At 46.9% G+C, this 115,400-nt stretch overlaps 3 protein-coding genes across 6 annotated transcripts; all 3 read right to left on the bottom strand.

The window, feature by feature from the left end:
- Positions 1-523: 523 nt before the first annotated feature.
- Positions 524-83,222, bottom strand: ABL1 (ABL proto-oncogene 1, non-receptor tyrosine kinase). 3 transcript variants are annotated; one of them, XM_055720575.1, is made up of 12 exons: positions 34,490-35,032; positions 27,133-27,236; positions 24,950-25,123; positions 23,902-24,197; positions 17,075-17,347; positions 13,066-13,150; positions 12,525-12,702; positions 10,157-10,341; positions 7,876-8,028; positions 7,142-7,231; positions 6,640-6,804; positions 524-4,257 (listed from the first exon to the last, which is right to left on the bottom strand). In XM_055720575.1, the coding sequence occupies exons 2-12, from the start codon at positions 27,161-27,163 to the stop codon at positions 2,558-2,560; spliced, it is 3,330 nt and encodes a 1,109-aa protein (XP_055576550.1). In that variant the 5' UTR covers positions 27,164-27,236; positions 34,490-35,032; the 3' UTR covers positions 524-2,557. The 3 variants fall into 3 exon arrangements, with proteins under 3 accessions (XP_055576550.1, XP_055576547.1, XP_055576548.1); XM_055720572.1 differs by lacking the exons at positions 27,133-27,236; positions 34,490-35,032 and adding an exon at positions 82,602-83,222; XM_055720573.1 differs by lacking the exon at positions 27,133-27,236 and having other exon boundaries at positions 34,490-35,043.
- Positions 83,223-90,036: 6,814 nt separating this feature from the next.
- EXOSC2 (exosome component 2) lies at positions 90,037-94,548 on the bottom strand. Of its 2 annotated transcripts, none has more exons than XM_055720891.1 (9): positions 94,374-94,548; positions 94,187-94,288; positions 94,060-94,105; positions 93,701-93,790; positions 93,303-93,368; positions 93,073-93,141; positions 92,030-92,224; positions 91,725-91,853; positions 90,037-90,854 (listed from the first exon to the last, which is right to left on the bottom strand). In XM_055720891.1, the coding sequence occupies exons 1-9, from the start codon at positions 94,496-94,498 to the stop codon at positions 90,774-90,776; spliced, it is 903 nt and encodes a 300-aa protein (XP_055576866.1). In that variant the 5' UTR covers positions 94,499-94,548; the 3' UTR covers positions 90,037-90,773. The 2 variants fall into 2 exon arrangements, with proteins under 2 accessions (XP_055576866.1, XP_055576867.1); XM_055720892.1 differs by having other exon boundaries at positions 92,030-92,206; positions 94,374-94,543.
- Positions 94,549-96,602: 2,054 nt separating this feature from the next.
- Positions 96,603-104,923, bottom strand: PRDM12 (PR/SET domain 12). Its single transcript, XM_055720845.1, has 5 exons — positions 104,666-104,923; positions 103,702-103,892; positions 102,563-102,718; positions 98,222-98,333; positions 96,603-97,238 (listed from the first exon to the last, which is right to left on the bottom strand). Exons 1-5 carry the CDS (start codon positions 104,877-104,879, stop codon positions 96,856-96,858), a joined length of 1,056 nt encoding a protein of 351 aa, XP_055576820.1. The 5' UTR covers positions 104,880-104,923; the 3' UTR covers positions 96,603-96,855.
- Between the last annotated feature and the right edge of the window lie 10,477 nt (positions 104,924-115,400).

Genomic DNA, 115,400 nt, shown 5'->3' with positions numbered 1-115,400 from the left:
CATCTCATTTTAAAGGCTGCTTATTACCTGGATACATCCGTCCCTCAAGATTTGCTGGAAAGGCTGAAGGTAGTCTGAAAACAGGGAAGAAAAAAAAAAAAAAGGATGGACAATGAGAATTGAGAGAGGAAGCAACTAGAACCACCCTAGGAGGGAAACTCACAGGTCATTTCATAGCACAGGAGGAGGGAAAACCAGCAGCAACTGATTTACAGAATACAAACAATTAACAGGAAGAAAAGGTTAAAGTCAAATCTCTGATTTAAATCTCATTGGAGACAACAGCAAAGTTTTTTATTCAAAAGAGGTGATGACAGTCTTTATGCTGAGCATCTTTTCTTCTCTCCCAACTTTTCAAGAGCCAGATCAAAAGGACACGGAAAGGTGCTGCTACCTAGCCCTGACCTGCCTGCTGTGACCAGGGCCCCGGTGAACCACCCAAACAGGGAACCCCTGGGTTTGGGCATGGAGTCTCGGGGGAGGTAACTGGCTTTGAAAAGCCTTGCTAACAGACAAACACGAGTTTTCCTCAACATTGATTTATTTTTAAATATACTACGCAAGAGACTGGAATAAAAAATAAATCAAGAAAAAAAAAGGAAAAGAGAGACAGAGAGGAGGAAGAATTGAAAGTCATGTACAGAAACAATCTGTACTGGACCAAATTAAAGGGGAAAAAAACCCCTTAAGTATCACAGAAATGAAGGACAGAGCTATTTACACACTGTAAAAAAGACAAGTCTACAAAAGTGTGTAATAACGAGATACAAATGTATAATATAGTGGCACAATATGTTATCAAAGTAAAAACAGTACCTCCAGGAAAGAGACAGTCCAAGGGTTGGTTGTTTTTGTTGGTTTTTTTTTTTTTCTTACATTTTTAAAGGCAGCCTGTGGCAGAAGTGCGTACTTTCTTTTGAACATTTGTCATGTGTTAAGTCATGGCTGTTTGTGAGGGCGAGAAGTGGCATGAACACACACAAGTAAACTACTAGAAATCATATACAAAACGAACAGTTCCAAAGAGAACAGCGTAAAATACAATTGAAGGCAATTAGTGTTTAAGATACACAAGAGGGGTCACAAGAGTTACAGGGGAACAGGACATGGAAAATGCCTTTTTCTCATGTTTGGAACTGTTAAGAGGAGTTAAATTGCACTGTTAATAGCCCTAAACCCTTGTTCTTTCACTATTGTCACAAGTCACAGTTAGTTCCCAGCCATGTTGCATTAGTTGGGAAGGTCACAGGACCTTGGAAAGGAAGCCCAGGAGTCCTGCTGTCAGCATTTTGTGGCAGTTTCCTCGGGAGATGCACCCAAGAGTCTTCACAGATCCTTGTTTGATGCTGGATGGAATCACACTGGCATGAAGGTAGTGACGGTTTGAACCCCAAAGTACTGGCAGCTGAGCTCTTCATGGGGAGTCAGCACTGGCACGGAAAGGGAGGCGCCGCAGCCCCTCAAAGCACAGGTCTCTATGGGGGGGCAGAAGCCAGGTCCCACCCCCTCTCAGAGAACAAAAAACTGGAAATTCAGTGAGAGAAACGGCAGTTCTTGCCCATCTGCAATGCGCAAGCTCAGCTGAAACAACTGCTGGAGGCACAGTGGTATCTCTGAACTCATCCTAAGCTACCTGGCCCTGCTGCAGCCCTCCTGTCTTGCAGGGAGCGGTGCCTTGCTCAGCACCAGCCTGCTGCTCCCCGGCCTCTGCAGCCCTCCGCCCCAAACGCCAGCCCGATTCACGTTAGATAGCACGAGAGTGTGACAGCGTGTCCTTCTTCAGACCTCCTCCAGTCCTTTTTCCGCACCAAGGGAGATCGCAAACAGGCTCCTGTGCCACTACACTAGCAGGTGCTGTCTGCAGTGTTTTGAACCCAATTTGTTTGAGCTCAACAACATTAAGAAATTACTGGAAACACAGAAATGAAGGGCAGCAGCTGGAACCATAGGAAGAATTTGGGCAAACATCACTTGTAGCATTCTGTCATGAAAAAAAACAACTTACATTAACAATTTTTCCCCCTTCTCTCCCAAGCGCCAAATCTGTTACATTAATGTCAGGTAAATGTCAGACTCAGGCTAGGGACACGTGCTGCAACTCTCCCAAGAAATGCAGTGGGTATATTGCTATTCACTCATCCTTGTGTACAGAGGGAGGAGACAAAAAAGGAGTAGAAAGTCCTCCTGAGGAGGATGGCATCTTAGTGTCCATCAGTCTGGGTTCAGTCTTCATAGTCTGTCCAGAACAATAAAATATCAATAAAAAGGCATAGTGTGACATCAGCATTTAGACTTGTAGTCCACAAGGCAAGAACTCCACAGATAAGACGATTACGAGTATATGAAACACAGGGAATCTGAGTTAAGAGGGTGGAAAGTGCCCCTTGAACACAGCCCTGTCCTTTGGAGCTGGGGCATCCATTCACAGTCTGTGTCTTCTGCACAGCCCTAACCTAAATGCCCCGGTCCTTTGTCAGTCCACACGTTATTCTCTCCACAGTCGGCTTTGGCCCATTGTGATTATTTTTCTTTATTTTTTTTTTTAACCTGGCTTCTGCTACCTCTGAACAATGTCGCTGATTTCTTTCACTGAACTGAGAAGTTTGCTAAAGTCCTGGGTGGCTGCAGGACCGCTGCCAGCTGTTGCGGGGCAGATCTGAAGCTCCCGTAGGTTATTCTCCAGCTTATTGATGGCCTCCCGAAAGGCAAATTTGTTCCTCATCTGCTGAATGGAGTCCACGTAGCTCACACAGAAGGTGTAGAGGTTCTTGCCAGCCTCCAAGACAGCACTGTGGCTTGCCATTTGTTCAGAGTTCTTGCTGATGGCGAGCCGTAGAGCCTCAGTGCTCTCCAACACCACCCCTTTAGTGATGGTGCCACTGGCAATCCTCTCTGGGGGCTGCCGGGTCTTCCGCAGTGAGACCCTGGTAGATATGAGGGGGATGAAGGCTGTAGATGATGGCTGGTCCCCACCTGGGGCAGAGGGTACAGAGGAGGAAGAGGCAGCTGGGGGTGCTGTGCTCATCAGCAGCTTTGTAGAGGACTGTGGCTTTGGTACAGAGGGGATCCCCAGCTTTTTCACACCTTCTCCTGACTGGTTTGGCTTGACAGCATCACTGCTTGCAGCCTCTCCAACCTGAGTCAACTGTTTGGATTTCGGCCCAGACACCACATCTGCTGCTGCTTCGTGGCTGGGACTGTGAGACACCTTCCCAGGCTTGCCAATGGAGGATGAAGACAGTGGAAGCGGAGGGGCTGGTTTCAGCTTTGATAACTTCCCTTTGTCCTTCCCTGCCGACTCGGAGGTCTGCTTGAGCCTCCTTAGTCGTGGCTCCTCAGAGGAAGCCTTGCTGGCACCCACAAACCCAGCAGGGTTAGGTTTGGCAGCAGAACCTTGGTCCATCGTCACAGTGGTACCTAAGGCACTGGATTTGACTCCATCGTCCTTGTGGAGCACACTGGAGGAAGGAGGGGCAGCAGGTTGCCTACGGCCAAGTTTTGGCGTCAGAGTGGGAGGGCTGGAGCCAGGGCTCGACTCTGCATCTTTGAACACATCATCAGTGGTCTCTTCATTTTTCTTAAGCAGCCGTGGAGGAGGGGTCACTGTCCCCCTGACAGCAATGTCAGCCTTGGCCTCGTTTGCCCGCTTCCGAGGCAGTGCTGGCTTTTCACTTTTGTGCCCCCCAAAAGTGGAGGAATCAAACTGGCGTCCCGTGGACTGCAAATCTCGAGGCAGAGTCACAGATTTCCACTCCGTATCCTTTGCTCCGTGGGGCACACAGGAGGCTGAGCAGGACCTTAAGAAACGCTTGCTGGAGTTGGAACTACTCTCCTCCTCACCAGCCACCCCTCGACTGCTGCTCATCGTGCTGGACTTCTTCCGTAGATGGGGAGATAAAAACCCAGAGTTCCCAGAGACAACCCCATTAGTGACACCAGCCCCGTTGCTTGGGCTCTGAAACTTGGAGGGGTCAGCTGCATCTGCGGGGGGGGCAACGAAAGCTCCATTGCCAACATCCCTGCACTCCTCCTCCCCACCCACCCTGCGGTCCGAGTGGCCGTCCATCTCTCTGAAGGAACTGCTCCGTTTCGGAGGGGTAGGGGCAGTCTTCTTCTTCTTCTTGATAAGGGCACTGAAGAGGTTGTGCTTTTTGTCTTTTGGAAGCAGCCTTTCATCTTCATTCAAACTGCTCTCCAGGGCCACCCTTTCCTTCCGTGGGAGCAAGGGAGAAATTGGAGGTTCATGATCCAGAGGGTCTGCAAGGGAAAGAAGAGAGTCTACTAAGCATTGCTTCAACAGCCAGAATAACCTGTTTTCTTTTAGGATCAAACCACTGCAGCACCTCCAAAAGGTGCAGGTTCTGTGAAGAGAGACAGCTTCAGACCAGAAGTAAAGCAAGTACGGCCAAGCCTGGACTGCACGTGGTCCCTAGTCCCGCATACATTCATTTCTGAGGTGGCCTCTACGGGACTCAGCTGCCAAACTGCTTTCCCTGCGGGCTTCTGATTTCAACAGCGACATACAAACACAACATGTTTATGTTCAGATTCCCACCCTCACATCTGCAGACTTGTCTCAACTTCACATTGTGAAGAAGATAAATATTGAGGCCTTTGCTTTAGTCCCTGTGCTGTTGCTGTCTTTTGAATAGCTGACCCCTGAATTAATAAAACATCTCTATAACCCACCTCCACCCCCAGTCTCCTTGTTCATTTAGATTCTGATACTCTTAACCTCTTTTCCTGATGTCATCCTTTGTGGGGAGTGGATGTAACTTTTTCACAAGCAGGAATCAAGAAGCCCTTCGACAGCTGAACACTTTGGGTTGTACCACCCAGCTTTGTACAATAATGGAGGGAAGTGGTAGCAACAGCCTCCTTCCACAGCACTGCTCCAGAAGGAAACGATGGGGTCACCCTTTCGCCACTTACAAGAGGTATTTAAAAATGAACAGTGGTTTATTATAAATTTATACGTGACTCCTGAAAGGCCTCTGCATTTGACTGACAGGGGGCCTCATTCCCAGGCCAGGCACTCAGACGACATTCTAATTCAAAGGAGGAATGCCTTCAGGGCAGCATACACATCTACAGCTCGACTAGGCACTAAGAAGAAGCAGAGTCACGAGGAAAAGGAGGATGCTTCTTAGTCACATACTGGTGATCATCATGCTATGGGTAGGATTTTGGTTGAGGAGAGAGAATTTGAAGAAAAATAGTTGTGTACTTTGAGCAGACAGCACGCTTCCACAGGACCACGTGCAATCAAACCATTCCCACACAACAGTTTATGGGGACCTGGACCACCAGAAGAGCTCTCACAGCACTTCGGGAGGCCATGGCCTTGCTGTGCCTAGGCACAGTGGAGCTGTGGAGATCCAGAGAACACCAGCACCTTGCACTGAGGATCAGCTTCCAGCTGCTGGACTTGCTATGGAAACACTGACAATTGAAGGGGAAACTGCAATAAAACTTTTATGTGAAATATTTTATTTCACAATAAAGAGTGAAACAATTCCCAGCCTAATGTTAAAATCATATTATGCCTGCTGCACTTGAATCTCGCAAAGCCCTTAAGTATTTAAATGAAGTTATTTTACTTCAAAGCTTGTAATACTAGGCAATTATATTTCCTATATATGGTAAATAACCTTCCTTCCTAAGTCACTGATACTTCTTTCTTCCAATATTTCACATCCCCTCTTTTTTTCCCCTCTTTGTCTAGATGTACATCTGCTACTGAAACATGTACTACTAGGTGAATTTGACATTATGTCAGTCACATAAAAAAAGGTCAGTCACAAGAATGGTCACAGAAGGCAGCCTCAACAGGAGCTGGAAAAAAACGTTCTATTTTCTTTCATCTTATTATTTTTTGAATGAGCTAAATACAAATCTACTGTATACATTCAGCATTTTACCACTGCTTTCATTACCTCAGAATGGAAGATAAGTTCTTGAAGAAACTGATTGAAAAAGCGTTTAATTTCATGGAAGATTCTGTAAATACCTCTTTGTCCCTTGCTGAAATTATATTTGGTACCTGCCAAGAGTAATACTCTTCAGTGCTGCAAGCATAAATCTGGTAGGATGCAACAGGGAAGAAACCTCCCTTACGGGGCTTGCTAAACCTGAGCAATCGTCCTGCTTTAAATTATGCAGTGTGGTAGTGTAAAGTGGCTCGAACACAGCAGATTAGCCAGCACTTAGATGCAGTGGGAGATCCCACTGATAGCTCCTACCAGGGAACGGGAAGAGAATGTGATTAGAGAGCTCCATGCTCAGGCTCTGATCTAAAGGGAGCTGCAGGCAACGGCCATTAAGTTAAAAGAACTCCTAGGGCTTCTCTAAGCAATGGCAGGTATAGTGCCGATCCCTCAGCCAGTTAAGGATTCACACTCCCAGATGCTGTGTGCATCTGGTCCCACGATTAACCACCTACCTTTGCAAAAAATAGTAAAAGGAGTTCTGAAGCCAGGAAAGCACACTCAGCAGCCTGTCACCCAGAAACACAATACTGGTACAGAAAGATGACACCTGTTATTAGACACAGCTTTGCCTAGGTGAAGACCTGGAGCTGGACATGCATTTTGTTTTCCTCTGTTTCCTGAAGGAATAATGACTTTAATTAAAACCTACCGCAATCCCCCTGGCCTCGAGCATGTGCAGTCTCCAAGCCCTCATTGGCATCTTTGCTTTCAGCAGCTCTCCTCGATGTTCGTGTTTTGGTTGGTAACTCTGGGGCTTGGAGGAAATTGCTCACTACGCTCCTCATGCCCTTCTTTCCCAACTCCTTTTCCACCTCTGCAATGCACAGAAGAAAAAAAACAATCACTACAACCAACAGATGATAAAAAACTATTGTACTGTTCAGAGTTAATAGCACAAAAGAAATTCCAACATGACAAAGCAGAAGTTCCTTGAGGTAGTTCAGCCATCTGGCCCTTTAAAATCAGACATATGCCCAGCAAAAAGCCCCTGTGTAAACACAGCTCTGCTTTCTATGCCTTTTACACCAGGCATTATAACATAGGACTGTGTTTCACTGCAAAGCAGCCTGTGAACAACGTGCAGAGTTAAGGATGCAGCTGGCCCTTTTCCCACCCCTGGAACTGCTGGTCCAAGAGGGACCCACACCTACCATCTGATATGCTGGACTCCTGAAACATCGTTTCAAAGGCCTGATGGATCTCAGCAAAAGAGGGTCTATCAGAAGGGCTCCACTGCCAGCCTGAAAAAAACCAACCAACACTCAGAGCTTCCCACCAGCATCAGACATTCAGTACACTGCACCAGAGGAGTAGCTATCACAGTTCCCTTTTTATAAAATGAGTGAAATAAAATACTGACACGGAAATCTGATTTATAGAGTGCTGGGTGTCTACAACTACTTTGGCTTGGTGATGGTTGCAGATACCCAGCACTCTTTAAATCACGTTTCTATGTCAGTATGTAACGGTATGTGCTGAGCATCGCTGAAAAAACCCAAATGTGTCACACTAAGTCACATACCAAAAGGCCACAGTGAAAGAGTAACACTCAGTCCCGTAAGAACCTAATAAAGCTCCTGCTTCATCCTTAGCAGACAAGCTTTTCTTGAAGTTGTCAGGAAAAAGGAGACAAAGAAAACATTGAGCTGAACAACAAATTTCTGCCCCAGGCCTGTGTGCTCCCAGTAGAGAAGAGCAGCTGGTTTCACAGCATGCTCACCCTCTGGGGAAAACATTTTAACCAAACACTTCTACACAGCATTGCACCTCCGCTGGAACTGGCAGGGGGTTTCTCATGCCTGGCTGTGTGGGGCCAGATCCTGACACTTTCACTGCACCTCTGCAGAGCTAAAAAGCAGCATTTTCAGGGCTGAGGAATACTTACATGCTCTCATGAGCTCATAAACTTTCTCAGGACAGCCTTCGGGTCGCTCCATACGGTAGTCTTTCTCCAACAGCTCATAGACTTGAGACAGGTCAATCCCAGGGTAAGGGGACATACCGTAGGTTGCAATTTCCCACAGCAGAACACCAAAGGCTGCAGTGGAGAAAGAAAGGAAAAAAGAAAAAGAGGATAAAACCAATAAGCTTTGTTTTCATCTTAAATTTAAATTTGAGAGGATGTTTAGTGGGAGTAGTCACTAAACAGTGCTGCACACTTAAACCAGCTCTGAGTGGCTCAGATCCCATGTTCAGCAGCAGCTTAAATGTTAAAGAAGCGTAACGAGCCCCTTCGTCAGCACAGACAAGTCTCCTGCGGTATGACAGGGCAGAATTAGACAAATTTTTAATGTCTCAGTTGTCTCAAACCTGAACGCCTTGAGATCCTTCAAGTCCTATTAAAGGCACAATTAAGAGACTTCACAGCGGATTAGCTGAAACTGTCTCACTGCTGCACTGCAGTGTCTTCCTCAATTTGACAGATCCTCTCATCTGCAACCTCTCCCTAGAGGACTCGCACATTTTAATAGCTCAGTGGTTTTGGGTGCCCTTGCTTAGCTGTAGCATGGTCTAGAGGGGAAACCTGGGATGCAGCAGTGAGAGGTAGATTTCAGCAGTTGCTACCAACAAGACAGGGTGAGGGTGAGACAATTTGGTTGCAGGGAAAGCTGAACAAGAAAAGGAAGAGCACAAAAAAGGTCTTGAAACAGGTGAGGCATTCAAGTCCCAGAAGTCAGTGGGGATGCAGGTCAGCACCAGGGTCAGGCAGCTAACCCAGGAGTGCGGCACACAGAATCCACTCAACACCAGATCAACAACCTGCATGTAATTAGTTCAGTCACCCTATTCTGTTCTTAACCTGAAGAGAAAGCGATTACAACTCTGCATAAGTAAGGAAATCACATCACATTACATGGTAACACCACCAAGGGCAATTTACATTAGACATTTCTGTGCACAATTTTCTTTTGATTGCTGTTTTGAGGCAGTGAGGTGAAAGCACCTAAACTCTGGCATGCCCAGCAGCAACCGTGGCCTCTGGGGACAGCTGGCTTGCTCTAATCAGATCCCAAAGTCCACTGCCCTGGCCCTCGCTATGCAAGGTTGTGCTAGCCCTAATTAAAGACACCCAATGATCCTTCTGGATCTTTCCTCCCCAAGTACTCTACTATTTAAATGCAACAGGGATCCTGCAGCCACCGAAGTGATAGAGCAGCATCCTCGAGACTGTGGCAGACACCTGGCAGCAGCCAACACCCGCCACATGCAAGTCCAAAGCAGAAGAAACACCTTGGTCAGCCATCACCTACATCTTGGGAGGCAGTTCTGGGTTTTCCTCCCCCGTATATAAAACATTTTGCATCAGCCATCTACCTAAGTTTCTTCAAAATAAAGCCTTTATCTGCACAGTTTCCCCAGAAGTCCAGAAAACCTCATCGCTGCTTCAATACTATTATTTTATATATAAAAGATGCTCAGGATAAGATTTTTCCAAGTGCCTTTGGGACCACGTCCCATGAACTTCTATCTCATGTCACCGGGCGCTTTTGAGAATTTGACCAGCAGCTACAGCAGAGACATAAAACCCAAAGAAAGACTGATAAAAAAGTACAATGAGATTTTCTGTGGTCAGATTTGATAGAATGTAGCTCCATTTAGCTAAGCTTACTCTTATCGCCAGCACCTCGGGGCTCTTCAATAACCATTTGTCATCAAATTTTCCCTCTGTTTCTCCTCATCTCATTCCAAGGATTATTCTTTTAAAATGCAGAAAGATGAGCTTGGAGCTATCACTAGACAGATACACACATAATTATTTTTTTTAACATAAAATGAACCAGATTCTCACTTTCCTCCTTGAAGTAGTTAGAAAGTTCCCGACTATGTAAAATATATCGCTTCATAGTATTGTGCCAGAACTCTATCAAGGCAGTAGTACCAGTGCCCTCCAGCCCCATTTCATACATTTCTATAAACACTACAGTATCCTTTATTTTCATACTTGCTAACAATACAGACATATATAGAGGCAGTTCGGCATCCTCAATGCTTCGATCAAAGACTGACTTAGCAGAGATTAGTTCCTGCACTCTGACAAGCTCATAGAACAATATGGCTCAAACCAGGGAATGCTCTCCCTCCTGAAATGTTTCACAATGTTCTCATTTCACAGCCCTAGAAAAGACGACTATAATCTGCATTAATTCATACATGCAAATTCTTACCCCAGACGTCAGATTTAATGGAGAACTTGTTGTAGGCCAGGCTTTCTGGTGCGGTCCACTTGATGGGGAATTTTGCTCCAGCATGGGCAGTGTATGTGTCACCTGTCATTAGCCTGCTCAGGCCAAAGTCTGCCACCTTCACCAAGTGGTTCTCCCCTACAAGGCAGTTTCTGGCAGCAAGGTCCCTAAAAACAAGAACAAAAATGGGCAATGAGAAGTCTTTACCATCTCACTTTTAGCAATAGCAAGGAAACCTGCCGTTCCCAAAGAAATCTGGGCCTGCACGTGATTATTTTGACCAGAGTATTACACAGAAATTATGTAGTTATACGCACACACGTAAGGGGGAAAGTTATTTTCCATTCCAGCTTTGTAAGACTGTCATCCAAACTACTTTTTTTTTTTTTTCTTTTTAAACTTGAAGTGAAAGCTTCAAGAAGCCCCCTCACTTTCAATAAAAGCTGCCACCCTCAGGATAAAAATAATTTAAAGAAATGTCAGTACTCAAGTTATCGATAGCTGAGGATGAGCACCGAATAAATGAAGTCTCAATGCCTCACTTCTTGCCCACCTCCCTAGCACTTCAGTCACCCCAGCCAACACCAGTCACTCTCCAGAACTCCTTTTTCAGTCCTTGCTGAAGCACCAGGTTTAGATCCCAGCTATTTCCTCCCAAGTGTACCACATTTTGCAACACAACTTTTTCATACCACATTTTGGCCTTTTCAGACCTGGTGTAGCCTCTGCTACCAGTAGTTACATTTTTAAAGGACTGGGCAATAAGTAAATTAAGCTTTTCCTCCATTTTTTCACCTGCCTCCACCCTGGCAGGTGAGAGATGTGTATGCTGCATTTGCCACTTGCCTGGCTCATACACGCCGTTCAGCACCCTCAGAAATGCTTCATGAGTATAAAAATGTAAAAACACGGAAGTGCATTTCTCCTAATATTATGTTTTATTAAAAACCACTTTTCTAAATTATGTCATGTTGAACTACAAATTGATTCTACCAGAAAGCTCAAGTGAGATCTTTGGATACAAGGCAGACACTACTGTTTCTTTTGCTTTTTCTGCTCAATCAAATAAATAATAATAAAAAAAAGTACATCTTACCGGATGTCCATTAAATTTTCACAGTGTTTTTTAATATATCTGCTTATCAATACTGATTACTATAATGTGTGTCTAAATAAGAGCTCCTCTTCATAATCAAATTCCTCCTCCTTCCTGATTCATTAAATGAGGTCACAGCCCAGCATTTGAATCTATGGATGTGAATTGTGACAACACTCTTAAAGTAATTGGGTAGGTGGGTATGGGGGTGGCTGATAAGGAAAAACGCTACGATTTATTTTAGATAAATGGGTCATCAGAAATAAGAGGAAATTAAATGAATGGGCGAGCAGACAAATGGGATTCATACAAAGCAGCATTTAAAGTTGACTTCCTACAGGCTGAAGGAATGAAACACTTTCAACAGAGCAAATCAAAGGCTGGAAATTTTAATTTGCAGCATCACCGTTCACTTTATTGATTGACAGAAGCAGTTAAACAGGCCTTCGAGGCAGCAAAGGCAATGCATGACTTAGAGGAGCACCTAGAACTTTACACATAATCTTCGTATTTGTCTCTATGAAAAAACATGTGCTAATTTCATATTCCAGTTAATTGGGCAAGAAAGGTCACGCTGTGGCACTGACAGCATCTTGTATAAAGCTCAGCGACTCTCAAACCTTCGCACAGGATGTGTCATTATATTGCTAGGAGGCCATTTCTACAGATGAGGAACGCAAAGCTCTAGCCATAATTGCAGCACACTTAAAGGTCAGAGTCTCTGAGACTTCTAAGACTGCAGAGATGCTTATTAAAGTGAATACGCAATCTGGACAATAGTGGGAAACAATCCCTACAGAGGACATAAAAAAAGTGAAACAAACAAGAAAGAACATGGAGTAAGACAGCTCTAAGAAGGTGGCTTTGCTGTGAGCACTTGTACCCAACATCATCACCTTCAGCAGTTTTTAATGGCTGTTAGAATCAAGGAAGAGCAGTAGCTTATCTGGTCCATTAAAAGCCCATTACTTTGGGATTCTTTTACATTTAAGGCCCTTGCCCAAAACATAAAAGTCCTGATACGTCTTTCACCTGCATCCACTTCAAAGGTAAGAGAAAAACACCGAGAGAAAAACAATTAGGAGACCATCCTACAAACAGGTTAATGTACTGTATCAGAACACAACGCGCTAGTGTGTTAAATATAGGACACCAACTGCATCTAAGTCAACACCATGATAATCTGAAAGGCAGGAAGATAAATCAAGGGGTGTTTTGTGCTCAAGGTTCAGAAGTGCTCACTGTCCTTCCTACCTGTGAATGAAGTTTTTCTTCTCCAGGTACTCCATGGCTGAGGAGATCTGAGTTGCCATGTATAGCAGCACCACAGCATTCACCTCCTGCCGGTTACACTCACGCAGATAATCCAACAGATTCCCATATGTCATGAACTCCGTAATGATGTAGAAAGGAGGTTCCCGTGTGCATACCCCTAAGGACCAACATAAAGTGTACAATGAATGTTTGAGAATATCAGGGAATCTTCAGGTTTTGTCCTTTAGGGCAATTTATACCTCTAGAAGGTAGGAACGTGGGGCTCACAGAAAGAATGAGTTCTGCTTGGAATTGGTTAATTGCAGGGTTTAATTTCCTGCTTCAGGCTCTGGCAACTTAAACATCAGGGAGAAGAGATCATTAAAAATCATGTATTAGTGGTACAAATTGTGAATTCTGCCAGACAATAAGTGTCTGTATTCAAAGCCTTGGTATGGTAAGCAGCTTATCTGCTCCTTAACATCCATATCACTGCACAAGGGTTTAGTTCAAATCCCTCTGCTTGGTATTTATCACTTACCTAATAACTGCACCAAGTTCGGATGCTTGATCTCCTTCATTACTGCAGCTTCTTTCAAGAACTCTTCCACCTCCATGGTATCCTCCTGCAGAACAATGGTAAAAAGCTTTGGCAAGGACAGCATGCACAAAGGGGGAACAGATTTTTGTATGAAGACACAAAAAGAACTGCAAACTGACAACATAAGCCACAGTTCGTTCAAGGTAATTTTTCCCTGTGGCTACATCACAATGCCAGAGTGTTAGGAACATTGGGGGGTTTTTTTGTAGAATTTTAAAAATATATATTTTTATCATTCCTATTCTAACAGAGCTTTTGGGGGCAAGAAAATCCATATCCCTTTTGTGAAGGGCCTCTCAGAGGACTGCTCCGAAGCTGAAAAGGAAAATATGCTTGTTCCTAACAGAAAAAAAAGATAACATGAAATAAAAAGTACAGAAAAGAAAAGAAACAAGAATGAACGTAAAAGGAAGGGTATGCCACAATCAAATGCTCGAGATGCTGCTGAAATGCGGGCCCCCAGTTTCACTGGGCAGGAGCAAGAGAATCCTGCTTTCAGACAGGGAGGCATGATCAACGGCAGCCACCCCATAATTGAAAGCCCGAGGTTTCACAGATTTCATTTCTGGCATTTAGAGCCTGACCCATGACGTAACTGTTCTGGGCAGACATGTCACTACCTATTTGTTGAATGCCATAAAGTTACTTGGCACAACACAAAACCAAGGAAGATACAATCTTGCTCGAAAGACAAATTTTCTGAAGCAAATATGCCCCAAATGGCCAGAAGGTCATTTCAAAGCAGTGCAAAAATACAGATCTATTCCTAAAGCAATGTTTCTTTCTATATCCATATTTTTTTCTCATTGATGGATTAATGTAGACAGGCTACACGGACAAAGTGTTTTAAGGAAGGACTGGAAAGGATTTACTACTGCTGGTGAGAATGATAACAGTGGGCTGCCGCTGTTAAGATCCAGCCAGCTCTCTGCTTCACAGTCAGCAATGAGAACATTTTTCCAGCAGTTTCATTCAATCATTTACTATTCGTTGCCAGTTAGCTTGATTGGCAGCTGTGATGTGCTGAACACACTCTGTCAAAACTAATAGCCCAAAGGTCCTTGTGAGCAGAACCTTAAACTGTTCTCTTTGGCAAGGAAAATGGGTTAATAATCCAGGTTGCAAAATTACCCTAAATACAGATTTATCTTATGCATGCTATACAAATCTGAAAGGTTGCTCCTCTACATAGCTGTTCCAGTGTGTTAAATCTCTTACCTCTCAGTGACCAAATTAATAGGAAGGACATATACAGAGAACTACTGTAACAATGATCTCTCTGAAAACCTGACCTCATGCAAAGGACCGAGCTTAACCAGCTTCCACCCTCCACTGTACAAAACCACAGAAGAAATAATCCAGTTCTGGCTACACGGTACTTTTCCTAGCAGAGCACAGGACCATGCCCCGGCATTAAGGGACACCAGGGTTGCACACTGGCTGATTTAAAACACTGGCCTCTCTGCTGGGGAAAAAATGAAAAAAAAGTGAGGGGGAGCAGGGGGGGAAGAGGCAGCAGCTCTAACGGATGCAGACTCGAGGTGTGCAGTAAGAAATGTGCTGAGATGACCAGCTCGCAACAGTTCAGCCATTAAATGGCCCTCAGGAGGAACAAGCTTTGGCCCCAGTCACAGCAGGCAGTGTTTGGTCCAGTGCTATGCAGGTCACAAATCCCCACCCCCAGTTACAGCAGCCTCTCTGCCTCTCTCGTGCCCCCTCCCATCAACATCAGGTGTAAAAACACAAATTCAGAGCACGTCATGTTATAAAATACCCTTATAAATACTGATGCGTCCTGCGTAACTCACTGAGCTTCCAGTGATGTATTTTAATAGGAAACATCTAAGCACCAAAACGTTGTCTAGCACTTCCCAGTTAAATGCAACCAAGGAACAGCGTGTGCTGCTTTGATTGCCTTCTTGCGTGATCTTTTTGTGCCAGCTATGAGCTACCTTTAGACACCCGATAGAAAACTGAACAACAAACGGGTGTTCATAAGCATCGCTATTCAAAAAGATGCTGGAACAATTTTTTTCCCCTTCTTTTAGTTTTCTTTTCCCTTTATCTTTTTTATAGAAGTATCTGGAGTAAATGGGGAAGGAACAAGAAGAGTCATACAAAGTTTTGAAAAACATTCTTTCAGAGGAAAATAAAGTGAGTCATTTGAACATTTGCGCAGAAGCTGCAAAGGGCTTGTTTCCCCCAGTAGAAATAGCATAGAAATGTGATTTTAAAATGTTTCCCAAAACTTTGAAGAAAGCTATAATCCCACCTGTCAGGCAGTAGATGGATAAATTTAAGGAAGGTGGACTATAAATTTGCTTTTAAGGATGGTTTTAGTGTGCATAATTGCAGGTTGAAGTGTTTCTCAGCTCTCCTCTTGGTTATTCTTACAGTCCCCAGTGAATGTGGTGCTCCACACTACATTATGAATCACTTTTAGTCATGTTTCATTAAATATTTATTTGATATATTTGAAACAGCCATGGTCTGTATTAAGGTTTCTCCTTATGCACAAACAGATTTTATGGGATAACACGCAATTTGCCTTTGTTGATGGGGTTTAGAGAGAAGAGAATAAAAGCAACAACTACAGTTTGGAGCAAAATGAGAAATCTGAAGACGCTGGGTATCCTCACGCTGCAACCAGAAGCAGGAAAAGAGATTTTAGAGCAAATCATATCCCAGGAAAGAACTGGTCTCTCCTTCTCACTGCAAACAGGCATTTTGTTCAACCGGTCACATCCCATCTCCACCTGCACTGCAACCCTCCCGAGGCAGCCCTGCGGTCCCCAGCGCGCTGGATCCGAGCAGGGTAACACTAGGTGTCCCTCGCTCCCCGTGCAAGCAGGCACTTGCACTCTCCTCCACTGGGGAGCAGCAACAGGAATCTCCAGAGTACAAAAAAGGCCAAAATGAAAATACTTTCTGCAACCATAGCAATCCAGAAATACTGAGGTAGCCGCTGCTCAGAGTAAGGAAGAAATATTTCCTTCAAATCAAGGAAACGTTCTTCCCCTGACACTAAAGCATCTACGCAGTTCTCTCCACTTCAAAATTTCCATTGCAAAAAACAAAAAGAAACAAACAAAAATCCCTGTTCTGTTTGTTTCTGCAAGTCCAAACCAACCCCATCCCCATTCAAGGAGAGAAAACATGGTGTCAGGTTAGCATAAACTCTTATTAAGCAATCAAATGCAATGTGTGTGGATGGTGCCAGAAGATCTCAAGATATTTTTTATAAACATAAATGAATTAAGCAATGACCTTATGAACTAACAGCATTATTTGCATTTCAAGAGACAAGGAAACCAAGACACAAAAATCAGGGAGCAGAGCCAGAAACAGAACTGATTATCCAGTTCTTCATTAAAGGCACTTATAAACTTTAATGTATTTTAGCTTGAATACACTTCTTTTCTCCTCTTGTCTCTTTCATAGGAAGCAGCTGTGAACAATTGCTTAAGACTACCAGGTACGCAGGGAGCTTGTCTTTTGGGAAAGATTCCACAGAAGACAGAAGATCAAAAACGTGGTAAAGCGTCCCTGAAGCACAGCCTGTGATAGTTATGTTGACTGATTCACAATCCACAATTTTCCTTAATACACTAGTTGTGTTAGTGTGATCGTCTGTGAACAGCTCACCTTTGCCACACCCTGAATGCGAGACATCACAGCACTATTCACTTTTCTAAGGTTTCATCTGTTCTAAAGTAAAAAACGCTGTTAACATCCTCCTTTGCTTAGATACAAGTGTTTCAGGTATCACCAAAAAAAAGTAAAAGGATTCAAGCTCTTTCAAAAATGCTCTACTCCAAGCCTACAGCACACAAAGGAAGGACCATCACCACCCCAAACTGTCCAACCAGGGCTGCGGGCTGGCAGCCAGCCTGAACGCGCTTCCTGCTGAATGGAGCTAAATGGGAATGCCCAGAGATTTGAGTCCTACCTTGAGAGTCTTCACAGCCACTGTGAGGTTGTACTTCTTCCAGACTCCTTCGTACACTTCTCCATACTGCCCTCCACCAAGCTTGTGTTTCATCGTGATGTCAGTTCGCTCTATCTCCCATTTGTCGTAGTTTGGAGACACGCCGTAAATCGTGGGCTTATTGCGTTTGGGCGCTGGGTAGTGCAAAGTGGTGATGAGCCCATCTGCGACAGTTGAATGATGATGGACCAACTCTGCCAAGGTGTTGAAGCGGCTCTCTGAAGAGACATACAGCTAGGAACCAAAGAGAAAGAGAAAGCTCATTCATGTAACACACATTGGAGCATTCACTGGTAGAAACTGGATTATAAAAACTGTGAAAGCAAAGTGTTGCATTGATTCTACTCGAGCTGCAGTACTATGAGCTCCACAAGCTCTGTAACCATTTCTCAGAGCTCAGAGCTGAGAACATGGGATGTTCTTACAATGTTTACATGAGTAACACATGGATTTAGGAGAAAAAACATGCACTTCACTGAAACAATACGGATATTGTTTGCAATGAATGACTGGAAATAGCATTAGATTGGCATGCTGTTGCTTGAAATGTCTTTTTTCAAAAGGCTTGTCAGCAAAGATTGTGGAACGTGTCCTGCAGAGTAGGGGGTTGTCAACCTCAGTGTCTTGATTCCATTATTACTGCTTGGGTTATGACATTTTCACCTGCCTAAATTCTCCTTGAAGTGTCACTAGCAAACCAGTGGCTTCCCTGCTTTCGGCCTAAGCTTCTGCAGAGTATTTTGCATGAAGTTAGGCAGCTGGTCTGCTCCACTCTTGTGATGGGCACCAATCAATAACACAGAAGTAAAACCATTACCCTTGAACGAAAACCTGCTGTGATGTATGACAACCCATATTTGTTACCTTTTTAACATTTATACAAAAGATCCATTTTAAGCCAAAAAGCCTACCAAAGGTAATAGACAAGTGACTCTCCACCACCAGAGCTCTGTATTTTCAGTTTTCACACTCAAACCCAGCCTCCTGCTAGGCAAGGTGACAAAAGTTAGAAATTTAATTTAAAAAAAAGTGATGCTGGTAACACCTGAAGGAGAGGGAGAAATCTTTGTATCAAAGTGCACTCTGTATCATAGTCCAGCCTATGATGGATGCCGCACACAGAAGATGGAAGAGCTCAGTTTCCCACAAAGGACCAAGGTCTGGCAGGGCACAGCCTCGCAGGAAGAACAGCACCATGTTAGCCACCCAGATTTCTGCCCAGTCCATGCACTGTGAAATGAGTGCAATGCACCGGTCCTACTGTTCGCATTACAATGCCAACAGCTATGATCAAACTTCCCAAATGCTTCTGACTTGCTGGATAGGTACTCAACAGTTTGTACATGTGCACTGGCCATCTGCCTGGGATTTTGGGAGGCCAGGAAGTTGACAGGGCTGCCAGACACCCAAAAATGATGATGGACCAACTCTGCCAAGGTGTTGAAGCGGCTCTCTGAAGAAACATACAGCTAGGAATCAAAGAGAAAGAGAAAGCTCATTCATGTAACACACATCGGAGCATTCACAGGTAGAAACCAGGTATTCTGCTTCTTCCACCTAGACGGAATTTTTGGATGGAAAAAGAAAATGCAACTGTGAAGCTCCAGCAAGTAGCACATATATGTCCAACAGAAAAGGAAGATGCATTTGCAAGAGGAAAAAAGAAAATACATACATATGTTTGCAGGGAGGGACAAAACCACTCTCAAACTTGAGTAAAGTCTTTGGAGGCTGGCAGCTCCCATATGGATGCCCCTCCTTTGCAGTCATCTGTTTACGATACAAACTCAAAATGAGAACAAAAGGCATTGGAGAAGACCAAATATTCTGAAGCATATGACAGTACAAACACTACATATAAGAAAAGGTGAGTGAAAAGGGCAGCCATATCATCCAAGGAAGTCAGAGTGATAGACAAAAGTGCCTCTACCCCTTGGCATCCTGCTTGTCCAAATTCCTACTTAAGTTTATGAGAATAAGCCGCATGCTTACGTACGTACGGTAACTATTGTGGTCAGAGTTGGCAAAATACACCAATTTCTGTATGTCATGGACTTATTTGAAAGAGCTGCAGAAAGGTAAAATGCTCAGCTCAGGCTCACAGAGTAACCCAGAAAGGGGAAAACCCACGGAGATGTGAATAACCCCACAGAGCAGTCACAGACAGGTTAGACTACTGCAAGGTCAGGGTGGCCGCTGGCTTTCAAGCTATGGACATGGTGACAGAATGATGCCCCCTGTCAGGTTTCTGGGAAGCGAACGTAATATAGCCTTTGTCATCCAAAAAAGGCAACTATGCTGCAGAACCTTCCCTTGCAGTGCTGGGAAATCATAACCCCTGGTTAAAATGGCATTTCCTCTGGTGGCAATAGCACCTGGCCTTGGGGGAGTGAGAGAAGATGCACAGTGGCCAACCTATCTGTAAGCCACTTGAGCTAAAAATACACCATAAACTACCCTGGTGACAACATACACACTTTTGGATGCTCAAGGGCGTTCTCACTCATTCATTGCTCACTCATTCAGAGTGGCAGATTTTACACCCTGGACTGCAGAAATCTAATTTCCCTTCACTCTGGTTTTTCTTTTGCTACAGTTGCTGATTAGAAAAACTCTTGTGGAAACTTAATTGGTAGAAAATGAAGGCATCCTCCCAGAGAGGATGTTCTCAACCCTCTACCAAAACGACTCAGATATTCCTTTGGTAAAGTAACTGGACCAAATCTCATTTCAACACTATGATTTAAAAAAAAGAAGAAAAAAAACGAAACCCAACCAAAACCCAAACCACCTTTCATGGTCAAAGAGGTGAAATCACCTTAAAAACAGATGTTCTAAGAACAGAAAAGTGACAACCTAAAAGTGGCTTTTACAGCTGCATGGCTTGGACCACCAAGCATTAGCCAGTACAACTACAATTTAAAACAGGCCATACCTGTTCGGGAACGACTTGTATGAGCAGTGGTACAAGCAGTTCACATGCTACACTGAGGGCCAAAACACAACAGTATGGGTGAAGAAAATTATGCTAAACTCCAGGATCACTTGGAAGGATGGGAAAAGTATGGAGGAGGAAGCTGCCCATGCTTTTATGATGACTTATATCTCACACGCTCAAAATTTTGTGGGAATTAGAAATATCTGTATTTTGCGTGACGGATTAAATGATCTTGTTACAGATGGAGAAAGAAGTTAAATAAATGGCCAAATGTTTCACAGCAAACTCACAGCAGGATGGGGAACAGAACAGGATTGCCCCGTCCAGGCCACAAGACAACACTCCATGCCTTAAGAGACATGAAGTTTTCCATTTACATTAAAAACCCACATCCACCCACTGTGTGCTCATTCTGTAGGCAAAGTTTTTCTAACTTCTCACGGATTACAGCTCAGCGCTGACTCCTGAAGGCCTTACTTCCCATCAGCACTACTGGAAATCAGAGTTATGCTGAGTTTAAATCTCCATCTGGAATTTGAAGCATGTATCACAAGAAGATGAAGCAAGGAGCAGCTATGAACGGCATGCTGCTGATGCAGCCCCAGTGAGCCTGACTATTCAGTGCAACCTCTCTTCTCCGCTGACCCCGATTACCAAGCTTTAACTCAAGCTGCTTGCTGCATGATTTCCCCCAAGAAAACCATCTGGTGCTGCTAACCGTACTCATGCAGAGGTAACAGACTCAGCGTTTCTGCAGCGCCTGAGGTTACATAGGGACTCACACAGTTTGCTTCCTGGCTCGCTGTTGACACTTTATTCGGGCAATTTTTGTGCCTCATCAAACCATAGTATTGGTCCTGTTCCAAGGGGCTCTGCTTGTACAAATGGGCTGCTCATCTGCAGCTTCTGCCACCAGACCACATTTCTTTTGCTGGCTGGTGTATTTTACAAGGGTGGTTAAACTGGCCCATTCTAACCTCCAGTGCACCCTTAACACAATGGGACTCCCCCTCCCCAGTCAGCAGACAAAACTGAACATCCACATAAAATATCCATGAAGGTCCATGATAAAGGAGCGAGTCTGCATCCAGTTCAGCCACTGGAGGCTCCAAAAGACTCAAGCAGGACATGCATCCTGCACCCTTAATGCTGAGGATAGCAAGATTTGAAGAACTGGCTGGACAACACTGTTTATTCAGTTGGGTTACTCAATAGGAGGCTTTGCCTCAAGTACTATCAAGTCAGGAAAACCGAGTCCTCTCTACCACGGAAATGGTTTACCAGATGACTAGCTGCACTGTGCCAGCCAAATGAGGAAAGGTCACTTTTAATGCCCACTAAAACCCAAACCAAAACAAATGAACAACAAAGCAAAACATTAAAAGGTGGTCCGGAAGAATATGACACATTTAACTGGGAAATAAAGTAAAAATACCCTGAGGATTTATTGTTTTTTAAAGAAGTTTTTGAACCCCAATGCATTCAAGTATGAATAGTACTAAAATCAAGACAGACATACACACCTCTGATCTCTTCCTAGTCCCTCCAGGAAAAAGCCTGGGTAAGGCTGTGCGATGTACAGCACACCGCTGTGCTGAGCAGCAGCTGCTCCACACATTCCTCTAATACCTCTTTCTCCTGATAGTACATTCTCTCAGTCGCAGGATACGATCCCACCAAAGCCATTCATCCTTACTGCAGATATTAAATTCCCCGGACAGGCTGACTAATGATACAGCAGGCTGGGAAGGCCCCAGGTGCTCAGAGAGTTGAAGGTAAGAGCTTTCCCTTGGCAAAGCAATGCTCTCTCGACGTGGGTAATAGAGTGCGACACGAGCAGCTCAGAGCAGGCAACCCGCTCCAGCAGTCTCCATTTCACAGAGGGAAAAGCAGGGATGTTAGCCGTTTCTCTTCCTAGCTCCTCAGCTTTGACAGCTGGGGACAGGGTGCTGGAAGGGCACAGTGCCCCCCAGCCCAGCAGCAGAGCAGGCAGCACGTCTGCTGCTAGTGGGCTGCTAAGCTGTTGCAATTTGCTGCCTGGCTCGTTAACACGAATTGAAACTGATGGGGTTTAACACACCAGGCTGCAAACTGCAGCCTGAACACAGCAAACCACCCCTCTGCTAGGATGCTGGCCCTTGGCACGGCAACTGGGAGGACTGTGGCTACCCCTTTGCTCACCCCTGCATGGAAAGCCAAAGCCCCGGAGCCACAGCCCTGTCACTGCTGCTTCTTGAGTTTGTATTTTCAACCACCATCAGTTACAGATCTGTTTTAGTGAACTGTGCTGACCTGCACCTTTTCTCAAAAACACCAATTCAAGCAACTTTGTGGAAAATGAACAGTTAACCTGCCTAATACAGACCTGAACGGATTATTGTAGCTCTGCAGAACTGTTTTTGGGGATAAAACCAGCTCTGCTGGGACGAAAGCCTTCATATGCCAAACGTCTTTACAGCTAAAATGGACAACATGTGCTATCACCTCACAGACATGTGCTTATTTACATCAACTGAAGGGGGCCAGGGTTCAAAATGTTCACATGTGAACGCTGCTCATCTACCAGCATCAATGTAAATAGAAGGCATATCGACTACAGAGACAGAAGGAGGAATAACACTGCAGATTGCCATGTAGTCCTTCAAGTATGCTGCACGTCAGCACTTCGCAGCACCGATTTTGACCACAGAGTGTGTCTACATGGGAGGAAAAGGGAAGAATCAAAGTGCCATAACTTGGAAATATGTTGCCTTAAATAACATGGTCACAATTGTCTCAATTACAATCTGTTTGCTAAAGCAGACAAAAAGCATTTCATTACTGAATAAAATCTGTTTATCTTATTAAAGGTTTCAAAGTGATGAGTCCAATAAGTAGGAAACACTATGTAGCAGTTCCCTATGTTTTCATACTAAAGATTTTGCTGTCAACATTGCTGTAAGGAAAATAAAGCTCTCATAGGATAAAGGAAAATTGGCCATGGTATGCCACTACTATACTTGATTTTTCTTATTTTTTAATTTTTAAGTACTTTAATGGCATAGAATCTGTCATCTACTAGATGCTGGCAAGAAGAGCCTCAGCAGCCATGCTCCAGACCCACACTTCAACTTCTGCACAGGATCTAAAGAGACACTGCTTAAAATGGATTCATTAAAAACCAAGATTTTCCAAAATCCAATGACAGTAGAAATGTTTCCATGAAAGTCAAACAAAAAACTGTGGAAAACTACACTTTTATGCTGATATTTCTCTGCAGCATCCACAAAGCACGGCAATGCAACACTGCTACAGCACACAACGATCTAGGGAAAAAAAAAAACAACCAACCAAAATAGAGACAGGGCCCATATAAAAGTGAAAGTGCCTACCCGTCTCCAATGATCGTGGTGAAATACTGTAGAGAAATCAAAACAGTAGTTAAAAATACTGCAGAACAGCTCAAAAAGCATTCTGTCCCTAATATTTACAGGATTATTAGCAACAGGCACTGACTTTTCTGATGCAGCAAAGAGATTATCTTCTGAACATATGGGATAAGAATTCATCTTCAGAATCTCTTATTAATGACATTATTACATTCAGCTCTGCTGTAACTCTTACTATCTCCCACCTTAAAGTGTTTTGCTGCTGAGCTGTAGTATACCTCACCAGCAGTTTGCTAAAGGAGTAAAAGTGTTTTGTCATAGCCGTGTTGGAATCTCACAGTTTGTTGTAACCACAGATGATGAACATTGTGAGCAGGGTTCAGAACTGCTCGGTTCAATTGTAACTACCTGGCCTTGTGCAGTCAGTGAACAAAGTACACTGGCAAGGTTTTCTTTCATGGTTTGGATAGCCTGCAGCCTACCTTTCCATCAGATGCAGTGTTTATTCTGTAGTGGTACACCCTTCCTTCATACCGCAGTGAAATAGATCTCTGTCCTGGACTGCTCTCACTCTCTCGCACCAGAAAGCTGCCGTTGATACCGCTACTCAGAAGGTACTCAGCAGCGTTACGTGACACTGGTCCATGATACCAGGAATGTTTCTCCAAACTATTCACTGGGGTGATGTAGTTGCTGGGTACCCAGCCTTGTCCATTCTTCGTTTGGGCCTCGCACCATTCCCCATTATGATTGTAGCCCAGGACACGGAGCTTTTCACCTTAACACAAGAAGAAAACACATTTAGACATGGCAAACCTGTGAGTTGAGAGCAAAGATAGGTTCTTTCTGGCTAACAGATCATTAAACAATCTCCTATAAGAATAGGTATCTGACTAAGCAGGGGGCATATGTGTTTCTTTAAGCTTGAGTGGAACCCTCAAAGCCAAATTGTCAGATGTTTTGCTTCAGGAGTTTGTTAGGCTCTCGTGCAGTTCTGTACCAGCTCTGATACTGCTTGAGCTTAAAAAGTGAATCCAGCAATTTTATTTGAACTGAGTTGGCTCGATGGGGATAGGACAGAACATGAATGGATAAACAATAAAAAAAAAATCATTTCAATTAGCAAGATAAGCAGCTGTGACTTGGAGTACACATGAGCAACAGAAGGACTAAGTAAGAAAACATCATATCTGTGCAGTCATTTTTCATACAGGGACTGTGTTTTGGAGGCCTATGAAAATGACAGAGGCCAGCCTCTAAAATCAGCTTAGTTTAATTTCTCAGTTCAAATTCTTGCTCCTAATGGAGACCTTAGCTTTAGCAAACAGTTTCTTGCCCAATGCAAAAGCTTCAGACAGTTTTAACCTTTTAAAAGGTTATGACTCTGAAATATTTGTATTTGTTTAAGAAGAATTCCCACAGTAAAAAAAAATTCCATAGGGTTTAGTGTATAATTCAGTTATTCCACAGTGACTTTTCTTCCTACGGCTTCTCACACACTCCCAGTACCATTCTGCCCAGCTACCTTACCTTTAGTTATGCTGAGGGTGTTGTCCCCACTTGCCACAAAATCATACAGTGCAACAAAAAGATGGGGATCATTTTCACTAGGACAGGACAGAAGGTTTTCCTTGGAGTTCCAGCGAGCTGCTTCACTCAGACCCTGGGGCTCAAAGTCTGACACTACCGGTCTCTGAAGGGCTTCTGGGGAAGGAAGAGAGAGAGAGAGGAAAAAGCAGGTTCATTTTTGCTGATAAAAGCCATCTGGTTAACCCACGCACTCTGATTTTCTAATTTGCATCGTTGCTTGACACGTGTGCTCCTCATGCATCAGAGGACAGATATGCACAATTCTTTAATGCAGACCTCCTGCCGCATAGGCAGAACACCCTTGCTCCAGAGCTGTCCCCAGCCTGCCCTGAGCCCCCAGCTCCTGAGCCCCCAGCTCCTGCCTCCCATGGCATGCAGGAGAGAGAAAAGCCCCTTTCCCTCCCTCCAGTAAATGCTGCTCACGTAGGCTGTTTGCTGCTTGTAAATCCTTTGGCTCATACCTAACTGCTGGAATGGTTAGATTTGAAAACAAACTCAAGACCTTTAAAGACCTTTAAAAGGTAAATCCCTTAATTATCCTATAAATGAAATCACCAGAACGTGCAGCACAGCCAGCTAGGCAGGGCAAGACTTATAAGACATGATATTTACCAACAAGGGATGCACTTCCATTTTTCACAGCGTTTTTAATAATTTCTCTTCTTATCTGAATACGAGACTATGCCTTTTTTGTTGCCCTCTCTCCTGCCTGTTGCTCTTGAAACCAGAGCACAGTGGCGAGCATACTATGCACAATAACCTTTCTACGTTTTTAGGAACCCTGAGATACCTCCAGGAAAAAACAGATTCCTAAAAATTGAGCTTCACAGGTGAGTAAAAACCAGCCGCCCAAGTTTTCTGTACACTGCAGCACATTAGGCATGTAATATTCACTAAGCATCAGGCAAGTCCAAGTACATCAGGGAGTTTTACTGCAATTGCTCCTGCAACCCCCTCACCCCAGACCACGATTCGAGTGTTTGGGGCAGTGATGCTCTAGGTAGTTGTGCCTCCTCGCTGTAACATGCCACCCCGAGCTATGCTGGGAGCTGCACGATGACTGTGCTGGCACAAACCCAGGGCAATAAGTTGTGAAAATCTTGTTTTTTGAAGGGTTATTTTCCATCTGGATGAGTTCGTTGAGTGAGGTCACAGCACTGCACACAAATCATCGCAGCAGTGCAGCTACGGGGCAGGAAACACGGCACTCATGCCCAGTCCTCGTGCCACGAAATTGTTCATTACTCAGCATCAGCCCCCACCTGCTCCCCCCACTCACTGCTGAATCCCTCTTCTGCACAGGCGAACACAGCAGAGGTCTGGAGGGAGAAATCCCAGGCCAAGTGTTTTCTACATTATCAGGTCACCTGGGAGCACAATCCTCTCTTTATACTTGTAATACTCACTAGCAAGGGCCTGCTATGTAGATGCAATCACACCAAAATATGCTTTTAACACTATTGATTGTTTGGTCTGGAAATCCACTATAAGCTGTACTAGTAAACCAGTGAAGAATTGATACGATTGACACCAGAAAACATATGGAAATCAAGTGTGGATTGGGACAGGTCCAAAATACATTTCCCAATGGGGAAATGCTAAGAAAAAAAAAAAACAAACAACAACACACCCCCAAAACCCCAACCGTACAAAAAATAACTAATCCCATTATTTTCTAAGCTTTGGTGGTGGAAATGCCACTATTCACCCACAGACAATCTGGTGTCCTCGACGTGTTGGTCAGATCACCCCTGGTAAAGGCTCTCTTGGTGGTTATTTATGAACATGAGTCTTACTGTATTCTTTGGAAAAGGTAATACTGTATACGTGGGCAGAGAGCAAAACAGCAAGGACAGACCCTGTTGGGCCTGTTTGCCTAGCCAAACCGTATCTACAGGGAGATATATTGTTATAGTGAATCAGAGAAGTCAGGTAATTCTGCTTTCTAAATGATTCCACAGCCAGAGAAGATGGTGTGTTGGGTTGTTTTTTAAAGCAACTTGAAACTTCCCCCTCCTGTTTCCTGAAGAATACAATTTAATAGCCTGGGTTTGCTTCAAGAGGGACAATGAGAAAAGAAACAGAAAATCCACTTTCAGAAAATTAAGCTATAATCATTTTACCATGAAAACGCTTTGATCCTGTCAAGCCCATTAAGTTCCCTTATCAAACACAGGGTGCTGCAGTGACTGGAGATACTCCAAGGAGTTACACCATCAGTAAACACCTGGAACAGACAGACAGCAGAGAGCTGCAAGTAGCAGATATACAACCTCAGCGAGGAGCAACGCTGTGATGCTCTCCCCCAAATATGGCACAAACTAGTACATGCTTCATGGTGGGATGGACCGTAACCTCCGTTAGGAAGGAAAACGCGTCGCCCACGGGGGACTGATTCGACAGGAAGGCAGGAAATCCAAGGCAGGCTCCCCTCCAACTGCAGCGCGATCGCAGCCCAGCACAGGACGGCTCATGCACGGCCACAGATGGGGATGCGGGAGGAAAGCCAAGCACTCCGCAAGAATCCCTCCCTCGTGCCCAGGCCGCGGCGATGCTGGGACCAACTCATTACACATGGATGCCAATGTATGCGCTTTGACTCAGACCATGAGACAACACTGTGTCAAACACCGAAAACACCCACAAGTTGCGGTGCGAAAGTCAAGGAAAGCTGGTGTTGCTCGATGACATTCCTACAAACACTGACTCAGTGATAAATGTCTGCAAACCCGTGGACTGACAAGAGAAAGGGCTGTTAAATAAATTATGAGAATTTGCTAAGCTGGAAAACCACACAAGTCCCCCAGTGAATAGATAGGAGGCTACACATAGATGGGCTGGTGCTCTCTGTACTCTCCAAGCTGACCCCCTGCTCAGCCGTGGGCACTCTGACAGAGACACGCGCTGTGTGTGAACACTGCCGCGCAGGACAGCACGATGGCGAGACCCAACTCCTGGGTTGGGTTAGGGCTGGTGTTCCCAGAAGGTAGGACCCCCAAGTTAAGAACTGAGCTGGAGGTGGTGGTGACTGAATGAAGCTTGAAGGGCAGCCAGAAAGGGAGGATGAAGCCCTGAGTCAACACGGAGAACAGGGTAAAGGAAAGAGCAGAATTGTGGTGACCCGAGTGTGGCAGAAGCTTGATAGACCGTGACAAAACACACTTTTAAAGGTCTGGGCCCCAAGAGGAAGCTGTCAGCAGACTCAGGACACAAACCCATAAAGCGAGAGAAGCGGACAGGACATGTCCATCTGGGAGCCACGTACAGCCGGCTGTCAGCAGTATTTACCCCTCTGAGCAATTCTCTAGTAAACTTGCCCAGACAGTACAGTCTTTCGGAGCAGGAATTGGACATTGCTGTTCATATGTATTAAAGGTCTTTTTCAACACAGTACAGCTTCTTCAGCTCTTGCTGCTGGTTTTAGCCACAATTTTACAGCACTGCTGAGCTCTTCAATGGGACAGATTCCTCCTAATAAATCAGCCCGGCTGCTACACCTACAGGAGGGTATCCTGGCACGGCAATGGGGCAGGAAGCAAGCATAATTCAATCTGTTCCCTCCACACTGTGATTCCTTCCACACGTCCACTTTATCTTCTGCTGCATCCCAGCGAGACTGTAATTTATTACCTTGATCAAACCGTGCTCTGGACGACACCTGGATTCCTGGGAGGAGTCCCGAGGCAGCGCTGTAATTCAATTCTCCACTAACACCAACTAAATGATAACTCTTAATTAAAGCGCAGCAGGCTTCGAAATAAGACAACAGCAGCTTCTATTTTGAGGCATTTGCCATAAGAATGTCTTTGTTTCCGCACTAAATTAAGTTTTTACCAGGAGATATTTATGTTTGCACATTAAAAGGTTTCATAAGCATAACTATCTCCTGCTAATTATTGTTTAGACAGAGTCATGAGTCATTGTTAGGGACTATGTAAGAAGTTCTCAGATATGAACAATTCTGGTCTAGACCAATGCATGCAGATTTCCTTCATAATTTAAGGGAAGGGCTGGAGAACAGGCAGAAGCACAGAATTACAATCGGCTCCTCCACAGCTGAGTGCGGGCAGTCCCGAGGGAAGGAAGAGACCTCCTGTCTCCCTACAAAACAAACATCCTGTGGTCTTACAAACTGTGCTGGCATTTTTTCCACAAGGTTTCTAGAGCGAAGGAGCACAGAATACATCTAGTAATCTCTTCAGAAGTACAACACATGCTATCTAAAGCTTCTCCTTCCCCTACATCCCTGCTACTCTCCTTTCCCCCGGAAGAAATTATGATAAATGGCAGAATAGCTATGCAGATTTACTACATCCAAATGCTCCCAGCTAAGCACATATGATGAGGCAGCTGTCCCTCTGTCCCAGTCTTTCCTTAGTGGCCCTCACAGATTCCCTAGGCCTGACAGAATATGAATTAATTAAAAAAAATAAAAAAATCCATAAACCAGATCTTTCCAAAAAGAAGGAAGGTTTCATTTCATGTTTTATTTCAGACTCATCCCTTTAGTGAGATCACGATCAGCCTTTCCTGCCACCTACTCCACAGCACAGGCCATACAATCTTCTGCAACAAAGGCTATCGCTTCTGCTCTTGGCTGGTATTTGGAAAGCTCATATTCTTACAGCCAGAATGAGGACAAATGATCACTTTTAAAATATCGCGCATTTATATACAGAGATGAAGTACAAAATTAGTTCCAGCCTCTCTCAGCTAGACCTATTCCCCCTGTGCTGGGCCAGTTTCCCCGCTGTGCCACCCTATTTCCACCCCCAGCAAGGTGCCTTCACCCTGCAGGCAGGCTGCGCTCCTCCTCGAACGGCCGCCAGGAATCTCCAGCACTCTAAACAATGAAAACCACATCTGCTGAATGCAAACACGAGACAACAAGGTCACCCATGGCTCTTGCTGCACTGCTTAAGCACAAACAGGCCCTCACAGTCAACTGCAGTTATTTCATCTCATCCAACACTGAGCACCCCTGATGATGTGGCTTCTCCCACTCCTCCAAGAGATGATTCTGTCACCTTGGGGCTTTTGTTGTTGTTTGTTTGTTGGTTGCGGGCTGTTGGCTGGTTGTTTTTGTTTTGATTTGGTTTGTGTTTTCTTGAAAGTTCCCTCTTACGTTATCCTGCAGGTGCCACTCAAGTGCATTAGCTGAGTTTATTCCATTTATAACCCCTTAGTGACACGGTAAATATCATCCTTCTGCAGCCAGCTGATCACAGTGTAGACGTGTGGAATGGAATTGTGGGTACAGCAGAAATTTGGATTTTACTCCCAAATCTGCTACTAAGCTGCTGCCCGACTTTGGATTATAACCTCTGGGAGAGGAAGGGGGAAAAGTAACCGATCCAAGCGAGCTTCCATGACACTTGTATATTTCTGAAAGCATTACCTTTATCATTTTTATTTTGGTTTCATTACTAAGGGAGCAGTAGTAGTGAAGTTTGCCCTTTTCTGAGCCTTGGGGAGGGACGACACCAAGCAAGAATCATTGAGATTTACTGTTGTGTTTCCCTGTTTTACTAAGCAGCCCCAGACTATCAGGGAAGTACTAACATGTCTGCGGATGACCAGTTTTAGGTCTGGAGACAGTTACAGCTTTTCCTATGAAATGATAATCCTTTCCTCACCACAACCCAAGAGAAATGGCAACAAGCACGATCAGCCAGATTTTTTAATAAGGATGGGGCAGGCGACAAGAACTGCTGGAACAACCACATAACTAACAAGCCAGAAACATATTTAAAAGCAAGAACTCTACTGAGTGATGGTAGATGAGAGGCCAAGAGGCGAAGAGCTGAAAATAGCCAAGGAAAAGAGGAAACAAACAGAAGGCTCTTCCCTGGGAGGCAGCAACACTCTCTTAATGCACTCATTCTTCCTAACGGATTGACCAAAGACGTGCCTGCTGATCCCACCAACATCAGGGCAGAACAAGTCGCTGGCATTGCAGATTTGTGTCTGGCTCGATATGTGCCCAAATGCATAAAAAGAAACTCTCCAGGAACAGGGCAATGGCTACAGGCTGCTCCTCCTCCTCAGGCTTGTCTACTCCAGCTGTAACAAGACACTCTTAAGGAAAATAGGAAAAAAAAAAAGCAAAAAAAAAAAAAGCAAGAAAGAGACTATCTGACAGCTGGCAGGACTGAAATAATTCCAGTTAGAAAACAAAGGACTTTACTAGCATCCCCAAAACGGTTTTTAAACTTTACAGAGAACACTGACAGGTTTTAAACAAGGCTTCTGCCTTTCAGTGGCAGGGCAAGCCCAAAAAGGCAGCAATACTATTTCAGCCCCTATTTGGGACATGGACACGTTCTGTTTTCCAGATCAGATTGGCAGCAGTACTTGCTGTGCCTCGTCCCTTCTACTCTTTACCCTTTCTTGGTGTGAAGTGGGTAAGGAATTATTCAGTTTGGCAAAGGCAGAAAGGAGAAAGCAGATGACAGAAATTCAGATCTCTCACATTTTGAGTAATATTTACTAGTGGGAATAGAAACCAGAGCAAAAAATGGCCAGCCAAACATCAATATGAAATCTCAGTAACCGTTAAAGCCAGTTTAAACTTATTTTTGATCAAGTTAAGTAAAGGTCTCAACTTTTTCAGCAAGCAGGCTGCCTGCACACAGCAAAGTGCACAGCAATGGGATGTAGCACCTGCCATACCTCCGCGCCACCACAAAAGAGACTCTACAAACAAGCCTAACAGAGCATAAAAGCCTTTCAGAAGAGGACCACCATGAAAAAAAACCAACTCCATTCCTGATTACTTGGTCAAAAGACATGTACCTACTACACATGTGCCTGACACTACATCAGCCTTTACCAAACCCAACCTCAATATAGTATTTTCAAGAAGCGTGTTTAAATATATAACAGATTGATTTTGCTACAGTCCCATGCTAGTCATCAACAAAGCACTGTAGTGTTTTTGTTAACACATGAAAACCAAAGAAAGAAACTGGAATAGGTAAAATTTAATCTATCCTGCTGGCAGCAGCTGGTTTTCCACGCAACTAATGGACTTTTCACCCTTTAAGCAGTTATGTTTAAGGTTTCATAGTCTACTATAGCAAAAAAAAGCTTCAGCTTCCCCCTCATGTCCTCAACAGCTTCCCATACAACTAAGATAAGAACACAGTTAAATCCTCCAGTGATATCACCATCATCTCCCTTAATCCTTTCAAAAGCTTCATCGAGGCTGTGGGATGCGCATGGGAATGGACTGGCCATCCCATGCTGCTCACAGGTATCCAGGAGCAATGGTCCCTAGTTTCTGACCCTTGGCCCCTTCTCACAATCTGCCAAGCTTAAGTCGTTTCTATAAAAATTAACAAATCCATATTTAAAAACTTGTCATGTTCTTAAGAGTAATGCAAGCAAATGGTTTTCACTTGCACCCTTGGAGTACAGGGTGTTGGGGCGAGCCACCACAACTCTTCTTTTGAAGAGTTCTCAACAGCACTTTCAACCTCACAATAATTTTAATAAGAAACCTGCCTAGGAATACCATGTGGGGACCTTCAGCTTTAGAAAGGGATAGCAGAAAATCCTACCCTTTCTAAAAACTTTTTTTCCCTCCCCCAGATGAGTATAGATTCTTGCTTCCCACCCTGCTCTTCAAGAGATCGACAGCTGATTTCGGTAGGTTCTGGGCTGCCTGTGTCCTAACCAACAGTTACAGCATTAAGGATGCAGTTGCCACATTTGTTCACATTTAACAAGCTGCTTGGATGCTGGCTTCGGGTTTGCCCCATGCTGAGCTGAGACACGGGACTGGGCTACTTTGATAGAAGATTGTTTAAAAATTGTTTCAATGCTCATTTCCCATCTCATCACAAAAAGTAAATATGCAACCACAGCCTCTGGGAAGCAGAAGGTGGAATTACTACAATATTTATTGTGTCAACGATTATGTTCTTAACTTGATACTGCCTATACAAGCAAGTCAAACTATGCCCTAATCCTATTATGCAACTGCATTGCAAATTGGGGAGGGGGGAGTGGTTGTAACACACACAAAAGAGAAAACTTGCAAAAACAGTCAGGGTAACACCCTTGTAACATCATCCTTTAGCATTCATTTCTGCAGGGAAGAGAGGCCCCAGATGCTCTCTTCTCCCAGGGCTGTGTTGAAAGATCCAAGGGCGCAGAAAGGAGGCCCAGAATGGCTCAGAGCTCCTCAACAGGCAGCCTGGCCGTGCCTGAGCAGTACCAGAGGCAGGGGACAGACAGAGGTTTTATAGACCTAAAAGATCACAGAAGAATTCAATCACGTAGGAAAGATCAAAATTATGCATATGCACCCACCCACCATTAGGTTTCCTAAACTTTAAATAAATTTAAAAAGTTCTCTGGAAACTGTTCTTTGATTTTAGACAACAGAAAATTCTTCAGTGCCACTAAATGCAACTATAGACTCTTGATCTGAAATTTCCTCAAATGGGTTTGCCACAAGAAGCCATCTGTAGATGTTGAGATTCCTAACCTATGAATTTCCAAGGACCATTTCTCCACTGAATATTTGAGAGTTGAGCAACAGTGACTTGCGATAGGCCCCAGGAAATCAGCTGCTGCCTTTCGTGCCTCTGATTTGATGAGTTAGCATGGTCCTCCTGGCATGCGGATTATTTTTACTGAAGCAATATCAAGCAACACAAAAGAAGTTCAAGAAGCCCAGAGCACCAGAGACGGCCCTGCACAGGGGGCCTGTAACGTTGCTCCACGAGCAGGGGTGAAGCCACGCTGGGGCGAAGAACTTGCTCAAGATCCTGCCAAGCAAGACCTCAGCCCCAAGTCCCCCAGCCCAGCACGATGCCTCTGTCACCCAGGCTTTCAACCTAAACTAGTCATGTCCATATGTTTAACATCTCAGGGTCTACAAATAACCGTGGGTGTGACTCAAAAATCACTTTTTAAAAGCAAACACGCAAGAAAATTCAGTTAAATGAATGCCTGTGGAAAGCAGACTGAACAAGGGCATAACCAAAATGAACTAAGAGATTACGTATTAACACACACTGAAAATATTTTACTGATGGACTCATCTAAATTTTCTTCCCGAGCCTGGAGTTGGTTTTACCATCCTCCTCACACGACCAAAATAAGGGAGATCCTTCCCCTGGCAAAAAAATAAAGCAGAGGCCTTAAGATACGGCTTTGCTTATGGGCTCGGCAATAAGATCCCTTGACATTTTACAACCATAAATGGTAGAGCCGCTCTCCCTTTGTATACTGCAGTTAATGAAAGTCACCTGGGGCCTGGATGCCGCGTACCCCGCTTGGTTCCTTCACCCCCAGCATGCAAAAGCCCAACCTAAAGCTGACCAGGACCAAACGTCTCCCCAAGCCTGGCCCCAGCGTGCAAGCACGGGATAAAACTCTCGTCTGGGACGGCGGCAGGGTCGGCTGTACCCCCCACGAGCACAGCAGCCCCAGCCATCGGTGGGCACAGGCTGACCCTTGGGTACTCACCTTCCAGGTAGCAGCTGGAGGAGGAGGAGAGCCCCTTCTTCGATTTGCAACCCACCAATTTCAAGCAAATCTCCAACATTTTCATTTGTTAGAGTTTGGCTTTGGCTGTCTGGTTTCCCTTCCCCCCGCCTTCAGCTTCTTCTCGCACTGTGGAATTATCCAGTAAAAGTCTACAAAAGTCTAAAAAAATCCAGTAAGAGTCTAAAAAAATCCAGGAAAAGTCTAAAACAAAATATCCAGGGAAAGTCTAAGAAATCCAGCACTCTGAAAACCATTACAAGGGCGAGCCTGAGAGGCGGAAAATCCTGGGGCCCCGCATCTCCTCTCCCGGGGAGTTAACTCCAGCCATCTTCCCTCCTTCCCAACTCTTTTGGCGGGAGAGAGGAGGGGGGAAAAAAAGAACAGGAAAATAAAGCAAGCGGAAAAAAGCAAAGCCAACCAAGTTGGACAGTCACTCGTGCCCGCAGTTGGCGGCAGCTGCCCGCATGCCGCCGGGCGCTGGGTGCAGGCAGGGCTGCTGGGACTCCGCTGCCAACAAAGGGCCCCCTTCAGCCGCTGCCTGCCTCCATGACATCAGGCAGGCGAGCAACGCCCTCGCTCCTTAACCCTCCTCCTGCCTGCCTGCCTGCACCCTGCCTGCCTCCCCTCCCAGCGCCGGAGAGGCGAGGGTGACAATCAACAAGTCCCCCCTGCCTGCGAGAGACCTCCTTGGGTGGGGAAGGGGGGAAAGGCAGGATTACAGAAGAACGCTGCTGCCTTGGTGCTCGTGGCGCTTTGTGCGCGGGTCTGTTAAACCAATGAATCATAAGCAACAGTCAGTCTTAAAAGTGTGTCATTTCACAGCGTATTAAGGGAACTGTTTAAATACGGCGCCTCGTAACAGGGAGAAGCAAACTGGGAGCTGTGCCCATTTGTAAAACCAGCACAGAAATGCAGGGGAGCTGGAGGTCCTTCCCAAAAGATGCTGTCTTAACACCTCTGCGATAACTACAGGCAAATGGATTCAAATCTCAGCTGATGTAATTACACTTCAGGATACTACTCTGCTTGCACAAGAGGCCAAAAGTTTTCACTCTCCCACTATCTACTATTCCTTTCCCCTGCAAACTGTGCCTTTCCTTTGCAGGTTTCTCAAGGCTACACATCCATTACTACTCTCCAGTTTTCCATTTTTTATAATTACTTTCTAGCATGATTGTGGGAATTCATTTTAAAACAACCATCACTTTTGTTTCTGTATTTATATTCTATACGAGTGTATATATAAAATTTTGTGTACATATACATACAGGAGATAGCAAGTTGGACGCATATACAAATACATTTTTTTCCACTCTAAAATCCCCTTTCATTTCCTGAACCTTGGGGTGCTTTTGCTGCTTCGAGCAAGAGGTGCTCAAGGGCGCACAGTTCATCGGGGGTGCAGAATAGAGAGGCTGGAGAAAATGGCCTGGGAAGCCAACCCTATCACAAACTCCACTGCAACATGTGGAGCACTCACTCAGTGTGTCACACACAGGATCAAAAATGCAGCAAATCTTCATTTTTGTCCCTGAAAACTTCCCTCCACATCTGACAGTTTATTTTGGCAAGGTTACTGACTCACTAGTGCTCTTTTACCCTCCAACGTTTTCAAACATTCAATACTTTAGGGGAAACTCTGCATGCTTCCAACATCTGAGGAGCATGCCTCCGAAACAGCAAACATCGCTCAGACTCTTTAAACATTATTTTACAGCACTACTTTGCCTCAGTCTTCTGATCCATGGAGTGTATACGTGAAAGACAGATTGGAAAGAAATCCTTGGTCTCTCAACGCATACTGAACTGCAATAATGTTATTTGCATTTTTTAAAATACCGTAAGTCACACCGTTTCTAGCAGTGAAATAATCATGATAAGGACAGCATGATGTTCAAAATGCTTTCACGCTTTTTCTCACAAAATATGAACATGGATATCCCCATTTAATAAACCAGAAAACAGCAAAAGACCTTAACCCTTTCCTCAATTTACACAGTCCAGCAAAGGGATGAGGCTACAGTTCCAATCCCCCACCTCTGCAGCCTGCACGTGCATTAGAAAGACGATGCAGTTGTCCCCACATTCTGCCCTCCTCTCTCCACTTCTGGAGCAGGATTTCTATTTTATGGAAGCACAAGGGTTTAAAGAGAAACCAATACCTATCTACTTGTTGCCTGTCCACCTAACTTCACATGAGACTGCAACAGAGAACTTGTGCAGAATTGCTCTGGGAGGGGTGGGGGTGGGGAAGATGAGTTAAAAGCAGATTTGGAGGAGAAAGGTTATATAAATCACAGGAGGAGCTCAGCCATTACGTGTTCAGACTCAGTGTCACGTTTAGGGAACTGAGATGAAGTAACATTGGTAAGAGCAAACCAGGCATCTTGCACATAACTTTTTTTCCATGTGAGGAACATCCCCATCCTGCTTCTCCTTCAGCTGCAGGAATGCGGAACCCCCATAGCATTCTCCAGGCTGTACAAAGGCTGCCCCCCACAAACACCACCCACCCACTACAATTAAGGTTAATACAATAAGCGCCGGCAGAGTTAATGTGGGTTACATTCCTGATGAACTCCTGGGGTTCTTATTCCAGAAGAAGAATGTCTCATCTCAGATTAAATTAACCTGCTTGCAGAAGAACCCACTGTAGGAGAAATGCATCCACTCGGGAGTTAAACACAAAGAGCTATCCTGGGATAACTCCCTATGTAGATAAACAAATTAATTCCATTTATGTTTCCATGCAGACAAGCTTGTGTGGTCCCTTTGCTACAAATGTCATCCTTCAATGCTTCCTCCTTTGTGTCATGGCAAACGAAACTGCAAATACTTTAAGCAAACACCCTCTGCTTTTCCTGCATGCCACGAAATTAACTGGTGATACAAAAATAAAAGCCATATTGGTAGTGTCACACAAACTCTGCTACTTTTAACGGCTGACATCTATTAATCCCTTTCATGTTTGTTTGTCATATACACATCTTAGAACAAAATCAGTCATGAAAAGCGTGCAGACTTTTGGACTAAAGAGTGACTGATGCAACCTTCAACTTGGGCTCTCATGTTGCAGAATGGCAAAACAATTTTGGTTGGGAGCAGACTCGGAAGGTCTCCAGTTCAACCTCCTCCTGCTCTGAGGGTGGCTATCTATCTAGATCAGGTTGTTCCAGGCTTTTTGCAGCTAAACTTTAACCCAGTCTGCTGGGCAGCACAGAAGACTTTTTATCCTCTTGTATCTATCCAGCTTTGCCTTGCTGTGAAGTTCTGAGTGTTGCCTCTCCTCCTTTTGCTGTGCACCTCTGAGAAGAGCCTGTCCAGCCACCAGTGGGGTGGTTACAAGAGCACTGGGACCCCCTCTGTCCCCTCTTCCTCCCCACATGAAGGCAGCTCCCGCAGCCCCAGGGGCATCGCCTGTTCCAGCCCCGACCAGACTCCCTCCAGTGTGTCAGCAGCTGCCCCAGGGAAGGAGGGAGCTGGACGCCATACTCCAGATGTGGCTTCACAAGAGCCAAAAAGAGGGAAATAATCACTTCCTTGGACCTGCTGGCTCTGCTCTTGTTAATGCAATCCAGTATCCATTAGTCTTTATTGTTCATGCTCATACAAGAGTATAAACCTATTTAGCCAACAGCCTTCATGTTTGGGGTTCTTCTAGCAGACAGCTATATATTCTTTACTTTTTTAAAGCTACCCAAAATTTGAGGACAGATTTTTCCAAAAGAGAACGATCACACACATACATGACAGCAGCAGCGAAAGGACTGGCCTCCATGAACACAGAAAGTGAGTTTTGGCATGATCCCACAATGTCAGCAGCTGGAGTAAATTTTGTTGCGATATCATTAAAAACAGCTTGAGCGCTTGTCACCCATTTGAAAGCAAAGCTTTAATTTTATTTTAAAATCCTCTTCTGAAACATGGTAAGATAACAGAGTTTGAAGCCCCAACCACTGGGCATTTTTTGATAGGCACATTCAGCTGTTTTGGGATGGAAAAAAGTCACTTGAAACAGAAGCAGCACAAACTAGTGGTTAAAGCAAAGGAGTAAAGGAGCACACCAGAAGAACAGATTCTTCCTTACAGTTGCAAGTTACCTGTGCCTTATCTTGTTCTTCTGTAAATGCAGCTGAGAATTTCCCCACAGGTGTTAAAAGACTAACTCAACACTGGTTGTAAAGCACTTTGTTGTCTCTGGATGCATGGAGCAATGAAATGTAGAATCACATTAATTCCTAACACATTTTTCTTTCTAAGTGATAAGGTTACATGTGATTTTGGGCATTCACTGGCCACTGTCTTTAGGATTAAAAATAGGTCCATGTCAGAAAGCGCTGCCGTACTACACAGCTCTCTTCCGATGGCATCTTTCACATAGTGGACTAACACATTCTAACACCATTACCTGATTAAAAATATATGTGTATATGAAAATGATCAAAGAAGCCTATGTTGAAATCCATGAATGACCGCAGCATGTGCTACAGACACAGCTGTAACAAAGCTGGGCTTTGATCCGACAGCAAACACAGTATTGCCTATTTTCCTGGGGCCTGGTCCAGCTTTGTCTGACAGATTTCAATTTTCCTTCAGGTTTTCAGGTCCTCCACCATTACATGCCTCCATCCACTCTTACATACAATGTAGCAAACTTTTGGGAAGATACTGGTGTGTATTAGATTGAGAGGACTAGCAGCTTTAAAATCCTGGCTACTAAACTCCACCTTCTTGGCACGTGTAGCACAAAACACCGTCTGGTGGAGTCCTGTAAAACTGTTGGCAATTAATACAACTTCAGTGGGTCATGCACATGAAGTCATGAGAGCTTTACCATGGTATGCCAAAGAAAGCACGGCAGAACTCGAGCCCAAGATTGGCAGGGTTAGAGTGGAGCCCACATCCCACACCCAGCCCATAAAAGCCACCTCAAATTTAAACAACTGTCTCAAGTCAGTCGCCCCTTAGTCTTGATGATGGTTTAACTACTCCAAAGACAAGTGAAAACAAGTCTTCCAGGATACTCCAATATTCTCAGCCTACTTGTCAATGACAGCACTACACAAAAAGGTGATGACGTTTGTGATTTGTTTGTAATACCTGCCACATCACAGGTAGAGGGTGAGAAGAATCATGGTATTTGCACATAGAATGACTACATCAGCCCAGTAAAACTTTCCAAGTTTGTTCATGCACCTAAAGAGAAAGCCCAAGCAACCAAGACACAGAAGGATCTCTAACTACCACTTGGTGATCACTAGCAATCAGTAATACCACTGTCATTAGTAATGTATACCCAGACAAACAGGGCTCAAGTGGTTTTACTGCTCTGCCCAGTACCTTGCTCAGATGAACCTCCGTGCCTTCAGCGGTGTGCAATGCCACCCAGACTTTCTCCAGCACTGCCCTACCTCAGAACCACTCCATCAGTGTTGCCATCGTCTGTTTCCTTCCAGCCTTTTACGTATACATCTTTGCCTTTCCTTTTCCAATTCACATACACAACATTTTTAGAGACACAATTATTTACCTTGCCATTTAAGCTCTTCCCAAAATTCAGCTGACATGTTTACAATACCTAGTTAAAACAGCATGTTAAAAACAAAAGTCTCTCCCTACTATTCCGACCATTCTACAATAGGCATTACTGTAAATAAATAAATAAAAAACCACTAAACAAAAAAGCCCACACATTAATTTGAACAAAGGCTAGTTAACACCTGAGAACAAAGAGTGTTTTCTGTCCTTCAGAAACCATCTAGCACAGTGTGAGCGACCCTGCAAGAGCACAGAGAGATATCCGCACATACAATAAAATATTAACACTCCTGGCACTTGGACTTAGCAAGTACCACTCTCACAGGAAGAAACTTTTTTTTTAAAAAAAAAAGAAAAAGCCAGGTTACAAAAGTCGACTGTACACATCAACAGAAACCCAAAAGATTGTGCAATAAAGCATGTGCATTTGTTGTTTTTTCTCCTGGATTAAACAGATGTTTGTTATTTGCAATTTTCATGAGTGAAGGAGGCGGCTAAGAAGTGGTGATTTCAGAGATGGGATGTTCAACTATTTGAAATTCCTTACAAGCAACAGGGCAGAATCCTACTTTTTAAGGTAGTAACAAGGCAGAGGGTACTATTAAATTCCTGCAGTGGGGGTTTGTCTTCAGCACACTCATGTGAAAAAACAAGGTGGGTTGTGAGCTCCACAGGGAATTGCCTGGGGTATTAGCATTTGAAGCCTGCAAGGTTAAATTCAAGTCCAAAGGGGCTCTTCACAAATCACTGAAAAAGGTTTGGACCTCTTCCATTAAACACTTATTGAAACATCTGCAGACAAAGAAAAAGAAAGAAGCATCTTGGCACTTTTCAGATCTGAAAAAAACAGCTGCTTACCTTAAAGACACAAAAATCACACAAACTCCTGCTTACTATAGTTAATTAACATGCATTGGCTGGGCAGTTTATTAAGGTTGTAAAAGAGGGAGCAGGGACTGACGGTTTCTGTGCAATAGGTACAGTAACATCAGTTTAGGGATCCTAGTGAAGTTCAGCATTTTCTGCCAGACCAGAGCAGAGAGGGCTCACAGAAAGCCAGGACACAATCAGAAAAGATACATACTTGGAAAGTATCAGAAAATAAATTTTAGAGAAGTTTCTTTGCCAAATACTGACTCAGATCTTGAGTGGGAGCATTTCCGTCTTTCTTTTAAATGAAAAGGCAAGGAAATGCAGATGAAAAAGTAAAGTTAAAACAAGAGGTTTAAAGGGGGGAGCTCAAAGCTGATGACTTCACGGGCTATTTTGTGTAATTCTGAGCACGTCCGCAGGAAGAGCCAGGAGGACCAGTAAAACATGTTTTCGTCCTGACAGTAACTAAGTGGTTAATTTCTTCCATCCAAGAGCTGAAAAATCTGCCAAAGCAGAAGACCAGGCCTAAGAGATCAAATTACACATGAGGAGGGGGTAGAAGGGGAGAAGAAGGAAAGAAAACAAGCCTCGCTGATCCAGCGCTGCCTCAGCCCAGCAGGATCGGGAGGGAGATGGAGGGAGGTTCGTCCCGCACCGCCCGCGGCTGCAGGGCGGCCCGCACACGGGGGAGGGGGGGATGCTCTGCAGGGCGGCCCGCACACGGGGGAGGGGGGGGATGCTCTGCAGGGCGGCCCGCACACGGGGGAGGGGGGGATGCTCTGCAGGGCGGCCCGCACACGGGGGAGGGGGGGATGCTCTGCAGGGCGGCCCGCACACGGGGGAGGGGGGGATGCTCTGCAGGGCGGCCCGCACACGGGAGAGGGGGGGGATGTTCCCCACGTCTGGGCAGGCACACTGCGGCAACACCGACCTGTACGGAGCACCCTCGCTCTGCCCAGTATGAACCACCTTTTGTGCATCAGCTATCAAATTCATGTTACTGGAACAGCTGGAACGTCTTTCTCCACCCCAGCGATGCCGTTGTGCTGCGTTTTCTCTCCCAAGCGGAGTTTAACTCGGGGCTCAGCTCTGAGCGTGGCAGCACGCTTGCTGCTGGCACCGCTTCAGGAATCACCAAAGGACTTGGAAAGCAAAGGAAAAAAATCACGCAGAGCACACACAAATAATAATCCATCAATAAACAAATAATCCATCAAACCTAGTAGCAATTCAGCTCCTCTGCCCTGAGGCAGATCACGCAAAGGAGGTCTCACAGCAGTATTTAATGTTTTCACTGCTGTTTCAGGGCTCCCTACCCAGCCATACACCGCACCTTCAGTCCTCCCTCACCTAAGCTGTTTCAGCATTGAATTCAGCACAGATTACAATCATTTTCCAAAATGCAGAAAATTTCAAGTAACACACTGCAACAGGAGACTAGGATAAATTCAATGGCAAAGAGAATTTTTCTCTAGGGATCTAATCCTAAACAGAGTTGTGCTTTTGAACAGCATCAGTATCGACGGACAGAAACCTTTGCAGGAGCACAGTATACACACTTCCTGACACTGTAATGAGTGTACTTTTTTTTTTTCCAATTAAGAAAGAAACAAAAAAAACCCCAAAACCTAAAACAGTGCCTTCTGATCAGGAATTCAAGATTCCACTACTACATCCACAAGGGAGTGCATAATATTTTGGAAAAGTAGAAGCTCTTTATAACTATATAAATAGAAAAGCAACTATATAAGTATAAAAGATGCTATATAAAATCATCTACAATCACTTGATTTTAATTACAGTATTTATCCTCCCTCAGTATCTACTCTCAGCCTCCCTCAGATATGCCAGTGAAGTGCCTTGTGCTCCATAGCACTAATTGCTTATTATTCCCAGTGTAAGAAATTAAATATACACTCCCAGAAAGGAAAAGCTTCCAGTTAATTAGAACTGCCTGCAGCAATGGTTCCCTCCAAACAGTTCAGTATTTTATTTTGTTGTCAGGACACAACATAAGAAGTTTTAAGAGTCCTGCTGGGACTATGACATAAAGGCAGGACCAGTATTTTCTCTTATGAAGACTGGGGCCAACAGGCTGAAACTTCAGACAAAAATAAGCTATTTCACTGTGAAGAAAGGCAAATGTAAAAATGTATATATTGACCTCCATCCTGGTCCAACTGCAGCAAGAAGGCAGAAAAAAGTATCCATTTTAGTCTTGCACTGCTGAGTGTAGACAAAATGCAATTCAAGTGCTAGACCTAGTGCTAAATTTCCATAAGGATTTAAAACAATGCTTTTTGATTCCTAAACATAAAAACACATTGAAAGATCACATTTTAATTTGAACTTTTTTTTTTTTTTTTTTTTTTTAGAAAACTGGGGAACATTCCCTGTAGGTTGCGCTATTAAGACAAAGCAAATGTCTGATGCTGAATTCATCAGGGGTAAAAGTTCTAAAATTAAACCCTTTCAGGATGAGTTTCCTTGGTATGCTTAGAGTATAATGCTTATCATATCTGCATTTAGATTTATAAAATAGCATGAGATTGTGGAATACCTCCATGCTTTCTGCCTTTCCAGGCAAAAGAGGTAAGATAAAGAAGGGAGGTGTAAAAAAGAAATCAGTGTTACTGATCTCCAGTAACACCAAACTCTGCCCCTATGTCTATTTTGAGAAATCCAGAGTTCCTTTCTATTCATTCCCTCTTTACCCTACCTGCCCATCATTAATCAGAGCCATTTCACAGAGCAGATATATTACATGTGGTCTGAGGTTTACAGCTGTTGGCATGAATAAAGATTGTAGATTCTGTCTGCCCGCATACCAGACAGAAAATAAAGAAAAGTGCAGAAGTATAAATGAATAGCAACAGTCAGCACCCTATAAGCTATCCAACCCTGCTCCACACCAGCCCTATAGCTGCCGCATCTTACATTTCAGGCTCAGCTGAGTCACTTCACTGTTCACAAGAGAAAAACAGATTTTCAAGACCTGCACAGATGATTAAACAAATAAGTAACAAAAAAAAGTAAAATACCTGTGACTGCTCTGAAGATCTGCACAATGGAGCACAAGGCAGCAAGCAGCAGAAGCGCTACAGGCAAACATCTCTGGGAAGAGATCATGCTGACATGGAGTGAGGGACCTCTGCCAGTTGATCCCATCTAAATCCAGAGACCCTTGGTCCCACCTTTCCCATTTCCTTTTCATTGGCACCAGGGCTCACACAACCATGTGGTGACCCACTTCAGGAATGTGAAGACTGTCCCCACTACCTGTTCATACAAGTAACAGCGCTGGCATCACCAAGGGGCCAGGAGAGCTGTTTCTTAATGCAAAATACTGAGAAAGTAACCTGTACTGGCAAGTATTGAGTTGTATGGACAGCTTAATCTTACCAGCCTTTCCCACTGAAAGCCCTACAAACCAATCCAAATGACTTAAATGTGAATGTAGGAGTGGACCAGCTATAGATGTGTTTCATTAATCATTCAGAGACCGTCAAATAGACCACAGGCATTCAGCACTGGGAGACCTGCTTCCACCTGAAATGGAAGTACTTCAGCCAGTCTTGAGTAACCGGCCACGCTCCAGTCTGCATCTAAGGAAGGCAATGCCTCAAATTCCTAGAGAGCTAACAGACACCCAGACAGGCAACAGTGCTGCAATAGAGACACCACTCTCTGAAAACGCAGCTTTGTAAGAAACCATTTTGGAGTAGGAAGTTCCTCTGTAAGCTTCTCCTGATTCAGGGGGTGTTCAACAAAGTTCAGGCAGAAGATAGCACCGCCCTGTAATTTAATTCACAGCTTTTCCCATTTCTGATCAAGCTCCAGTAACTATTGAGGTCTCAGGTCAGCAATACATAAGTCAGGTACATTCCATGTTACTGCTGCAGATTGTGAGCCTCCAGTACAAGCTCTTACTGTTTTATCTTGTTCTTGCTTTCTCCATGAAAGAAGAATCATGCAACAAAAATAAACAATATCCAACACTTTCTGAAATTGTATGTCTCTCCCAGCATCTTGCAAGAGGAACGGAAAATACCACATACTGCCCAGGTAGAACTCTTTTGTTTTGACACTCCTTTGTTTGACTTTACCATAAAAATTTGGGTTTACCTGGAAGACACTTGAAACATAGTGCAGAAGCCCAGACTTAACTTCACTAGTAGTACATGGTGTATTCAAGACTCCCTATGCAAGTTCCACACCTGCCCAACCAAGTTACACAGGTTATATCAAGTTATTAGAAGAACAAAGACTAAAGCCTACAAAACAAAGAGAACTAGCAAAAGCAGTCTAGAACATGAACCACTAGAGGAGGAGGAAGGCTCTGGCTTGAACCAATAAGAGGTAGGAAAACCCAGAGTGAAAGCCAACTGTTTTTTGTTAGGCCACACATCCCCACTTCCTCCCTTCTCCTGGTTCAGGTCAGTCTTTCCAAATCTAGCACCTGGAATGTGGCCAGAGGATTTTCACAGGATAAAAGAGCTGCTGTGTTCCCCTAATCTCTCAAACACGCACTACAGTTAGGGTGCCAGAAGCACCTATTTTAAAATTAATCTCAAAGTAGAGGAAGGTTTGGAGAAAGAAACAGGACTAGAAGTCTCCAGCAGCTCTGGAGTCAAAGGGGGGACGCAGCCAGTGTATCGCTCCATATTGCATGGCTAATAGAAGACCCTGACAAAGTAACACAAAAGGATTTTAACCCATGTAACGTACCATTTATAAGATCAAGGAAGAGCACAGGGGAAAAACCCCACAATGTGATCTCTCATTTTTTAATTGTACCCGAAGTGACTAAAAGATGTCACAAAGTTACTTGCAGCATTAGCAGGTTATTGTTTCAGAAAGAGCTGATAGTAGCTCGGTTCACTTTTGCTTACATTGCCAAACCCTCAAATGGGGTCTGGATTTTAAGATTAAAATAATTTGGGGGAAAAAAAAGTTAAATAAAGGGAAAATTAACCATTCAGTTAAACCATATGCTCTAGGAAAAGATATGCCACAGTTTTATTTCCGACTCTTCTTTAGATTTCTCCTGTAATTGTAGATAAAACACTCACCCAACCTGTGCCTCCATTTTTTCCAAGTGTAAAAGATTTTCATGCCACCTGGCTTCTGGACAAGCTAACTACAAAGTCAAGTCCCTGCCTTGAGATCGATCCACTGCTAGAAGGTACCACACATGTGAAACGTTCAGTAACACACCCAATACACCAGCTTCCAGTTTATAAAACACATGTATTTCATGTACTTCCAGGGCACTCACATTCCTTCCATCAAGTGGAGCTGCCTCACGGCAGCATGGCTACAGCAGAGGGCACGATATAAAGGCTCCTGATGTTGAGCTTGATGCAGACTTTTCACAGCTCGCCCAGGGTGTGTTCAATATCAACACCACATCCTGCACATGCGGAAATTATAAGTGACATGAAAAACAGCTAGATCCAAAGATAACAGGCAAATCCCCCACCCCCTGCCCCGCACAGAAACGCTTTGTTTGTATTCAGGAGAAAGAGGAGCTTTTCGTGTGTTGAAGCACCACGAAGCAAATCCCATGGGGGAAAACCAGGTATCTCAGATGACAAGCTGTTCCATAAAAATGTGCTGGGACCCCCTGAGGTCTCTAATGCAGGAGGGGGAGTAACAGAAATGTAGGGAGCTCTACAGCCTCAGGACAAAAGTGCTCCAAAGCACTGCCGCTTTGAAAGCTACCAGGAGTCAACAAAGTTGCAGTACCTAAACTGGAAAATACAAAAGCTTCCACAAATGCCTGTTAACACTGATTATGGCCCTTTTCTGAATCCACTCTCTTCAAGCTTCTTATAATATCATAAGAAAAAGCAAACATGAACAGCAATGAGGAACAGCCTATTCTGAAACCACTTCCAGGGAACAGGGATTGTTTAAACAAAATACATTAAGTGAAACCATCTGTATTAAGGGTCAAACACCATCTGAGGCTCAATGTGCAAAAATAGCCATTTTACAAAATTTGGGCTGTTATACCTTTGTTGTTTTCCTTTTTAATATGACTAATCAGTGTCACTGAGGTGTTACCAAGGGGGTAAGCTCGAGCAAGGAATTTCACTCCGCAGCTCCTGAGCCTGCGGCACCAAGAAAACATTCCTATTAATCTTGGTGCTACCCTTCTCCAAGCGTGCTCAGAGGAAGGTTTTCTCCATCCCATTCACGAAGCATCCTACTGCTGAGCACCGTGCGGTGAGGCGCGGGGGGTTCGGCAGTCGCCCCTGGCTGGCTGCCCGCAGGAGGGGTCCTCCCTAGCGCCGTGCAGTCCTGCTGCCAGACAGTCAGTTGATCCAAATCACAAGGGATGCTGCTTTCACAAGACTTGCTGGCAAAAGATAGGTGACAGAAGAGGTTCAGGGAGGGAAAAAAGGCAATTTAAAGTTACAGAGCAACCGAAGATGTGTTTTAACGCGTTTCAACAGAAGAAGCTAGGGTTGGAATTTAGTGGGATTCAAAGATGGTTAGCCATTGCTAAGGATAATAAATATTAAGCTAAAATACTCAACATGTATATGAAGCCTGCAAATAAGCACCCTGTGAGAGATTGATATATCGTATGTTTCAAATATATGCTGATCCTTTCCCACCCCAAAGGATTCATACAAGTCTCATTTAACTTATCTGAAACATAACTTTAATCGGAGCAGCATGGAAGCTACAGTGCCTCCAAAGAAGTCAATGGCAGCAGATCCTGGACACAAAACTCCTCAAGTATTTATTTAGACAATGTAAACTGTGAACTAATATCACTATACAAAGGGAGAAAGTGCCACGGAGAGGAATCTGCCCTTAGAGATCCTGCTCACTGCAACAGAGGGAGAACAGCTATGTCTGAGTACAGTCTTAGTCACCTGCTGTGGATTTGATAACATCCAATTAACTGCAGAAATATTTCCGTATGTATCACTAGTGAAGTCAGACTGCAATCAAATATTGCAGCTGCAAAGGCAAAAAAAAATAATCGTTAATCATTTTTTCTGGAAACCAAGCAGAGGGTGACGATAGAAGGGAAAACTACAATTCATTCATTTTCAACAAAACTGCCAGCAAGAAGGCCAAAAGAATACCAATTTTTAATTAATTAACATTTACATGCTAACATGTAAATGCCTGGCAGCTTTTTAAGCAAATATTTAATGGATCCAACATAAATGCAAATGTCAGCTATCAAAAGTCAAATTGCACAGCTATGATGTAATGAAATTGCTTTGCTTTATGGGAATGAGGTCAGAGGTTTGAAATAGGGCCTTAGGTATAAAAAAAATATCCTTCACAGAAGTTGCAAAACTAATGCAATTACTTGCCTAAGTCTAAAAATTAATAGATATTTAAATTCAACTCTAAAGATCGAAATGAATCATCAATTTGCATAAGCATTGCTAGGGACCATACAACTCTTGAGTCAAAATGAAGTAATGAAGCTTTCATGGTCTGAATAATAGCTGCAGCAGCAGGGGAGTTAAAGCTAAACTATAACATTGAAGTGCACGCGCATTACAGTCACAAAACATTTTTATATTCCTGATAAAGCATCAGAATGGCCTATACGCATAGAAGAATACATAGGTCAGTATGCAACCCAATGGAAGCAAACTCCAGGAATGGGTATATTCAGAGTGGATTAGCAAATACAGGGGAAGTCAAGGCCCCTGCAAGGAATCTCCCTGCACTCATTCAAACGCTCGGCAGCGTGAAACGAGCTAACCACAGACAGTGGCAAACCCTGGGAGCTAGAAGGTTTTTGATTTAGCTTTGCAGAGCAGGATGAGGCCAGGCTGGCACTCATTCAATATGCTTCAGCACCCTGTTAAGTAACACAGCTACCAAGCCACCCCAGCAGGACTCTGGAGGGAACCCAGAGTTGGAGCCGCCCCCACTCAAAAACTGGAACAAACAGGAAAAGCCAGTTTTTCTCATTTTCCTTCATTCTTGGCTCTCAGCGAGTGGTTCTTTCACTTTCAGAAAAGTCACTCTGGAGGACCACCTTACCTGTAAGGGACAGCTAGCTTTGATGCATCTTACTCTGTTGTGCTCAGATAAAAATCAAAAGTTCAGCACCCGAAGATGCAGTTACAAGCACTCTGTCCCAGCAGGAGAAAAGCCTATTCAGGGAGAGATTTGTCAGGGTTTTTTGCTGTGTTCTACTACCTCTGCTGGGAAGAATGGCCTCAGTCTGTTGGCCTTGTAAATGAGGAAAACCAGCTCTTAGTTCTGAAGCAAAACCAATTGGGATTCAATGGGGAACATACGAAGCACAAGATGTTACCTTTAACTTCACTGTTATGCCACTGTATGCATATTTTGTCCCTCCAGAAATATATCATAAAGATTAATTCATCTGTGGGTTTGCGGTACCCATATACAACAGTGATTAGCATCAAGAAAGTTTTCAAATAAAACAACAAATGCGTGAACAGTATCGCAACTGACTATGGCTATTTCACATGTGATAGGAACTGAAAGCATTGTAAGAAGAGCACATCTCATCCCTGAAATGATCTCCTGTGAATATCAACACTTGGTTTGAAGGAAGGAGGCATCCCATATCCATTTTGTCTGGCTGCAGGTGGATATGAAGAGAAAGAGCAGCGTCCATTAACAGCAAACGTCCCTATGGTGGTGGCACTAGCAAGTGCTTCTAACACCCCTTATGACCCACCTAGGATCTGGGCACATGTTTACAAACCACATGGTGGTTCCTTAACAGGACCTTGTCTTCCCAGGGCAGATGAAATGGCCCAAGAGCAATCCCAACACAGCTGCACTGCAGCAACAGCATAGCTTGTAATGCTGTAGAAACCATCTCAAATCTGAAGGCAACTGAGAACGTTGAGGAAAAGGATGAGCAGGGGCCAAACCAAGAGCCTGCCCTCCCCCCCTTCCTTCCTGTCCCTCCCAATAAGTTATTCATTAACATACCAAAACACACATATCAATGAAGAATTCATGGAGATTCCCTGAATACCAAAATACTGAGTATAATGGCAAGCAGAACTAGCTTAACACCCTCTTCCAGTTCCACACCCTGCCCCGGGTGGATCACTCTTATAAAGCTCCACTTGTATTTACAGCAGCAAAGTCCTCGCTGAACCCCTTCATCACCAACGCCTTTGACAGACGCAGACCATGCCTAAACAGAGCAGCAGCGGCCACAAATGCTGTATCTTTAAATCTGTCCCCATTTCGTTTTCCAAGTTTCTGTTTGAGCCGTTACAGCTCCCTCAGGACTCCACTGACTCACTGCATTTTCTGGATGACGCAAGCACGCTCTTCTGCACAGCTTCAAAACAGGCTCCAAACATTTCCAGTCAGAAACTGGCCACCAAAGAACCATATAAATCAGGTGTTCTTCCTGAGCAGGCATCACCCCCATGAAACAGCATGCAAACTAGTTCCTATCCTTATTGGAAATATATTAATCACTGGCATTTCTGCTCCTTGGGAATACTTCTAGGAAATCTTAAGTTTCCACTCTGAAATCCTGTGGAAAATAGTCTGCTCCTGACCAAACACCTACGAGAGCTGGCCCATCTCCTCTGACCCACCAAGCTCAGCTCCTTCTCCCTGTTGGTTTGTGGTTCCAGTTCTGCCACTGAGCGTTCATTGCAAACTTCTGCTCTCAAGTTGCGCCCTTTCAAAGCACGCTGCACATTAAAAATCCTGAGTTCTCCATACTGGTTCCCAGTTTCTCAATTCTACCTGCCAGCAAAGGCCAGCAGATAAAGAAAATCTGTTCTGGGAGGGGACATTTAGGGAACACTCGGACGGGCCAAGCAGTTCTGCAGGGTGAAGAGACCTGAAGCCACCACGAGGACAGATGCATGCAAAAAAGACTGGATCGGGGAAAGCATCTTCCATGACTCAAGGCTGAACTTTGTATCTCTTCTTTCTGAATCCCTTCACTCAGCTCTTCGTGTTCCCCCAATCACTGCAAGTCAGCAAACAGACCTTTTATGTACATTTTTTCATACAGGAATGGCAACAAAAGCAAAATAAACACTGGGCTTCTGACTTATGTTTGCTGCATGATAGCAAAGGCAGCTGAAAAATTTTGGTTTCTGCTTGTAGCGTTCAGCTTTTATCCACTCTGAAAGATCTCACTGTGATAAGAGAACTGGAAGTGACATAAAAATGTAAAACTGAATAATGAAGTGGAGAAAAAAATTCAGAGAGAAAGACGAGAGTGTCTTGTTTTATCATGTACAGTAACATCGATAACACACATCTTGGGAAAAAGGCATCCTTGCTAGACAGCCTGCTTATTCTCTTCAAGCCAAGTTAAGTAAGATGAATGTCTAAGACAAACCTGTTCACACTTCACTCTCTACAGCATGCAACACACAGACAAAATCTTTTGCTAGCAGAGGGTTCCTGACTGTTGCCTTGCAGGCTCAGCGCAGGCAGTCACAGTGAAGGCAGCATCACCAGACCTGCCCCTCATCACGCAAGGGATGTACAGGCAGCACCAAACATTCATTTTCTCACACTGCGAGTAACACGACCAGTGTTGTCACAGACACTGCAACATTTGTGCCCAGGAATATGGAGCAGACAGGTAGCTTGGAGCCACCAGAAGTGCAGGCAGCAAGCAGGCAGAGGGACTGGAGCATGTACATGCTAAGAAATGCAGGATGGCTTCACAAGGCTGGTTAACCGAGGCTTCAGCCATCAGTGCCCTGGTTCCATTCCTACTGCAAAACGATGACTGGGAGGATATTTGCAAAATTAGCTTATGTGCAGTCATTCAAAGATAAGAGCACACAGCTTAGCATTCTCTGTATAGACACTGGGAGTTTTATACTGAACCATATGTGATAAACCTATCTAGAGTGTATGTATACTCAAACAACTTTATTTAGATTTAGATTTTTTTAAATTGGTATTTACTATATCTTGAAACAACCGAGAATTAAGGATCCTGCCAATTTGTGACAAAAAGAGCAGATCTTCAAAGAGATAATACACTCAGTTTTAAACTGTGAACTGAAAACTACGCACCTGGCATGCTTTTTCTCACAATCAAATTACTGAATATTTATCACACTTCTACACCTAACTAGATTTCTTTTTCTAAATGTTTGTGTCTCCTAGTTCACTCTTAAAGCAACAGAGAAATGAGCCACAAACATAGAACTGATGCAGGATTTAATGTATTGGTATAGGAAATTGGCCAGCTTTTAAACTGCTTGAAAGCTTGCTTCTTCCAATCAGGCTGGATTTGCAGCCCATGAAGCAAGGATGCACTAAGGACAGCGATTAGAAAAGCATCAGGAATTGTGATTCAGAGAGGTGAATCACCACCAGCTCCCCTGGGGTGTGGGATTTGGACAAGCATACCCAACTGGAGCCCTAGCAAGATTACACAACCCCAGGCAGCAAGCACAGCCATCAGGATCCTTTACTTGGAGACAGAACTCAGGTCCTCGTTCCCAGTCCTCTCTCTCCACAGCACAGCACAAGGCGTCTGCTGCTCTTGCTGGGTTGTTTCCACTTGCAGCTTGAGTTTCAGTTGCCCAGAAGCCCACACACCAGCACGGCCCGCTGCCAAGCATGTGATAGAACCCTGGCATGGCAGTCTACTTGATCTTCTCAAGAGCTGTTTGTTATTCAACAGCCACAGATTAGCCAATTTTACTCTAACTTCACACGGGAAGAGCAGCGACGGTGTGCTTTACTCCACTCTTTCCATTTCAGATGTTACCTTTATACTGCACAGACTTTACGCTTGCCCAATAGTTTTAGCTCTAGTAAAAGCACATCCCGAGCTCAGACGTCACACTCAGCCAAATATTCCATAACGCTTTCAGAAAGAGTGTTTTGATCCACAGGAAACTCAAGTGAGATGCATTTTTATTAGGATCCTTTGAATCACAGATGTGCAAACAGGAAGAGAAATTCTACAGCCCAAATTTGAAGACAGCCAATGGCTTTTTGCTCCAGCAGAAACTGTGGGATTTGGCCTGCGGTGCTTTACCCAAGAAGCCCATCGGATCTCATGACTAAGTGCATGCGAAGCAATGGGGGTGGTGGGGAGGAAGAGACACGCAGGAAGATGGAGCCCTTATAGTAAACATCTGAGCTGTCTCGAATAAAGGCTGTGCTATTAAAATGAGGCCGTTGCTGGTTTTCCAGTATCTTTTCCTCTGTTTATCTCAGTTGCCATGGCTCTCACTTGAATCATCTGAACAAATTACATGCACATGTCCCAGGCCACATTATTTCCACTCACTCCACAACTCCAGATTGACTTTCACTCACCTGGCAGCTGCCCGTGCCAAACAATGTCATCACAGCTAGCGACGGAGCACTGCTTCATGGACACTGCTGATTAGAAACCGATGTCAATTACTTCAAAACAGCTTATGAATATTTCAGGAAATGCAAACAAAGAGGAAGAACACAGAAAAAAATGGCATTGTGTTATCCTTCACAACCTGGGTTCCAAGACAGTTGAGTCTCCAGTGTTGACATGACCGAGGGCTCTTTCAGGTCAGCTGGAGCAGACCAGCTTTGAGCTGCAGAAACTGCTCCCCTGCTCCTCCAGTGTATGAGCAAGATTGAAAGGAATGGAGTCAAAACTAATCTCCCTGGCACGTCAAGCCATTTAAATAATCCAATATATTGTTCTCTGGATGTGGTCATGTGCCAGGTGTCCCAAACTTAATTACTGATGCAAGCCAAAGTTAGATACCAGCCTACTGAAAGCAGGCCAGACTCCACAGCTCTCAGAAATACACTTTATTGTGCTGGAAACTCTGAACTCAACAAGGTAACTCTAAAGCATCCTACACCTTCAGCAATAAAGATCTGTTTTCTGAGTATTACTCTCTGCATCAGAAGATGTACAGAAGGGAACTGTGCCCCACCTTAAACCTACAGCATGAAATCCAACCTGTACCACTGGTGCCATGTCAAAATCAGGAATATGGAGAATTCCTGCCCCTCCTCCCCCTTCTGTCCTCTCCAAACCATTAAGAATCAGAAGCAGAGAGCTGAGGCTGTCTGAAAACAGCAGCTGAAGCAGCACTGCAAACAGTATCCTTTGCCGTCAGGATATACTGCTGCTAGAGACATAAAAGCAGCTTAGAGAGACTGCTGTCCTCCAGTGTCAGAGACCAGCAGACATGCACACCACAAGGAGAGGCTGGTGCATCTCAGATCGCAAAAAAAAACCCACCAAGAAACCCTCAGAGTTTGTGTTGGGAATGACTTCTTGTCTGGACCTGAGCAAGATGGAAACAGAAGGAGATTGCTCTCACCATTTGCAGAAGACCAGATTTCTCCTGCTCACCTGCTGTCCAGCCTTCAGCAAAGGCAGAAATCTTGCTGACCCAGCCAGCTGCATGCAGGCACCTGCACTCCCCATCACACTGCTCAGAAATGGAGGTCTTGTGATACTGAAAACGGGAGATCATTTTCTGTAACACCAATGTTCCCACCCTGGAAATTTATGAAACAAGCAAAATCCAAAAAGGAAACTGCCACTATGTTTAAATTGAAAGCTTGAATTAGGTGGGGAACAGGCCCTACATCACAATCTCTCTTGCCTTCAGCAACCCCATTAAGCTGGTTTATTCTAGAGGAAACTCTAGTCTTCACCAGGTATTCTTTCTGTCTGTTTTATGATCTGGGGATACAGCTGCAAATTAAAAAAGCAAACAAAAAAACACTAAAAGCACTAGTGCTTTGACTACTGAGTGGCTCCAGAATTCTGTGCTGAACAGAACACAACACACATTATCTCACTTTGTAGCACACATTTCAGAACCCAAATAAATTGATCCCAGATTCTTGAGATGACTGATTTGCTCCAGGACTGTATCTACTAGAACAGTTCTCCTGGCACCAGCAGCACAAAATCCACTAAAATAGCTCAATACTAGATGGGTTCATGAATGTTTCAACAGCCAAAGTGTTGCCATACAGAAGCACAAAAGGATGAATCCGCTAATTTTTTTATTTTCTTCTACTGCTCTGACATTCTGGGAGAATTTTACCAGAGTTGATTGGAAAGGGAAGCTAAAATACAGTGAAATGAAAGGGTTAAATGTGTGATGAACAGAAGGAAAGCAGAAAATAATGTGCAATTTTGGTGGCCAAAATATATCCCAGCACAGACTTGATGGTGGTAATTTTCTTTTCAAAATACAAGACCCTCAAAGCCAAAGATACATTGCAAGACATCTTTTGGGAGGTTACAGTGATTCATTCAAACACATGTACCAGCTTTTCTTGATCACAGTAGGTAAACTCAAAAAAAGGCCTACAAAGTGGGACCTCAGCACTTCCACAACTCAGACAGCAACTGGTCTTCTGTCACAGTAATTGTACCTACTGTTAGGAACTCTATTTGAGATCTAGATGATGGCCAACATATGATTTTTTGAAGAAAAAAAAACCCCATAACTCATCCTTTTTTATTCTTTAGCCTTAGAAAGACAGTACAGAAATTTGTAATTTCTGAGAACTACCAGGAAATTCAAACTAGGCTGTGAAGAGAAGATTTCAAAGTTTAAATAAGGACCTGTGTACCTGGCCCACCAGAAGTGGGGAGAAAGGGAGATGCAGGGGTAGGAGGAGGAACGGGAGGATGGGAAGTTTACAGAACGCCTGACCAGGAGGGCAAGCACCGCCCAAGTCCTGGACTACAGAGACATATCTATACTTCCCCCAAAGTATAATTAACAGCAAATTAACAGCTCCAGATCTGTCTGTCTGCCATGGAAAAAAGCAGCTATATGGGGCTGTGCAACACGCTGCACAAAAGACACGAAAAACAGAGAATGACTACTCTCAGACTCTCCTTGCACCCACCCCTCAGCTCCCTGGCAGGCTCTTCTCTCCGCAGCACAAAGTGCAAAGCTCCCCCAGCACCTATTACTTTTTGGCCTTCTACTTCCACAAGATACACTGCAGTTAATCAGCACGACATATAGACAGATATGCTGGACTGACTAGGTCTTACTGGGCAGAAAGGTTGACAGATGAGTTTTTCCTGGTTCTTCTTCTATTCCTGGGTTAAATTTGGCTGTAAGACACTAGGTATGGACCAGCTACTACAAGGACAAAGAGACACCACCCAGGAAACCTGCCTAAAACATATTTTCTTCACTTGAAAAAAAAAAAAAGGCCAACAGATTCACTGCACCTAGAACAAATTACCAAAAACCTCACTGGCACCCGGATTGTTCCTTTGGATGCATCTATAGAGATAAGCAAGGTGGCCTGAACAGGCTTTAAAGAGGCTGCTCACAAAGCGTGAACATGGGGGTATGTGTCAGCCCCGGTGAGAACCCCTCTGAGCAGCGCTCCAGCGATGGAAACAGTCATTTACCGCATTTGACTGCTCCACAAAAAAGTCCTACCGGCACATGATGTTCCAAGGGGTGATTTAATGAAACCGATAATGTGGCGTTTAGAGCAAACTGGCGTTGGAGAGCTAGATCTCTACACCTCTAATTCACATGCAAATAAATTCTTACACGCCAGTACTTAGCTCTACCAAGATCTGCCGCAGAGAAGCCCGCACTAGTCAGTTAAGTTCAAACCTTCATTTCAGGGGTGATGGTTTTATTTTGAAAGACTGTCACCAAGTGGCAGAGCTACGAACCGCTGCACTGGGGTCAGCAGACCGCGCCATGGAGTCTGGAAAAGCAGAGGCACAAACACACCATCAGCTGAAGTGACATAATCAAAAACTCCACCATCGTCCTAAGCATACTAATGGCAATGTCGGGATAAACCATGCAACAATCCAAAATAAGCCACGAAAAAAAAATATCTCAGAAGTAAACTTCAAATACCGTGAGGTTTGTTCTTTCAGTACAGAAACTGATAAATTCAGTTTCTGATCCTTTCCTTTGAAGCATAAAAATCATTGACAACAAAGTCTAACGATACTGTTTCATATGAAACAGCCACCTTGGGGGCTAAATAGAGGCACACAGGAGAGGGCAATAAAGGATGCAGCTTGTTCAAAACGAAAAGAAGGAAAGACACAGCCTCCCACTTGAATCTACAGCTTGAGTCAAAATGCAATGTTTTGCTGACACGAAATGATGTAAGTTATTTTTAACTATTAGAGTCAGTGTTTTCCCAAAGCACTATAAGAGGCAATTTTTAAGAATACATACATCTATGCAAAACAAGCATCTGAGGATTCATCTATTAATCGAGCCGGAGCCTGGCTGGCTATGCTGTTAGTGAATGGCACTAACATCATGCCCATGGGGATGGGGCCCCTCAGCTGCATCAGGCACATCACGATCCACATAGGAAGTACAGGATCTGTTGGTTTCATCCAATACCTTTACATCACCACCTGCAATATAACCGTAGCCAGGCTGTGCTTTTTGTTACTCCTCCAAGCAAAATGCCAGAGTTTCTCTTTTAAATTGCTTACAATCTTAATTCATTCCAAGTTGTTGATTTCTCAAGATGTAACTGAAGGTAAGGACAGGCAAGGGCATCTCCAGGAATCAAAGATTTACATCAGCAACAACCAATCTTTGCAGATCATCGCTGGATACAGACTAGCAGAGCACACTGATGGAGCATGTGATACCCAAGTAGCCTCTGCACAACTGGCTGTCAGTGCTTCAGAAAGAGCTCTGATAGACCCGAGTTAAAGCTAAACCAGCTCTCTGGGCCTGAAGTCTCAGCAAGTGAAGCTTGTGGAGATAATTTAGGCTACCTGTGCCCGCTTTCCTCTTAGCTACTTGCCTTCTAATTTGTTTGGGGAGTAAACCAAGTTAGTTTACATGGAACTTTCTTTGCACTCTCTACTCATTACCCAGAAATCCATAACAGAGTTAAAGATCTGGGAAGATTTTCAAGAGTAAATTGGAAATAGTGACTTTCTTGCAAGCCTCCCAGTATGTATCTGATGTTTATTTAGGCCTGCTATAGGGTTTTGTTGTCAGTTTCTCATCTCTGAGAAGTTAATTTCACAGACTTCAATCTCCTGTTGCAGGCTGGAAGACCCAGCTGCAATCAGTCTGGATGGCTGAGGATGAATGGCAAACGCCTGGAGGAGAGGGAACCCTGGCAGTCCACAAAGGATTTGCACTGAACAATACAAAGAGAAGACAGTGACACATTTCTTCTGCAACTGACAGCCTAGTTAGAAATGGTGAGAGAGGGGAAAACATCAAATCTGTAAACTAGAGTCTCTACACTTCTGCAGTAGCTGCACAACACAATCTGAAAAACACAATCTGCTAGACTGAATCACGTTACTTGTTACAGCACCAACATACCTTCATCCCAGCCCAGCTGGGCTGAAAGCAGGCTGACTTACCTCCCCCTCGGCTGCCTCCAGCACCCGAGGTATCCAGCACATCCCTAGGGTACGTATGCAATGTCCTGGCCATGTACCTACACATCGAACCTGCACTCAGGGACACCGACTCAGACTGGGACATCCGTGATTTCAGGAGGCTGTGTGCACCAAGAACCTTGACTCATTCCACACAACCCATGAAACAATGAGATGGCAATAATTTTACTTACTAATTGTTCTACTCTAGATTACAATAATGATGCAAAAGAAACAGCTGCCAGCCACTCCCCAAAATAACCAATCATTTCCACCACCCGTCTTGTCTCAAAAAAAAAAAAAAAATCCCTTTGCCATAGCAAACTGATCGGGAAGCTTTACAGCTCCTGGAGGAAATCTTGCATCACGCCTGGAGACCTTTAGAAAAGCACTGGCAGCAAAATAAATTATTTATAGCACTATTTCTGACAATACAATCTCCATAAATGATACAAGATTGAAGGGTTTAAAAATGAGTGCTTGTGGCATGGGGCCCAAGCATGTGTCTAATAGAAATATTGATTAACTTGATTTCTACAGACTCTGTAAACAGTCTGATGAAAAGGGAAACTGCAAGTATAATGTTTTTTTCCTTTGCTGTAAAGTAGGACAGAGCAATCCCTTCACCCATTCAAACTAAGCCCAATTAAAGCAGTTTCGGATATTTACAGAATTCTTTTCTCTTTAAAGCCATACAATCTACATGTTGTTTACCTGATTCTAATACATGACTTATTTCCCCAGAATAACTCAGTCAGTAGAGGCTTCTGGCTTCCAGCAAGGTTCCTGCTGTTTACTTAGGTTTTCCAGCTGGGTTGAACGATATGCAAAGAGGTCTGAGGACCTGCTGGAGGTCATAAAGAGAGGAAAGTCACTTGGCTTCATGAGCATAATAGCCCTGCACTTTTACAGTTCCCAGGACTTTGTTCTAAGCACCAGGCTAACCTTCTCATCAAAAGGCACTAAATCTGTTATCAACATTTCAAACATTCCCAGATTCTTAGGAAAAGGCACTTCCCTCTGTAAAGAGTTTGAAGCAACTCCTGTTGAAGGGTGTGACAAAAATCTGAAGGCACTTAATGCACGTGCTCATAATTAGAAAATTCAATGGAAACTGCTAACATGCAGTTTTCCACTTTAAACAGCAGAATTTTAAAACATATTTTGGCACACAATTTAAAAAAAAAAGGAAACTCCAGGGGATGTTTAAATAGAGTCTGCCTAAATATTTCATTTAAGGGAAGTATTTTCATTTTGGCTAGAATTTATAGGGCAAAACATCCTAGGCAGTCCGCAACAGTTGTCAGTCTTCATCTCACCTGGACTACCCGCACAGCCAAAGAAAATGCATTGCACTTCTCAATACCTCAGTTTCTGCAGAGCTACAAGGAAGATAAGGAATGTTCACTCAGGTTTTCCTACCCCAACCAATCCACCAGGACAAACTGGTCTGCTAAGCAGGGTTCAGTAGCATATTTTTTGGATTGACTGCAGGGCTTTTGATTTGTGGGGGTTTGTTTTGTTTTCCCAGAGCAGCACCAGGGACATGTACCACTTGGAAGAGCAATTTACCTCCCTTGTGCCACTGCAAATACTTTTTGACATAAACAAAACCCCCTGAAACTCCAACACAACAAAAGCAAGGGCTGTAAACTTCTATTTAAACACAGCACTGACGTTAAGAGAGATTAACAATGATACTTTGGAGAAAAGGCATTTCTGCTAGTAATTCAACACCCACTCCCATTCATCAGGGCATGAGCATTACCATACATCCTCTGAGAACTGCAGGGCCCTCCAGCAAACCACTTTCCCACTTGTCACTTCATCCCAGTACGCCTTCTCCATTTATACTTCTGTCATCCAAAAACCACTCCTTTTCACTTCCAAGCTCTTCAAATTCATGCCCTGATGTTTCTCAGTTCCTCAGCTCCTCTCCTCTTCCATCCCTGAATAATTCAGGCAATTGTACTTCTGAGATCTGATCCGCCAGCTCAGCTCTTCTGATGCCCTTTGGCTCCAGCATGGCTCCTCAGCCTGTCTTTTGCTCCTCCATTGCACCAGTTTCCATTTCTCAGTTTATTCTTCTTTAAACTTTCTTCTTCTTTTAAACCTTCACAGTTTATTCTCTTGACTTTCTCCCAGTGTTACTCATTCTATCCTCTAAATGGACATCTCCAATTAAACCTTAATGATATCTCATACCAACAGCTGTTCTCAGGCTGATGAGCACACCCTAGGAGAAAACCCAAGTCAAAAGGTCTTGCCTGTTAAGACATTTTGCTATAATGCAAAGGTCACACATAAAGATGCATAACCCATTATCTGGCGTTTACTCCAGCATTATGGATTTCTTTTTCTGTTTAAATTATGTCAGGAGAGGTTACCCTACCCTTAACAAGCATAAGCACCTTGACATGGTGAGGTTGCACAGGTCTAAATCTTGGCAAGCCAACAAAGGTACAGTTGGCTATTTTCTTCCGCATAAACAAAATTTAACATCAGTCACTGCCTTAAGTCAGGCAGTTTACAGGTGTTCTCTGCCTCCCCCTGCTACACGAGCTCTATGTTGACAGCGAAGCTGGCTGGCTGGTTTAGCATACCTGGTACACACCAGTCACAGGACACGAGCCTTTTGTACGTGCCAGCCACTCCTGCCACAGGCCCTGAGCTGATCTCTAGCCTCCAAGCAAACAGTTGAGCATGCCTCACGTCTGGCTCTACCATGAAGCAGTCATGCTGCTGGGGTTACCACGGTTCTCCAGCCTGACCATGAACCAGCCAGGACAGGGGGTGGGGACAGAGAGGCCAAGTTATGCCAGGAATGAGCCTGGGGAATGCAGCGGAGGTCACATTGCAGAGCGGTACCGACACATGCCACTCGTTCCAGCCCGCGGCTTGCTGGAACTCCTGGATGGAGGGCTCTCCCAAAGCCTGGGAAATGCGCAGTGGGCGATGACCTGCACCCACTGTATCTACATCCTGCTTAGCATACACCAAATACAATAAGATGCATTAAGTCAAGACTTTGCTTTACACAGCACATGATGTGATTGGCAGAACTTTTTTTTACACCACCACCACCACCCAATTCTGCCGATAGTATGTAATTCTGTTCATCTGTTCATCCCTTTAGCCTTCGCCAAATATTTACGTCAAGCTGGGGAAAAAATGCCAGGCACAGAGCAGGGGGTGGAGGGAAGGCAATCTAGAAAAGGCCTATAAACCAATTTCAGCACACAAAGCACTTCTTACTCCTGCCCAGTTATACTCAGATTAACAATAAGGTTGCTATGTTGGCCATTCCTTTTTTTTTATTAACCTTCAACAGGTTAAACAGCTGAAGACCAGGCTATTAGATAATCAACAAACCTAGGCACTAATTCCATACCAACAACACAAATGTTCTACTGGGTTAGGATAAAACCTCAGTTGTTTGTTTAAAGCAGCAACTACTTGGTGGGGGGCAGGTGGACCCTGAAGTACTAATGATAGCATGTACTCACAAAAACTGCTGCACATCAGCCAGCATGCCTGAACTGCATTTGATTTTTCAGTCACATTGCTGCTCCCAGGCAGGGATCTAGCACGCACATCACTTCTACCACTTACCCAGTTCTGGTTGAATGGGAAAATTCATTATTCATTTAATTTTAAGTAACAGCCAAAGGGCCCAATCAGCAGCAGAGTGCCCCAGTGCTGCGCTAACTCAGATGAGGAACAGCTTCTCTCTGATACAGAGGTCTTCGTTCTTGGGTTAAGAATATGCCATCATTTTCTTAAGGGATTCGAAAGCAGAAACAAAGCCATAAATTATTTTCTAATTGCTTAGCAGTGAACAAAGGCAGAAAATGACCTGCTGCGTCCCAACTCTTCCAAAGACACACGTGAATAAACAGTACTGCTGGAAGTCTAACAAACTGACAACGCATCCCAGGGAACACAAAGAGGAATGTTTGCCTAAACACTGCCTTTCAGCAAGACTGTAATCAAAGAAAAAAACATGTATGATAAGAAAGATTCCTGGTGGTTCTGGCACAGTGATTATTTTCAATGCAATCGGGAAAGTTTGGAAACATTTGAGTATGCCGTTTTGCTGGCATCCTTTCAAAAAAAGAAAAAAACCAAATGGCTGTAGTTCAAACAGCAAACCAGGCCCCAAAACGGTTAGTAAACCAAAGCATTATGGATCCACAGGAAAAAGCAGCACATTTCTTCACATTTTCTGCACTGTAAATTAAAAGACAATGGAAGCCTGTACTGATAATTGGTATTAGCCTGTCCACAGGCCAGGGGTATAACTATTACAAGTTAAAACAGCGAGCTTGCTCTTACTGAGGAGTCAAACAAAAGAGCCGGAGAGCTCTTTTTTTTTTTTTTTTTTTAATCTTTTTTTGCATAATTCAGCAGGGACGGGACTGGGCAACATGACACGGTCAGATACTGTGTCCCGAACATTAGCCCTCCTGTGATGAATGCTCAGTAGGTCCGTATTCCATGACTTTGAAACTGATCCATGAGCTGTACTAGGTTTGCAGAAAATCACGCCAGCTTGCATTTTCTGAAGTGACTAGAGATTAAACGATGAGGCAGAAAGATCAAGAAAATAGGAAAAATGGGAACGGTGAGAATACCAGTCAAAACAACTGAGTAACAGCAAGAGAGGGAGACGAACTGGCCGCCTTTTTAGAGAAGCATGAAGATCTCGCTTAGAAGCTGCTTAGAACTATGAGAGTATAATTTTTAAATCCTACCAAAAGACAGCATGTGCTGAGCAAAGGAAGCTTTTCTCACAGGAAGATGAGTCCCATAGATTTGCTTCTGAAAACCCAACAAACTTGGGGTGCTTCTGTATTGTACATCAGCTCTCCCTAGAGGCAGCTGCCTGAATGGAAAGGACTTAACCTTGGTACAACTTCACTGTGCGAGGAAAAGGCAGCACAGGCTGTGCATGGTTTGGGGTTTAATGCTGTTTATCTAAACTACACCAACAGAGGTAGCTGTGGAATATAACAAAATTGTGACAGAAAGAAACGCACAGCCTGAACTTCTAAGCCACAAAACAGCATTAACCCAACAATTCATTAGTTATTTCTTCTAAAACTGGGAGGGGGGGAGAAGAAGATATATCTACTGAAATATGAGCTAAATCACTCAGCAGGTATGTCAGACGCATGGAAATAAAATGTTTTGCGAGGCATTATTAATGTTTATTATGTAGGTCTGTTACAACACAGTTTACCACCAGCTGTATTCAACAAGCTCAAAACCCATGCCTATGTTAGCCTGGAGTTTTACAGAACAAAAAACACGGGTGCACAGCCTGAAGGGGATCTCACTGGGCTAAGCTATGCCATTACTCCAGCAGTCAAAGCCTGCAGGCTGGCACAATGCTGATTTACACCAACAAAGCCCCCAAAATGCCTCCATATGCGAGATCGTAGCACTGAAAGGAGACATGATGCATAACCCCTTTCATTAGTCATGTTGACAAATCAGAAATAACTCAAGATATCTTAATTGCAAAGGCCCAAATTCACTTTCACAGATCACCAGGAGTAGTGGGAAGAGAATCAATCCTTCAAGGGAATGAGCTGGTTCAAGTCATTAGCGATGGCAAAGGGGCTGCAAATGCTGGTTTTAATTTGATAAAAACATTTTAACGTGCCATTCTTAAGATTAAGGGGGTTTTCTACATTGTTATTTTATTTTCAAGATACTTGTTATCCCATAACAACTGAAATAAAAAGGTCATCCTGAATTTCCCCACTAGCACCCACAAGTCCTAGAATAGGCATCCCAAACCCATATAACCCAAGTTATTAAACCAACAGTAGCAGCACATTTAAGAGCTCCTTGCATAATAGCCCTATTGAAGGCAGTTCTGCAGGGGGACCCTGTGTGTTGACCCCAGGCAGACGTGGCTACATTCGCCTGAAATGTAGAGGTCTGGCATAAAAAGGTTTTTTGTCCAGAAGGCAGAGAAACACCCCCCTGACACACACCTCCCCACAAAAAGCCCTATGTCAGTCAGCTATATAACATCAGTGCTTTAAAGCCGTCACAAAGTGAAACAGCAGTAGGAAAGCCTGCTCAAGCCTCTCCACAGCTAGCAGGGATTCCACCAGCTGCCCAGGAAAGACCTAATATAAGCCATAAAACTAATTTCAGCTTCAAATAGGGAGGCTGCTCCTCTATATATAATCTCTCTCTAATTGAGAAGGACAGCAAGCTATCAGGGACAGCAGAGGAAATTTGGTCTTCTCTCTCCCAGAGAAATGTAATGACGTGATGGCAAAGTGTTTTTATCAGTTCCCCAGACTGCAAGAGCAGACTCTGCACCATGCATCAGGAGGAGAATGGACCAAGAGAACAATCAGAAATCCATTAGCAAGCTGCCGCTCGCCTCTGCGGCTGCCTGAACTCCCGATCAAATGTCAGAGAGCTGAATGGCTTATATTACCTGAGAAGGAAAGGATCAGGGAATTGTTTCAAACTGATAAAGATATTATTACCATTTTTAGCTTTTATTAGCATGAGGGCAACATTTGCAATTTACACTGTCCCTTTAACTAAGTTTCTCAAATTAGAGACAAAAGCTTCCAGCATAATTAAAATGGAGAGATCTGCCGCAGTACCACCAACTCACAGCACAAGGAAAGTGTTGGGGGGAGAAGGAAAAACTGGAGACGGAGGTAGGGCTGCTCGTTGGTTGTGCTTAATGCTTTTACTGCTTGCGTTCAGAAGCCAGGGCTCAACGGTGAAATCCTGCAAACTTGCAAGAAAATAGCAAGAATTACCAATGCTGCTATTTACTAGAAGGGGAGCAACCCCATAAGAATTCAGTAGCTCATCATCAGTATTTTATCCCACTCTTCTACTAAGCTGCAGGCACATTTCTGCTCTAAGTAACACTTTGTTGTCCATGTATCACAGCAGGAGACAGATCCAAAGCCAATCTCTTCAGTCAAAATCTTCGCCTCTCCCAGTTACTTCTTCCCTTAGATGAAAGGTGATTAGGCCATTTAAAAAGCAACGCAAATAACCAGGTTCATAAATACATTTGTACATTAAAAACAAACGTCCACACCATCTCTCTCCAATGATATTTACAATGTTTCTGAGCTATTATCTGGCACGGAGACTAGAATAAGATATTCCGAGTATATTAGCAGTGTATCGCATATTGAAATGATTTGTGCATATTCGCTCCATTCATATACTGTTGATGCTTAAAAAAATTATGAAGAATTTAAAACAGGAAACTTGCCCATGTACTAGAAAGTAAGGAAAAAATAATAATTAAAAAAAATCTAGGAATTCTCCAGTGCAAGTATTCCCACCTGCAAACTGATTCTCATTATCTTTCACCTGCCAAAAAAACAAATTAAAATATCCATCAAATGTAGTGATCCAGGTAAAAGTCTTAAACTGCATTTTCGGTTCAATAACAGCAATTATTGTGTCATTGGTCTCAACTCATTGAGCTCCTCAAATGAGATCAGAAATGACTACAGCAAAAACACACCCAAACCAAACCTCCACACAAGATCTGTTATCCACAATATCTGAATTACATTTGAATCATGATGGGTTTTACCTCCAAAATAGGTAACAGTGAAATTAAATTAAGGTTGTCAGCATTTCCATTATGAAACATTAGCGATGAAACTACTACTGTTAAGTCTTCACTTTTTTTACTTACTATAATTTTTCTATTTTTCAAGTAAAAGTCAGTCTGAAGCTTTCAAGTGTGCTAAAACAATGTGGCAGCGTTAGACCGTGGAGGACCAAGGGCTGCTGAGCAAGGCTGAGATACACTTACTATGCCACTGGCAGAGCAACAGATGTGCTGTGTTTGTTTTAAGCTGGTGTGCCCAGTTACCACAATTTACACACAGAAGTAGACCAGCGAAACAATAGCTGGTTTCACCTTAAAGCTCTATTTATTTTCCACCAAGACAAGAGTAAACGCATATCCAGCTAAGCACCCTCACAAACTGATGAAAGAACACTTTAATCCATACTTTAGTAATTTTCCCTCCTCCGCACAGATCAGACCATACATATAGATAGGAAAATGCTGTCAAATAGTGGAAGGGACTAGAGCTAGTGGCAAAACCCTTCAGCCACTCCACGTACTGTAACATGCAACTGCAGGTCTATCAGTAGTCCCGGTGCTTTACAAGTTCAAATCTTCTAAGCAAATTGCTTGCAATGATACCTGCCAAATTATCTTTATCTCAGAAAAGCCATTTAGAGATATTTAGACTCCAATCCCTCATGTGCCAAATGTCTGTTGAGAGCGAATCATCTTTAAAACAGAAGTTAAGGACTGAAGGAGGAGGGGGTAATTTGCCTACTAGTAACAGGTCTGTTTTTCGTGTAAACGCAGCCTGGCAGGGATCAGCCACCCCCAGCATCCGAAAACTGTGGTGTGGCTGACACCTGACGAGATAAGCTATTAGTTACAGCCCAGTTCCCACAAGACGTCCTCACTGCAACCTGTAAGCACAGCCATCAGCCTTGGCCTCGCTGACAGCACCAGCAGCTGGGGGAGTGGGCAGGACACGCTGAAATGCCCTTTCCCCAAAAAGCCCACAGCCCTTCCACCAGGCACCACAGCCGAGCTCTGACTGTCACTGCCTGCACATCTTTTGAAATGGGGACTCTTCTGCCAGGGGTCTCACACTGGCACCTTTTACAGTGCTACATTCATGTAAATAAGTCAGTTTGTTTTGGTTTTTTTTTAAGAACAAATTAGTTGAGCATATTCTATGAAGTTATTTCATTTGGTTTTGCTCCTGTTCATTTATTCCAATCTGCTGCACCTTCCCTTGGAGATGTTATTAAACGCTCTGCTAATGGCCGCCAGCACTCATTTAATTCTTCTTAATGAATGTATGAGTGAGTAGCGGAAGCTATTATGTAGGGCTTAATAAAGGGCGGGAAGGAATTTCCTAAAATTTATTGCCACAGGCTGCTGCTTGAAGATAAAATAAATGGTAATTGCTTGGAACAGGAAAGAGGAGGATGATAAAATGTCCCTAGACATGAGGTAAAAAAAAATACCAAGTGCTGTGAACCAAAATTTCAAAGCCTGAAGGATCGCAGAAGCAAGATGGCCTCTTCCCGGCTTGTAGCTTTTCGTAATCCTTAAGCTGTTTCCTTTGAACATGGATGCTGAACAATGAACTCAGTCTCAGCTGGAATGATCATTTTACAACAACAGGAAGACAACTGTTCATATATTAAAAAAAAAAAGGCATTAATTCAGACAGCATCTTATGAAAATATTATTTGCAGGAAAGAGACAATGTGGAAGAAATGGAAGGACAATGTTTCTGGACTATTGAGTCCAACAATACAATCTTTCCTAAAGTACAGGGTTTATGGTGGGAAGGAGACACATAACATTTTGCTACAATTACATTTCTTCTTTCCCATTGCTGTTTTGGTCAGGGCTGATGAAAGAAGGGAAATTGCTGAGAAGTGGACCTGTGTGTTGTTTCTTCAATCTCTGCTACTGTTTGTTAAAATAGATAAAAATCAGCAGGCTGAACAAGAAAGAAAGTGTCTGAACTGGAACTCATGAGACTCTGTCCTGCACCAAAGTGCTGCAATCACACCACAGCCTCCCCGCAATTCCCAGGTCAGACCTCAACAACTGGTGAGAACAAAGTGGAAATCAAAGACCCATCCCATGTAATTGCAATCTAGGAGAAAAATACAGGTTTGCAAAACAAAGCTTTTTATTATAACGCACGACAGTCTTCTGTCCACATAATCCTTCAGGCTTCACTCAGACAGTATGATCCAGTCATACAGATGAGTTTGGGTAAAAACTTTGATCAGTCTCATCAAGAAAGCTGAAAAGCAAGTTTCCCAAGAACAGGTCTCATTTTTTTTGTTTCCACTAAGCCGTTGGAGGTAGTATTTTGCACATTAGAGACTGCCAAAGCATTCACTAAAACCAGACTATTCACAAGTTACACAAACATGTATGTTTAATTACAAAAGCAGCAATCTGAGATTGCTATACTCCTGTGATTAGAGCAACAACTTCAGAGTTACAGGCTTTGGTGGGAGAGGAGAGCAGGGAAGTTTGCATGTCAGCTTATCCGAGTGCCACCAACGTTTCAAGTACAGCTGCCCCAAAAAGGACGCTGCCAGTCTCTAAGCATCATCTTCCCAAAATGCAGCAGGAAGGAACAACTACACAGAAGTACAGAAAGATGATGTCAAAATAGCAAATTGAGTGGGCAAGGCACCTGTTTCCCTTTACATAAAGGGGCAGAAAAAAAGGAAATACTATTTTCAATAGCAAGCTAATATATCCGAGAGCTTAAAAATTGACCCAAGGAGAAAAATAAGATTAGGTTTGCTCTTTTTTGCTGCTTAGGGCAGACAAAGCCCCTCTCAGAAAACTGCCATTTTTCATGCCAGCTCTGACTATCTTAAAACGAGGGGGGGGGAAGAGGATAAAATCCAATTTTTCTTCTATAAATCCTTGGCAGGTCACCTGCAAGTGCAGGCCAACAGCTTTTCTAGCAGGCAGTAAGAAATTTTCTTTTCTAAACAAGGACTTCAGTTCCTTCAGCTCAACAGCAGGATTTCATAGTCTGATGGAATACAAAGCAATCAGCCAACCTGCAAGAGCATCCAATTTGAAGATGGACAGTTGGTTCTCCAAGAGAAAAAGCAACAATTTGGTAGAGACAAAAAGCAAAACCAAACCAAAACAACAACAAAAAAGCAGCTTTAGCACAATGGAAGACAAAAGGTGAGCAGCTACAAGATGAGTGTGAAATGTCAGGGGATATACTACACACATTTGCAAAGGACAGATGGCTGTCGGGTAGGCACCTACTAGAGCGCATTACACAAGGAGAGTTTAATCTTCCCCTACCCCAATAAAAAACCAAAGCAAAACGAATGTGCACAGCATTCTGTGTATTGGCGCTATGACCTGTACAAAAGGCAGCACTTTAATTTAAACCAGCAAATGCAAATTATCCCACCCCTGCGTCCCTTCAAGCACTTTGATCCTTTTCTTAACCCTCTTCCACTCCTGTGAATAACTTATTACCTAGTTATATGGGCTTATAGAGCACAAAGTTGCAGCTTTATGATTATAAAGAACTTAAAGAATCTAGTTTCTGACTTACAAACAAACTGAGCAGATACTTGTTAACTACCTGTGATGTGCACTGTTGTTCCCTGCTACAGGGGAGAATGCAGCATTTCATTTGCTTCAGCACTGGCGCATCCTTGGAATCACTACCTACACAAACCTCAATTACCCAGCCTGAAAATATACCTTTTGCTTATCCAAGGACAATCCCTGGACTGTGGGGAAATGATTGAAAAAAAAAAAAAATCATCTCAATTATTTTTTCAAACATAACACTAGTTGATGTCGGGCATAAAGAAAAAGCTGGTTTTTCTTCCAGTTTTATTTGGTTTGCTTTTGGTAGCAAGAGTTTTCATTGCTACTGTGTGCAAAAGCCAGATGCGGGAGGGATAGTGTAGGTGGCATAAAGGAAAGTAGGAACGAAGGTCCCTGTCATGGTTTATCTGTGGTACACTGCGTTTCAAAATAACAGAAGCTCTGTCATCCAGGCTGGTTCATAACCACCCCCGCAGCAGGAAGCGGCAGAAGAGCCCTGGAGAAGCCGTGCACATTTCTGTCATCCTCCTCCCCCCGTCCGCATTATCTGCTTTTACTTGTGCGTCTCATAAGACACCCCCAGGCTGACCCCTGGCGAGGCCAGGTTCTCAAGTCAAACCTTTCACAAAACAGTCAAGGTATGATCCCAGGCTAAAAGCAACTCTCTCACCACAGCAGCAAACCCAGGATGCTAGGACCGATGCGTTAGCCTTCGAAATCAAGAGTCAGGATGGGTGATTTGTACTCAAGAGGAGTCAGAGGTGCTGCACAGGGCAAGGAGATGAATACAGGCAGCTGCCAATGCCAGTGTCCCTGGCTCTGGGGGGAGCTCTGTTTTGAGCAGGACCCGTGTTCAAAAGACTTCGCTAGACAGCTGGCCCCACAATGATACAATGTCAGGGTGTAGGTGCACTGACAGAACTTCTTAGCAAAAGCTCGCCCACAGACCTCATTTCCTTCCTCACCTGCTCCCCATTTTTCATAGTGATTTGAGGGTTGTTTGTTTTTTGTTTTTTTTACAACTTTTTTGATTGGGAGAAAGGGACAAGGGAAAGTCTCCAACCTACTCTCTTCTGATTTGCTGCAATCTAAAGAAAACCTTTTCTTCAGCTTTGTATTCAGCATCATTATGATAGTAATTTTTAATTGTACTGCCTATCTGCATTCATTTTAAATAAAACATTTTTTTTACAAGCTAGGAATGCACCCTACAATAACCTTTTCAATGCACCTCCCCCTCAAGTAAGACCTTACTCTACAAAGGAGGCTGCAAAGCTCTCATGGACTCATCCCTTACACACACTGCACAAATTGAGTACCTACACTGCAGCTAGCTATGGATACCACCATAGTACACATGGAAACAAGGATAAAGAGAAAAACCCAAGTGTGATTGTGTAAGACTATAGGAAAGAGGTCTCTGAGGTACAAGAGAGCACCTTTACTTGCATGGGGTTAGTTTTACTTCTAAAAATTTTAGAAGTAGTACATTTTTAAAATTCAGCTGCTAGCAATTCCAATTTGAGAATCATAAAAGGTACTATATTAATAATTGAAAAGTAAAATGCCTGCTTGATTCACTCCAGTCCTCAGTCCCCCTCCCCAAAGGGCATGATTTGCCTTAGGGGAGCATTTCACAAGCAGCACATCAACTTTCTGCAATACAGCTTCAATAGACGAAAGCCTCATAACCACAGAAGAGCTGCCATCCTTCTAATCATGGAATGTAAAAACGGTGACATCCATGGAGCTATTTAAACTAATTTGAAGGTAGAACAGCCAAATATTTCAGCCCAGCCAAGCACTTCAGATACCACATGGTATAGTTACTTCAGATGCGGCTCACCAGCAATCTCCGTTTCAGCCACAACATCCCCCCTTTATCAACCAGCAGACAACGTTCCGCCATCGCTGCCATGACTCACCGAGACCAGGGTGACGAGGCACCCTCAGCACTGGGTGATTCAAGACTAATGAGCGGCCATAAAATGTGTCTCATACCAGGAGCTCCAGATCATCAGGTTCTGAGGTCCTGTGGAAGCCCACCACTTCCTAATTTGGAAACGTTGCAGATGACAGATGTCCAAGCTGGATCTGCTCTGCTGGAGTCTGCATCTTTCACCTTGATGTTTTTAATGCCTCTGTAGTTATGCAGGACTAAATGATGTGAACATGGCCAATACACTGTAACATTCACTTTTCTGGGGAAAAGTAACCCAAGTTATCACATCAGAACAAAAACACCTCACTGGACTTCTGCTACTTATTCCAGGCAGTGGAATGCAAATATTTCATGGTTCTTTGAATCCTTACCTGATAATAAACGCAGCACTGATCACTATTTTCATTTCATGTTCTTCAAACCCTGTGTTTTTTAACCACAATTACAGAGCCACACTACTGCTCAGTGAAGTTTGCAATTACTCTCAGGAGAGGTCGGCTTATCAACATTGCGGCAGGTCTTCAATGAAATGTCACACAGTACCCTTGCTTTGCAGAGGCAAAACTGTGGCAACCGAGATGATTCTATTAGCATTTAAAGCTAGTATTTGCCTCCAAAAATCTAACCTTTATTGTTCTAATTCATCCTTTTGCTTGGCTCAAAACATTACCTACTTATTTAAGAGGTGTTATTAGCTCTGTGCGTTTTGCTAACCAGTAACAGCCTTTAGGATTTGGCCCTCTCCATAGCCACCGCTGCAGCAGTTTCAGAACTAGAATATGCCTGCAAGTTGCACTTAGTGAGCAATCCAAAACACACAATGCATCTGGTGGCGTACTTGTCATCATACAAAGCCTCACTGTATACCCACTCTCTAGCAAAAGCAACATAAAAAGCACTAGTAATTCTTGCATTGAGGTCTAATTAGACTGAAGTTTTCCCCAACAGATTTTCTTCCTAATGACATGGAATGTGAAAGGTTGAGCAACACTTACACTGTCTTACGTGATCACCTCATAAGAATAATTACTATTTAATGCCTGAAACATGATAGCACCTTGACATCCAAACCTCTGTGTGGGAGGCACTATTTAGACATAACACACAATCCACAGAACCCAAAGAAATTGCAGCTTCTATATGAACATCAACAGTATCAAATGATGGGAACAGCTTCATCTTCCCTCCACTTAGTTTCCTGTAAAGGACATTATTTTGTATTAAATAGCTGCACATTTGGAAAAAATATATATATCAAACACATTTAATGCAATCCATCAATAGTCTTAAAAAAAGTAAAGGTTTCACTGCAGAGAATTTTAAATGCATCTTACCCATCAAGGTAAAATATATTAAGAAGAAAAAACAGCTTGGCATTAATTCAGAATTTTCCATTGGAGCTTTTCTAAGTTATTTGCAAACATTAGGTGTAGCCAGACAACAGTAGCTCTAATAGCTGTTCCAGTAATTCTGGCTAATCTAGAATATACCTTTTAAACAAAACATTATGTGTTGTCAGCTGTACAGAAGATATGAAGAGAACTTACAGCTAATAAAAATAATACAAATAAAAATCCATTCAAGCATACATATTCATAGCTTAAATTATTTTGCTAGATGCACTAAATCTTCTTCATTATTACAAACTTCTCCCACCCAAAAGAGATTTGAGTAAAATGGAGTATTACTAAGATTACAGCTTCACTTTTACTAGCATTGTTACGACTTCATAAAAGTTTAACTCCACGATTAGCTTTGTGATAGCAATTCTGACATTCAGACAACACCAACTGTGTAAACAGCTGTAACATGCTGAATTTGTTTTCAGTTATTCCCTGAGCATCCTTGCCAGGGAAAGCTCACATGTTTAGAAATGCTGGACACAATGCAACAAGAGGATTTACAGAATCAATTTCTATACCGAGAGGACCTCAGAATTTAATATAAAAAAAAAAAGTATGTAATTTAAAAAGTCAGTGTGGCATAACAAAAGAGGTAGGGGAATAAGATCAAATGTAGAAGACAGCAATAAGTGAAAAGGAATACAGCACTGAAAACTACTTCTGTTGTTTTAAAAAATGAAGAAATCAACTGAAATGGAGCTTGAAGAGGTGAGGGAGCAAGATTTTCCCATTAACAGCAAAAGCAAACATCACCTACCAACCTCTTTTTCATCAGCAAGCAAGCTCAGAAAGATTATAGGCTCTAAAAGGAACTAAAAAGACTTGACAGCCACTGTTTCTGAAATTCGTATTTGTTTCTTTTGACCCTGGTTCTTGCCATTAACTTTTGCTCATTTCCAAGACGCTTCTTACTGCAGGGGGGTTGTTTTAAACAGAGCTAGTTATTAAAAAGATTCAAAGAAGACATCTGGTGGCCAGTGCATCAAATGACAGTTTAATTTCCTCACGGTTTATTATAAAGGTATCACAAAAATCCAAGTGAAAACAGTTGAGTTTGGTGCATAACAGCCCTGTTGATAACCCACTACGGTCATGCCAGACACTGAGAAAACTGAGAACCAAGGAACAGCCCTTCACCAGTTACATGAAATGAGACAGCACCTAAAAAGCTGTCTTCGGAATTGGGCGACTTGAACACAAATGAAATAGCAAATGTTTCCTGAAAGCCCAAATGATTTCCTATTTCAAATATCCTTGTTCTTATCCCACTACTATTCACACGTTCAGCCTTGGGAAAAAAACAACATTGTTTATTCTGGGAACACACCAAAAAAAAGGCCATGAAAAAGCCATCAGTTACACCAGGTGTGGATGGGCAGCTGATCAGCTCATTTGGATCACTGCAAAAGCCTGATATTGATGTGTGTGTGTTGGTAGATTCTGGATGCATACAGTAAGTGAAATTTCCTCCTGTACAGCGTCAGTGTGATGGGAAACGCAGGGAACATGCCCAGGCGACTGTACTTCCAATGGTGATGGACACTGGACAGGGAACAAACAGGTCAAAAGGGGAAAGGAATCCTGTCCTTGAGCAAGCTTTGCCATCCCAGAACTCAGGCATTTAACAGGCAGCAGAATACGTAATTCAATATAGTCTTCATTACACATTATTCCCAGCTTCTGAGGCCATCACCCCTCTCTGATGCAAATGTAGTGCAAACCACAGCAGAATAAGGTTCAGCGTTTTACTATGAGCTCTAAGGAGAGCCTGGACCAAACAGGATCTGCTACTGTTCAGAGAGCACTTCAAAGGATGGGTCTCCAGAGGGGCAGACTGGACACAACTGGCCCCAGAAAGACATACAAGTACTGAGTTGATATGGTAGGGATAAGGTAGGAACGGTGCAGTCATCTTTTAGACTGACTTCAAAAATACCTTAGAAAAGTGGCACTAATGGGTAAGAAGTTTCGAGGCAGGCAACGTCTAGCAATACTGGTTTTTTACACACACAATGAAACCAAAGTCTTAATGACTAATAATCTGTAGTGAAATTCTATTCATTAGGTAAAAACAGTGCACAGAGATGACAACATAAATCAAGCAGTCTCCTCACTCATGAAAGAATTATGATCTTGCTTGTATCCATGTAAATTAGCAGCAATCACTCTGTGGAAAAGCAGGCTTATGCTTTTCACAACCTAACCGGTAACAGCAGGGGAAAAGTGCTGGGAAAGAAAGGGAGAGGCGGGAAGTAATTTCAGCACTAACTTCAAAAAGTACTTAAGGCAAAAACTAAAGCAGGCTGGTATTCAGGACACGCTTGCACCATCATTACAACAAGATGTGTGGAAAGGGACTCCTGCTAGAGCATAACACACCTTTTTAGCAAATTTGCATCAAATTCTGCCATCAGGGCAGCGCAACTTCCAGCCATTTCATGAAAAGTTATGCTTAATACCTATGTGCAGAACTGGCATTAAACATGCAAGTTTAAAGAAAGAACAAGATTAAGAACTAAGGAAAGTTCTAACTAAGAACTAATTCAGTTACGAACTAAGGAAAGACATTGCCTTAGGCAGCTTTACTTACTAAAACTGTCTGGATGTTCATTACTGGTTTTGCCCAAGATTCCTCTTTAAACTGATAAAATGGATACTCTGGTAAGCAGGCTAATAACCTCTACAGGTTGTTTAGATTGATCTTCAATCAGCATAGAGCAAGATAAGAGCTGACTGATAAGACAGGTAACAAAAGCAAAGCATCAAGAGTCCCTCTTGCTTCTGCTGAAACTGCTCTGCACGCTCCTACAGTAATGGACTTCTGCGATTCACAAGACCTTTTTATAAGGACACTTACTATTTCTCACAAGAATGGCACAGTACGCCTGAAATGACAGAAGACTGCTGGGTGAAGACACTAGTGCTCTTCATACAGCTATCAACAGGCATTGCAGATAGAAGGCAGCCTTCCCCTGCCAAAAAAACCCCACCCTGAACAGGAAAGCAAAGTCCATCTGCAACAGTAACTCCAAGAGCACAGTAGTATTTTAAACATTTTCTACAGTTGGCACGAATGTGAATCAATTATAGCATTTTACATAGCCGAAAGAGATGACACCTGTAACATCCCAAATTCCAACCCCACGCAGTACCATGGCAATTCATGCTTTAAACCTTATGGCAGGGGTCCTCAAACTTTTTAAACAGGGGGCTGGCGCGCGGATGAAGTGGCAGGCAGTCATCTGCGGCTGCTTGGTTCCCCGCCCCCCGCAACCCCCGGCAGGGGAGGGGGGCAGGGGGGTTCTGTAAATACCAGGGGCCAGATTGAGGACCCTGGGGGGCCGTATCCAGCCCACAGGCCGTAGTTTGAGGACCCCTGCCTTATGGGGTGGATTGAGTACACTAATGGAACTGCAGCCTGGGATGCTCAAATACTCCAAAAGGGGACCAAGACTTAAGGCAGCATGCTGTGAACCTTTAGGGAACACACCACTGGCAGCAGCTGGACGTTAAGAGCTGGACTAACTCCTATGGCCATGCATTCAAGACGGCCCAGTAGCAGTTAACAGCATTCCTTATCTGACACCTTGCCAAGACACTGGTTACAGTTGCATCCACACCAGTAAACACAGCCCAACTGCCCCAGACTGACAATACTCACCCATTTATTTCTTGTCTGCTTTAACAGAGTTCCTATAAGCACAGCTGGAAACACAACTCTGTTGTTCCAAGACATAACATGACAAGCATCCCTACCCTAAAACAGCAATCAATGGGACAAGGCTTTCCAAGGCCACTTTCACCTTTCTGCACCCTCACGATTTGCCACTTGCCACAGAGCACCAGGGATGAAACTCAGGATACCCACCTCTCAGCAATGGGGCTGTGTCAACCCCTCCCTTTCAAGCTTAAGTTTTAAACTCTTCAATTTAAAATAGTGTGAGTTTGTTGGTAAATGTTGAAGGGTGTTGAATGAGGTGATCGCTTAGAAGCGATGATTTCTACCCTAATACCCTGCAGCTTTCTCTTGCCTCTTGATCTTCTCACATAGCCTTTCTATTAAAATTTGTAAATAAGAATGCAGAACCAGCACAATCTATTAATGACAGTCTGGCATATGAACAACTACTACCTATTTGTCATGAAGGAGATGAACTACTTAAACATGGCAAGTTACCAGAGATTAGTCAGTGCACAAAATAGAACTGCTTTTGCCCAGGAAAAGGATTAGCCTTTCCCCATCATCATCTTCCACATCAGCATGTAGAAAAGCTGTTTAGCAAGTCTTAGGTCTCTTTCCTAACGTACTCTAACCCTAGATCAAGTTTTGCAGAGGAACTTCTTAGCAAAACCTACTGGTATTTGATAACTGGAGCAGGAAAAAATATAGCATGAGCTTTGTATGATGAAAAGGGATATAGTCAGAGACAGTAAACAGATCTGCATTTGGTGTGCAGCAGATGTCAGCATTAACCAGCCTAATACTGAAGCACATCAAAGTTGGATACATAAGCAATGATCTCAAAAGCTGCGGATAAGTCTTTCCTAATAGAGTTTGAAATTAAAGTTTGGGAGCTGCCAAATCTCTGACCTAATGATGAAGAAAGTTCTGGCAGTTCAGAATGCAGACCTGAGATACTGACAGCAGTCTCTAAATAATGGACTCCTGTTAGGCCAATGCTAATGCTACAATTTCAGGTGACTGGTCTAAAGCAGAATCAGTAGTAGTAAAACAGTTTCTTTCCAGTCTGAGGTTTTGCAGTTGGTGAAGCAGAGATGAAGTATAAAAATGTCCTGAGGAACAACGGAAAGAGATAAATGCAGGGTTTGTAACTACATGGGTTTAAAGAAAGAGAGTTCTAGTATGGAAGGAATCTCATTTAAATAATTTCCATCTATGGGCAACTGACTATCTAATAAATGTATATTGTATATAAAGAAGATATATTGAGCTCACCTGTAGGATAAAGGATAATGAGTACAAAAATCACATATTATTGCTTGATCACAATATGCTCTGGACCACCCAGCTGATAAAAGTATATTCCAAAGCTTTACAGTTATTAATAGCATTTTACTCACAACAATAAAACATCTTGGAATTATGCGTTTTCCTATATGGTATGAAATCAATCAGCATTTCATAGAAATAATAATCACCAATGCCATTGTAACAGTACATACTGTAGTATATACTCCCATATGCTGGTCAATCACTAAGTCCTAAGGAAGGAACCGATTATAAAATCATTTACCCATTTTCACAATCCAAACACTGGAACATTAAATTTAACAGTTTAAAACAAGGTAACTATCAAACCTAAACACTCTAAAAAATCACTGTTTCATCAATAATATAGGAAAAGATCCTTTTAAATGTTGGGTTTTTTCCTTATAGTGAATTTCATTGGGCATGTCTCCAACTGGCAGCTGTGGCAAGCTTATGCTATGGATCTGTTTTGTCCAATTACTTCCTAATTAAAGCAATAAAACTTTCAACACCCTTATATGAAAAAAATTTCAGATCCAGTATGAAACAGACTGTAGTAGGCTGACTTCAGCTATATTCAGCACTAAAGGTATAAGAAAAATGGATCCAGTTCCTGGAGTTTGTCTCTCTTTACAGCAAAGTAAACAGCTCCTTTAAGGTTCCCTATCACGTATCTGCTGGAAGAGAGACTATCAGGAAGACCACATTTTATCACTATGAAAGACTAAGAAAAGAATGTTCTTTCATGAGTGCTTTATCTACTATATTCTAAAGATACTTAAAATAAAGCTCAAAGCTGAACAACTACCACTACCTGGTAGTGTAAAGGTATAACACAGATTCAAAAAGCAAGCTAATACCTCTTCCTACCAACTTTACAGTTAGCCATGTTTGTATTACTTTGCAGGATGTCTCAAACACAAAACAATGAAAAAGTTATTAGACCAGGTTGATATCTATCAGTGATCCATTATATGTAACAAGCAGCAGCACGTAAGAAAGTCTTACACTCAAAACCTCTTCACGTTTCCTCTTTCTCCCACATCATTTCTCTGACTGCCAAAGTGAAACCATCACCAATAACAGCAGATACATACACCAATATGCAGCATCACTTGAAAGGCCTATATTTCAAGATACTATTTACCATAATTTTGCATTGTTAAATCCAAAAATCACCCTCGAGTTCCCACCAACATGCCCATGGAAAGATGGTCCCCGTTCCTAGTCACCGTCACAATTTACACAGAAAAGAGTACACATAAAACTCAACCCTTCGGACTTGCACAAGTGGAGACGCTGCTCAGGATTTCACCTCCGAGAACACTGCTCTGCTGCTGACCAAGCAGCATCACAACAATCAGTTGTGCAGCAAAAGGAATTCAAAGCTGCAAACCAAATCCACCACCTTGCTAAGGAGTTATTCCAGCATCTCTACCTCAGCACCACAGGTGTCATGATCACAATTCATTTTTTAAGCCTTCAGGTGCTGCTTTTGCTTGGAGATACTGTTCTACCAAGATGCTCCAGGGAATCTGCTCAGCATTCAAGTACAGCAACACCTAGACACCACACCAAGACAGAGAAGGTGTGGTGTTTGCCTATCACTCCAGTTAACTACTGCCAACTCCAGGATAAGAGCTGAGCCCTGTGGAAATAGTCCCTTCTTTTCAGAATTTGAGTTTTGCTGGGATTAACATTCTGGAAAGGTACACTAGCACACAAACTTTAAAATGCATGGACAAAGTCCTTCCCATTAACCTTCGACTGACCACTGCTTCTCTCAGATATTCCCCAAAAGCAGTAACTACAGACTGATTTCTCAGCCAAGAAAAGCAGAAGGGAAAGAGGCAAACATTGCCTTTATACTTTCTCTCAATTTCAAGTTTGCAAGCAACCTAAGAGATCAAGTAATCTGCATCAAGATGAAATCTGTACAATCCTATCAAGGGCTACTCTGCTGCCCAGGGTAACCACAGCAGCATGAACTCCAGCTTGTAAAACACAGAAAGCAGCAATACAAAGAAAGAAGCCCCAAACTTGCCCATAGATTATTTTTCAGCCCTTGATGCACTCCTCAATTGTCAAGTCATGACAAAATTTAGAGCCTTTCTGCATTATTCTCACAGAACTTTTGACCACCAGCAGAGCCAATTTCTGGCCAGCTGCCTCCTTGCTTTTCAGAACCCTCTTGATGAGTAGCTTGGAGTGCTATGGAGAGTGCCATGACTGAGAAATGGAATTACTTCCCTGAAAGTTATTTTGCCTTACACTAAGTATCTGCTTTCAGCTAAGATTCAACACCACTGAAGCAACTAAGATCTTCAGTGCTCTGAAAATTACTGGTAAGTGTCCGCTGAATGAGCCTCAGTAGAACTTAAGTTTAGTGGTCCCACTGAAACAGGGCCATGAAATAGCTTTACTAAATTGCAGCCATAACAGGAGAGCCACACTACTACCAACTCCGCTTTTTAAATTTTTTTAAAATCATAGGTTTTAAAATACAAGAGCTTTAAAGTACCTTTAACAGTTTGACTCTCTCTAGGGGTTTGCTTTAAGCAGCCCACCCTGGAATTTCTCCTTAAGCATTTCTTAGTTATGAAAAGCAAGAAACATGATTTCCCTAGGACAAACTAGTTCCCACAGTGTGACAGAGAAACCAGATACACTGTTTGGCATTTAGAAGAAACTGTGTAACAAAAGTACTGAAAGACAAACATGCAAAAATTTAAGCCCTGAAAAAATGCCAATCTATTTTTATGAACTACAGCCCATGGCACCATATCTAAATAGGACTGAAAACACTAAACACTACTCTGTCCATTAAGTACAAAGTATGTCAGACTACATATTTCAAAGACAAATTATCAACTAAAAAAATAGAGGGAAACTTTCCCTCTGTATTTTTCCAAATATTTTAAGATAGCATTTTGCAGGATAGGAGCAGCCCAAACTCAAAACAGAGCTGAACAACAAATAGTGGTACAGCTTTCTACTGTCTGTACTTTGAAGAACCATTGCATATACCCCAAAGGAAGAAACTTTTCCTCATGTGGATAAGCGAGGGTGATCTTTCGCAGTTCTCTTAACAGATGTCCTGGCCTTGATGCCCCCTTTCAAGTTTATTCTCTTCTAAATCAAGACACTGAGTTCTCTTGTGGACATATGGCATATGGACATTATAGATGCTATTTTTCTTTGCAAACGCACTAGGATCTTCTGACCTCAGGTCATACTGGCAAGAAGTTACCATCTGCCTATACCTGTTAGATGATCAAAAAGGAGCATTTCTGGCTCTTCTGCTACGTCAAAACACCAAAGGTAGGTAGAATATTGTACTGCTTGTCATTAGCACTCTTGCTGTATCTCATCTGACCTTGAAACTCTGTTCAAAGTAGTAAAAGCAGCAACTACACTGGGGGTGGAGGAGCAGGTATATCACGGGACTGAAAGCATGGCCTGGAAAAATCCAGCAGCAGGTTTATCACCAGAGGGTCAGTTAGCACTTATATTCTCTAACCTTCCCTTAATTATCTTCAATTTCCTCAGTGCACAAACATTGTACAGGAAATTAAAAGAAATGGCAGTGAGTTAACTCAAAACAGTATTTCACCACAGTACAAGATACACAGGATTTCCATTTGTCTCTTTGCTGAACATTGCATAGGATTTCTTGGGCCCTTCTAGAAACATAGAATGAGAGAAAGTTTGAAAGCAAAGACCAGCTAAAACAAAACCGAATCAAAACTTTAACTAGATTGTGTCCTCAGACACAGCAAATATTTCCAGGTTTCAGTTATATGAAGATTACAGATGCAGTTTTGTTTTCTTCACAGATTAACTTCTTCAAGAGGACTAAACTGTTGAAGAAGCTTTATCAAAATCCCAGTCTCCAGCCAAAGACAGCAGCCAGTAGCATGTCTTCTGAAAGAATATTATAATTTAAAAAGCATTGTGCAAAAGCAATAATTACTCCAAAAACTTTTCAACAAAACAATGCATTTCTGTGCCTCACTTTTGTAGAGATACCTTCAGTTTATAATCTCTTTGGTTGTTTTTGAAACATTCACCTAACCTACCTCTGCATCCTACTGAGCTTTTTCATGTGGCTTCTTTCCCGAGATTCTCAGTCCCCTCTCAAACTGCTGAAGACCAGCAAGTGGCAAGTTCCCTACCTAGGGCACTTTTAGCCTCTAGCACTTAAATCCATCACAGCACAAGATGAAGATTTAACCAGCTATGAGAAACCACTAACCAGAAGTGCTGTAAATGCACTAAGCAAATCAAAAAGAAACTTTTATTCCAGCCAGTTTTCACAACAGCAGTACCCACAAACTTTCCGGAAATTTGTCTGTTGTTTGGGTTGTTGTTGTTGGTTTGGGTTTTTTTTTTCCCAAAGTAGCAGAATCCCTTTTGTAAAGATAATGAAAGAATGCTTGTCACCGACTATAGCATCACCACCAGCTGTGGTTGGTCTGTACCTACGAAAAAACTTGAAAAGGATGAAACGCTTTCCCAGACTGTAAACCTGAACATACTTAAGGCAGAAATGAGAAACTTGCACAATGTTAAAGTTACTTCCTTGAATTTTACATTTAGCTCTACAATAACCTGTCCCCAGGTTTCAAGCAATCTGACCCAAGTTATTTTCTTAATAATCAATCACAGAAGATTTGCATTAAGAAGCAAGGGAAAGAAAACAAAAGACTTCCATAAAGTACAATCTCTGTATCTGCACTGTGCCCTTGAATAAATCCATTCTGCATCTACCTCGGCAAATAAATTTAAACCACAAGAAACACCAACAGAAACCTCTTACCATGTTCAACAAAGACGTTGCAGTGTGGGCCCCCATGCCTCGATGACTCCTTCTTCCCTGCTCCTTTGATAAAGTGCAGGGCAGGCAGACTTGGCCTCCTTTGGTCCCCAAGAACTTTTCCAGGCTGCTGCCCCATAAAGTAAGGATGGGCAGCCTTTCCCAGGACGAGAAGTTTTTGATGAAGTCTGCGATCACTGATCTTCCAGGTTGGGAAGGAGCTTTGAAGGAGAACGTGTTTTAGGCTGGTGCACTGGTTATGCTCACTGCGTGATAAAGTCACTTGAGGCGAAGAATTAAGACAAGCGTAGATTCCTCCAGTGCTTTTAAGACAGCAGCAAGGCTCTTAGCTGACTTTATGCAAAAAAGCAATTAAAAGTTCCAACTGCTTAGAAACGACCAACCGTTACCGAAGGTTCAAGTTGCCATACGTAGCACGTCTTCCACCGAGTAAAGGAGAATTAGTTCATCTCACAAGCAAGAAACCACATGTAGGCTCACCCAGGGCAGGAAACAGCCATTCCCACTGCAACCAGTGTCAAGGTTTCTTTTTTTTTTCTCCTCCTTTTCTTTTGCATAGCATTGAGTTAGCAAAGGCCAAAGAGACACGTATTTGGCTTCAAGTATTGTTGAAGTCTAGCAGGATCAAGGATGCCGAAAGCATGTCAGCTGGCGAGGCGAAGCGGAGGCGGCTCTGGGCCTCGCAGGCCCCACGGGCTCCTTGGGGAGGGGACGGGCCGGGGGTCCCGGGGTCCGGCCTCACAGCGCCTCGCCTTCTTCCATCGCAGGCCTGGCCGCCCGCACCGCCGCTACCTCAGCCGCGGGCCGGCGGGGGCGAGGCGGGCCGGCGGGGCCCGGCGGGCCATGGTGGCGTCGAAGCAGCGCGGGGGCCGCCGGGCCGGCGCAGGTGGCGGCGCTGCCGGCCTGCTGCCGCCTCAGGGCGAGCCGGGGGCCGCGGCCGGGCCGCGGGGCCGGGAACGCGCTCCGGGAGGCCGGTTCCTGCACAGCTGCCAGAGGAGGTCAGGCGGGGGTGACCGGGCCGGCCGCATCCCCGCGGGGGAGGCCGGCGGTGGGCAGGGCCCGGGCGGGCAGCGGGAGCGGGGCCGAGCCCGGACCGGCCGCGGCGGGACGCACGGAGGGGGCCGGGCGGAGGGCGGCGGGGCCGGGCGGCCGCACGCCCCGGGGGGACCCCGCCAGGCCTGGCAGGGGGAGGGGGACGAAGGGCCGCACGACGGGGCGGGGGGGGGACCCCGGGAGCTGCCGCCGGGGGCACCCGCGGTGCGGAGCGAGACTGGCGGGGGGCGGCTGCAGGCGGCGAGGGAGATCCCGGAACCCCCGGCGCGGCGCAGCCCCGTCCCCGGCCGGCGGGCGGGCGGTCACATCCCCTTCCGGCCCCTCCTCCTCCGCCGCCCCCGCCTCCCGCCGGCCCGGCCGCTGCCCGCTCCCGCGCCCGGCCCGCCGCCATTGCGGGAGCCTGCGGGGCGGGGAGGGGGCGCCGCGGCGGCGGGGTCCGTGAGGGGGAACCCTGAGGGGAGTGAGGGACGGAGCAGGGCCGGGGGGGCCGAGGGGTGAAGGAGAGGGCGAGGGGAGCCATGAGGGGAACGGGGGAGGATGAGGGAACCGGGGGCTGGGGGACACCGAGGTGGCTCCAGGGTGAAGCCATGAGGGAAATGGGGATGGCATGAAGGGGGCTGGGGGAAGGTGACATGGATGGAGAGGGCACAAAGGGGTAGATGAGGGAACTTGAAGGGGGCCAGCAGGGGAGCGGGATGAAGGGGAAGATGGTAGAAATAACAGGTGGAGGAGGGCTTTCCTGGTATAACACACAAGCAAATGCTAGCGGAGGGCTCAGAAAGCTCTTAGCAAAACCCCCCAAGCAAGGGCCACCCAAGGTGTTTTCCCCTAGATCTGGCTACGAGAGCTCACCGGCCCTCAAGCCAGCCAGGAATTCCTCCTGCCCGCAGGCCTCGGGCCCCTGCCCAGCTCTGGACCCTGGATTCCTTGCGGAGATGGACAGGGAAGAAGAGATCTGTGCTGGGTCAGCTGTGCGCACAACCATCAGCTTTTCCACAACCGGGGATCAGCCACCCTGCTTGCACAAAGGACTTTGCTTCCTTATTAATGCTGCCAGAGCATATGCAGAACTTGATGCCAAAAACAGCCATAGAGGCCAATGAATGTAACAATTAAAATATATTATTCATCTACTTTCATGCACAGTTTGGTACAAAAAAGAAGTTCAACCCCTAAGTTCTTCAGCCTGCGCTATAGTGCCCTTAGATGTGCAGCACGAGCGTTCCCTGAGCTAAAGAGCACAGACGGCGATGCTGCAGACCTTCAGTTTCTCCAGTTCACCTTGGGAATAAAGAAGGTTGCGGCAGCCGCTTGAGGTCAGCGTGTTTTGGTCAAAGGTCCTTGGTTGCTCCCGCTCAACAACGGGAGAACACACAAATGCAATTTTGTGCAGTAGCCTCCTGCTCAGGGTAACCATCTGGACACAGAGCGTCTTGTTTATACCGACTCCTCCCTTGTGACAAATCCAAACATACTCATGTCTCCTACACCATACTCAAGGTCCCAGGCAGGCGTGTATTTTTCATCTTCCAACAATAGCATGTGAAATGTAGTACTTCGTATGGCCCTATGGGATTCTCCACCTCCGCTATGCCAGTCTGTTCCTACATTCCTAATTCTTAGCCAGGAGACTGATCCCAAAACCATTTCTATTGCATTTATCTATCAGTGACTCAAACTGCAGGTACTGAGGCTGGCTGTGCTACATGCATGCAGGAGAAATTCTGGTACAACATGCCGAGACAAATGCAGGGTCACATCTCTTGAACTCTGAGCAGAGTTTCTCCAGGTTTATCTCAGTAATGGAGATCAGCTTCTCACTGCAGTGATCTAACTCCCTGCTCAGTTCTTGTGGATTGAAGGAAACTGAAGAAACAAAGCTGCCTGTCAACCCAGGCCAAGCAGCCTGAGAGAAATCTGTTACAAAAACCAGTACCAACTATCCTTTACTGAAAAAATTATTCCCTTCTGGGTCTGACTAGAGCATCCTGGATAATCTCTCCTACCTCAGCAAGGCTGAAGCAGAGTGAACTCCAGAAGACCACCACAGGTCTGCATTTCTCAGAAGACCTTGACCAAAATACACAAAGGTAATTGCAGGTAAGTAGGACTTGTGTTCTGGACAATACAGGCTGTATTGTATATATGCTTCTCCCTGCCTCACCTGAGATCTATGCAGATGAACATACTTTTTATTTTTTTTTTGGTGTGAATTTATCATTCAGGTCAACAGTCAGTCATTCCTGCTGCTGCTTGGCAATCATAAGCACCAAAGTAGGGCGGGTTCTTTGCCAGCAGCCCCCAACCTCTTTCTACTCAAGAGTTGCTCCAAAAGCGTTTCCCAAAGCAGTGCTGTAGTTAATCTGAGGCTATACACAGGCAGATGGGCCAGCTGGTCACTCCCAAATATCATAGCAAGATTATCGGCACTCTTTTCCTTCCTGAAGGGCATTGTGTTGTGTCCCCTACCCTGCTGCCATTTTTTGTGAACGTGATTGTCTCACATTAACAAACTTGAAGTTGCCCAGTGAATTCAGAAATTTAAATTAGAGAAGTCAGAAAGATTGTGTGAATACAGAATAAATTACAAAATCTACAGACTGCTTCTTTCAATCAAGCTTTGAATGTGGCCTGTGTATGTCCCATATATTTCATACAAGAACTTCCAGTACCTTCTCCGTTTATCTTCCATTAAGTGTGGGTTGTTAAAACAAACAGCTCCGGTGACACTTCCTCCATAACAATATCTTAAAGCTTCAACCTCTTTACCAAATAATAAACCTTAGCATACTAATTAGCGGTTCTCAGGAATCTGAAACAACCATTTCAAGACTGCCTATAATCTCAGTGGGGCTTCAATATCTTCTAGGGTCTGCTCACAGCTTTGTATTTTCACCAGTCACCTCAACAGAACAGCAAAACTGTATGCGGATGATACAGTAACGTAATAAGCAGCAGTCATTGGATTAATAACCCATTAGCACAAATTTTAAATCCCAATGGTTATTACTGGGAGTAAAGGGAAGGGTTGCCATTCTTCATATTAGTACATGCATCAAACACTGGTGCCAAGAAATAGGAAAATTTTTTCTACAGACGAGTGATTTTGTGTTCTCGTTTCTGCAGGCAGCGCTAGCCAACAGCAAGGGAACTGTTTACTAGCTCCACTTGCAAGCTCGTCTGTGCCATGTATTAACCCTGAAGTAAGCAGCACAGGCAGGTGCTGCAGTGGTTTACAAACAGGCTCCACGCTGTCAAGACGCTGGTGACCAAAAAAATCAGATTGGTCTAAGCTGTTCTAATGGCTGCGTGAGCATTTTAGTTCCCCATATAAAAATGAACACTTCCTAAGTTTTTCCCACCCTGCTTTCAATTATGGTTTTATTCTTAAACCAAAGAAGCCACAGTTTCTTCCTTTTCACCTTTTCTGCTTAGAAGCTGCCTAGCAAAATCCCACAGACTATTTCAAGAATTCAAGAGGGCACTGGTTTTGCTGGAGTCCTCCTTTACATCTCAAGCACTTCCCCTCTCAAAGGCATTTTTTTGATTGCCTGCCCATCTTCTTGTGTGGACCTGCCTACGGAAAAAGGGACCCCAGCTTCCCCACCTACCTGAAATGCTGGAGCTTTCCCTGTTTGCTAAGACAGACGCCAGACCCCATCCAACTGCACACCCATCTCTGCTGGGCAGTGGGGAGAAGTCCTTTGCCATATAATGGATCATGACTGAACAGTGATACTTGAAGCCTCTCCATGTGGAAACCATGAGCTCCAGAAGCACACCCAGTTGCTTTTGAGATGGATGAGCACTGGTGGCCCTCGCTATTTGTCAAGAGAGAGAAAAATCACAAGGATTCAGCCAAATCAGCACTAAATGGCCCAGAACCTTTCTTAGACACCTTTAAAACTGCTCAGGAAGCTTCTCCCTCCTCATGCAAGTTTGTCACTGTCATCCCTTGTTACCTGACGGCTTCCAAAGCTGTGCTTGATGGTGTTGCAGGAACTGCCAGCGAAGCCTTGTTACAGACCTCAGGTCTGGGCTTGGCGCAACGCTGGCTGAATTCGCGAAGCACAGCAGAGAGGAAAATACTGGGACTTTTTGGGGGGGTGTCGTCGTCGTCGTCCCCCGCATCCATAACGAAACCTTCCCAGCTGGTGCTCTTGTTCTTAGGCTTAAAAACAAAAGTGCCAGGTATTCAGGAGCATGGGAACTGGATGAGTCACATACTCTCCCCCATTTAAAGTATCCCGAAGACCAAAATATCAGGAATGTTGCAGCATGCAGGAAGAATCTGAAAGCTCAGAGCTGAAGCAGTGCAGATCTTGAGCTCATTGTTTTTCAGGTTGTATACTCATTTATTGAGCATAAATAACCAACAAAGGTTCACAACGGGCAGAGAGGGCTAGAATAAGAAGCCTGGAAATAGACCACAGTTTTAAAGACTGCTATGTAGAGGGGTGGGGGGACCCCACAAACAAATTACAAGAAGAGGAAAAGGGAAAAAAATTATGTAACAACTCAGCTGTGCAGCCCACACAGCCTGCTACAGAGACACCAGCACCCTTTTCCCAAGATCTGTGTTATGAGAACCTGGCACTGTCTCACCTTGCAGGTCTGACAGCTCATGCTTGGTACCCATGAGCACAATCCAACTCTAAATTAACCACCTCCAGAGCATACTTCCCCAACACATTTACACCACATTACCAACAGCACTTTCAAGAGCCTAATATACACCCCCCCAGCCCCCTTCTGACCTGTTAAGATGCGTGCAGAGACATTGCTTGAGGACAGAGAAGCACTTTGCAGTTGTGTACCAGTTCAGCAGAACCATTTCTAGATATCAAGTCTCTCTGGGTGGTAGTGAAGTACAGTCTCTTCACCCCTTTGCCCTTTAACTGACAGAAGAGTTGTTTAAATCCAAGTGGCAGGGATGCAGAGATCTACTGGATTAGCTACAGACTTCTCCATCAGTCTTCAGAAAGTCTTCAGAAATGCTTTAAGAAAAGTGGACATCAGATACTTTTATCTCGTTGTTTATGTCCCCAATCTGTTTATACCTAGAAGGCTTACAGCAGAAATCCCTGAATCTCCCCATATGGTAGTAAGATAAACATCTGCTAAACTACAGCAATTGGGTATGGAAAAAAGAGGTACTTTTCTAATCAAAAGCTGCAGAGGCTGCTAAAGCTTTTAGCCTTTTTGCACTGCTCCTGTCCACACAGATTTGGATAATGCTGCTACCAGCCTCACGCACACACCTGAAGTGTCACCATCAAGCGTTCACTTTCAGATTTCCCAGGTCATCTTGAGAATGCGATTGTTGCAAGACTTATTAGGGAATCCTCGTAAAACTCCAAAATAACAATTCCCAGGTCTTATGTGGAGAACTCCACCCCTATCCCCAAGAAGTTAAGTACGATTTCGGAGAGGCAGCACAGGCAGAAGTTTGGGTTGCACAGCAGCTGAACAGATTACCCATGTCCTTGCTTGTCCTTAGCCACTGAGCTCCATAATGCTCTAGTATTTAGGTAGCAGCACTGGTGGCAGACATCCAGTCTTTGCTATTTTGCAGGGCAGTGAGGCAGAGCTGCTGGAGAAGGTCACTGCTACAGACACGATCCGAAGCTGCCACCTAGTGCTTACTCCGGCCTCAGGCAGAGCAGTCCGAACTAGGTGAAAAACTACAAAGGGCATTTCTAGTTCCCAGGAAAAATTAAGCAAATAATTTTTCCTTTTCCCTGGGGCAAGCATGAGAATTTTCAACGTTAGAATTAGATTCAGGGACAGTCAGGGTAGACATTTTGTTTTTTCATCCTTTTCAGGAGTTACAGCACTGTGATGCAAGCAGCTCTAACACAACACAAATACAGTATCTATATGCAATACATATGTAACACAAACAGCTCTAATACAGCAACAGAGATCTGAGAGGATGCTCTAAGGGAAGCGTCACATCCATTCTGCACAGAGAAGACAAGTGACTGACGGCCAACACCTGGCTCAGCATGCCCATCTCTAGCTACTGATCTTCACCCAGTGTCATACTGGGCTCCCCGTCATCTCCCAGACACAGCTGCTGCATGATTCACCTCTCTGTGGGATCCTGCAGGAAAGCAATGTTAAGAGAGCCACTGTGAACAATGCCAAGCAATCTACTCACAGAGAAACTCTGCACGGAAGATATACTGAAGAGGAGGGTCAAGTCCTGCTTGAATGGGATGAACAGCAACGGTTGAAACAGGACATTGCAACCATTCTGAGCGTCCCGGCACAAGGAAGCTTGAGCCAACTGTAGCTCTCAAGCTAGACCCAATTAATTCTGGAGAAAGACAAGCTAATGTACACGCTCCCGAATGACTCATCTCTTTCAAAAAATTTATTGAAATGTACAGTATTTCATATAAAATATTGGAGCCTCCTCAGAGGAAGAGCTCACCACATCAGGCATAAAAAAAGCTACCAGCAGGATGCACAGACTAGTAAGACACTGCTTGCCCATGGCTCCCGGCACATGTGGACAGCCACATCATGCCACACACCATCTCATACCCTTGAGATATTAAGCCACAAACAGCCTGACCCAAAACATGGTTAGCCAAGGGTGTGGGTACTCCTGTTCTCTAAAGACTCATACCTGTGATCTGCAGTCTTAAAAACGAGCTCTCCGTGAGAGGACAGTGACAGATCTGTATCATGGTAAAGGGAAATCAAACCCATTTAGAGAGCCTTTGGGGGGGGGGGGGGGGGCGGGGCGGAAGAGAGAAACGTAACAAAGCATGTTCCTTCCTCTCTATCATTCTGCATGAAGTTCAGGGGCACAAGACACAGCAACGAGTGCTATCAGGTATGTCCCAGTTGCAGCTGCATCTTCATAAAGGTCAGATATCAATTTTTCAGGCTGCTGCACTAAAAGCCTATTGTACTTAAGTACTATTGTACGAATAGGGCTCAGGAGGTATCCTAGGAGTTAAATGAGGAATCTTCATGGTTTCTGAAGTGTGGAATGAATGTTGGGGACTAGAACACCGGAAAAAAAAAATACTGAGAATCAAGAGCTGCCATGTTGAGACTTCAAATGACTGCTTCTGGCCAGGTGCCCTATCCCTCCAGATCCAGCAGCCTCTGTCGGGTTTCCAGAACGATCTCCTCCTCCACCTCTGGTTTGAGAATGTCCTTGATCTGGAGTGGAAAGGAGAGAAACATTGGCACCAAAAAAGCAACTACTACTGCACACTCCGTGGGGACAAGGATCCCTGACACACAGCAATGAGCAGTGAGTTTAGAGGGCTGTGGTCAAAAAAGACTATGGCAGAGGGTCCAAAGCGAAGTCAACTCTGTCAGAGTTAGCAGTTCTTACAGAGACCATAAGAAATCAAAGGAGGTGCTACTGACAACACCCAGTCTTTCCTGAAGGACACACACCCATATATGGGAAGTGGAGAGATGACTGAAAAAGAAGTACACTTGAAAAGAACATCCCATCTAGCTGAGCAGGCTGCCACTGTGAATGAAAGCAGAAGATAATTCAGATGTTAGCCGTTTCCGAGAAGAGAACTGCCAGCAATGGCACTGGCAGAAATCAGGGAAAAGCTATACAGCAAGAGGTCAAATTGAAGGAGCCTTCCAGCAGTGCAGGATGTGGATACAAACAGAAGACCGGTCTCTATACAATACGTGACACTTGCTTCTTTGTTCTTAAAGTGCACTGTACCCTCACACAATCCCAAATTTAACACTGTTTTCACACGGATCACAGAGGGTCCGTAATCCCAGCAAGGGATACACATCTATCAAAAGATGGACCTATGTCAATACAGGAATAGTTGGACTTTGCCAGAGGCAGAACCCTTCAAACTATCCCTGAAAACGTGCAAGGCAATTTATGTTATGCAGAAGGGGGCAAGTTCATACTGTCACTTACTACAGGATGCTTTGGAAAGCCAAAAGGAAGCCCTACCGCCTAACTTACTGCCTGCAGCAGCAACTGATGCAGCCTTTCCATTCCCTCCCCATGGTGCGGAATAGACTAAATGCTACTGGTTTCTGTACCTGATGAGGAAGGGATGCTTCATAGCAATACAGGATGCTGGTGTCAAAGAGCATCAGTTTCTGATTAACTAGAGCCACGATGCAGTTTCGGAGCCTTGAGATCACCTCCCGGTCAGACAAGGGAACAGGCTGAGGAAAGACAGAGGTAAACGACATGAATACACAGGGAAGTAATGCAAGCCTACTGTAAAAAAGCTTTGCCATGAACCTGACATCTTGAAAGTCTCAGGTTATTCATATACCTCTGACCGTTAGACTGAAAAAAAACATCACTGGGAGAAGGTTCATCTTCCCTGAACCCTCACCTCCAAGTTGGTGGTGAAGCCCCCTGCCTCCTCATCTTTATGCTCCAGCGTTGGGTGGATCCAGATGAAACCATTGTTGCCAAGGATCACAGATGCACCACAGGGCAAGTCATGGAAGTGAGTCTTCTGGCGTTTCACAAGGGAGGGTGAGACCTGAACGAGCACACCCTGGGCAAGCTGAAGAGGAGACCATGACTCATATGTGAGACACACAGATAGAAACAGATAACAAGAAGTCACCGACATGCACTCCATGCCTGGCCTAGGAATGAGTCAATTTAAACACCTTTTCCCCGTGAAACAGTGAATATAAAATCTGCCTGCTTCTGGGAGTGCTGGGAGGATTAGCTAATGCCTGTGCAGTCCTTCGAAGATGAAGAATACCCTAAGTGCTTAGCACAAATGCTAATAATATCTTGATCGTAACTACACATCAACCATCCCTGCAGAAAAATGAGGAGCGAGAGGCCCAATTTAGCAGAACACTTTCCCTCTTAATCCAATCACTGTCCTTCATCCTTTGTGCAATAAGCACACTTCGCTTTCATCTTTTAAGTGCTAATACCCTTGGTCTGGTAATCCCAAACTGCAGCCTACGCTCCAGTGGCCCCTTGGCTTATTTCAATGCACAAAACCAGAGATAAATGCCAACTGTGTAAAGCCTAAAATAGAACCCTGGAGAGAGAAACAAGTCACAGGGGCAATGGCCTGCAAAAGAGGAGTGATGAAGTTTGAGTCAGAGAATTTTTCTCCCCAGGGTTTAATTCCCAAGCGGCTAGTGAGGAAAAGCGGACTCGCAGGTTGTAATTGTGGACAGGGAGAGCAGCAGCACAAAGGGAAAGTCAAGGGCATTTCCTCTGCTCTGGGGAAACTGCTCGGTGCTCCCATGTAGGAGCTAAGATTCTTTCTAACCTGCAGGAATGGGTTACAGCAACATCCTGCTCTACTCCAGTGCTTTTTTCTTAAAAAATCCCTCCAAAAAGCCTTATACAAGGCAACTGGAGCAGAATTAGACCAAGATCGAGTGCTTTTGAACAACCTACCTTCCCATATTTCAGACTGCGGGTGTGCAGTGATACAGCGCCATCAGAAAATACAGACTGGACCTCTGCCTGTCAGTGCCACTTAAGGAAACAAGGTTCCTGGTGTTGCCCAGTGCCAACAGCCGCTGGTGCCCCAGCAGAGCTCTCGCTGCCAGCCAGGCTAGCCGAGGTCCGGCTGCTCTCCCCGTGCTCTTGGCTCTTCTCTTTGAGCACAAGCAATGGAAGGATACACTGATGAGGTCCCCTTCCTGCAGGTAGTCCCTCATCGCAAGCTCATCTTCTGCTGATCTCCTCCTCTGAAAAGCACAGTGCACGAAGAGTTACATGTCGCTCGGAATGAGAAAACAATTTCAATTAACAGCTGCGCTGCGGGGGGTACCTTTGGATGTCACACAAAACACAAGCAGGTCACCGAAGGAAAGTCAAGCCGACTAGCATACCTAAGATTGCTAATGTGTTTATGTCTAAAAACACTGAGAGTTAAAGAAGCACAACAGGCCCACTCACAAAACCCAACACCACCCTTGTGCCAACTGCGGGAAGGGCACCAGAGCTGGCCGGTGCCTCAGCTTCTGCCATGGAAGCAGGAGATGGGGCTCTGGCACCGCTCTGCGTGAACTACGCTCACCAGTTCCCCGCCAGGCAAATTCACAGACGACAGCAGCAGGACCGAATCTAGCCTGGAATTCGTTTCCACCTTCCACCGCTTCTGCTGAACCTGGGGAAGAAAAATAATCTCTTGAGACACACTGAAAAACGGAACGGGAGCTCTTCAGCGCAGCAGGAAGCCCGGCAGCCAGCCGAGCCGCAGGAGGCCGCGCTGTGCCGCTCAAAACCCGCACGCTCACGCCATGTGTGGATTTGATGTGGTCTGGGGAATGGCAGAAGCGCTCGGGACGGGCCCAAGGCCCGCCAGCTGGTGGCCGGCCGCCCAGCGGGCCACCCCTCCACCTCCCCCACGGCACACCGGGAACAACCGAGCTTTACCTCCGTAATCCTCCCGACCACGATGTCGCCGACTTCGCCGTTGTACCTGGGACAGAGCAGCCCGTCAGGCGGCAGCGCCCCCCCGGGAAGGGGCCCGGCCCGGCGCCCGCCCGCCCCCGGAGCTCACCGGGCCTTCAGCGCCCTGACGCACACCAGCTTGTTGACACGCTCCACGGCGCCGGCCACCGAGGCGATGAGCTTCTCCTCCTCCACGTAGGTGCCGTGGCCCCTGCGGAGAGAGCGGCCGCCTGAGGAGAGCCCGAGGCCGGCCCGCGCCCCCCACCCCGCCGCCTCCCCTCCGCCGCCGCCCCCACCTCATGTAGCCCGTGTCCGTGGTGATCGTGTCCCCCGGTGCCACCAGGTGCTTCTCGCCGCCCCGAGGCGCGGTCGGCCCCACCGCCCGCCGGACCACCGGCAGCCGCATGGTGATGGCGGCCATCTTGAGTGCGGGCGGCGCAGCGCCGGCGCCCCCATCCGCACACGCCTTCCGCCCGCCATGTTAACTGCTGGCGAGAAGGAGCCTGAGGCGCCGGCGCCGCCATGTTGAGTGAGGGCGGCCGTGAGGCCTCAGGGTCGCCATTTTGGTTCCTGGCAGTAAGAGCGGTCGTGGGCTTCGCTGCGTTGGGAACCTTAGGGAGAGAGGGGTCATGTTTGGTGAGGGCAGGGCGCCTGCAGCCCCTGGGGCAGGCAGCGGCACCGAGCGGGGAGCCAGCCAGCCAGGCCCCCCCTTGCGCCGCCAGCCGGGGGCTCGCCGGGCCCCAGCACCCCGCCTCGGCCGACACCCCCGGCTGAAGGGCGGCCCCAGGGGGCGGCTGGCCTGGCGGGAAGCAACACCCCCAGTTTCTAGGGGAGCCCCCTGGTTGTGCCCCCCATCTGAAGGTCATCCTTGAACCCCGTTCGGAGGGGGCAGGTGGGCTCGGGGGGTGCCCCCCCCCCCCCCCGCACCAGGGGGGCTGCAGGGAGGAGGGCGCCCAGGCCTGGCTGGAACATCTCAGAGGGGCTGGGAATTTACCCCTTTCCTTGGCAAAGCTGTTCCAATGGTAAATAGCACGTTGTGTGGAAGTTTTAGTCGTTTAATTCAAACACCAGTTAGGCTCTTGGAGCTGGTGGGAAAACACCAAGGAAAAGGAAGCTAGGAACGTCCTTCAGCATCCTCAGGACCACAATCAAGCATCACTCTTTCAAACAAGACTTGCACCTGTAGCCCATCACAGCTGAAATATGACCGTTAATTCATGGAAGATACCAAAGGATATCAACAGCTGTTGTTTCAAATAGACTGTGCACATGGAGGCAGGGAGGTACCAGACCGGCTAATACCCCCGGTTCTGTAGTTAGCCAACGCACACCCCTTTTCTTTCAGACCTGTAAAGGAGCTTCTGTGGCCCAGAGCTGACCTTTCCTCTTCCCAGCTGCACTGTTCGGTCCAACAGGCAATGCTACATCTCCTTATTCACCTATTACTGTCCTGCTTTAAAACATCAGTCCTCCCAACCGCTACGTCCTTCCCCTGGCATGGAACAAAATAAAGCTCTCCATGCTATCCGTCTTCTAAATGATAAATGTTCCAAGTAATTTTTATTTAGAATACAAGAGAGGTACAAATGTATTTACACTGTGTACATATACAATCAAATAATATATAATATCAAAGTTTTGTAAATAATGTTTACATAAATATTTACAAAGTTAAAGTGACAGGTTGTTTGTTTTTTTTCTTTCTGGAAGTAAAACAGTTTGTGAGAACTTTATACATCTTAGACTTATAATTAATATTAGAATACCTTCTTTCAAGCTTTATGATACACAGCCCTGCTCTCTCTCGCACGTGGCAGGACTCCAGAGGGCGCTTAGAGTTGTCCTTGGGGACAGAGCTGGCCCGAGGACGGGTTTTCTCTGTCCCCAGAGGACGGTAGAAGTAACAGCTGAAATGTTCCCTCACGGCTACGGGGAGCGCTGCTCCCACGGCTGGAGCAGGCACACACAGCCCGGCAGAGCACAGGGTCCCCCAAAAAACCGGCCTGTGGATGGGTGCTTCCAGCTAGCACGTCGTGCTGGGGGTGTCCCCCGGCAGGGGGCCTGTCCCCCTGCCCACGGCACCGCTCAGAGGGGGCTGCAAACCCCAAAGCACGACTCGGGCTGCAGGAAGGCAGGCGAGGGGGTTCGGGTGGGGGGAAAATGCAACTGTTTGCTAAATCGGGGCTCCCGAGGAGGGAAACGTGTCCCTTGGAAAGGGCCACCAGGCCCAAGGCTGCCCCTGGGGTAACCAGGCATGGATGGGGGGGCTGCAACGGGGCTGTGCCAGCCTGTCAATGGGGCACGTGTCTGCTGGGCACTCGCTGGAGCAGAGGAAGAAGGATAAGAACAGCTTTTCTTTCCATCAAATTATCTGTAAAACCCAGGTGTGACTCATCAAGGCCCAGCTTTTAGGCTGCCCCAGCCCTCCCCCAGCGCACCAGCAAATCCACGCAGGACATCCTGCTGTGTCCTTTTCCCCCTCTCCCCCCTGCCACCCCCAGGGACCAGCAGCCCACCCCACCCCACATCTCCCAGGGGAGGATCCCGCACGGTGCCGCTGCGCCAGCAGCTTGCAGAGCTGGGGGGGGGTCCCCTTGCTCACCGAACAGCCTGCCCCTGCCAAACCCCATGCAAACGGCGATGCTCCAAAAACAGAACGGCACCCCCCCTCAACACACAAGGCAGCCCTGTCTCTGCCCAGCTCTGCCCCCCACCCCGTTCACTGCATGTCTCAGCGCCAGTCTTTGCTGTCCGAAGACCCGCTGCCGCGCCAGGGCTTCACAGCACCATGGTGGGGATGTGATGGGCCAGGGATGCAGGATGGGGCACGGGCAGGGCTGGCGAGTGAGCCTGCAGGGAGGCGTTGGGGGGCCGATGGCGGGCGCTTTTCTGGTGTGCCCGCAGCCCGGCGAGCTGGGAGTAGGCACTTTGGCAAACCTGGCACTTGTAGGGACGCTCGCCGGTGTGCAAGCGGACGTGGTTGCGGAGGGTAGAGGACTGGCTGAAGCGGCGGTTGCAGAAGCGGCACACGAAGGGCTTGTCCAGGGTGTGGATGCGCATGTGGGAGCGCAGGTTGCTGCGGGAGTTGAAGCCGCGGTGGCAGATGACGCAGCGCATGCGCCCGGTCGTGCTGGCCCCTGTCTCCACCGCGTGGAAGTCCTCTGGGGACAGCAGGGGACAGTCAGGCACTGCCCTCCAGCACAGCAGCTCACCCCCTCCCCAAACCCCCAAGGTGCTGGCTGCCCTAAACAGCCGCTCTGTGCCCCCTCGCTGGCTCCATGCCCACCGGGGGTGCCTGCTCGTGGAGACCCCCATCCCAGGCAGGGTGGGGTCACAGGCTGGCACTTAGGGCTTTGGGAAGGGGCTCACCCAAATTTAGGTAAGGGGGAACACTCAAGCCGACCTGCCTCCCCTACAGATGGGCACAAAAAGCACTTTTCCCCTCCCTGGGCTGCCAGCAGACCTGGAGGGGTGAGCACAGCAACCCCCAGCACACAGCCCAGGCTCTTCAGCAGCAGCACGCTGTCCCTGCAGGGGTCCCAATTTCTCCCCTGCTCTGCTGGGCTCCGACCCAGCGCTCTCAGAGCGGGGAGTGGGGCTGGGGAGCACAGACGGAATCCAGCTCCAAACGCAGCATCCCCCCAAAGTGCCCAAGAGCTCTGCTGCCTGCCTGCAGAGGAGCGTCTTGAAACCACCAAGACTAGCAGAAAGCAAAAACCCGAGGAGAGAAAAGCCTCCTGTGATGGTGACTTGGGGAAGATCTGTTAAATGCAGAGAAGGGTTGTAGGCAGCTGCACCCACTCGGCGTTTCACAGTACGCTGGGGCTGCCTTCCTCCTGCTTACACACCTGCCGTGCTCCTCCCTGCCTGGCTGAGTCGGGCAGCAGCTGCTGGCCACCACACTAGCAATAGCCACGGGGAAATCAGCCTGGAGGCAACCCCCCCGGGCCACTGGGGACCTGCTCAAGCTGTAAGGATCTGTCTCACAGTCCCTATGTTTGTCCCCAGGGAGCTGGGGGATCTGACGTATTGCCTGGCATGTCCCTGCCTCATCCCCACCCCATGGCCTCAGACCTGCGGGCAGGGTGAACAGAGAACGGGGGGGGGGGATGCTGCGCTCATGGCTGTTTCCGATGTTACCTACCATGTTTGCTCTTCTTTTGCTCCTCTTCCAGCCCTGGCACACCTGGGATGCCCAGGAAGGTGTTATGGGAGTTCCCGTACCAGACCAGCAGCTCTTGATCCGGAGGAATCATCTAGAAAGAGAGATAGAGAGAGCGGTGTCAAGCGGGGTGATGAATGGCTCCCCATGCATCCTCAGCTGGTTGCTTCACACCTACCCTGGCTATACCCCACGTCCTGCGAGACCCTGCTGCCGTCTGGGACCTGCCAGCTGTCCCCAGCACGCCGCGGGCAGGCATGCCACGGCCCAGGCTGCAGCACTGGAGGCGACGGCACAGCTCAGCACCATCCACCACTGGCACAAACCTGCACCGGGCTCTCCCCAGGCCAGGCCACAAACACCACCACAAACAAATAACCAGCTACAGAGCACAGGGATGGAGCTGGGGTCTCTGGAGTAAAGAACCCAGAGGTTTCTGCAGCTTGGGGAGAGGAGGACATGGTGGCACACAGAGAAATAAGCCATTTGTGGACCCACAGACTACAGCAAGGCACAAGTGACAGAGACCAAAGCAGGGAGCCGTGACATGCCCTGGCTCAGTGCTCCTGCGGAGCCTTTTGGCCCTGGACAGAGCCAGCAGCACCCTCCTGCTGCAGGGCACAGGCAGCATCACCCACTCGACCCTGCTGGGGCTTATTTAAGAAGGGGGAAATGCAGAAGCGCCAGCAAAGGGCTCACCAGCCCAGGGATTGGAGGGAAGCTCGGGGGCTGCTATAGGAGAGTGTGGCTCAGGGGCAAGATGCTGCTTACATCCCACACCAAAGCCGCAACGCCTACAACAGCCCAAGGAGATCTATAGGGCCAGGGAAGGGCTTTTGCACCACCCATGTTCCCATTTTCCTGAAACGATAGCATTTCTCCTTCCCTTGTTATTCCCGTTATGTCCCGACACTGCCAGAGCAGCCCAAGTGAGCAGCCAGGTAACGCCGCTCAAGCCTCCCTGTGGGAAGCAGCCGTGGCCGGGAAGACAGATGTTCTCCAACCAGTTCAGGCAACACCGACAACATCACTGTATTAAAAAACACACATTTTTTCCCCCTTGCAGGTCCCTAAGTGTTAAGAACCTAATTTACAAATGGGAAAGTCCTACATTTCAGAGGATGGCTTTCCATACGCAGGGTAGTCCAAGAAAAGCATCATCCACATGAAACACAGACCATAAGCTAGATCATCCGAGTACTGAAAATGTGCCTAATTTTAAGCAGCTGAAAGCAGTGGAAATTTGACTTCATATGTTTAAGTGTCCAGCTGCATAAAGACCTCACTGGGGCTGTAGAGCAGGAATTTGGGAGGCAAGGGAAGCTGGTGTCATTTTGCGTCCCAAATCAGCTCTGTTTCTTGCTGTCATTTTCTCTTAACAGAAAATGAGTTCTTTTAATACAAGCAAATAGAAAGGATAAAATACATTGCATGCGTGCATACGTGTGTGTGTGCATGTTTTATTCTGCTGGAGCTGGTGTGCCTGTGCCAGCAGTGGGTGAGCACTCATGTGCATACACCGCAAAGCAATTTAAATTGCCCCCCAGGAATCTTGCGGCCTTTAGATCAAAGTCCAAAACTCACTGTCCTCGCTTGATTTTCCAGCAGCAGCAACTTGGAATTGCTGAGGAAGACAGGAAAAACAAACTAGCAAGTAAGGGCAGAAACGGGCAAAACACATGAAAATATGTAAGGCAAATATCGAAAGAGGCACCCAGTAAATCTGATTTTGTGGTGGGTAGGTTGGAAAGGCATCCTAAGAAATACCGTGCTGGGGTTATGGCACAGCAGAGGTAGGCAGAGCGACGGGCCAGGCAGCTCACGGTGCCTGCCGGGGAGGGGGTGCAGCAGGCTGTGTGGAGGGGCCCCCCAGCTGGTAGGGGTGGAGGGTGACGGCAGACTGCTGGTGAGAGCGGGCACCCCTACGTTCAGTTGGTGTTGGCGTACCCTGCCCGAGACAGAGCTGGTCCAGCTGGTCCAGGGCTGGTGCTGCACCCCCAGTCCAGGGTTTGTGGTGAGGGAGGTGACAGGGCAGGAGGGGTGGGTGATGAGGGGGGAGCTCGCTCCAGTGCAGGATGCTGTGTTTGTGTGTCTGTGACTCTGCTCATTAATCCCTAGCGCAGAGAGAGAACCACAAAAGGCAAATCCTCTCTTGCTTTTCCTTTTCTTGTTGGGTGCACAAACTCCAATGAGTCCGAATAAGCAATCGGTTTAGGACTGCATGTGTGTGTGCACGCACGTGTGCCTGCAGGCATGTTACACAGGTGGGAACGGGGTAATGATGCAGATCCTCGACCTGTAGTGCCCAGTTGTGACCCAGCTCCTCGCACACTCCATGTTTCCCTTCCTTGCACCCTCACACTGAAAGCCCTGGCCCCTTCTGCTCCTCCCGGTGCGGAGGGACCCATGTCGACCCGGTGGCGGCAGCAGCAGGAACACTGCCGGGTGCCTGCTGTGCCCGGGGAGCACACTGCAGCATAACAGCAGGCACCCTTCATCCCCACTTTTACCTCCCTGTCACTCGGGATTCAGCGTTCTCAACTTTTCAACTTTGCTGCTTGTGCCAAGGGAACTAAATTCATCCTGCTCTGGAGCTCATTGCTACGGCCCCAGGAGCAAGCCTGCAGATTGACCACGACTATATGGGACCTCTACAGGCACCTCCCCAAATATTGGCTTATCTGCCCCATCGTCCATGCATGCACAAGGTGTGAGAATTCCTAATTCCACCACGGCTACCCGGGATTATTTTACTTATTTGCATAATGTAGGAACAGTAATAAAAAACAATTCAGCTGCTGTCACAACAGGCACAGCTGCCCATAGGAATATCAGATCTTAAAACTGGGTGCAGCTGAAGCCTACAGATGAGCATCCAGGATGGGGAGAGCAGCACAGAGGTGCTCGGGGCTCTTGCTTGCAGCGCTGCACGGGGAAAGGCAGCAGAGCCCCAAGAGGCACATGGGACTCTCCCGCTGCAGAAGAAAATAACCTGCTCTCTTCTTACCCACCCACTTGCCTTTCCCATCCCACTGCGGCAATCCCAAACCCAGCCCTGATGCTGGATCAATGCAGGATTAGGCCACGGTCCTGTGCCATGGAGCATGTGAGCATCTGCCCCTCCGTCAGCCAGCGCAGGGCTCAGGCAGACCTGGGGAGCTGCCCCCACCCATGGAGCAGCCAGCGCTCGCCCCTTCCCCAGCTGAGACCCTCTCCCAGCTGCGGGCAGCGCGGGAGCCTGTGCTCCTGAGCGGGTGACACTCGGGCCCCGGTACTGGAGAGGGACAGTCCCACAGTGCTGCTCTGGGGTGGAACTGGACATGGTCCCTCCGTGATTCTAAGCCGAAGCAGCTGCACAGGGAAACCTCCCTGAGCTACCCACCTTCCTCCACCTGCAACAGCATCGGGTTGTGGGGACACTGTACACAAGCAAGGCTGGTCCCCACTGTCACACCTCTGGTACTGTGTGACTTGTACGCACATGGCATCAATAACGCTGGGGATCCAGACACCCACCCCCCCCCCAGCATCTCCCGTGGGGAGCTGTGGGTGCCTCCAGCTTTTACCCCACAGCACTGCAGCCTGTGCCCTGGGACATCCCTGGGACCCAGCGCCTGCCCCCGCTGCCCCACCAGGCCAGCACCCACCAGCACTTCATACAGCAGCACATGGGCAGGATGAGTCCCTTCCCCACAGCCCCACTGCAGAGAGCCCGAGGCACGGCTGTACCGACCTGCATCCCGCCCGCTCTGCAGCTCCCTGCCTGGCTCCTGCAGCCCCCATCCTCCTCTCATGCTCCGTTTACAGCCGGAGCTGCTTGCGACCCCCAGATAAAAGCAGTGCAGGGTCAGGCGCAGCACCTGCACTCAGCACCCGCGTTTCATGGAAACCCCCAAACCTCCCTCTGCTACAGAGAAGCAGGTTGTGCACAAAACCCCATTTTTCAAGAGACCACCAAACCCCTGCTCCTACCCGAAGCCCTGCCTGGGCCAGGATTGCAGCTCTTATGCTTTACATCCCAAAACCATCTTGGACAGCGTTTGCTCTCCCTCTGCTCAGCACACATCACCCCATGATCCCACGGAAAGGGGACAGAGAAGAGAAGGGCCCTTTGCTGCTCCCTGAAGCCCGTGCAATAGCCATTCCTCATGGTGCCTACCTGTCTGGGGAGGGGGTCTGGTGCCAGGGATGGCAGAGCTGCCCTGTGCTCCCACATATGCCCCAGCAACAGCCCAAAGAACAAGGAAGGGTCTGCGGGGTCGGGGGTCCCAGCACCCTGCTCCCCTCCTGCGGCCACCCCAGATGCCTTCTGGCCCTGCTTACCTCAATGGCCTTGTAGAAGATGCTGTTCCCAATCTGGACCACCTCCAGGTTCTGCTCCTGCTCATTCCGTGCACATTTGATGTAGGTCATCCAGCTGCGGTGGTCCTCCTGACTGGCATCAATGAAGTACCGCACCGTGCCATCTTCATTGAAGACCTGGGAGGCGGGGAGAGCAGTTGGTAGCGATGCTGCCCACAGCGGACTGAGCCCCTCCACCTCCTGGGTGAAGTCCCCAGCCAGGGCCGAGCTCAAGGCCAGCGCGGTTTCGGGGCTGAGACCCTACCAGCAGCTGGAAGGTGCCCGAACCCTTCATGGTGCCGGAGCATCCGCAGCGGGGCTGAAGGGTGCCCTGTGCTTGCTGGGCGGGCATGGCTGGCCCCATCAGCCTGTGCCCACCCGGATAACCCAGCTCCCGGCCTCAGTCTCCCTCTCAGCAGAGCCCCACAGGCAGTTCACCCCGAAGGGGCTACTCAGCACCCCGCAGCTTCTCGCAGGAGCACCCCTGGGTGGAGGGGAAAGCGCCTGCCAGACCCAGCCCTTGGAGGAAGACGCTTTGCAGGGTGGCAAGAAAAATGAGGCAAGTTTCTATTAGGCGTAAAATTATAATAATAATTAAGAAGTGCAAGTCTGACACTCAGTGAAACAAAAAAAAAATATAAGAAAAGGGGGGGAAAACCCCTCTACTAGCTGGGCATTAATGCGCGATGTCGTGGCAGCTCAGATCCCCCCAACCCCACGGCTTCCCTCGGGGTTAACTGCGCCAGGGCTGGGACAAAGCGGGGGACAGGGCAGAGCTGGTTCCTGCCGCTGTGCCCGGCGCGGGCAGCTGCCAGCCAGCTGTTTGACCACGACGGGGAAGGAAGGGCAGGACCGGGTGTGATCCTGCTGCCTTGGACACAAGCGGCAGCGTTCCAGGGCTCTTCCGAGAGCTGGCTGCACCCCGAAAGGCTGAAGAAGCCTGGCCCTTGTCCTGCCCCAAGGGTCTCCCAACCCCGCCTGCCCTGGAGGAAGCCAGATCTTTGCATGAACGGGGAAACTGAGGCACGGGGAGGCTGGACAAAGGCCCCAGGCCCCAGCACCCCATCTCTACCTCTCCCCAGGCCAGTCGGGGCTGGGGGTACGGGGGAATGGGTCGTTACCTCCCACATGAGGTTGTTGTTCTTGCACAGGTCCACATGCTCGGGCGAGATGACCCTGCCCGTGAAGGGTCCCATCTCGGTGCCAGCCTTGATCCAGGTCTTGGAGAAGATGCCGAGCCCTTCCCCGGGGATGGAGCTCTGGGCGATGATCACTTCCGACGGCAGCACCAGGCTGGACAGCTTCTGCACCTCTGCGGGCGGGGGACAGGGCTCGGAAAAGGGACCAGCCGCGGGGGTGCCGGGGAGGGGGGCAGCGGGGACCCCTCCCCGCTCCCAGCCCAGATCCCGGGTCTGAGCCTTTTAAAACGCCCACCCGGGCTCCTACAGAGCGGTACAAGGTCCCCCCCGGGCACTGAGGAGGTACCTGGGAAAAGCAGCCCGGGCTGGGCGAGGGAGCGGGGCTGAGAAAGGAGGTTAAATGGTGTCTATTTCGGCCCATCCAGCAATTTGTCATGCTGTTAAAGTGATCTGCATTCATTAAACTCAACTAGAAAGAAATTGCTAATTCTAAATTCATTAGTCCTTTAGGAATGCTGTAGCGGTACATTGTGCCTGAATGGCGCAAGGGCTTGTTTAAAAGGGCCCAGGAATTCCTCTTACAAAATGGGGAGATGAGATGGTTGACATATCGTGAATGGAAATGGAATTAGCCTTCATGGTAAATTAAGAGAGGAACAGAAATCCGAGAGGGGGAAAAGGGAGCCGGGACGCCCCGGCGATGCCGGGGCGAGAGAAAAGACATTGTCCCGGGCGGCTGAATGCGGGGCGCCCCCGGCCCCCCCGGCCCCCGCCCAGCCCGCGGTTTAAGTGGGAACTTTCTCAGGTCAAGCCCAAGTTAACCAAATGAATTTAAAGCCCTTCTTAGACCCCAGTCAACTGCTATTACACGCTTGGGGAGCGCGGGCCGCCGGGAGCCGGTCCCGGGGCCGGGGGGGGGTGTCCGGGGAGGGGGGGGGGCACTCACCTCCGGAGAAGGACTGAGCCAGGACCTCGGCCGTGAAGGCGGTCTTGGGGCTGCTCTTCTCCTCGAAGAGCTGCTCGCCCAGGACGTTCCGCCAGCGGCCGTAGAGGAAGCTGTGCAGGATGTCGGAGGTGATCACCTCGGCCAGCGAGAGCCCCTGCGGCTTCAGCCCGGGCTTGAGCACCAGCGCCTCGGCGGGCAGCACCGAGCCCATCATGGGGGCGGGCGGGCCGGGCGCGGCGGGGCGCGGGCGGCGGGCCGGGCTCCGTGCCGCTCGGCGGCTCCCGCCCGGCTATATATGAGCTTCATTGACCCTCCTAATTGGTTATTAATGACCTCCCTGACGTTGGCGGAGAGACTGGGGCTGCCGGAGCGAGGCGAGCCGTCGGAGCCCCCCCCCTCCCCTCCTTCCCTCCCCTCCCCGGGGGTGGGGTGGCTGGAGGGAGGGACACGGCGAGCACACATGCACACGCATGCACACACACACACACACACACACACACACATACACACATACACACACATACACACACATACACGCATCGGTTCAGCCCCCCGCAGTCCCCTGCCCTGGCAAACCCAAACCCGGGCACCTGCCCCCGGGAAGGACGAAAAAGCAGCGAAACGGGCAGAAATACCCTTGCCGGTGCCCGCGGACGGGACGCACCCTCGGGCCCGGGCCCGCTCCCTTCCCGGCCCCCGCGCTCGTTTTGGGGGTGAAACGCGGCGCTTCGGGGCCGCTGGGCACCACAACGAAATCGGCGGCCCCGACGGCTCCAGCCCCCGCCGCTGGGCAGCGTTCGGCCCCCGCCGCCCCCCGGGAACGGGCCGGGGCTCCCTCGACGGGTCCGAGCCGCCGCGGCTCCCCGCTCTCCCCTGCAGCCCCGGCCCGGCTGCTCGGTACCGGCGGCCCCGGGAGGCGCCGGCGCTGCGGTCCCCCAGATCCCGAGGAGGGTCTCCAGGCACGGGGAAGGGGGTTCGCGCCCCCAGAGCTCGCCCGGCTGCAGCCTCCAGCCCGGTCCCCAAACCCGCATCCCCCTCGCGTGTCCCAGAGGAGGGTGAGAAGGGCTGGGAATCGTGCCCACGGGTGGAAGGGGCCGGGGTGGATCTCCCACCTCCCCGCAACGGCAACCGTGTCCTGCCGCGTCCCCCCAGGGCGGGACCCCCCCCGGGGGCAGGCTGCAGCATCCCCGGGGCTCCGCCGCCGCAGCGCTCCCGCCTGCCGCCCCAACCCGGCCGGGTTCCCCCCGAGCCCCGCCGCCGCCCCCGGCCCAGCAAGGTGCCACCGCAGCGGTCCCCGCACATTCCGGGCTCCCCTCCCTCGGGGCCCGCAGCTTTGCCCGCTCGGCAAAGGGTTAATCTTCCCTGGATTTAAACCCAGTCCCGCTGTGTCGGAGCTTAGAGCCCTCTCCTTCGCCTTGTTCTTTTGATTTTCATGGGGACGAGGGGCTGTAAAGGGCTGGGGGGAGAAGGATGGGCCCCCAAATTCCTCAAGAGCTCAATGGCCAGTTCCAGCCCCCGGGCAGCCCCGCCGGGGCCAAAACCGTGCCCGGGGCAGGAGCTGGGCACGGCCAGACCCCCCGGGCCGCGGGCCGGTGCTTTACGGGGTGAAGCTGTGGGGCGGCTTTTCCCCTTGACGCAAATGCTGTTACAATCCAGGTGCAATTATTTCTATTAACTCAATCAAGAAGAGGCGCAAATGGCAGGAATAGACCCAAACCCGCCGTTCGGAGAGGTGTTTGCCCGGAGAGAGGCAGCGCTGCCCGGGAAAGGGGAGGTGTATAACCTGCCAGGGTCCGGTTTGGGTTTTAATACGCGTAAAAATGAGTTTAGTTTGTTTTTCTGGACTTTGGCTACAGGAGCCGTCCGCCGACGTGGCGGGTGTATTTCAGCTTTGCTAAATATAACGCATCAGGTGGAAAGCTTGCACGACACACGTCTTCCCCCGGCTGCCGAGGCAAGCGATCCCCTCGGATTGCTTTTTTTTTTTCCTTTTTCCCCCAGGAAACACATCAACCCTCAAGTTATCTCGGGATAAAAAAAAAAAAAAAAAAAAAAAAAAAAAAAAGATGTTCTTAAAACCTCTGCGGCTCCCGTGCGGGCTGCGCTGCAGCCCCGGTCCCGGCTGCGGGGGGCTCGGGGGTGCGGGGGGCTCAGAGGGGGGTGATGGAATAAAGGTAAAAAGAAAAAAAAAATCCTTCCATTTTCTGCGTGGTTTTAAATATCCCCAGCTGTTTCCCAAAGCTTCTTCCCGGTCCTAGGAAGGTGCTTTGGTGTGTGTGTCGCGTCGTCCCCCCGTCCCCCGCCCCCCCCCCCCCCCCCCCGCCTCGTTTCTCTTTTTTTAATATCGCAGTTATCCCTCCTTTTTAACATTTAAGAGGAAACAAGTTTAATATTCATGGCTGTTAATAGAGAAGGGCCATTATCGCCGCCCCATTGTTCTGAGCCCCTCACAATGCTGCTTGTATTTTCATGTGTATATTCCCAAAGTTCCTTCTGAGCGTTTAGTGAGCACTTTAATATTCATGGGTGTTAATAGAGAAGCCCTCAGTATATTGGCATATTGTTGGGAGGTGTACATATTGGTCTGACTTTGAATAGCCACAGTCCTCTTTTCTTTTGCTCTGTTTTGCAGGGTTGATGGGCCAGGAGTAAATGGGCATTTTTCCCCCCCGTCTCCCCCTTACAGAGAGAACATCTTTATTCCAGTCCCAGACTTTCTGGTTTCCCATTCAGGACCCTCAGAAATAATGTCAGGCAGAAGAAAAGTGGAGCAAATCAATCTTTCATGGTCTTTTTGAGACCAATTTGACATCCATGGACTCTTCTTTTCTTTCACAGCCTACAAGGGGATGGTCAGGATCTGGACAAGGTTGGGGTCTGATGAGGGGAGACATGGGATCATAATGCAGCAAAGAGAGAAAAGAAAAGCAAAACAAGAAAAGATTGCAGGGATGGGGTGATGGAGGAAAAATGAGGGTGAATGACAGTGCAAGAAAGGAGATTAGAGCCCAGCAGCTGCTTTTTGGGGGGCGGGGGGGAGGGGGGAGCTCTCTCCCCTCTTCCAGCCCTCCGCATGAATAGGATTTGAACAGAGCGGAGATTGATTTATAGTTATTGCAGTTGAACATTTATTGCTCTTAAAGAGTGGCGGGGAGAAAAGAGAGAAAAGGGGCTTGAAAAGCTCCTTTCTGTATTAAAGAGGTATCAAATGAAGACTGCTGAGATAATATACAGTGGCCAATGGGAATTTGATTTGCTTTAAAATTTAACTCTTGTGGGGCCGCCGCGGCCGGGCGCGCCGGGGCTGGAGCCGGCCCGGGCGCTGCCTCCGCGGACGCGCAGGGGCGCGGAGCCGCCGCTGCCCCGGGCCGCTGCCCCCGGTTCTATCCTCTGCCCCCCGGTTCTATCCTCTGCCCCCCCGGTTCCACCCTCTGTGCTGCCCCCCCCGGTTCCGTCCTCTGCCCCCCCGTTCCGTCCTCTGCCCCCCGCTCCACCCTCGGAGCCTCCCACCGCCCGGCTTTACCGGGGGAATCTCCGGGCGGCTCCCGGGCGCGGCAGGCAACGGCTGCAGCCGCGAAATTAGGGTTATTTCTTCTTTACTACGATTTTTTCCCTTTTATTTATATTTATTTTTATATTTATATTTATTTTTATTTTTATTTTTATTTTTATTTTTATTTTTATTTTTATTTTTATTTTTATTTTTATTTTTATTTTTATTTTTATTTTTATTTATTTTTATTTTTATTTTTATCTGTAGGGGTGTGAGGGCAGACGGGATGCGGAGCTACGGTGTAACCGGCTGAGGGAAGAGCCCTTCCCGGAGCGGAGTTTTCCTGCCCTAAAAGCGAAGAGGTTTCTCCTCCCCGGCAGTCGAAATGCGATCGCAGCCGAGTCCCCCTGGGCGCAGAAAGGAGCCCATTGTTCGATGGGCAGAAATACATTTTTAGCGGTGATTGAAAGGTCCCCGCTCGTTTGAACTCTAGAAGAAAGTCCTTGGCAGGGAAGGGCATCCCCCTCCCTCTGCCCCAACATCTGCTTGGAGCAATCCAGGCTCTAGGGCAGAGCCCGGCTCTGCCCCCTCCCAAAAGTCATTAAAAAGATATTAGTCGAGCTGAGAAAAGTCCCGCGCAGCCCCCGACCCGGGGTGGGGTGGCGGTGTGTGGCATTAAAGACGATTTGGGATTTGCCGGCGCTAATAGGAGACCGAGCGAAGGGTCCGGTGCAAAAGCTCGGCGGCGCCGGGCGCCCCGCTGCGCCCCGCCGTTGCCCGGCGCCCTGGTCCCGTGGGCCGGCGCGGCGCGGCTCGGCCGAGCCCATCACCTGCCCCGGGCGCCGCGGGGCCGGCGGTCGGGCCAGGAGCCCGGCCGCTCCGCTGCTTTGGCTTCATCCCCCGCACCGCCGCGGGTTGCAAACGTCCCGGGAGCCGGAGGGAACGGGGGGGGCAGGAGGGATCCCCGCAGCCCTGCGGGCCCCGGGGCGGGAGGTATCCCCGCACCCCTGCGGCTGCCGCAGGAGCCAGGCGCCGCCGAAGTTGCTAGATGTGTCATTTATTAAAGCGTTCAGGGGGCTTTTCTTTGGCGTTTGCTTGCAAACTCACAAAGGCCGAGCTGCTGTTTGGGGGTCTTTTCTGATGGAAAAAGGGCTCGGAGACCCCCGGCACAAAAGAAATCCTGGCAGGGCTTTCAATGGGCAGGACTCAATGCGGGGGACCCCGCGCACAGCGGGCGGGGGCGAGGGGCCGCCCGGTGCTGCCTGAAAGGCAGGCCTGAATGTAAGGGGGAGATCTGCGTTTATTTGTTGGGATCACATTTAATTAGCTTAGTACAACCCTTGAAAGACAAAGGGACCTCAATCTGGATCCAATCTGAAGCTCGTTTGGAGACTGAGGGCTCCTGGAAAAGTCAAAAGAGAGAAAGGAGAAAGAAAGGGGAGGCTGGGAAAGAAAGGGGCTGGGGGCCCAGCCAGGTGACTGGCACGCGTGAAACAAGGGGGCCTTTTGGGCACAAGGCAGGGCTCAAAAGGGAGGGAGGAAAATAGCCTCTTCCTCAGGTTTTACCTACTTAAACCCCCTGAAGGGGCCGGAGCTGAAAAGCCTCAATAGGAGCTGAGGAGGCTGCAAAGCAAACAGCGGCGCTGGAGGGGGGCTCGGGCCCTGCACAGTTGACGGCACTTGGTTATGGGAATGTCCCCAAATGTTACCTGCGCCCGGGAGCACTCCCACCGCCTGCCCCCCGAGCGAGGGCTGAGGGCATGGGGTGATGCCTGGAGTAAGCCTGGGCTGGGAGGTCCAGGGGGCTGGCCGGCCCCCACCCCAGCACGGGGTCCCTCGCTGGTCCCCATGTCCCCCCCCTAGGGTGAGACCCATCCCATACCCCCACCCACCCCTCCAGGGCCCATGGACACCCCTGCCCCATCGCTTGGGGTGCTTCATCGCGTGTCGATGGGGCTGCGTCTGGCTTGGGGCAGCAAGGGGGGACCCATGGGTGCACCCCTCACCCCAAGGCAGCCCCCAGCATCCTCCCTCCCTGTGCCAACACAGGGCACACGTAGACGGGCGGCACAGAGGATGCGCTGCCACCTCCCCACAGGCAAAAAGGAAAGTGGCCGTCCCCAGGGTGCCACATCCACGGGATGGAGCTGATGGACCCTTGTCCCCTTCCAAATCACGTGCTGCCTGTCTGTTCCTGCTCTCCTCCAAGGGGGCCAGAGGCAGCAGGGAGGTTCGGGGTGCCCCTGAGCGCCGGCAGCCCCACGGCAGGTGCCCAGCAGGGAGGGCTTTGCTGCGGTGCAGCCGTGACCCTCCGGGTGCGGAGAGCTGCGGCCCCTCCGAACCAGGCGGGCTGATTGTGCCGCTCGGAAAAGGAGCTTTAGGGCTTTATTTGCCTCCATTTCACTCTGCGGGAGGCCATGGAGCCGAGCAGAGATGCTGAGTGCTCTCCCCTCCGCTCTCGTTTGCTTGCTTGCCTTTTTCCCCCCCTCTTCTTTTCTTTTAAGTAGTATTTCCAGGATTATTTTGGCGAGGGGGCCATGGCACACAAAAGCAAACAGAGGAGGAAAAAATCACTTTCCTGGCTGCGTCCAACTGCTTCACAGGGCTCAGGCAGCCTCAAAATGAAACATAATTGTGGCAAATTGTGGTAGTAACTCCTCGGCTGCCTCCGTGGTGCTGTGGCTCGGCGAGGGGTGGCTGGTGGCAGAGGGCGGCTGGATGCCAGTGCCCACCGAGGTGACCCCAGCACCGCGGGGCCCTCGCTGAGCTGCTGGGAGGCACCGAGTGTACAATGGCCTCGCGATGGCTTTTCTGCCCATGACCAGATGTGTTGGGGTAGACGAGGCACCAGGGGGTTCAACCTCTTCAAAGTAGCTGGTTGCTGCCGGAGGTCCTGGCGAGGCCGGGGCCAGGCTGTGGGGCCAGGCACAACCTCCACTTGCTTGTCCTTATCTCCGTGGACTCTGCACCCTGACTGGATGCCAAAGGTGCTTCCCAACATTAGAGGCTCCTCCCGGACAGCACAGAGCAGGAGGGAGCAAGGCAGGATTTGGGCTGCAGAAGCAGGAAAACCTCTGCACTTTTCCTCCCCTCTGGCAGTGACCTGGGGATGGGACCCCAGCTGCATCCCACCACCATCTCTCCCACATCCCAGTACCATCTCTCCTGCACCCCACCACTGTCTCTCCTGCATCCCACCGCCGTCTCTCCCACATCCCAGTACCGTCTCTCCTGCATCCCACCCTCACCTCTCCCACATCCCACTGCCATCACTCAATGATCCCATCACTTATCTCTCCTGCAGCAGCAGCTCCAGCTGCCAGACTGGTGACTGCACCAAGACACCAGCCTGGAGAGGGCCAGCACCCAGGGCAGGGCGAGCTGCCCGAGGGGAGAGGGCACGTGTGTGTGTGTGTGAGCCCCCTTGCTCCGCCGGTCCTGCTCTCTCCTCCCCACGAGTGCTAGGGCCACGCTGGCCGTGCCACTCCAGCGGCTGCCGTACCCACGGGCTGGCTGCGATGGGGGACTGCAGGAGATGGCCGCGGGAGATGGCAGCTAAGGCTGGGCAGGACTGGGATTGAAGCATCCAGCCACAGCCTCCCTGGACCACGGCTGGGCAGCATCCCCAGGGCCAAGGGACGAGGCAGGGGACAAGCCCCGGCACACTGGAGGAGGCAGCGTGGGCCATGCCCTGCCAAGGTGGAGGGCAGGGGTGGGTGCTGGGAGGGGGGCTGCCATGCAGGCAGGAGACCTGGCCCGTGAGGCTGAGGAGGCAGGCGGGGGAGACGAGCCCTCCCGCGGCTCCTGCCCTTTGCCAGCCCTATTCTCTCCAAAACAAACAGAGCAGTGGCCCTTGCCTCCCCGTGTAATGACTCCATGGCAGTGAAGTTTAATATTCCCCCATGAATGGCCCAAACAAGGAGCCCCGCCGGTCGGTGCGGCTCACCGGGGCACGGCCGCAGTGAGTGACGGCTCGCACAAAGGGAAGGGACTGTCTAATCCCTCGGGACCACGGCACCTGCACCCCGGCCCAGCCGGGATTAAAGGGGAGCGAGCTGGCCTCTGCAAAGATCAGAGGCTTCTTTAGAGCGGCCTTGAAATAGGATTTCCTCCAGTGATAAGGGGCAGGGTGGGAAGATAATCTGGGGGGGGGCTGTTGGTACCTGGCCCCAAATCAACCCCAGGGATGCTCTTTTGAGTCACCTGCCTTGAACCTGCTGCTCCATACCTGAAGGGAGGTGGCAGGGGGACCTGGGCACCTGCTGCCCTGTCCCCCACATCCCAGGGGTGGCTGGTCCCTCCCTGCCATCCCCCTCCACCCCCAGCACCCGCTGAGGTGCCACCAAGACAAGGACAGGGGTCAGCGCCCACTCGCTCGCTGCCCTTGGCTCCGGGGGGTGATGTCCTCCCTTGCCAATAGAGCAGGGAGCTGTGGCTATTTCACCTCATCTTCAATCCCATAACTCCAGTTTCTGCTGATTTCCAGTGTGAGAAGTTGTGGGAAATTCCCCTTGTGTCTTTTCCAGCCCTAAGAGGGCAGGGAAATGCCCCATCTGCCATGGGTTGACCCTGCACCACTGCTACTCACAGCAAATCCAGGGAAAAAAAACTCCAAACGAGCTAAACGAAGGCTGAATAAGTCCTTACATGGAATAAAACACCCATGTGCTGATTGACAGGATGCATGGACACCTTTACTCTACATAAACAACATGTCACAGCAAGATCCTGATTCCTCACCCTGTGACACAACCCTACAAGAACCATCAGCCCCAAAAATTCCCCTGGGAGTGAGATGAACCAAGCGGGTGTGCAGGAGAAGCAGCCGTGCAGGTGGGACCTCGCTAACATCCACACTGTGTCAAAAAGCTTCATGTTAAATACTAGGAGCTCTCCCTGCGACCACGCTGCCCGTCACCCGCCCACCTTACTGTAAATACACTGTTGCTCTAATGCAATTAAATATTTAATACCTGTGGAAGGAAAAACAGAAGTCCCGTGCCTGCTTGTCTCTTTTGATAACCATTTTGGTTTAACTCGCAGTGTCCATAAAGTTGTTTGTTCTCAAATCATGCAAAATTAAAGAAAGTATTTTAGACTATCTTAAAGTGTCTTGTCTGTTCCCAAAAGAGCCTCTGCCTGTTCAGGCACAGCGAGTATAGAGCACAGGAGAGCACCAGGGTCATCGTGAACCCGACGAGATGCTTTTGTGACATGCTTTTTCGGGCTGCTGCTCAGGAACGGTTTGCAGAAGGACCGCAATAAATTTCTACTTAGAGAGAAGTCTGGGTGCCTCACGGTGGGGCGGGTGCCGCGCAGCCCCGATGGTCCCACGGGACACGGGCCGAGGTGCCCACCCTCTCCCGCTAAAGATGCGCCACTGGATATAGCGGCGATGGATTCATGCCAGGGGGGAGCGAAGCCATCGTGTGCCTGAGCTGAGGCCCCACGAAAAGGATCGTGCTTGAAGGAAAGTGCGATTTGTAAAAGACTGGAAGAAGCAGAAGCCCACGAGCCGGGCTGGGGACCTCCCGCCGGGGCACTCACCTGGGATGGCCTCTAACTCTGGTTCCTCCGTCCCCAGATGTGGTGCTCCGGAGGCAGAGCGTTCCCAAACTGATGGTCCCCTCATGGGAGCTCCTCGCTGTGCCCCGGCATCAACACTCGGGCACGGCCGCGGGCTGGGCGCTGGTCCCCTGCCAGGAGAAGGCTGTGCTGTCCCTGTCACCCTTCACAGACCCCAAAGCCCCCAACATGGCCCACGTGCCAGCTCCTACATGGCACCCTGGGGACCTGCCTTGCTCCTCGCAGCGTCCAGATTGTGCCCAAGGGGCAGACAAACCCGCCCTGCCACAAAAAATAACGCGGTTGATGCTTAATCCGCTTTATTTGGGGATGAAATTTGCCCATGGCTAGCTAAGCGGGAGACTCGGTTCCTCTCTTGGAGACCACAGAATTGGCTTGAAGGCACCACAGCAGCTTCTGGGCCGCACACCAGGAGACATGAGGAGCTGCCTACGGACCCCCAGCCAAAGGTGAGGTGCCCTGGCCAGCCGTGGGGGGGGACTGACCATCACCCCAACCCCCAGCACCCCTGGAGCCCAGGCTGGCAGCAGGGCTGGGGTGGGGCCTGGAGGAACTTGGAGGTCACCAGCCCCTCGTGAGGCACCAAGGGCATCCCCTTGCCTCCTGCCGGCCCCTCTCCAGCCGTTGTGGGCTCAGAACAGAAAGAAGTTTAATGGCTGCAGCCCCTCCGCCCCGAGCAGGCAGCAATAATGGAGAACAAATTGCTGAACTTGGGAACGTTTCAAGCACTTTAGCCTTCCAGGACACCAGACTGCTGATGAAACCCCAGCTTTGCAGGCACCATCTTAATGACAGGCCAAATTTCAAAGGTTTGCAAACTATTTCTTTTGCTGCCCCACCCCCTCAATAAAAGGTTGCATCAGAAAGAGATATTTCCATAATTTATAGTATGGGTATTTCACTGGGGAGACTCACTAATCTGTACTTACAGATACATTTAAGAAAATGCATCCTCCCACAATCCTGTGCCATTTACGACTATTGGCACAATCTGTAATACTCAGTCTTCAATTAAGGGACACCTTAGGGTTCATTATCACACAATTGCTCCCTGTGAACCATGCCAAATGCTGTTTTGGCACAGAGCTTGGAAGATGAATTAGAAGGAAGTCTTCTCGGTAATGCCCGCTCCCAATTCCCATCAGCAGCCTTTATGCCCTCCTCTAGCCATTTTTTCCCCCCTCTCCCCTCTTTCCAAGTGGCTTTTACTATCCCATCTTTCAATGTCTCTCTTGATTCTCTGGAGGTATATTTAGAGATGCTACATCTCCTTTTCTTCCGGCTCTCAACATGCCTCCCGCTCCCTGCTTTGCAGATGGGATCTTCTTTCCTCCCTCCCTTCCCCCGTCTGTAAACCCCTACAGCTGGCAGGGAGCAGTGGACAGAGCTATTTTCGGTCGGAGGAGCACAGAACTCCCGTTTTACAAGAAAGGGATGTCTGAAACTTGCCCAACTTGGCCTGGATACAACTAGAAGTTTCTGCTCCTTAACATATCTAATAGATGAGGGGCGAGAGCCACGTCCCCCTCCAGCCCCAGGTCACGCTGCTCCAGCGATCCCATCTGCAGGGAGGGAGAGTCCTGGGTGGACTCGGCCGCAAAAACAAAAGTTGTGGAAGATGAACAAGTTCAGAGTATTAAAACCAGGGGCTGCCAC

This window comes from Falco cherrug, chromosome 9 (assembly GCF_023634085.1).
Source record: "Falco cherrug isolate bFalChe1 chromosome 9, bFalChe1.pri, whole genome shotgun sequence".
NCBI lineage: Eukaryota > Metazoa > Chordata > Aves > Falconiformes > Falconidae > Falco > Falco cherrug.
This window is presented reverse-complemented; position numbering and strand designations above follow the sequence as displayed.

Bases quoted from the DNA above. Each gene is read 5' to 3' on its own strand.
- EXOSC2 (XM_055720891.1), bottom strand. From the start codon at position 94,498: ATGGCCGCCATCACCATGCGGCTGCCGGTGGTCCGGCGGGCGGTGGGG. The intron at 93,369-93,700 runs GTGAGCGTAGTT...TGTGCTTTTCAG, and splicing joins ATTTGCCTGGCGGGGAACTG to AGGAGGAGATCAGCAGAAGA. The intron at 93,142-93,302 runs GTATCCTTCCAT...TGGCACTGACAG, and splicing joins AGGAAGGGGACCTCATCAGT to GCAGAGGTCCAGTCTGTATT.
- ABL1 (XM_055720572.1), bottom strand. From the start codon at position 82,737: ATGGGGCAGCAGCCTGGAAAAGTTCTTGGGGACCAAAGGAGGCCAAGT. The intron at 10,342-12,524 runs GTAGGAAGGACA...TCTTGTTTTTAG, and splicing joins AAGAAAAACTTCATTCACAG to GGACCTTGCTGCCAGAAACT. The intron at 4,258-6,639 runs GTAGGTTTTAAT...TTTCCCTTGCAG, and splicing joins TCGAGGCCAGGGGGATTGCG to ACCCTCTGGATCATGAACCT.
- PRDM12 (XM_055720845.1), bottom strand. From the start codon at position 104,879: ATGATGGGCTCGGTGCTGCCCGCCGAGGCGCTGGTGCTCAAGCCCGGG. The intron at 98,334-102,562 runs GTAAGCAGGGCC...CTCTCTTTCTAG, and splicing joins TCTTCTACAAGGCCATTGAG to ATGATTCCTCCGGATCAAGA. The intron at 97,239-98,221 runs GTAGGTAACATC...TGCTGTCCCCAG, and splicing joins GCAAAAGAAGAGCAAACATG to AGGACTTCCACGCGGTGGAG.